Genomic DNA, 144,179 nt, shown 5'->3' on the forward strand with positions numbered 1-144,179 from the left:
TAAGAAATGTTCATAAATGTCAGCGGCCATTATTATTGTTGTTATTGCCAGAACAAGACCACAAGCTCCCTGAGAACAGGAAATGGCACTCCCAGAGCCCATCACAGGCACCCAAAAATTCTTCCTAAAGGAACGATACCTTTTACAACCCACTCCACTCTCCCCACCCTCTGCGTGTCTAACCAGAAATACAACTTCAATTACGTTCTTAGTGCGACACACATGGTTACCTCTTCAGCAAGGCGCCGGATATCAGTAGCACCCTCCCAATTTGAAAGGGTGCTGTAGCCTCGGTGAATCCTTCCCTGGTGAGTCCTGAGACCCCGGTTGTTTGCCTCCGGTCCCCCGCCCCGTTCCTCTCTCCCGGGTGAACTGAGGACAGTCGGCCAAGGCCGGGGCTAGAGACGCTGAGATAACGCATCAGTGCGTTAGCATTGTGCTTGCACTTAATAAACGATGGCTATTATTGTTATTACTATGACAATTCCCAACCAGGCGGCCATCTACTCGCCGCCCCTCCCCCCGGAGCTAGGCCTGCATCATTTGCCTGCGGGGGTGGGTGTCAGGGCCAGGGTAGGGGTCGGAGGGTGGGGGGACAGAACCTCGCGGTCCGGCTTCCCCTCCTCGGCGCGCCTCCCCAGCAGGGCTGGGTCCCCGGGTCCCCGCGGGCCGCCAGGGCGGGCGGGAGGCCGGGAGGAGCGGCTGCCGACGCATCCGCCGCCGCCGCAGGAGGCGGGGCGCTGCACCTGGCGGCGGGTCCTCGGCGCACAGCCCTGACTCGGGGCCAGCCGGCAGGAGCGGCGGGGGCCCCGGCCGGGGGAGGAGGTGGCGGAGAGGAGGTCGCGCCGGCGGGTGCGCTCGGCTCGCCGCTCGCGGTCGCCTCGCTCGGCCCGCATCCCTCCGCCCGCCGCGCCCCGCCCGCCGCAGCCCCCGAGGAGCCAGCGCGCCGCCCGGGATGGTGCGCGCCGCCCCGGCGCCGGCAGCCGCCGCCCCGCGCCCGGGGGAGATGGCTCCGTGCGCCCCGCGCAGCTGAGCGCCGCCGCCGCCCGCAGCAGGTGAGTCGGGGCCCGCGCGCGGGAGGCGGGGGCGGCCGGGAGCCCCACCCTGGCCTCCCCCGCAGGGGCGCGCGGGGCCGGGAGCCCCCCGGCGGCGCGCACACCTGCTGTCGGCGAGGGGGCTTCGGAGGAGGGGCCCAGAGAGAGGGCGGGCGGGGGTGTCTCCGCTCCCAGCCCCCCAGCCCCGCTCGCCCGCCGCTGCCTGCCTCCCGCCGGCTTCTGTGCCGGTTGTCATCTTTATGGGGTGCTGGGGGAGGCTACAGCCGGCACCCCGGGCGCGCCCGGCGCGGGCAGCACTTCCGCAAACGTAATTGGAGTCGGGAAAACAAAGGCGCTGCTCCAGGGAGCCCTCGCCGGGAGCCGGCCGCGCCGGGGGTGGGGGTGAGGGTTGGGCCCCGAGGTCCAGGCCCTTCTCGGCCCAGCCCGGCTCGCGCCTTTGCCATAAACATCCTCGGGAGAAGGGGGAGGCGAGAACCACCAGACAGCCCCAGTGACAAGGTCGCGGCCACTTGAGTGGCAAGAGGAGGAAATTGACAGCGTCTGCTTCCCCAGATGAATAAACACGGAAAAAATACCTCTTCCCCCTGCCTGCTACCATCCTAGGAGAAATTCCGCACCTCTCGCTTCTTTATGTCAACTTGGTCTAACACGTTCCCAGAGCCCTTTTGAGCTAGTGATGGGGGTTACTAGCCTTCTGGGTCCTATTTATTCCCTACACAGCCCCCTGTAAATTTAAGTAGGATGGTGAAAAATTCCGAAAGCAACTTTCCGCCTCATTTATTCCATCCCCACGTGGACAGACAGGTGGATTAATTACCCTTAAGGCCGGCACACGGTGCATTTTGCCTCTCCCACACACATTTGCAACCACAAACATTTCCTTTCATCTAAAAATATTTAATAAATATCCGAAAGAGCTCCTGGAACGGATTAAACCTTGCCTGTTTGTCGTAGGAAAGAATCTTAAAAAAGAGTTGAGGTTGTCATCCCAACTCGTGTCTAAATACTTGTATGTCCTTGGGCATGTCACATCTTCCTGAGTCTCGGTTTTCGCACATGTAAAAGGAGATGGTTGGATTGTATAGTGGCCAACTTTACCTCTAATTGTTCTAGAAGTTTAGGATTTTGTAGAAATCTAACCTCTTCAATATAAATGAGTGTAAAGGGTGGGTGGGCATACAGTTGAGCAACAACATGTGATAAAAGCAGATGTGTGTTTGGTAGATCCCTGGTGTCTGCAGAGCATCCCTTCCCCAAGACATGGCCACTAACCAGCTAAAGGTGTATGCATCATTGATGGCCTTGTTAGGTAAAAGGAGAGGATAGGAAGGGCAGCTTTTGACACTTTAAGTTGCTGGTCATCAGCAGATGTGGAAGATATTTTCAGTTATTTAGTGGTAATCAGATGGCTTGTGTTTATCACAAGTTGAAAGTAAATTTAAGATTGCCTAGGAGGAGTTGGGGACGTTGCTAATGAGCCCTGAGCAAAACACCAGGGGAATAGGAGGAGAGAGGATCATATGTCAGGAATGCGTTAAAGCATCTAAGCGTGTTTACAGTAATTTATTTCTGAGGCACTTGCTGTGTCTACACAAATAAGGTAAATATGAAAACGTGAAGGTGAACTGAAACACAAAGATAAACAAAACAGCAAGGTTTGCAGGTATCTGGTGGTCTGAGGTATTGGATCACCAAGTCTATTATATATAGTTTCTGGATTTTTTAACAGTAATAAGGCACTTTTTGAGCACTTTCTATGTATAAGACACCATCTTAAACACTTAATTTCTAAATCTCTGTAGAATAAATCTTTTCCCCAGTTTTATGGATGATGAAAAGGAAGCCCAGAAGGGTTAAGGAACTTACATAAACCACATAATTGGTAAGAGGTAGAGCCAGATTTGACCCTGTGTCTCTGGCTCCAAAGCCCAGGAAATTTCCACATGGTGCCCCTCCTTGTTCAGGTTTGCCACCTACGCAGGTGCCTTCCTTTGCTTCTTGACTTGGAAAGTTAACATCATTTCAGTCTACATAATATTTGTTAACATTTTCTATGTAAGATAATCTGTATATGTGTAGTGAATATATATTAATGCATATATGTTTACCCATTTGTTCTCTCCATTTTTAGGTTGAAAGTAAGCATAAAAACGAAGATAACCACAGATATATTTAGTATTAGCCTGACAGGTTTTTTTGTTTCACTTCTTTTGATATTCAGTAAATCTTGATTTAGCCGTCTTATTGTAGGGAAAGGGAGAAATACAATAATTGTAAACGTGCTTGTTAGCTGCTTTGGTACATTGTCTTGGGAAAAATCAAGATATAGTAAGTGAAAAAAGGAAATTGCAGAAGAGATTTATATGCATACACTTAAACATGCGTACAGGCATACACATACCTTGGTGTCCCTAAACTGTCGACAGTGGCTGCCTGAAGGAAGTGGGATGGGGTAAAGAGAAGAGGGTGCTTTTACTTTTTGCCTTATAAAGTGCATTTGGGCTTTTTTAAAGAAAAATTTGCGACAAACATTTATTCTTTCATCATATAAACTAAAAAGGGAATCAAAAAGAGTAGCATTGATTCACTTAATAAAAATCCAAAATAAGAGAAAATATGCCTAAACTCTGTAATGTTAGGGAAGTGAAATGAGACAAAGAGATCAAAGAGAAAGGTGGTATTCTGGGAATTGCAGGTATGGGAGCAAAGGGTGAAGAATCTTAGATGACTGATTTTTACCTTTTCTAAAAGTATCTATAACATGTTCTACAGCATCCCCAATTTTCCTCCTCAAAAAGAATGCTTTGGTGCATACCCCAGTTTATCTGCTGGCTAGGGCGATGAGAATTTCTTCCTGGTCTTGCTAGTGGTGGCTGTCTTTGGAAGCATGATCGTTCTTTATGTAGAAGGTAGGAGTAGGAGAAATAAATTTACTTGCTGTGTCATTTCTTGAGATTATGGCATTCTGGGTGACTTCAGGTGGAACTATTTTTAGTAACATAATTTCAGGTGCAGCAAGTTATTAAGTTAATCTAGTCTGATGCATATATATATATTTATTATATACAGTCTCACAATCTGCTTAGTTTTATGTAATATTAAAAAAAAGTCATTGCTTAGAATCCTTAGAAATTAATACATTTCCCTGCTCAGACTTAGAAATCCAGAGCCAAATATATTTGGATTTTTCGGAATCAAGAAAACATATGCTTCTTGTATTTTGTACATGAAGGAAATGTGAATAAAGTTGGTTCATTATAAATGCAATAGGCAATCCTGAGAAAAAGGTAATTGTAAAATTATTTTGCAGAAGAGATATTCTGACAATTTTAGGTGTCATCCAACGTTTGATTTAAGGTTCTAACTATGTCTTGGGCAGAGGGAAGTCTCAGTTTTTTGATTTAGGAAGCTCTGTTGTTCAATAGGGTCTCTTTAAACCCAGAAATCAAGTGCAAAATCCTACTCTAGTACAAAGCCAGTTTAGGTAAAACTTTTCCTCAAAGCAAAACAAATGTGACATTTCCCAGGGCACAGCAAACGTATACATCTAATATGAATTCTGTGTGGGGCAATGAAAACATCTTTATGTCTCCATCAAGAACATTCCATTTGTGTATAATTCCTCTGTGGTTAATTATCCAACATCAGCTGTCTATGGCCATTTACTATATACTTTACTAGCGTTTTGGAGGGTGAGACAGCCTGTGTCAGCCTGGTTTGTTGACTTAAAGCCTGAATGACAGGTTATCTAGTACTTAGCTTTATTGTTGGATTTCAGTAACATTTGCTTTGTAGCTGTTTTTCATTCTCCATGTTTAGAAGATACTAATTTACTATTTTGTAAAGTGGCATTGTCTAAGTTAGTTGGTCAGGCAGCTTTTGGAAACTATCAGTCATTTGCTAAGACAATGATTTATTGGTGCAGAGCACAAAACCAAACCAAACCACAACAAATAAAAAAAGATGTGAAACACCTAAACCTTGAGCCTGTATATTAATATGTGTCTGCTATAGATATTGCAACTCTGGTTGCTAGTTTGTGGCTCTAAGTAGCACGTGAGCACACGCACACCCCTACTTCAGCACCAGCAAAAACTACCCTGAGTGTTGTGTGTATTAAAAGTTGCTTTGGGTCTGGCCCGGTGGCATAGTGGTTAAGTTTGGTGCACTCCGCTCTGGCGGCCTGGGGTTTGAGGGTTCGGATCCTGGGTGTGGACCTACACCACTCATCAAGCCATGCTTTGGTGGGGACCCACATACAAAATAGAGGAAGATGGGCACAGATGTTAGCTCAGGGCCACTCTTCCTCAAGCAAAAAGAGGAGGATTAGCGACAGGTGTTAGCTCAGGGCCAATCTCCAAAAAAAAAGTTCCCTCCATCTGCCTTGGTCTAGTGTAATGTAAATGTGGCTGAGCTGTGGGTGTGTTGATGATTGTGTGGCAGGGATGTTAAAGTTTGGAAATGTGAATGAGAGCTCTTCATTCCCCTATGACCTGGTAGTCCTGCTGCATTTTAGGAATGGGAGAGAATGGGGCAAAGATAGGAAGAAATCTAGGCTCTTAGATAAGCCATATTTCACAGCTATGAAAGAGGCTTGAGTAAAGGAGGGCCAAGATACCTTTTTTGACATTTGTTGTGTCGTGTGTTTGAGAAGGGGAGACCAATTCAGGGAACATTCTGCAAGTAGAAAACAGGAAAGTGCAATTTTGAATGACTCTGAGGAAACGTTTTGATCTGAGATTAAGGGTGGGATGGGGGAGAGGGAGAGACGGAGACGGGGACCTCGTGAGTTAGCAGTGGCTGGAGGGAGCGCTGCTGTGGCTTTGTGGAGGATGAAAGGAGAACTGGAAAGAGGAACTGGTGTTGTCTCAACAAGCCTGATTTGTGGGTTAATTGTGCCAGGGGAAAGTGAGGAGCCTGGGCTGGTAGTTAGCTGCCTGTCTGGTTATGTAGAGAGACCTCCCTGCAGAGACCTCCCTGCTTTCCACGAGGCTGCCTCACTGTGGGCCCCGGTGGCCCATGGGGTGAAGAGTGGAGACGTAGCCAGCAGAGCCCAGGACTCCCAGAGGAACTCCGAGCCCCAGAACCCTGGAGAAGTGGGTCCTTATGAGCCATGTGGCGAATTCTGCTCTTATAACTGCTCTGGGCACTTTTCAGGACGAGGTTAAGGAGGAACACAGTGGGGCCCAAGGTAAACAAGGCCTCTCTCAACAGAGCAAAGCCTGAAGCCCCCACACTAAACAGGTGATGGAGAACCCTCCAGAGTGACATGCGCAATATCTGTGGCTTTAAAGAAATGCGCTGATCTGGTCCAGCATAGTCAAGCTTCTGTAGCTATTATGGAGTGCCTTCTTATGTATTTCAAAATAATTTTGGAACCCAAATTCACCTTTCTGAGGGAGTTTGAATAAAAGACTTTATCGTTAGCCTTTCAAAAGGGTAAAACTAACACACATTTTATTTCCAATATAGTGAGGTTACCTGTATTTTGAAGGTATAATATCTTTTAAGAGTGTCTCAGAGGCCTTGTCACAGGCCCTTTCATTGTTTCTACTGGCAAGCAGGATAAGCAGACTTCAGTTTAGCGACGCCCATGACCTTCAGGAACTCCAGGATCACGGGTGTCCAGACTGTCACTCAAATGCTTTGTATTTAAAATAATGCCTTTTTCATATGTATTTTAGAATGCCTTTTTCATATGTATTGTAAAAGCATTTATATGCTCATTGAAGAAAAAGCCAGCGAAATATAAGAAAAAAAAATTAAAGTAACTCCCAATTTTGCTTCTCAGAGACAACCCCTAGTAACATTTTGGTATTATTTTCAAGTCTTTTTCTAAAATCTATTTTGTATGAAGTACATAGACTTGCAAATATAAACTCTTGCAGTACGTAGAGGTTTGTGTCCTGCTTTTTTTCACTTAATGCGTAGATCGTGAGCATTTCCCCCATATTCTATTAATTCTATTTAATTATGTTTTATTAATTAAGTTCTGTTTTTCCACCCTATGGATATAAGGTTCTGTGTTTCTCTCATATGACTGTACCATGATTTCTTCAACTGCTCCTGTTACTGGTTGCTTTGTCTCAGTTTTGATTATTATGGCAACTACTGAAAGAAACATCCTTATACTTAAATCTTTACCTTATAGAAAGGTTAAACTTCTACTCTCAGTGAATGAGAGTACCTGTCAATCTTCATCTTTACTAGCATTGAATATCTTTATTTTCAGAAGTATTGGTATAGCATGTATATTAAAGTATCTTTTTTCTTTTTTTGGTGAGGAAGATCAGCCTTGAGCTAACATCCGACACTAATCCTCCTCTTTTTTTTTTTTTTGCTGAGGAAGATTGGCCCTGGGCTAGCATCTGTGCCCATCTTCCTCTACTTTACATGGGACGCCGCCACAGCATGGCTTGACAAGCGGTGCGTCGGTGTGTGCCCGGGATCCGAACCTTTGAACCCCGGGCCGCCGAAGTGGAGCGTATGCACTTAACCGCTGCACCACCGGGCTGGCCTTGGAAATTCTTTCTTTAAATGTTAAGCAAATAATTCTGCTTTCAATATGAACCTTTTAAAAATCCTTTGTTTTATGCTTTGAAAAGATAAGTCTAAAATTTTCCACAGTAGCTTCTTGGCTAAGAAACAAAGATTACATTTATATTCATTAAAATAGTAAATAATTTGATAGTAGAGACAGTTTTCAAATGGTAATTTTTGACTTGCTGTGGCTCCCAGTGTCACTGTGGCCTGGTGCAGACCAGGTTCCATCCTTCCTTCTTTCTTCTAACCCTGTACCTGTTCTAATACCTAGAAGGAGTTTGAAGACACCATTTCAATGTTGATAGATTTTCCAGGCTCCCAATAGTTGTGCTTGTAGGGCCTCCTCTCTGAGAAAATTCATAATGATAGAAAGCTAATAAGAATTGCATTAACATTTACTAGAGAAATAAATGTATAGTGGTAGCATCAATATACTTTTGAAACACATAGGTGTTTATTTAGTGCTTTCAAAGTGCTGGCAGCGACTCCATGGCTCCCATCAGTTGGAACTGTTGCCCTGGAGGAAGCAAGTGGCCGGTGATTTCCATGCCCACTGCTGTGGCTCATGGCTGGAGGGGAGTGAGTAGGGAAGCCCTGGGTGGGCCTGTCTAGGGAGATATGTTGCTGGCGTTCCAGATTGAAAAGTAGAAAGAATTCCCCTACTTTAAAAGTTATGCCCTCTGTAACGCTTAGGTTCTTTGGCACTCTTGGTTCAGTGATCTGGGTACTACACTATTTGTAATATTATTTCAATGGGGAAGTGGTTTCTAAGCTTCGGCAATTGAAGTACAGTGAATATTGGAAACCCAGCCTGTCCGTTAGTTTGGTTATCCTAAACAAATGATTTCATTGCCCTGTCTGGCGATTGATCCTTGTTTAGGGAGAGTTGACTATGCATTGGTTCTACTTCTACAAAGCTTCTGGGACCCCCTGAAAACCCTACGTTGTTTTCCTTCTTGACAAATAAATGTGGAGTATCAGCAGCAGCATATTCAGTTAATTTCACTTCCCATTTTGAACATCTATTGGATTTCTTTTGTTGTTGGAGAAACTCAGAAGGTATAAATATCTTTTAAAAAATATATTTTTTCATGCTGTAATATGAACTGTAACTTGTTCCTCACACTGGGCTTGTTTTAAGACAGGAAGTTTGTTTGACAGATAGAAGGAAATGAGATTCCGGGTCCTGCTTCAAATTTATATAAGCTATTGGCACAATATGTGATCAAAACTCTAAAGTAAATGAATAGGAATCTGCTTCCATGATGGTTGATAAGATCTAAGTATCTAAAGTACAAAATTTTTTATTGATATTTAATTGTGTCTTCCACAAAGTGAAAGTGAAAATCCACTTGGCTTTTATTACTAAAGCCACGTTTAGGGTTAAAGGCTATTTCCCCCCACCACACCCTTAAGAGGTGAAAATAATTTGTTCCGTTTACCCTCTTAGCAGTTTGAAGGAATCTATGTTAGGATTTCAGCTCCTTTCTTTCACATTTATTATGTTACAAATATAATTTAACTGTTCCTACAGGGGACTATATTTAAATTTTTTGTGTGTGTGAGGAAGATCAGCCCTGAGCTAACATCCATGCTAATCCTCCTCTTTTTGCTGAGGAAGACCGGCTCTGAGCTAACATCTATTGCCAATCTTCCTCCTTTTTTTTTCCCCAAAGCCCCAGTAGATAGTTTTATGTCATAGTTGCACATCCTTCTAGTTGCTGTATGTGGGACGCAGCCTCAGCATGGCCGGAGAAGTGGTGCGTCGGTGTGCGCCCAGGATCCGAACCCGGGCCGCCAGTAGCAGAGCATGCGCACTTAACCACTAAGCCACGGGGCCGGCCCAGGACTATATTTTAAATGAATAGTTATTTCTGGGTGGAGATACGTAATTATGATTCCAGTCCACAGTCCAACAACATCTTCTCTAGTGAGCCAGTGCACTCCCCCCTACTACCCCGCCCAGTTAGGCTGTGGACATGGAAATGGATGTGAACATAAATTCGTGAACATTGATGGATTAAATGCTAGCCTAGTTCAGGGGTGGTGCCAAAGAATTCTAGAATATTCACTTGGGAAGAATGTATTTGGAATAATTGCAAAATAAGGCCCAGCATTTTAGTGAAATATTATGCCCTGGAATAAGATCCCAGCCACCACCACCAAATGTTCAGATGTTGCGTTTGAGTTAGAAAAAGGCTTTTTCATATATTTCATTTAAGCCCTAGAACCCCTCTGTGAGTTAGTTGACTTGGAATTGTGTTATTATCCCCATTTTACAATGAGGAAAGAGAGGCTCAAAGAGGCACTGATTTGTCAAAGCCAGGAGAGCAACTGGAATGTCTCTGCATTTCCTAAAATTAATCTCTGTCACATTTAACTTGAGTAAAATCTTACGTGTATGTTGCCATCAGGTGCTTCTCAAAAATAACCAGTATTTATTAAGAGCTTACAGGAGTAAAGGGCAGTATGCTGAGTACTAGATTCCTCCATCAGGGAGTTTATAATCTAATTGGGTAGACAGGAAATATCCGTAAAAAGAGCAATAAAATTACGCATAAATCCTACAACAGCTTGGGAGTGAGAGCGGTCTCCAGAGGTAGAGGAAGGAGTCAGGAAAATCTTGCAAGATTATTCTATTTCCAGGTGTTATAAAAGATTGCATTAGATACAATTCATAAAGTACTATCTAAAATGATTCAATCACAGGATATTAGTACTTACAATTAGTGTTGAGACCAGTCCACTAAAATAAAAGGTCAAATGTTAGGAAATCCTTAGTAGGGGTTGCAGTGGCAAACCCTGCCAATCGTTTCTCGCGCTGAAGCCATAGTGACTTTGTAAAATACCAGCGTGGCCGTTGTACATTCCTGTTGCATTCTCTTCAGTGGCTCCCCACTGCACTCAAAATAAATAATGCCTACAGGTTCTTGTTATATATCAGGCACCGTGCTGAGAGTTCAGCATGCATTATGCTTTTTCATCCTCACAGCTACCCTAATGGGAAAGTATGGTTATGTTCCTCATTTTGTAGATGAGAAGACTAAGACTGAGAGCAGTCGGTAGCTTTCTCAAGGCCGTGGAGCTGGGCAGTGAGAGAGCTAGGATTCCAGTCTCTCATCCCCTACTCAGTAGCCCCTTAGTAGTGTGTAGAAGGCCCTTCTTTTTTTTTTTTTTTAATTTTTTGTTTATTGCAGTCACATTGGTTTATAACATTGTATAAATTTCAGGTGTACATCATTATACTTGTGTTTCTGCATAGATTACATCATGTTCACCACCCAAATACTAATTACAACCCATCACCACACACATGTGCCTAATTATCCCTTTCACCCTCCTCCCTCCCCCCTTCCCCTCCGGTAACCACCAATCCAATCTCTGTCTCCATGTGTTTGTTTATTGTTGTTATTATCTACTTAATGAGGGAAATCATACGGTATTTGACCTTCTCCCTCTGACTTATTTCACTTTGCATAATACCCTCAGTGTCCATCCATGTTGTCACAAATGGCTGGATTTCATCGTTTCTTATGGCTAAGTAGTATTCCTTTGTGTATATATACCACATCTAGAAGGCCCTTCTTGATCAGGCCTCATCTGCTCCTCCTCTTGTGGTTACTCTCATTCATCCTTCAAGACTCCCTTAAGGCTCCACCTGGAGACTCTTGTGTTACCTGTGTTTGCTCCTATTTTAACACTGAGCATGCTAGGTTGTGGCTGTGTTTCCCCTGTTTCTTCCTCACCACTGGATAGCAGGGACTATATCTTCTTCACCATTTGAATTATTGATCACCAAGCACGCATCCCATCCAATGGCTGGTGCTAAATTTATATTTATTGGATTAAAAAAAAGCAATGTCTTCATTTTCAGTATAACTCTCTAACATAGTATGTTGTGTTGTCTCCTATCATCCCTCAGCTTGATATGTATTTATTTTAATAGAATCGTATTTTATTTTTTTTTGTGAGGAAGATCAGCCCTGAGCTAACATCCGATGCCAATCCTCCTTTTTTTCTTTTTGCTAAGGAAGACTGGCCCTGAGCTAACATCTGTGCCCATCTTCCTCCACTTTATATGGGACGCTGCCACAGCGTGGCTTTGACGAGCAGTGCATCAGTGTGCACCCGGGATCTGAACCCGTGACCCTTGGGCCGCCGAAGTGGAGCGCGCACACTTAACCTCTTGCGCCACCGACCCGACCCCTTCTCAGCTTGTTATTTAAAGCCCTCTGTAATCTATTGCTGTATGCTAGCCTCATATGCCTTTCAACTCCGGTATTAACCTTTTCAAGATCTCCTGCTGTCTTTTCTTTTCCCCCATCCTGGCCTCCTGGAATAGTTTTCTCATTCATTTTTGCCTAAGTCAAATCCTACACATCTTTCAAGGTTCAAGTTAAGTCCCTCGTTCTCTTGGCAACCCCTGTCTGAAGTTTGGGCTCTCCACTCTGAACTCCGGAAGCACCCTATTGTCTGTAACATTTTTTGTTAATTATGCCGTGCTATGTGGTTTCTCTTCTATTATTCTTCTGACTTGTCATTTAAATCTCCCTTGTGTTTTGGGCTTATCTTGTCAATTATAAAGCAAGTCTTTGAGGCCCAGGACCAAGTTTTTGACATCCCTATCTGGTAGCTGCACGATGCATCAAGATACAGTACCTGCTAAGAGCACAGACTGTCTGGATTTGAATCCCAGCCCTGCTACTTATTCCCTGTGTGACCTTGGGCTTGTTATTTACCTTCTCTGGGCATCAGTTTCCTCATCTGTAAAGAGGGGAGAGTAATCATTCTCACTCCAGAGAACTGTTATGAGGATTAAATGAGTTAATACATGTTAAATCCATAGCAGTTGTTACTTAAGTGTTGTGTTGTGGTTAGTAATGATACGGAGCCCTTACTGAAATACAAATACGTTGTCAAGATTAGCAACCACAGGGGATGCATGAACCACTGTGTGGATCAGTTTGTCTGTCACCTAGCAGACAAGTTTTGCTATAAGCCTGGGGAAGGTCCACCAAGAGTGACAGGAATGGCAGGTTCTGGGTTCTGGGAGGAGTTTCAGTCTGAGTGGAATGCTCTCGGTAGCAGCTGTGGGGAGCTGGTGGGCAGCGCTGAGTGCCTGGAGGGCTTAAGCTGGACATTGGAGAATCAAACTGGGCTGACAGGACTAGAACCAGTTTTGACTCTTTCACAATTTGGCTTTGCTGTAAAGGAGCCATGTCCAAATGCTCCAAGAGGAAAAGGAGGATTCTAAAATAGTCATTCACCTTTGTGTACCTTAATCCCCTTGTAACATGTGTAACTGTTATAAAACCAACCTTCTATTTCTTTTTCATGACATTGAGTGAATGTCTAGCAGATGCTAAAGCGATCCTTATTGACAAAAGATCTGTTAGAATTGACATTGAACACTGTGCCTCTGAGGAAAGCTCTTTCTGGAAAATTCTGGGGATTGAACAGAATGTTCAAGAGTGCAGTGTGTGAATACCAGCACTGTAAGGCTGGTTTAGAGTTGTTTCTCTGTGTCTCTGCTGATAATAAATTGCAGCAGTAGTTCGAGTCCTGCTCTGGGACTCCCGTTGCTCAAAGACATGGGGAATGGTCAACAGCAGTGTAGAGCTAGCTCCCGGGTTCAAGAAATGCATCTTCCTGCTTTACAGCTGCACTGCTGGTCCCTGGGCAATGTCGAATTATGATGGCAGTGGCGCCACGAGGAGTGTCCTTTCTGTGTTAGCCAGGATTGTTTCCTCTCCATCGCTGACAGTTATGTCAATGCTACATTATAGTGTTTGTAAATCTGACCTTAGGCAATTACTATTCCAAATAATATATTCAGGTTTAAGGGTTTTTTCCTTCAAAAGTTGAATCCATTTCCATCCTCATGTATTTGTGGCTAGCTCAATATATGTTTGAGCAGTTTTAATTTAAATACTTAATGAAGAAAGCAATCAATTTTAACAAGAATGATTTCATCACCTCTCATCAATAATTCAGCAGTACCTGCTATTTGAATGACTCAGTGTAGGTACTGCTAGAATGTCTTTCCAGGTTTTAAAGGGCTGTGTTATATTTTCACAGTAATGGTGTTGATTAGTGTCATTAAAGAGTGCTAGGTGAGAAACCTTTTCTAAAAATAAACAGAAGACCTCCTTATCCGATTAGGATTGACTGCAAACTGGCAATAGAGATTTCCCAGAGAAATTCGAAAATTTAATTCTGTGTGCAATTTGAAATGTCTTCTCTCTTTTTTAAAGTTTCTTTTAAAAAATTCTTTAAGACTCAGAAGTTTAAAATGAAATATTAGCTTAATAGGTTGATGTTGGTGGACTACTTAATAAACAGAATCTCCCCTCGATTTAACAGATTAAGTACTGCATCAAGCATGTCAATATTTTTACTGCTCTTTATTCTTCCTCTATCAATCCTTATGGCAAATTAAATGTATCTAAGTCAGAGCATGCCCTACTTTGGGACATATTTTAATTTCATTAAAATACTGAGGTTTTTTTGGTTCATTTTGTCCCTGATCCTGTGATTACACAGATAACTATAGTTACACTTTATTTATTTTTATTTTTAATTTTTGGTGAGAAAGATTGTCCCTGAGCTAACATTTGTGCCAGTCTTCCTCTGTTTTGTATGTGGGACACCACTACAGCGTGGCTTGATGAGCGGTATGTCGATCCTCGCCCAGGAACCGAACCTGCAAACCCAGGGCCACCGAGGGGAATGTGCAAACTTAACCACTATGCCACCGGGCCGGCCCCTACACTTTTTATTTTTTTACTGTGTTTGCAATGTGATTATTTTAGTTCCTTTTCAACAAAATCTAAATATGACCAGAAAACATTATGTAAATATTAATGTCCTGAATTGGAACTAAAGGTTTTGTTTGTATTTTTAAATTTGAAATTCATAGAAAAGTTAATGAATGTGACTTTCATGTAAAAGGTACTAAATGTTATATTACAGGAACATTTCACTAACTACTTTGCATTTGTTGCTACTTTGAGAACTACTTAATGTCTGGTCTGGACTCATGTAACATGAGAAATCTTGCATAACTTTATGATAATTAAAAGTCATTGGATAAGATGGAGAGGAAAGAATGGAAGAAAGTCAGTCATCAAGGTTTAAATCAACGTCCTGTTATAAGATATTTCGCAGCTTTGAATTAGCATTTGGGCGTCAGTTCTTCATCATCACTTGGACAATTCAGGGACTTACACACTTTTTTAAGAGGACTTTGTGTCCTTCTCTGACCTACTTGATAAAGACTCAGCAGTTGATTTATGCAGGATAAGTAATTAAAGGCCACTTGATTAGAATTCATGCAGTCAGAATTCATTCTGTATGATTCTGAAAACTGTTTTTAGTCTGTGATAGAAGGATACTAATAGCTGCTTTTAATTATTGTCTTTTACAAAGAGAAAGCTCATATGACTGCATCTTTCTTTTTTAGCTTTGATTTTTATTTTTTAAATCAGAGTTATGCATGTACAAAGTTTTTAAAAAATGAACACGTTTATAAGGCTTGTTAAAAAAACAACAGATTCTACACCATCGCTCCTCATTTCCCTCCCAGAGGCAACTACTTTCTCTGCCTTTAAGGCTATTACTTTGATATTCACCTGTATGTTTTTAAATAAAATGCTTGTATTCTTAAATTTTTTTTGTGTGTGTGAGGAAGATTGGCCCTGAGCTAACATCTGTTGCCAATCTTCGTCTTTTTGCTTGAAGAAGATTGTCCCTGAGCTAACATCTGTACCAACCCTCCTCTATTTTGTATGTGGGACACCGCCACAGCATGACTCAATGAGCAGTGTGTAGGTCCATGCCTGGGATCCGAACTCGAGAACCCCAGGCCACCAAAGTGGAGCATGTGAACCTAATCACTATGCCACCGGGCTGGCCCCCTTGATTTTACATATAGGCGTTATCTATTGTCTTCCCACTATGGAGGATATGGAGTTAGCTCTCTTTCCTGCCCTAACTCTCTATATGCATTCAACCTCCTCATGTCCGTAACTTCCCAATGTGGTTATGTGGCAATTTTGGTTAGTTCAGTATTCACTAGTTACATTAGTATGACTATGGAATCACAGCTAAGACTTGTAGAAAACTATGATTATTTTTCTTGTCTTGTACAACTTGTTGTTTTCTCATAGTGTTGTTTTTTGTTTTGTTTTGTTTTTTGGTGGGGAAGATCGGCCCTGAGCTAACATCCGTGCCAATCTTCCTGTACTTTGTATATGGGATGCCGCCATAGCATGGCTTGATGAGTGGTGCATAGGTCCATGCCCTGGGCCATGAACCCTGGGCCACCAAAGCAGAGCATGCAAACTTAACAACAATGCCACCAGGCCTGCCCTCTTGTAGTGTTTTGTTGACTTAGCTTTCTCTGTGCTTAACCACTAATTCATCCCCAAACTCTTTACCAATTGTCTAAATTTACTCTTAGGACATTCAGATGTGTTAGTATTCTGTCAGTGTCATTTTGCTGACAAAGTCTCTCCTGGAGCCTTCAGACCTGCCCCAATGAGACTGGTTGCCCCTTGTGTCTGGTGCTCAGCTGTCCTCCTGGGGTCTTCGGTCACCAGTGTGCCAGTATTTCCTTTGTCTCTCTCCCATGTTAGGTCTCTTATTTCCTATATCCCATGTCTTACTCTCTCTTGATTTATTCCCCTCTGTTGGCAGAGCCCAACGTGAGAAAGGGTATAAATGAGAGGTAAATTTTTTGAGAAATTGCATATGTAAAATGTCTTTATTTCACCAATAAATTTGAATGATAATTTGGCTGCATATGGCTTCCAGTGTATTTGAGGAATCTGAATCCATTCTGGTTCCTGATCCTTAGTATATGACACATTTTATTCTCTGAAAGTTTGTGGGGTCATCTGTTTGTCCCAGTCTTCGAAATTTTGATAAAATGCTTCGGCTTGGATCTATTCTATCCATGTGTTAGATACTCAGTGGGTCATTTCAGGCAGACAACTCATATCTTTCAGTTCTGAGAAATTTTCTTGAATTTAACAAATTTCTTTCTCAATTTTCTCTAATTGGAGTTCCTGTTTTTTGGATACTTGACTTTCTGGATGATCCTATATTTGTCTTGTCTTTTCTTTCCTGCTTTCGTCTCTTTTTTCTTCTTCCTGTTCTGAATTCTTAAGTTCATCTTTTGTTAAAGAGTCCTATAGCTCAGTGACTTTTTACAAAATGAACACGTCCATATAATAAAGACCCAGATCAAAAAACATATTATCAGCACCCCAGAACCCTTTCTAGTCACTACCTCTCCCGAGGGTAATCACTATCCTGACTTTGTACAATTAACCTTTTTATTTCGAGACGATTGTAGATTCATATGCAGTTGTAAGAAATAATACAGTGTTGGCCCATGTATCCCGTACTCACTTTCCCCCAGTGGTAACATCTTGCAGAACTTTAATGTAGTGTCACAACCAGGATACTGACATTGATACAGTCAAGATACAGACGTTTCTATCACCACCAGGATCCCTCATGTTGCTCTTTTGTAGCCACCTCCCTCCTGCCCCCAGTCCCTACTGAACCCCTGGCAATCACTTATCTGTTCTCCATTTCAATAATTTTGTCATTCCAAGAATGATACATGAATGGAACCATACAGTATATAGTCTTTTGAGATTGGTTTTTTCACTCTTTATAATTCTTTGGCGATTCATTCTGGTTATTGTATGTGTCAATAGTTTGGTTTTTTTTTTTCCTCACTGCATAATATTCCGTGGTATAGATGTACCATAGTTTGTTTAACCATTCATCCATTGAAGGACATCTGGGTTGTTTCCAGTTTTGGTCTATTGTGAATAAAGCTGCTGTAAATATTTGTGTACAGGTTTTTGTGTGAAAATAAGTTTTCATTTCTCTGGGATAAATGCCCAGAAGGGTAATTGCTGGGTCATATGGTAGTCACATGTTTAGATTTATAAGAAACTGCCAAACTGCTTTCCAGAGTGGCTGTACCATTTTACATCCCCACCAGCAATGTATGAGTGATCTAGTTTCTCTGCATCCTTGTCAGAATTTGGTGTTGTCCCTATTTTTATTTTAGCCATTCTTTCAGGTGTGTAGTGATACACCATGTTTTTTATTTAAATTTCCCTAATGGTTAATGATGATGAACATCTTTTCATGTGTTTGTTTGCATCTGTATATCCTCTTTAGCGAAATGTCTCTTCACGTCTTTTGTCCATTTTCTAATTGAATTGTTTGGTTTTTTTACTGTTAAGTTTTGAGAATTCTTTATGTATTCTAGATACTAGTCTTTTGTTGAATATGTGGCTTGCAAATATTTTCTCTCAGTCTGTAGCTTTATCCTCTTAGTAGGGTCTTTGGCAGAGCAAAACTTTTAGTTTTGGTGAAGTCTAATTTATCAGTTTTTCCTTTTATGAATCATGCTTTTGGTGTTAAGTCTAAGAACTCTTTGACTAGCACTAGAGTCTGAAGATTTTCTCTTAGGTTTTTTTTCCTAAAAGTTTTATAGTTTCACATTTTACATATAAATCTATGATCCATTTTGAGTTAATATTCCTATAAGGTATAAGACTTAAGTTGATGTTCATTTTTTGCCTATTGATGTCTAATTGCTCTAGCACTATCTGTTGAAAAGATTGCCTTTTCTCCATTAAATTGTTTTCACATCTTTGTCAAAGATCAGTTGGGCATATTTGTGTGGATTTATTCCCGAGTTCTCTGTTCTGTTCCATTGATCTATTGTCTGTCCTTCTGCTGGTACCACACAGTCTTATTACTGTGTAGCTATATAATAAATCTTTTTCAAAATTGCTTTGCTTTAGAGCTATTTTAGTTCCCTTTCATTCTAATGTAAATTTTAGAATAATCTTGTCTATATCTACAAAAAAGTCTTGCTAAGATTTTGATAGGGATTGTGTTAAACCTGTATATAAATTGAGGAGAATTGAAATCATTACTGTGTTGAGTGTTCCAATCCATGTACATGGTATGTCTCTACACTTATTTAGATCTTTGATTTCTTTCATCAGTGTCCTGTACATATTTTGTTAATTTATACCTAAATATTTCTTTTTTTTTAGCAATTTTAAGTGGTATTTTTAATTTTAGTGTCCACATATTCGTTGCTAGTATATAGAAACAATTGATTTTCTATACGTTTATCTGGTATCTTGTGAACTTGCTGAAGTCATTTATTGGTTCTAGAAGATTTGGGAGATTTCTTGGAATTTCCTAAATAGACAGTCATGTCAAATGCAATAGAGTTTATATCCTCCTTTTATCTGTATGCCTTTTGTTTCCTTTTCTTTCCTTATTACTGTGGCTAGAACTTCCAACACTATGTTGCATAAGAGTGGTGTGACCCAACAGTCTTGCCTTGTTCCCTATCTTAGAGAAAAAGCATTCAGTCTTTCACCACTAAAGTGTAATGTTATTTGTAGGTTTTTGTTGGTGATCTTTGTCAAGTTGAGGAAGTTCACGTCTATTCCCATTTTTGTGAGACTTTTCATGAATGAGTTTAATTTTGTCAAATGCTTTTTCTACATCAATAGGATCATGCTTTTTTTTTCTTTAGCTTCTTAATATGGTGGATTACACCAATTGATTTTCAAATATCACACCAGCCTTGCATCCTTGGAAAGCATCCCACTTGGTCATAGTGTACAGTTCTTTTTACATATCACTGAATTTTCTTTTATAATATTTTGCTAAGAATTTTTGTGTCTCTATAAGGGATAGTGGTCTGTATTTTCTGGTTTTTGGACTGTCTTTTTTCTCGATATAGGATTCTGGGTTGACAATTGTTTTCTTTCAGCACTTAAAAAATATTGTGCCACTTCCTTCTGGTGTCCATGGTTTCTGATGAGAAATCTGCTGTCATTTGAATTGCTTTTCTCCCATTGGTAAGTTGTGATTCCTGTCTTACTGCTTTCAAGATTTTTTCTTTGTCTTTAGTTTTCAGAGTTTGACTCTGATGTGTCTTGGTGTGGGTTTCTCTTGCTTGGAGTTCATTTAGCTTCTTGAGTCTGTAGGTTTATGTCTTTTGCCAGTTTGAGAAGTTTTCAGCTTTTATTTTCTTTTGAGTACTTCAGCCCTGCCCTTTTCCTCCTCTCCTTCCAGGACTCTGATGACATGAATATTTGATCTTTTGTTATAGGCCCACAGGTCCTTGAGGCTCTGTTAATTTTTTTTTCAGTCTATTTTCTCTTTGTTGTTCAGATTGTATAATTTCTGTTATTCTATCTTTCACTGATTGTTCCCTCTCTCTCCCCATTCTGCTGTTGAGTCCATCCCTTGAGGTTTTTATATTTTGGTTGTTGTATTTTTCCAGTTCTAAAATTTCCATTTTGTTTTTCTTTATACGTTGTATTTCTTTGCTGAGACTTTCTGTTTCTGTACTTCAACTTTCTGTTTTGTTTCAGGTGTGTTTGTAATTGCTTGTTGAAGTGTATTTTGCTGGCTGTTTTAAAATCATTGTTAGGTTATTCTAGCAGTCTTAGTTCAGTGTTGGCATCTGTTGGTTGTCTTTCTTCATTCAGTATGAGGTCTTCCTGGTTCTCGGTATGGTGTGTTATTTTTTGTTGAAACCTGGACATTTGGATATTATGTTATGAGACACTGGATATTATTTAAGCCTTCTGTTGTAGCTGGACTTTTCTGACACTGCTTTGGCAAGGGAATGGGAGATGCTGCCTCCTTACTGCCAGATGGAGGTAGAAGTCCAGGTTCCCCACTCAGCCCCTGTTGATACTGAGGATAAGGGGCTCCTTGATACTCTGAAGTAGAGGTGGGTGTTCTGGCTCACCATTAGGCATCCACTGATACCTCCCTGGCTAGGAGGGTAAGAGTGCCTCATTACTGCTCCCCACATGGCCTCTATTGACACACATTGGGGGTGGGGGGAGTGGCCTTGTTGTTGCTGGGTGGTGGTGAAAGTCCTGACTGTCCCTTGGCATCCTCTGACACCACTCCAGTGGGGAAAGGGAGGGGTGCCTTGTTATTGACAGGTGGGGGTGGAAGTCCAGGCTCCCCATGTGGCCTCCACTGACACTGTTGTGGGAATATGGCCTCATTACTGCCTAGCAGTGATAATAGTCCCAGCTCCCTACTTGGCCTTCCCTGACACCACCTCAGCTGAGGGGTTAGGGTGCCATTATAGCGTGGCAAGGATGGAAGTCTAGGCTCCCCATTTGGCCTTTGCTGGTGGGGGTGGAAGTGGGGCAACAATTTTTTTTCTGTGGTATTTGACTGGAGTAGAGCAGTTATTATCTAAAGTTTTCTGTTTTTCTAGGCTGTCCCTTTCCTGGTCCTGTGGCTGGAGAGGCCTTTTTTTCAGTCCTGTACTCACTGGTATTTCTGAGTTCTTCAGCCTGCTCATCCTTGTGTTGTTCTGTGGGTACCAAGGTCCCTAGCTGGTCTGCCTTCTTCTGTCTACTTTTCAGAGTCTTCTATGTTTGTTTTGTATATAATGTCCAAGATTTTTAGTTGTACTTAGTAGGAGCAGTAGGGAAAAGTATGTCTACTTCATCTTCTCAGAAGCAGAAGTCTACCCCAACTTTTAATACCATAATTTAGTTTTGCCTGCATTTGAATTCTCTATAAATGGAATCATATAGTATGTGCTCTTTTGCTTCTTGCTTCTCTCAGTCTATATTATGTTTGTGAGATTCATCCTTGTGATTGCATGTAACTGTAGTTTGTTTATTTTTACTACTATATAGTGTTTCATTGTATGGATATAACACAGTTTATGTATTTTGCTGTAGACAGGTTGCTCCCAGTTTTGAGGTATTAAAATTGTTCTGTGAATGTCATGTGGTGAATATATTACTATTTAATACATATCTAGGAGTTGTCATAGGGTATACATTCAGGTTTAATAGCTATTCCCAAATAGTTATCAAAGTAGGGTTATCGATTTACACTCCCACCAGCAATCTATAAGAGTTCAAATTGCTCCACATCCTTGCCAACACTTGGTATTATGTCTTATTTATTTTAGCCATTTGGGGGGTATGTTGCATTTTTGTATTCTGGTTTTAATTTGCTTTCACTGCTCACTTTAATCAAGTTGAGCATCTTTTTTTTTTTTTTTTTTTTGTGAGGAAGATCAGCCCTGAGCTAACATCCATGCTAATCCTCCTCTTTTTGCTGAGGAGGACCGGCTCTGAGCTAACATCTGTTGCCATTCCTCCTCCTTTTTTCCCCCAAAGCCCCAGTAGATAGTTGTACATCATAGTTGCACATCCTTCTAGTTGCTGTATGTGGGACGCAGCCTCAGCATGGCCAGACAAGCGGTGCATCAGTGCGCGCCCGGGATCCGAACCTGGGCTGCCAGTAGTGGAGCACACGCACTTAACCGCTAAGCCACGGGGCTGGCCTGAGCATCTTTTTGTATATTTATTCTCCATTTGCATAAGCTCTCTTGTGAAGTGCCTGTTCAAGTCTTTTGCTCATGGTAACCCAAAGAGTAGGAGAAGGTATTCTGGTGAGGATGAATGTTATATATATCTGACAAAAGAGTGTATCCAGATATATAAAGAATTCTTCTTAAAAATCTATAGGAAAATGTCAGGTTATTTACCAATTGTCTAACTACGTTCTGTCTTCCAGAATTTTATTTTATGGCGCTTATGTGCCCTTTAATTTTCCTAGCTTGGATCATGACTTCAAGAATGTGCGTGTGTGTGTGTTGTCATCCGTTGGGGTTTAGGGATGCAGTAAAACCAGATGTGCCCAGTCTGCCATCTTCACCTAAAAGTGAAGTTATTTCTCTCTGGTATAGAAGGAGAAAGGAATTAACAAGTATTTAATGTATACACTTCCTACATCAGAATATGTTCATTGCAACTCGACAAGTCTTGATGCAAGCAAAACCTTTTGATTCTTTAGTCATTTGTATAATAGAAGAAAGGGACATTCTGATAGAAGGTGGCACAGTTCCTATAAATTTATACGATTGATACATTGCTTATCTTTCATATGAAACACGCTGTCTTGTAAAAAGGTTTAATTGTTATCCAAAATGTGGTATTTGGCAGTTTAGTGTGGTGTATTAGAACATGCGTCCTGAAGCCATAATATCAGGGTTCAAATCCTCACTCTGCCACTTATGAGTTACTCAAGCTTACCATGTCTCATTTTTCTCATCTGTAAAATGGAGAAGATAGTAGGGATATTGTGGTGAATGTGAATTAATACATTTACAGATCTGTAAACGTTGGCTGGCACAGAGTAAGTGCTCAATAAATGCTATCTGCTATTTTTTTCTGACGTTTTCTTAAACTGCACACCTGGAGAAATGTATGTAGTATAAGCATTGTAAAGACTGCCTCCTTACCAGAGTGTCTGTGTCATGGCTCAAGTGACCAATTCCAGGTGCAGATGGCTCCCTCTTTCTTGTTACACTGTGGTTGTGGTTAAGAGTTTATTTCTGTTTGTCTCTAGAAACTGAATGGTTTCAGCTACCTTTTATTTTCTAAAAATTCTAGATGTCATAGTACAGTGGATTTGTTTGAAAAGTAAAACCAAGAAACTATAAGTACTATTTATTTTCAATTCATTAGATTTGATTTAGACATAATCCCTATCATTTATACATTTTCTCTAGGAATCAATGGAAAGATTGAAAGTGAACCTGAGCTATAAACCTGCCGTTAGAAGATGTAATTAGTCAGTCAGTGGCCACAAAGAGTATTTGATTTTTTGAAAGCGATTTTTCTTTATCAGTATTGTATGGCTGCAAGTGATAAATGGTGAGAACTCTCTCTTACAGTTATTATTTTTAGCTGTGGTTTGAAACTCCTCAGTTTCTTGCAAAATGAAGCTCTATGTTTAAATGTTATCATTTTCATACTAAGCCATCTTTTAAATTTTTCTTTTCAGATCAACAATCAAAATTTGGAAGGTCATAAACTTTCTGATGGTGGTGGTAAGCCATGGCGACAGATGATAAAGTTGCCATCTTAACGGAGGACGAAGAGGAACAGAAGAGAAAATATGTGCTTGCTGATCCGTTTAATGGTATTTCCAGGGAACCAGAACCCCCATCAAATGAAACACCCTCCTCCACAGAAACAGCTGCTATTGCCGAGGAGGAAATAGACTGGATAGAGAAGCATTGTGTTAAAATAAACAACGATCTTCTAATTTCCAAGGTCTTTTATTTTTTCTTTTACTCTGCATATGGCTCTCTTTACCCGCTGTTGCCTGTGTATTATAAACAGCTGGGCATGTCACCAAGCCAGAGTGGACTGCTAGTAGGTATTCGATACTTCATTGAATTCTGCAGTGCCCCCTTTTGGGGTGTCATTGCAGATCGCTTTAAAAAAGGCAAAATTGTCCTCCTCTTTTCTCTTTTGTGTTGGGTTTCATTCAACCTGGGCATCGGATTTGTCAAACCTGCTACCTTGAGATGTGTACCAAAGATTCCCCCCACAGCTCGCCCCACCAATTCAAGTCACCCGGTAACCATCCTGCCAACGAATTCTTCCATTGTCTCTTCCATCACCACATCACCAAGAACGCGCGAGAAGAGGAACCTGCCTCCTTCCAGTGGGCAAGTGACGTTAGAGCCCAATATCACAGAAACTGTCATCTTTTCGACAGTTGCACACAAGACCAGTGTACCTACTCTGCAGCCTCAAACAGATGAAATTACTGACCACATTATGGACTTGACCTCAAACCCAAGCACAGCGACCCCTGCCCACCCAGGAAATGTCACCAGGGAGATAACCACTACCGTTGTCACTACCACCAAATCTTTACCTTCTGACCAAGTCACTCTTGTTTATGATCAACAAGAAGTTGAAGCTATATTCTTGGTGATCTTGATGGTTGTCATAATAGGAGAATTTTTCAGTGCCTCTTCTGTCACGATTGTGGACACGGTAACACTCCAGTATCTGGGAAAACACAGGGACCGCTATGGATTGCAGCGCATGTGGGGCTCCCTGGGCTGGGGCCTGGCAATGCTGTCCGTGGGCATCGGGATTGACTACACCCACACAGAAGTGCTCATCGACGGGAGGGGGTGTAAGCCCCCGGAGTACCGGAACTACCAGGTCGTCTTCATCGTCTTCGGAGTTCTCATGACCATGGCCTTGATCGTCGCCACTCAGTTCCGGTTCCGCTACAGCCACTTCAAAAACGATGAAGATAAAGGGAAAGAGGTGGAGATCCCTCAGGTGGAGAGGAACAACTCCACGGAGTCCTTTGAGGAGACACCGACCACCACGAGTCACTCGCAGGCCTTCAACTTTTGGGACTTAATCAGACTGCTCTGCAGCGTGCAGTACGGCTCAGTGTTGTTTGTGGCTTGGTTTATGGGTTTTGGATATGGCTTCGTGTTCACCTTTCTCTACTGGCATTTGGAAGACCTGAATGGAACTACAACCCTCTTTGGGGTCTGTTCAGTCCTGAGTCACGTGTCTGAGCTGACAGCTTATTTTTTTAGTCACAAGCTTATTGAATTGATTGGCCATATCAGGTAAGAACGTGCTTACTATTGCTGCCTCTCAGCAGTTGAACTTTATCTGTTCATAGTTTACAGCTCCTTTGAGCACATTTAAGGATATTATAATTTGTGTTGGGGGTAGGGGTGGAGTGGGAATGGGCTTTCTGTTGCTCTTTCTCTTTAAAATAGAAACAAAAGGAAGGAAGTAGTGAACCCAGTTGGATTATCTAAAACAAACCAGCCAAAACATGCTGCTTCCTCTCTGTGTGCTGAGAGACTCTTACAGTAAATATTTTCAGGTATGGGAGCACCAATGTAGTGAACTGGATTGTTCCATGGGCCTTGAAGGGTCCACCTGTCCCAGGCATTTATGAAGGAGGGCTTAAGTGGATAAAGAGGACTGTGTTTTTTCAGTCTTCAGTTATTCTCAGCCACTTGCTGACACAGGTAGAGCTTGAATGTATGGTGTATGAAGATGTCCGTTATATTTACTAAGGCTGAGATATGACTCACCATAATCCCTAATCCATTATATTTCATGGAGGAGATTCTTATATAATTTTTTTCTGATTATTACATGAGTCTCTGCATTTTTATCTGCCATGAAGGCATGGGACATTTAAAAATCTTCCTTCTACCTAAAATTTTCCATGTAATCCTTTTAGTTAAAAAATCTACAGATGCCTGGTGTTTCCTATTGTGTGATGTTTCTGACCATTAGTGTTTGTCTGAAGTTGATTGAACAGTATCTTGCTCTTTGTAAGTCTTTCTGTTTTGTCATTGGCTCTAAAATGTAGAGCCAGCTACACGTAAGCATTCTTATCTCATAGGAAAGTATGGCAAGCCTGTCCCTAAAATTTGAAGTTGCCATAACTAAAAGAAAGCAACTGTGTGTTTGTGTATATGTAGTAACCTTTAAATCTGCTGTTTCTGTGAGAAATTAAAAAAGGAGAAAGAGACGCTGACAAGATTTGAGAAACATTGATCTTTCTGCCTTTAACTTCCCTTTTACTAACTGAAGGAAATATTTTCTAATTTAAAGTTTCAACCTAGAATCATTCTTTTTCCCAAACAATTGTGAATATTTTTTCTTGTTTGGTTTTGTTTTGTTTTGGGAGGCTGTGTCCTGTTCCTTCTCCTTCTCAAATCTTTGACCCCTTTGTTGTCACTAAACAAAGTCAGGCACTGTGTGGATGGTCCCCGGACCCACAGAGTCCCCAAGGCACATTCAGTGGGACCAATCTGAAAAGAGTCCTGTAATAGTAAGGGCTTGGAATGTCCTTTGGCCTTGTCCAGGTTGTGTTTGTGTTCTCTGAGCCGTGTGGACTCACCATGATGAATCAGACACTTCTCTTCAGCTTGGCTGTCTGAGCGGGATCTCACCTCAGCTGTTAGAATCAGTTATTTATTCCCAGAAAGGAACACAGTTAGGTCTTACTGGTGAGTAGAGTTCCTAGAAGTTGTTATTTAATCCGTCAATAGCGTTAATTGAATGTTGACTCAGTACAGAGTATGCGTATAGGTTCTATTTTCAAAGAAATTGGTAGATTCTTCTCACATGCTAAGAAAAGAAGTTTCTTTTCTGTCTTTGCCTTTTGTCTGAGGTATATGTTTTCATGATAAAATCCTATCAGGTTTACTACTAATTGTGGTAATTACATGAGCTTACACTTGTTTTTCTTTCCTGAGTATTATTAGTTGCATATTACTTAAAAACCTAAGGCTTACTTAACCTTAATTTTCTAGTTTTATGTACAAAAAGGATCTTCCTTTTCTTATTTAATGATATAATGGAAGAAGAAGGCTCTGTGGTCACATTGTTGCTCCCAGGAGCCTACTGGGATTTCATCAATTTGTGATCATTCACTGTGATCTTTTGGATTTTAATTCCGTGCATTAAAATATATTATCTTAACTACTTGAAAGATTCTGATAGCTGTGCTGAGGTTATGCCCACATATTCAGGAAGAATGGATACGTTTCTTTTGATGAGAGTTTTGGGAGCCAGTCAGGTGGTGCTGGTTGAGATTTGGGGGTTTGAAGGTATGGCATGAGATTTAAACTTTTCGTTGGAAGAATATCATACGTTAAATAGTTGATGAAGAGAAATGATGTTTCTGTGAATTCATAGTCTTTATGTTTTCCTTGTAGGATCATAAGGAGGGATCTATCTTTGGCTCTTATGTATGCTTGTATGATTTTTCATTATTCTGTGACTGTCTCACTGGGAGTTTGTTTTTAGGAGTCAGCACCACTATAAAAATTAAAAATATCCTAATGTAATCAAAAGTGGATTTTTCCACAGATTCTTTATATAGATCGACAACGAAGAAAAATTCATACCAGAAAACAATTTTGAAGAATAGCCTGTCCAATGCTATTGAACCACTTAGTATTTTAACAGTTCTACAGTTTGGGCCCAGTTTTTCAGGGAATGACCAAATCTATCAGTTCTTTTTTTTTTTTTTTGCTGAGGAAGATTTTCCCTTAGCTAATATCTGTGCCAATCTTCCTCTATTTTGTATGTGAGTCACCGCCATTGCATGGCAGCCGACAAGTGGTCTAGATCCATGCCTAGGAACCGAACCCAGGCTGCCAAAGCAGAGTGCGCCGAACTTAACCATTAGGCCAACGAAGCCGGCCCCCTGATGTATCAGTTCTGTCAGTCTAAACACACACACACAAACACACACACGCCAGAGTAAATGATTTCTGATTTTGACCTTGGATTTTTATCATTCTCAGGAATGTGGCTTTCTCAGGCCAATAGAATAATGCTTAATATTTCCAGTAAAGTAGTAAATTTCTTCTGATTTGAAATCACAAGACTTTGGAATTTACAGCAAGTATATTTCTAGGCTAACTTATGTAAAGATGATAACTAGACTTCTTTAACTAGAAATATAAATGTATCTTAAGGGTATCTTCACCTTGCTGAATATTTCAACAGCCATTAGTAGAATTGTAACAAAAATACATTGCAGTTAATTATTTGTAAATTTGTAAATCTTTATTATCCAATATTAGGCCATCACCTATGTTATTTGATTTAAATTTATTTACATTTTAAGGGACACAAAAATCTACTTCGTCAATTCTGACTTGCCCTGAAATTCTCACACTCAAGATCAGTTTTGCCATGCAAATGTTATCTGGAAGGGGTAATATATTAACCATTATTAGCCTTTAATTACTACTTAATAGTAGCTAAGTATCCAAATGAGCTAGCCAGTTGGTTGGGGAAAAGGGCACTGCAGGAAGACCTAGAACAGATAGCAAGATGCTGGGCTACCAGCTGAGGACACATGGGAGGTAGTATGTGATAAATATTTTGTCATTGGAGGAGTAGCAGTCAGCATTATAAGAGGGAGGAAACTCTGCTGCTGGGTGATCAGGGAAGGCCTCACAGAGGCAGCCGAGTTTGAGCTGGCCACTGAAGGATTTAGAGAAGATCGCGTTTATGTTTTTTTTGCTTCTCATCCTCTCCCTTATTTCCACCCACCTCTCTGTGATATTTGCTGATCCCGGATCTGCTGGCTCTCAGATCCTCTCCTCACCCTGCATGGCAGGGCACCGATTTCCACAGGCTGCTTTTCCCAGGACCTGGTCTCTTGGGTTCAGCTCGTGCAGTGGTTCTCAACCATTAGACTCACTAGGAGAGCTTTTAAAATTCCTGATGCTCAGGCTGCACCCAGACCACTTACATCATACTCCCTATGGGTGTGCCCAGGCATTTGTACTTTTTAAAGCTACCTACTTGATTCCTATGTGCAGCCAAGGTTGCTAACCACTGAGCTGATGGAGGATTAGAGGGAAGGAGGAAGGGAAAAAACTCCAGGGCATTTCTTTCTCTCTTTTTAGCTCATGCAACATCTTATGTGAGCTTTGGAGATTGTTCTCTCTAATCTTTTCCGATGGTTCTTTCTTTGAGTTTCCTCATATGCGTGTGCTGATCAGTACTCCAGGGGACCTCTCTGCTGCTCTCTCTCTGCAGCTCTGTCTGCTCCAGCGCTCTGCCCTGCTCCCCAGACTCTCAGCCCTGTCTCCTCCACTCTGGAGACCTCTGTGCCCTGTCAGGTAGCATCACTGATAGCTGCTGTATCTCACTGTGGCTCCACTCGCTGGGGGCGACCCTGAGCTCTGGTGACATGGCCTTCTCCCTTCATCCTTCTAACCCAGACCTTGTAGAGGCTGCCCACGGTTCTCTTACCATGCTCCGGCTTCTCAGCATTTCCATCACAGTTCTTGATTAAAATACAAAAAGATGGTGGCCCTTAAACAACTTTTTTCCCTTCTCATTTCTTAAGGGAGGATTATTTCTTCTTTAAAAATGACTTTTACCACAATAAAAAAATTTTTTTAAAGACAATTTTCATAGTAAATTTGAAATTGTTATACATGCTCTAAAGGAACAACTATTAGTCTGTGTTATTTAAAAATCAAAATCCTGCATATTTGTTTAATTTGGTAAAACATATTTAGGCCTAGAGAATCCCAGATTAATAGGATGCAGGGATGAGCACTAAAAGGATGGGGGTTGGAAAAGACAGCGGAGACTGAAGGCCAGATGGATGCCGGGATTAGGAGCCTGAACTTTATCCTGGAGGCAGTAGGGAACCATTGCAAGGTTCAAAGCAGGGGAGGACCACAGATTTTTTTTTATTTGCAATCTGATGGGCAGCTTTGAAACATGGAGCCCACTGAGAAGGTTCTTGAAATAGTCCAAGGGAGAGGTGATACAGGTCTGAATTACAGCAGTAGCAACAGAAATTGAAGGAAGGGATGGATTTGGGAGGTAAAACTGATAGAATGGTTTGGATGTGGGGTAGAGACCTCCACGTTTCCAGTTTGGGTATGGTGGTTCTGCTAAATCCGATAGGAAATTCAGGAAGCAGATACAGAATTTGGGGTTCTGAATTCAGGGCTGGGTTTGTTTAGTTTGAAGTTGGAACATCTAGATGGGAGTGTCCAGCAGACAGTTAACTATTACAAGCCTGAAGCTTAAGCTGTATCCCCAAGTTTAGGATTGGGGATGCAGATTTGGGACAGTTAAAACCGTAAACCACGGGTAGGATCAACAAGGAAATCTTGTGGTCGAAGAAGAGAAATGGGCTGAGAAAAATCAATTATGGTTGTCTCCAAGATTTTATTCCAAGTTTCTGATCTTATTGAAATGTTGGTCTATGCTTTATTGCTTAAAGTAAATATTCTTATACCTAAGAATATTTTGTGTTATGGGGAGTTGTGTTTATGGTATTTACTGTAACCTGACCCACATCTTGCTTGAGGAAATGACTTTCTGAGCACTCCTCCAATGCCTTCACCTGAGCTAAGCACCCTCTCTTGAGTGTTTATGAGTGGACCTAGGCATAACAAAGGAGAGAACAAAGTAAAGGGAGAGGGAATATAAGAAACAGAGGGAAAGAAAGAAAGGCAGAGAAAGGAATAGCAGCTCTCTTTCAGGGAGGGTTTCTTCCTGTCTTTACTTGTGAAAGGCAGTGCTACACGGTGGTTACAAGCATGGGCTCGGTGTCAGACTGCCTGGTTCAGAGCCTGGCTCTGCCATTTGGAACCGTGTGGCCTTGGACAAGTTATACGACTTTTTGTTTCTCAGTTTTGTCATCTGTAAATAGGGATACTATTAGTACCTACCTCTTAGTTTTTTTTTTTTTTATACGAAGACTAAATGAGCTAAAATACAGCAATTGCTTCGAACAGTGACTGGCATGTATTAGGAGTTCAGTTGATTTTTTAAAATTATTACTTTATTAATCTTCTGGTGTATTATGTTGCTCATAACTAGAAGGCCCATTGAATCAGATAAAAATACGACTTAGTACAGTATCAGAAGTGCACAGATCGTTAAGGCTGCAAAGTTAAGATATGTGTGGTTTTCAAAATAATTATTATTCCCCCTGAAAAGCATCGGTCAAATTGAGATTTTCTCCCCCAAATGATAATGACTATAGGTTATCAATACAGACATCCCTGGTATCCACGGGGAATTGGATCCAGGACTCCTGCAGGTACCAAAATCTGCAGATGCTTGAGTCCCTTATATAAAATGGTGTAGTATTTGCATGTAACCTATGCACATGCTCTCATATACTTCAAATCATCTCTAGATTACTTATAATACTTAACACAATGTACATGCTGTGTAACTAGTTGTTACACTGTATTTTTTAGGCAATAATTACAAGGAAAAAAAGTCTGCACATATTCAGTACAGACAGCAACCATCATAGGCCTTTAAATCCATGATTGGTTGAATCCACGGATGTGAAACCCGCAGATATGGAAGGCCAGTTGTATACTCTTCAGTGCTGTTTTTCAGGGGGTGATGACTATAAGCTACCATCTCTGTAATAGCTGGCATACAGAATGATTGTAATTGTAGCTATTATTATTATTATACGTGGGTAGATTTCTATTTTTCTATTCCTTTCCCACTTTACCTTCAAAGATGTTGATACTCATTTTTATAGGAAAAGCCTCTTAGAGCTATTTCAAGTATAGAGTCTCTATTAAACTGTAAGCTGTAGAGTCTCAAAAGTAGAATTTATGATCAAGAGTTGAAAGGAAGTAATTTGGTTTTTATAGTCCCTTGGAAAGAACATCTTTGCAAAGAAATATATCACCGTATTATGTCATAGCTACCAGGCTCACTTGTTAATAACAGCATTACTGATAATTGAGCTATTCATAGTTGGGAACAAAAGGCCATTGTTGCAAAGTAGTGTACGTGAATTCTAGGGATTTTAGTTATCGGTATCACATTTGGTTTGTTTTCTCTTCCACCTTCAGTGGTTGGGTTGACTGAGGCCCTCACTCACTTAAAGAGAGCAGGACTAACTCCCTATGAGCTGTAGCCTTTGTGGTTGCAGGCGACTCCCCTCACCATCTCACAGGCAGAGGTGGTGGTCATGGAGGTGTGCACCAGACAAGAGTAAAGACAGCTCCTGCGAATTCATTACCTAGACAACCACTCTGGAGACCAATTCAGCAGTCCATGGTAATGCTCAAGTTGGACATTTCCTATGGCCTGAAAATTGCATTTTAAGGTACATACCTGCCTGGCAAAACTCTCACACACATTCAGAAAGACATGTACATGGATTGGTTACTTGATTACTGCAGCTTTCTAACAGTGAAAGAGAGAAACAGCCTAAATAGTCATCATTTGGGGTATGGCTACATTTAGTATGATATAGTCAGAGGGTGGAATATTATGCACAAGTTAAAAGGAATGGACTAGGTCAATATGTCAACATGGAAAACTCTCAAAAATATGATGTTGAATGGGAAAAAAAGCAAAAAACATTTCAAAAATTATACATATTTTTGTGGATACACCTATATGTATAGAAAGAAATTTAAATTTGGAGAGGAAGAATTCATTCCAAATTCGTATTAGCCCTAGCTTTCTGGACAGGATGTAAAGAGAAGGGGTCTGGGATGGGGAGCAAAGAGGAGAAGGAAAACCTCTGCTGTATCTTTATTTCTTTAAGGACATATGGCAAAATATTCAGAATTTCCATTCTTGGTGCTAGATAGGTCTTCTGTACAGGGTTTTTTTTTTTTGTATTTTCTATTGGAAAATAGCTTGAAGCTTAAGTCTGCTTATAGTGGATCAATGTAATTATCCTCCTCTAGAAGAACCATATATATATGTGTGTGTGTGTACGTGTAGCTGTATGTGTTTTAAAGAGACATATTGTATCCAAATATATCAGGTAAACATTGAGGTTTTGTGCCCCGATATGTACATTGCCCGTGTATTTTTCCCTAAGTAGCATAAAGACAAATGATTAAAAGACTACTTTATATATTTATCATGGCCTCAGGTCTTGTTTCCCTGTCTTTAAAATGAGATCAGGTGCAAATTTATAGTATCTCATTAGGAATTAGTATCAAACTATACCCAACAACCCTGATTTGGTTAGTAATTATAATATTTCTTTCTATAAAAAGAAATCAAGGTACCAAAAAGCCAAGTGACGTCCCAAAAATCATAAAGTTTATTACTGGCTGCAAGGTCAAGCAAGTATGGGTGTTGGCCTCAGCTGTTTAATTATCTTGAGTCATACAGTATCAATTTACTACCGTTTTTGGTACAAGTCAAAAACCTAAGTAATCTGGCTAATTATATTTCTGTTTATCTGTGGAAATGTTTAGTAGACTGGAATTATATAATTTTGTAGGATACTTTGAAGAGTGGATGAGAAATTTTCTTAGAAGCTTGTTTCAAGGCTTACCTCTCCAAAACCTTTCCAGCTGGAAGGAAGAATACCACTCCATTCTTATTTCTGAAGTATTAAGCATCTTTTCTTTGCCTTTTCTGTACTGAAAACATCTTTGAATAGTAATCTATAAGCAGACAAACAATAACTTGCTAACTTTTTCTTTCCTAATGTGTAGATTGAAGCTCGGACATTATCAGAAAGAATCAACATTAGGTTGCATTTGTCTGGGTACTATGACATATCTTTGAAGCATGTGTTGTGGTTGACTGCTGAGTATGGTGAGGAATCCTCAGTGATGGAGTGTTGGCGATGGTCCTTGGTTATAAATGTGGGATGCTGGCTAGGCATTTCATTCCATTTAGGAGAATGAGAAAAAGAAGGGAGCAAATTGGTCTAGCCTTGATTCCAGTCATCTTCCCAAGACCTAGTAGAAGTGTTGGGTAGCCTGGTAGCGATCCCATTTTCTTTTATTCTTCTTTTTGCCAGTTTACCTGTAAAGCATGTATGTGTGTGTGCGTGTGTGTGTGTGTGTGTATGTATGTGTGTATCTGTGTGCACACTTGTTTGTTTGACCTATGTTCAGATCTCACATTTAATGTGTGTCTGACCTTGGATAAGTCAGCAATTTAGCTTTGTTAAGCCTCAGGTTTGTCATTTGTTAAATGGGGGGAATAACTATACCTAACTTCATAGCGTTGTTATTTTATTAAGATTAAATGGGATAATGCATAGCACATAATAAGTGCTCAACTATAAACAGTAGGTGGTATTATTACTGTTATTGTTAATTCACTTCTTCAACAAATATTTATTAAGCGCACACTAGGTAGCAGGCACTTTTCTAGACCTGGGGATATATGGCGTGTGTAATAAGATAGACAAAGGCCAGTCCTCATGGGACTAACATTCTATTGGGGCAGACAATAAGCAGTAAACAGATTATTTTATTTCCGATAATGATGAGTGATATATGGCAAAAATAATGCAGGATGAGTGGTCCCAGAGTGACTGAGGAGAGGTGACTGTTTTAGGTAGGCTGGAAGGCTGTCTCTGAGGAAGTGACAGTTGAGCAGAGTCCTGACAAGAAGCCACCCAGTGATGACTAGAGGGACAGAGGAAACCACAAGCATGAATGGCCTGAAGACAGGGTGAGAAATAATAGGAAGTCAGCTAGGCGGGCAGGGATCCATAGGGCCTTGAGGATCACGCGAATAGAAAGGATGTAATTCTAAGAGAATCGGGAAGCCATTGGTGAGCTTGAGCAAGGGGTGACATGAACAGATTTCTGCTTTTATGTTTTTTAAAACAATTATATGGGTGGAGAATTTATCATCATTATTTACCTTGCCCCACTTTAGAAAGTTTCCATTTTACTTCATTCTCTGAGTCTCAGAGAAATTATGAGTTGTTCTTTTTTCTTGAGTCATAAGCTGACGATTCGTGCACTACCTTTGTTGATTTAGTGCCTGCCGCCAATCTAGATGGTTTTGGGTTTTTGTTTTTTTTTTTTAGCAACTTCAAAATTTCAGAATAGGGGCTGGCCCCGTGGTTTGGCAGTTAAGTATGCGCGCTCCGCTGCTGGTGGCCCGGGTTCGGATCCCAGGCGTACACCAAGGCACCACTTCTCCAGCCATGCTGAGGCCAAGTCCCACATACAGCAACCAGAAGGATGTGCAGCTATGACATAGAACTATCTACTGGGGCTTTGGGGGGAAAAAATAAATAAATAAAATCTTAAAAAAAACAAAAGAAAACACAAAATTTCAGAATAGCCATAGAATCCAGAGGGTAAACAAAAAACAAAAATTAAAAATTAAAAAATCTCCAACAAAAAATATAATTACATGATAATATTGTAAAAATAATAATAGTTGTTATAATACCATTTGAGCGCTCATTACGTAAAAGTGCTTGCAAAGGCACTGTGCTAGATGCTTTACCTCCAAGCCTTAGAGTTGGGCATTGGTGTGTCCACTTTAGAGAGAAGTTCAAAGTAGTTAAATAAGTTACCCAGGGTGACACATCTAGTAAATAGCAGAAGTAAGATTCAAACCTAAGCCACTCAGACTCCAAAACCCATGTTCTCAGCCCCCTTAGAGATTCATAGGCACAGAGTTAGATTGGCAAGTATTTTTTCTGTGCAACCCAGTCTCACGTCTTAGTCTTCCTCTTTTCTGCTCTGAGTGACCAGTGTCTGGTACAAATTTTTCAACTATCATAAGCACCCCCCTGTGTCTTCTGGCAAGATCTCCTTCATTCCTCTAAAATGCTTCCCCCCCCACAAATTATTCCTGTTACCCTCCTTGAATCTCTCATTCCTCCAGAGGAGCTATCCTCAAGCAGTGTTAGGATGAGAGTAATGTGATTAACTCACACTGAATATAAGTTGCTAAAATGAATGTTTCTAATGAAACATGTATCATATGGAAGGAGTTAATTCACAATTAAACATTGTGTTCATTCTATATTTCTTTAAAGATGTCTTTATTAAATGACCAGGTTCTGTTGTAGGGATACAATGTTTAATAAAATAGACAAGGTCCTTCTCTCATGGAGTTCACGTTCTGGTAGGGAGTAGAAGACAATAAAACAAAATGTTGCATGCCACAGAAATGTTAACTTAGGCACCTAAGACATTGGGAGTTGGAATAGAGTAAAGCATATAAAATTGAGAGTTCTTTTGGGCAGGACCTAGTGTAGGTGGAGTGAGGGCGAAGAGTTATTTTATGAATTGGATATCAGATGGGTGGTGATCCGCTCAACAAGGAAGGGAACCTAGGGCAAGGTATCGGTTCCAGATAGGGGAAGAGGATACTGCAGTGTGGAACTTGTGGAAATCTAGCTAGCTCCATCCCATGACTTGAGGTTTTCTGTAACCATCTTCCTCCCCTACTCTCCTCCCTTCCCTTCAGCTAGTAAATCCATTTTGGGAAATCATCTACCTCAAACAAGGAGCATGTTACTATCAGTGTTCCTTCTGGAAGCAGTGCCGTAGAGCAGGACTGTTGGGAGGAGAAAAGTTTCGGGCTTCTAAGATGGGGATGAAAATTATATCCTAAAGTCAGAACGTGAAGTCTTGATGAATATATCGCTAATGTTCCCTTGATGTTATCCACTCATAACTCAAGGCCTTTATCCTAGAGTGAGCCTCCATTCATCCTTAGGTATGGTGGCCCCTGCATTTCTGTGGGCCTGGAGAATCACAGCCCTGGAGGGAATATGAGCCCAAAATAGCCTCATGGCTTAGGTGAGATTTTCTGTGCCTAGGTATTACCTGATAAGGCAATGTAAACTGAGAAGGAAGACAAACGAAGACTAGACCAGCAAACAAATCAATTATTATTTTTTTAACATACATGCCTGAGTCTAGGATTGTTTTTATTTCCTTATCTCAGGAATGCTACTGATAGCTGGAAAATACTTTATTCCCCAGAGAAGATTCTTGTATCTTTTACAGGGAACAATTTTATGCTCAGTTTCCTAATCAGGCTAAGTCAGAAATCATTGTTTCCATCTAATTTCAAGATCACCAATAAAACTAAATTATTTTAATAATTTTTTATTATTTTAAAATTATTTTAATTATAGGCCTTACAATTTGTACAGTTTTTATAAATATTTTTATTGTTACAACCACCTTGCAAAATAGTTATGTTTCATTATATTCATTTTATAGTGGCCTGGTGAAAGCCAGATATTCTCCTTTGTTGGGAAGACCATGTTGACTCCCTGGGGGCCTGGGGTGGAGCACCTGAGAGCCTGCAGCCAGGGTTCATGGAGCCCCTGGGTAGGTTCCTAATTGTGTTAGAGATTGCAGGTATTAAGGATAGAGAAGCGTGTTGCTATAGACTAAATTGTGTCCCCCCAAAATCCATATGTTGAAGCTCTAACTCCCAATGTGATGGTATTTGGAGATGGGGCCTTTGAGAGGTAATTAAGGTTAGATGAGGTCATGAGAGTGGGGCCCTCATGGTGGGATTAGTGCTCTTATAAGAAGGACACTGAAGAGCTTGCTCTAGCTCTTTCAGCCATGTGAGGATACAGTGAGAAGGTGGCCATCTGTAAGCCAGGAGGAGCATCCTTACCAGAACCCAACAGTGGTGGTACCCTGATCTCGGACTTCCAGAACTGTGAGAAAATAAATTTCTGTTATTTAAGCCACCCAGTCTGTGGTATTCTGTTACTGCAACCTGAGCTGACTAAAAAATGTGTCTAAATAGATAGAGCAAGGAGAGCCTGTAGAGGGCTGGGATTTCCAAAGATTCTAAGAGTCAGAGGACACTAGAGTTGGGACCTGTGACCTAACATTGGGATGACAGTAGGAGTGAGTCCAGCAGTGGCAAACTTATTTTTCTGCATGTATGCGCATTCCTGGTAGCATGTACGTTGGTGGGGCAGATCTACCATGCAAGCCTAGGAAGGGACAGATTTGCTATGATTTGCCCATCATCCACCCTTCTGAGTGGAGGAATGGGGACTCAGCCCAGGGCCTCTGGCTTATAAATCCCATGCTGTTTTCAGTATCTTAGACAGTAATGTTCATCAAAGTAGATGAAGACTAGTATCATCACTATTTCATTAGTTAATCAAGTTATTATAATTACTATTACTCCTTCATTACTATTAATTATTACTATTAAGTTATTCATAGTTCTGTTAATGAAATTTTGTTAGAAATCTAGTATGTTTCAAATACAGACATGGCAAATCTTTGTGACACAAGATTTTTAAGTTAGAGTGGTCATTAATTTTTTGTGTGTGTGTGAAAAAGACCACCTTTTAAATTTCCTTCAAAGTTTGTTTAGCTGCATGACCTGAGTTAACCTTTCAGGGCCTTGATTTCTTCAACTGTAGAGTAGAATTAATGGTAGCTCTTGCCTTTCCTGTTTGAGAAGGTTATTGGCAGGAATAAATAAGATACTAAGTGGGGAAAATGGGAAATAATTGGAGAAGATTATAGAAATGTTAGTGTGGGGGATGGGCGTGGTGAGGGGCCTGCAGCAAGCAGGGGTCTCAAGACCACTGAAGTTGATGCTTTCTTCCTTATTTTCACAAAAAGGACAGGAATGGTTTGAACAAAATCTGCTAGTCATTTGAAGAGCTCCTGTTTAAAAAAAAAATAGAGCAGAATTTCTAGTCATAAAAGTTTATTAGTTGACAAGTTTCAGGCAAGGGTTTATTGTAATTGTTTTTGCAGTATTTTTTTTCTTACTTGAAAAATCCATAACTTAATTTTCACTTCAGGGAAGATGTTTAGCATTGTGAGTTTGGATCACATTGAATTAAGTCTGAAAACTAGTGAAACTTCAAGAAAGAGAAAGAGAGGGAGATGACCTCAAAACCAGCGTTGCTGGAGTAGCTAAGACTCTTCACAGTGAGTTCTGTGGAGCCCTCTCAGGGATCAAGGGATGGGAAAGATGAGGGCTCCTTTCAGCTCCCTGGTGGAGTGAGCCCCTCTCAGGGACTTCCCGGGCTGGGCTGGAGACCTGCAGGGTTGATGAACACAGCCTGTGCCTGTGCTCGGACCTATCCAAGATGGGGACTCCTGGACAGACCCTGTCTGTCGAGAGAGAGAGAGAGAGAGAGAGAGAGAGAGAGAGAGAGAGGTGTCCTTCCCTAGTTTCTGCTCCTTACCCAGCCCAAACCATACAGTGAACTTCTGATTATATGATTTCAAAGTCTGCCTGCTTAAGGCAGCCCATGTCCAGCCTGCAGGTGGGGGCAGAAATCCTGGCTCTCCGTGCATCCTGCCTCAGCATTGACACCAGAGGTTTCTGGGGCTACCTCAGCAGAAATGGTCTTTTGGCCCCATTTCATCTCATAACACCAAATTTTGCTTCTTCATCAACTTTTCTTTTGTGATCCAGGATATTGGGCGGCTGGTGAGTGGCATTTGCTTTTCTGTTTGCCTGTTACCTCATTCCTCCTAATGATTCATCGAAGTTTAAATTGTTAACCTTCTTCCAAAGCCAACTCAAACATACATCCAGCTTCCTTAATCCAGATGCACAGCTGTTACCAGAAGTGTAACTACACTATCACGGCCAGTCCCTGTCCCCGCTGGTCCAATCCAGAGGCGTTTCTTCAAGCCCTTGTCTAGGTTTGACTTCATTTGTAGGGACCTTGGAGTAGGCACATAGCACATTGTTGTTACCTCCTAAAAGAGCACTGTAGGGCAAGGGGGCAGGGACCTTGACCTTCCACTGGCCAACCAACTTTATGGCCCCATTCTACCTCTCTGAACCTCTGTTTCCTTGTCTTTATCAAGTAAGTGGGTTGGACTTGATGCTGTGGCTTCCTTTTGTTCTGACTTTAATGATCTAACTTTCTACTTTGGTTGGTGTTTGTATGTGAAAAACCACACATCAGACCTCACCCCTCCCTGGCCACCCCCTCCAAGGACTCAGACTTTGAGTGGTTTTTGCTGATAAGTCAGAAATGTGCACAAAGCCATTCATGCAGACTCATGCAGGCCATGCTGTGACAGCAGACCGTCTAGCCAGTGATAGGGGGTGTGATTGATGATAGCAGTCACTGGGATCTGTATAGAGAATTTTCTTTCTTCAAAGCTAGTTGACTTGAATGGAAGTTAGAACCCTAAGCCTTAGACATTTTTCCAAGTACTGGCTTGGACAGAATTTGTAAAAGACTTGGCTGCTCTTGCTGAAATATTTGCATTTTATTTAATGGTGGTGTACACATTTGTACAATGTTTTGCAGTTTTTCTTTACATGCTTGTTTGATCTTTTCAAAACCCCTATTGTATAACCATGGCAGTTATGACCATTCCTGAGAAAAGCCCACTTCCAGTGTACCTGTGCAATGGATTCCACCCCTTCAGCCAAGGTGCTGTGGGTACCCCAGCGTGCTGCCCTTTGTGGAAACACGTTAATTAGCACTATTTGTCAGAGCTTTTCATTTTACATCAGCCACTGGAAAAGCAAATAGCAATCTCCTAGATAACATAAATGAGTAAATATATAAGATTGGGTTGTACAAAATGCTGACAATCCTCCTCTAAGAGGACAGCCTCACCCTGACTTTAGAGGCCCTGGGAAGCTGCCACTGGTGTCAGATGCTCTTATTTCTGGTCCATGGAATAAATGGCTCTCGAGGAAAACACTGGCATTCTTTACTAAATTTTGCTTTATGTTGGAGTTCTAAGTAACCTTGGAGTTATTTTTATGGGTTGAATTGTGTCCCCCGAAAATTCATATGTTGACGTCCTAACCCCCAGTACCTCAGAATGACTGCATTTGGAGACAGGGTCTTTAAAGAGGTAGTTAAGTTAAAATGAGGTCGTTAAGGTAGACCTTAGTATGGTAAACTGGTCTCCTTATGAGAAGAGGAGATTGGGACCCAGACACACACAGAGGGAACACCATGTGAAGACACAGGGAGAAGTTGGTCATTACAAGCCAAGGAGAGAGGTCTCAGAAGAAAGTGATCCTGCCGACACGGTGATCTCGGACTTCTAGCCTCCAGAATTGTAGGACAATAGATTCTGTTGTTTAAGCCACCCAGTGTGTGGTATTTGTAATGGTAGCCCTAGCAAACTAGTACAGTCGTAGGCCTAGCTTCATCCCAGTTTAGGTTCCCTGCCCCCCAATCCTTGGCAGATGGTTACTTAGCCTTTGGGCACTTTCAGTGATGTGGAACTTGCTACCTCACAAGGTAGCTAAGATCTTGTGTCACATAGGACTCTCACTTGAGGTGGCAGAAAACCTTACCCAAAGTGGCTTAAGCAGAACAGGGAATGTATTGTCCAATTGAAAAATCTAGCAAATGGTCTGAGGTGTAGGTTTAACCAGGTCTCCAATAATGTGCTCAGAACCTGGGTCTGTCCATCTACTACCTCTGTCTCCTATTGGGTAGGCTTCATTCCCAGGCCTACACTGGAGGTCCCAGGCAGGTCCAGGCTCACATTTTCCTAGGATCAAGTCCAGCTGAAAAGAGAGAATGCTGCATTCCCTTAGTTCTTGCTTAGCAGCTAAAACAACAGTATCTATTGCACTGCCTGCCCGCAGGTCTGACTTAGGGCTAACAGAGCCCACTGCCTCTTAAGCAAAGCCCTTCACGTATTTGAATGTCCCTCCTCTAGTTTTGCCTCTCCAATTCCCTCAGGGATTTTCCCCAGAACATCTTATCCCAGACTCTCCTGTTTTTTCTTTCCCCTCCTTATTCTGGCTCCCTTCTTTTTTGGTCAGTGATCTCTTAATTGTTCCCACTTCCTGCTGCGGTCTGGCCAAAGTCAAGAAGAGTGGGATTGGACCGGGCCAATGGTGTAGTGGTTGAGTTAGCGTACTCCGCTTCAGCGGCCTGGGGTTTGTGGGTTCAGATCCCAGGTGTGGACCTACACATTGCTCATCAAGCCATGCTGTGGTGGCATCCTATATACAAACTAGAGGAAGATGGGCACAGATGTTAGCTCAGGGCCGATCTTCCTCACCAAAAAGAAAAAAAAAGAACAGTGGGATTATTATTTCCTTTTGGTTTGGTCATGATATTCCTTCAGCCTGATTTTTTTCTCCCCCTGAGGAATAGTCACCCTGACCTAACATCTGTTGCCAGTCTTCCACTTTTTGCTTGAGAAAGATTCACCCTGAGCTAACATCTGTGCCAATCCTCCTTGAGGAAGTTTCACCCTGAGCTAACATCTGTGCCAGTCCTCCTCTATTTTGTATGTGGGTCACCACCACAGCATGGCCACCAACGAGTGGTGTGGGTCCGCACCCAGGAACTGAACCTGGGCCGCTGAAGTGGAGTGTGCCCAACTTAACCACTAGGCCACAGGGCCAGCCCCCATCAGCCTGAATTTTGATGAACTTGTTTAGTTCCCTCAAATTTAGCTTAGGGCAAACTAAAACTCTTGAAGCCATTTTCAAATTGATTGCTATGCCGAATGTCAGTGATTTTTCTGGAAATTACAGAATTTGTATTCTATGTGTACCTCAGGCCATTTCATGGTAAATTTTTGAACAAAGTCATGGTGTGTGTGTATATGTGTGTACATTTGGTCATTTGACTTTTTCTTGACTTTTACCTAGATGGAAACCGTCAATGAACAGCATATTGTGTCTTGCAAGTGGTTGGGTTCCATTGATCAAGGTTCTATCTTATTTTAAACATCTTTGTTTTTCTACTTGGAGTTATGCACAATCTAAGAGAAAGAAGACAGATAAACTAAAAGAAAAGTGGAGAAATGTAAACATGGCTAGGAACCAGCACAGTGACCCTGCTGATGGTTACCATAATTGTACTCTTAGCTTAGCTTATCAGTCATTTGGAGAGGAAAGATTTGAAGGCAGCAAAATAGTGGATGACTTAAGACCAGCAGAGGTTCAGACTCCACTTTTACCTTTTCTTTTTCTTTTTATAGCAGAAAAAATAGAAGGAAGTGTTGGTAGCTGCACTAAGCATACACAGCTAAATGAATGTTCTTTTCCCCACATTCACTCTTCTGACATGCAGTGTGGTTCTTTTTTTTTTTTTTTGTGAGGAAGATCAGCCCTGAGCTAACATCCATGCCAATCCTCCTCTTTTTGCTGAGGAAGACTGGCCCTGAGCTAACATCTATTGCCAATCCTCCTCCTTTTTTTTTTTTTCCTCCCCAAAGCCCCAGTAGATAGTTGCATGTCTTAGTTGCACATCCTTCTAGTTGCTGTATGTGGGACACCACCTCAGCATGGCCGGAGAAGCGGTGTGTTGGTGCACGCCTGGGGATCTGAACCCGGGCCGCCAGTAGCGGAGTGTGCGCACTCAACCACTAAGGCACGGGCCGGCCCCTGCAGTTGGTTCTTATGCTCTGTTCTACAAGAATGAGTCTGTGGCCAGCTACACCTGCTTGGTGATAGAAGCTCGGTGGCTTCCTGGGTCTCTGTTAGTGATTCCCTTGGCTATGCCGTGGTTAATATGGAAGTGCCACTGACCCTTTGAGCTTTGTGGCTTGTATGCTAACCTTACGCTTCTGGTGAGATAGGCCTGCGGGCACCCAAGAGCCCTGTTATCTGCTTGTGCACATGTGTTACAGATCCCTTGCGTGGTGCTTCCAGATGCCCCAAATAAGCAAACTGTAGTCAGCTATTCAATGAACTATTGCTTATCCACGTAAATGACTTAATATTTATGTTCAACCACAGCCTATTAACGTTAATCAAAAATTTGTTGCCAAATATGGATATTCATTTTTTTATCATCTTAGTTCTAGGCCTCTTTTATAAGTCAATGATTTCTTTCACATACTCCTCACTTATTCCTATACCGTAATCGGGTATCTTATGTATACACACACACACGTATATATACACACACATATATATACACATACATAATATACACACACACACATATAATATGTGCATAGTTTATATCTTGTTTACCACTGCCTCCTTGGAACTTAGCACAAAGTGTGTTCAATAAATATTTGTTGAATGATGTTCTGTTTGAAGTATTCATATTTTCCCTCTAGGCAATGATTATTTATTGAGTATCTGTACGTGTCAAGCACTGGAGATAAAGCTGAGCCAACATAATATGAAATAGTCCTCACTCTGCATGGAGCATACAGTCAGGTGTCAATGCATGGTTACAGCTGAGATTAATAAGAGTTATGAGGAGATGTCCATGGTGCTGTGATCACATAGAAAGGAGCTGAGTAAGATCTGCAGAGGGAGTAGGACATCAGGACACAGTTGGGGATGGATGGGGACAGTGACCCGTGGGTCCGTTTGGCATTCATATGGCTGGAGGACAGAGAGCTTAGGCAGAGCATTGTGCCAGATAGACTACCAGGAGAGATGTTTTATAACAGAATCTTGTTTTGGTCAGCAGTTTTGATTCAAAGGTTCCCATTGTGTTACCTTCTGGGGATCTAGGTGGCTCTTGAAGCAAACGAGCACTTTTCTTAAGTCTATCTCAACAGACTGTCATTTTCTTTGTCTGGAAAAAATATGACTGTGGCAATGCTGCACAATTTCAGGTGCCTTTCTTAACTATGTGTATAACTATATGGTTTGCTCACACTTAATCTCATAGCAGATTCAACAGATAGGAATAATATTGAATATTACCATAGCTAGGATGTTGTCTTGTTTTTAAGCCAAAACAGAAACCGAGATAATGATCCCTTTAGGTTGGAGAACCATTGGTCAAACGTCATACATTGTTCATTGTGCCTGTTTATAGCTACATGAAATACAGTGACTGATCTCTATTCCTTCTTTGAGAAAGTAGATATACACATGGGAAAAAATTCAGAGAATACTAAAAGATACCCAGTGAAGTCTCTCTCCTACCCCTGGGACAGTCCCCCAGTTCCCCTCCCTAGAGACCATCAGTGATATGAGGTTCTAGTGGATCCCTCCAGAGATGTTCTATTCGCATGTTAAGCACATATGTGTATATGTAGTTCTCCTTTTCTGACATAAATATTAGAATACAATACTTACTATTCTGCAGTGACTTGTAGCTTGCTTTAGGTGACAGCATAAAGTAGTGGTTGGTGGATTAAAGATAAAATATAACATACAACTTAAACATTATAAAACACAAAAAAATATGAAACATTTGCTAATCTTTTGATGTAAGGCCAAACCTTTTCTTTGAAAACAATTCTGCTGATTGGTGTTAAAACACCTATAGTCTATGATTTCCATCAATTTTGGTTTCTTTGTTGTGGAACATGAACTTAAAAGTACTTTCAAAACAATCTGAGAGCAGAATTCTTTTAGTTTTTTATGATTTTAATCCAAATTTTTTATGGTTGTCTTTCCCATGCCTAATGTGACAGGTTTTTTTTTTTTCACCTTTTAAATCTTTATTGTTATAAGATTATCAAAAAGTACGTAACTTACTATATAAACTCAAAATCTACAGAAATACACTCCTTAGACAGTGAAGAGCCCTGTAATCACACATCTCCAAGATAACCGTCGGTTGTGGTTTGGTATCTGTCTTCTTCTAGATTTGTTTACGTGCTAATATAACTTGAATATGGACACACAGACACACACACACACACCATTTTGTGACACAGTGACCAGGAAGCCATTGTTTTAAGAGACTAATCTAGTGGTTCTCAACAGGAGGTATTTAGAAATGTGTGTAGGGACATTTGTAGTTGTTTCAGAGACTGGCGTTTAGCACCCAAGGGGCAGGGATCCTAAACATCCCACAATGAATGGGTGGATCTCATATGATAAAGAACTGTACCATCCAAAATAATAGTGATCCATTGAGAAACACTGTTTTCATGAGAATAGTGCTTCTTTTTGCCCTCACGATTTATCAATTTATATAAGATTATATTAAATTACATTATTATAGCTTCACTGACCACTTGAGCAAGGCAAGCCCCTTTTGAGTATAGAGGAAAAAGACACAGTCCTTGCCTCCCTGAAAGTCACAATCTTCGTGTGTGTAACAGCTGCAGACTGTGACAAGTACTCTAAGGAAAACAAAGAGAGTAACAGTGGAATGGGGAAGATAGGATCAGTTATACCTGGAGACATCTGGGAAGGTTTCTTGGAAGGGATGATCCCTTTCAGGATAGGACTCTCACAATCAGAGGTACAAGTGCCAGAAGTCATGTCTTGGAAAAAGGGAGAGGTATGTCATCAGCCCTGCCACTTCTAGGTAAACGTTTGGTCTGAGCATGAGGTGTGGTGGCTCCTGCCCCATGTTGCTCAGGTCACTGACTCTGTGGCCAGACTCCTCTCCTCTGGCTGCTTTTGCTACCATTGTGGCCTTAGAAGAGTCTACCATCATGTTAGCTTGGGTCACTTGCTTGGGGTCGGGATTCCAAAGTATGCCAGCTATGATCCTTTCAAACCAGCCAGCCCTGGGAGTGTGACACAAGATGGCAGGAAATGCCATGGAGAGGACAAGAAAGGAGAGGGAAGACAAGAGATTCTAGACAGTTACAGTAAAACTCTATTGTGCTAGATGGGCAGAGAAATCCTGGCGGGACATCCACAGTAACATTACATCATGGAAGTTTGGTTGGAAGGAGAAAACAGGAATTTTCTAGACTAAAATTTAACTCTTTCAAGGCCTAAACTTTATGTTTTAATTATTTTTTAAAGAGTTTGGATATATCTTTTCCTACTTTCTTAAGCTGACTATAGGGAACATCGTCTTCTTAAGGTCATCAGTATGAATCAGTGATTATGCTGGAAATAAGCCTTATTCTTGGGGAGGAGGGCACTGCTTACATTGAATGCTTACATTAAGCTCCAGAATCTTGACTGTAATTAGCAGCTGATGTCTGCCTGGTCTAGAAAGACATCTGTAACAATATCTGAAGGAGTTTTTTATTGACAAGTTGATATAGACTATAAAAGGATGATCTGGGAATAATGGAACCCAACTTAAGGGTGAGACCATATGCTGTTTACCATACAGAAAACCTCAGCCGATTTGTATGTGAGGCAGACTAGACTGTGCTCCAAGTATCCGGTATTAATGACCAATTCTTTCTCATTAGGAACTGGTAAAAAACTCTAGCCAGGTGTTAGTTGAGGGAATTGTCCAAGTGATCTGTGACCTGTTTGAAATGATGCTTTCTGAATCTTGTTGTATTGTTAGTCTGTCTTATCTCCCACTGTGCCCTTGAGCAACACTTGTACACACTGGAACATGTGCATCTTTATGTGAGGGCTTGTAACAGATTGCAGAGCATTTTCAGTCTCTATCTGCAAATACTCCACTTCTGATTGATAAATAGAGTCTTTCTCCAGGGTATTTTGTTTTTATTCAGTGTGTTTTCTTTTTTGAGGAACTTTTTTGTAGAGGCTTTGCAAAATGCTTGCTGCCGGTTCCTTGGGCTGAGACACTGGGTTCTCTGCGTGGTGCTGCTCCTTTGTCTCTCAGATCTGAGCGTTGCAGGATAATCCTGCTTAGGTCTCTCTTTGCGGCTCAAGCCCTGTGTTGTCTTTGGAATAAAGAATAATTTCCTGACTGGAAGAGTTCTCTCATCTTTTTTTAAATCCTTAGACTTTGATCCTTAGATCTTTCAGGTAGCCTCTCTGTCTGCAAACTCTTGGGCTGTTATGGTTAACCTTTGTTCCCATTGTCCCCTCTGCCTATGATGCTCTTCCTGCCTTCTTTGTCCAGTTACTTCTAACCCATGTGTCCCTGGGCCCCCAGGGGTAGCTAAGGGCCTCTCCTTTGCGCTCCCATAGGTCTTTGTGCACCCGTCTTAGAGTATTATATTTAACTTACTTGCTTGTATGTCCATCTCCCCACTAGACTGTAAGTTCCTTGAAGGCAAGGAGGATTTCTCTTCATTTTTATTCCCCTTGAGTACAGCATAGTGTATGGTATCTAGTGGGATCTCAATAAATGTTTACTGAACAAAATTCTTGTTTATTGTGGTTTAGAGGAGTTCTCAGGGGGTATTCAGCCATGTTATAGATGGTGGGGCATCATAACTAACCTATACTCTGGTAGGAATTGCAAATCACTCACAATTAATTATATCTATATCTTGAATACTATCTGTCTGAAAAAAAAAACTACTAGTCTTATTATAAGATAATCACCAACCAACTTACCCTGCCAATACTGTGAATTGTGGTTGTATAAGAAATTGGAATCTCCTAAGCACTTTTTCTCCTACTGCTATATTTTGCTCAAATACAGAATCAAGGTGTTTGACAAATGATTTGGGTTTTCCATGGTGGAGTGTTGAGGAATCATTTGCTCCTTGCCAGTTGTGTTCCTCTGTATAGGTTATGTTCACTTAGACTGAGTACCTGCTCTAAAATTGCCTTTATTTCTTGTCTACTTTTATACTTACTGACTTCCTGTTGTGAAACAGAAAGCATTGAGTTGTTTCTGAGCCTTTTCATTGTAGGTGTTCAATAGTTATCTGTATCTCGCTGAGAGGCATTTTCCAGACTAGTCTTCTGTATTTCCAGACCTCATAGTGCCCAGGGAAATTGTAGGACCCCAAACATGTGCTCTATATTCAGCATAAAGAATTTGATTGTTCAGAAGATGATCTAATAAAACATATTATAAATTCCTTTTTATTAGCAAATCCTTAATTTCATAGACTGTGCATGTATTCGTTTGCTAGGGCTGCCATAACAAATCACCACAGACTGAATGGCTTAAAAAAACAGGAATTTATTTCCTCATAGTTCTGGAAGCTAAAAGTCCAAGATCAGAGTACCAGCAGGGTTTGTTTCTTCTGAGGACCTCTGTCCTGGGCTTGTCTTCTTCCAGCGTCTTCACCTGGTCTTTGCTCTGTGCCTGTCTCTGTCCTAATCTCCTCTTATCAGGATACCAGTCATACTGGGTTAGGGCCCACCCATAAGACCTCATTTTACCTTAATCACCTCTTTAAAGGCCTTTTCTCCAAATGCAGTCACACTCTGAGGTACAGGGGTTAGGACTTGGGGTTTCAACATATGAATTTTAGGGGGACATAATTCAGCCCAGAACAGTGAATGATATGGCAGTTTAAATAACCCATTCAGATATTAAAGAGATTCTCAGATTGCTGAAATATTTTTCAGTGATTATTCAATAAATACATGTGTGCTTCTTTCCCTTTTCATAGATCAAAATGCTGCCTTTCTTTCTGCTCATAATCTACCCTTGCTGATTTCTTGAGGCCACTGGCTTCCCCAGAATGGTTGGTGAGGAAGGAATGCTAGTACTCGTCTCTCTTTTGGGATTCTGGGATGAAAGTTTTGTTAGAAACCAAAGGGATGCTTGGATACTTTTCTTTAAAAAAAAAAAAAATAATGCTACCATTTATTGAGTGCTTATTTTGGGCGACTCACTGTGTTGTAATGATCACAACAAGCCTGCAGAGTAGATGTTCTTATCCCTACTTGACATATGAGAAAATTGAGGCTCAGAGAGGTGACGTAACTTGCCCTGGATACTTATTTCACTCTTTCTCCTTTAAGGCACCTGTGTGGTCCTGAAGGACCATCAGTGGTGAGATTAGAAATGTGGGAGAGAAGCAAAGGATATATCAAGCTTGTAGCCACTCAGCTTGTTGGTGGCAATCCGAGACGTAAGGGTCCCAGAAGTTTCAGACTCCAGTGACTGAATTCCACGTGGGTAGATATTTGAAGGCATAGCACAATCTACCTCTTAAATCTGGCTGATTGACTTGGGGTTACTTTAGGCCAGACCTTTGGACTGTGGCCTGGATTGAGTAATGGTTGTCATGGTAATCCTGAATCACGGGTGGGCTGAAAAGAAAGGTTCAGGATAGGCAATATGAACACAAGGAAGATGTATTAAGAAATTTTTTTTTATGATGGGATTATGGGCAAGTATTACTGGGAGCTGCTTAGAATGAGCTAAACCAGTGGGTGTTCACCCTGGCTCAGTATCTGAATAACCAGGGGAGCTTGCAAAAGCACAATGCCTGGGTTTCAACCCTAGACATGTTTACTGAGAGGGGCGTGGGCCTCGACATCTGTAGTTTTAACAATTACCTGAGTAAATCTCATGTACAGCCAAAGTTAATAAGAAATAATGAGCTAGGCCAGGGATGGCAAGCTATGGCCCACGGGGCAGATCTGGCCTGCTGCGTGTTTTTGTATAGCCCTTGAACTAAGAGTGGTTTCTACACTTTTGAGTGGTTGAAATAAATCACAAGGAGAATAATATTTTGTGATACATGAAAATTATATGAAATTTAAACTTTGGTGTTCATAATTCACATTTTATTGCAACATAGCCATCCATGCTCATGCATTTACAAATTGTCCCTGGTTGCTTTCATGTTAAAACAGCAGAGTTGAGTAGCTGCAGGAGACCTACAAAGCCTGAACTATTTACCCTATGGCCCTTTGTAGAAAATGTTTGCTGACCCCTGAGTTAGGCTAAGTCAAGATCATCAACAGAGCTGGTTTAGAACTTAAATAGGAGACAGGTTTGTGTAACTTGTGTGTTTGTGTAGTGTATTTTGCATTTCCTGTGGGTTTTGTTTTTTTCTAGCGGAGGGACCCAGGTTGATGGATCTGTAGGAAGTTTGTTCAACAAATTTTTTATCAAACAGGATTGAAACACATACTTTTTTCCTTGAAACATGCAACTGCAAAGAACATACTGTCCACAGAATATGATAACCTAGACCTCTTCAATAGTGGGGATCTCCTAAATCCCTTCTAGTATCCATTTCCTATCCCATCCCCACCCACTCAACCCTATTTTAGTCTTTCCCCCATCCTTCTGTTGCATGTTTGTGTTTAATACCAGCCGGATGCCTCAAAGCATTTCCTTTCCTTGATCCAATGTTGGAAAATGAGTACAGTGTTTATAGGAATGATTTTAATATAAAAATATCGTTGAGTAAGATTAGGAAAATACCACTGATTGCCATATTGGTTTATTTCTTTTACCTTCTAGTTTTCATCCACTTGAGTTTAGAAAACAAGAAAAGCATTAAGATTAGGAAAATTAACAGAAAATGGAAAACAACCGAGAAAGAGAAATCCCTACCATCAGATTGTGTTTTGTACAGAGAAGCAGCCACAGTTTGTTTCCAAACCAGCCCGTCCAGTTCAGAAAGAGAGAGATGGTAACCCTATGCTTGGATGCACCACTTGAAGCCTTTGTTTATTTTGTTTTTATTCATAATTTTGGAGATGGTGATTGGGAAAGTGAGAGGTTGATATGTATTTATCAGTTTTATAAGCATATGATATGGATTTTTAAAAAAAATAACATGTATCAATTGAACTGATAGGAAGACGTATTTGATTTTCAAATAGTTTATTATTCATCATTGGATGATGGTTTTCCATGACCTTGAGAGTCTCCTTGTGAAACTGCTTGGTGTCTTGGGCATTGCAAGTGAGGCCACATTCATATTCACATGTTCTCATTTTTATCCTGTCCTTCCCCCATCACAGTGAAGTGGCTACAATCCCAGGGATATTTACCCTACAGCCACCTGGAAGGAAGCCAGCAATGTCATTACAGATGGCAGTGTGCCCAGACTATCTTAAAAAAGCATCGTCTCTGCTACTAATTAAGTTTCAGGAAGGATGATGTTCCCTTTTATATTAACAAGCGTTTTGAAAAGGCTCAGGGCAGATATGTTAGAAGCAATCTTCTTGTTCCTAAGAGTTCATGGTTAAATTTAATTGTCCTTTAGCTTCCCCTCTCCTAAGTTTGGAACACTGTGTGCTGGATGATGGATAGTTTGGGCATGGGAAAAAGTAGGTAATATTTGCATGTTTTGTGTCTCATAGCAGGGCCTCAACTTATTTATTTATTTATTTTTTGCTGTTGTTAGGGTTCTGTACATTGGCCTGGCCTGCAATACAGCTCGCTATATTTATATTTCCTACCTGGAAAATGCCTGGACTGTTCTCCCCATGGAAGTTCTTCAAGGTAAGTTAACAGCTGGAATTAGAATTATTTTTCTACCTGACTGAGCTGTGACTATGTAAAAGTTCAGTGGCCTTTAGCATCTGACTCTACAAAGGAAGGGTGGACTTACTGTTTTATATGATTTTGAAGTGGTTGTTAAGGAAGAGGTGACATCAGGAGGGCTGGTCCTTCAATTATGCTGAGTGCTGTTCTGTGTTTGTTGAGCTAAACAAAGCTGGATTCGATCCACACCCTTGTGATTAAAGAAAGAAAGAGGAACTCTGGATTGAACCTTAGGTACAGTTGTGAGGCATACGCATCCAAAGGTGGTTTTAAATGTAAAAGGATTTATCTTTTAAAGATTTTGGTGTTTTTGCTTTTGTAGGTTAACTATACTTATTGAACAAAGGTTGCTGTAATTATTTTATTTCTTCAGTTACTTTTATCATGTCTAATGATTTATAACTAAAGCTTTATAGTCAGGCTGTTGTTTTCTCATGAACATTTAAAATTTTTGCTCAAATATTCTGGCCTGAGTTCTTCTCTTTCTCCAGTTCCTCACTGGACTGTTTCGCCTTCAACATATAACTTTGAAAAACTTTCTGGGTGGCTCTTTCCATGTAGCTTAAGAACAATGGATTTCTGTTCAAAGCTGTGTTAGTTCATATAATCCAGAATATATACTGAAAATCCCTGTTAGCAGCTTGTTTAAACCATTTTGTGGTTGGCATTATGGTTAAAATAAAGGTTCAGGATAAGATCACTGGAGTTGAGGTCTTCTGAGACAGCCCAGGCTCCTAAATCATTAATTATACTAAATAGTCTGTGATTATATACAATTTCATTAGCTTTATAGATTGCCATTATCATTTTCCCTAACCCTGAGGATGCAAATGTAGCACAATCAACATAATTTCTTGTCATGATATCTAAGATGAAATGCTCACATCTAAACAAAATGTACAAAATGCAAGCTCATTTATCAAATTCTGTTGTGGCGTTGAAAAAGAACATCTATCCTAATTGAAAGGAGATATAATTTATATTCACAATAAAATTATAAAATTCAAATATATACACACTTTAAAGGTGCTTTTCTCAGGTCTGATGCAGTGCTGTAATTCATGAAAGGAGATTTTTGTTTATAAATATATAGAAATTGGAAATTTGGTCTTCTTATAAGTTATTGTTTGTAAGAATTAGAACTCAGGAAGAGTCTTATGGTGGGGCATACATCTCAGCGTTGTGTCATTAAGGATAACAAAGCAGGGCCGGCCCCGTGGCTTGGCGGTTAAGTGTGCCGCTCTGCCGCTGGCGGCCCGGGTTCGGATCCCGGGCGTGCACCGTCGCACTGCTTCTCCGGCCATGCTGGGGCCGCGTCCCACATACAGCAACTGGAAAGATGTGCAGCTATGACATACAACAATCTACTGGGGCTTTGGGGGAAAATAAATAAATAAATAAAATCTTTAAAAAAAAAAAAGGACAACAAAGCACTAAATATGAACTACAGGAAAGAATTGTGCAATATGCAACACAGTTCTTAGAATTTCCCACCTCTAGTTCCTATTCTAGACTCACCTGACTTAACTGTCTTATTTACTGGTATGCCACAGTGTGCAGACTGTATTTAAAAAAACTGGTATGCCTACAGAGAAGAAAGTATATTGTAATAATATATGCATATACCTTTTTTCTCCTTTTGATTTGATATGAATTAGATGGAAAAGGACAGTTTGCATAAGTGACTCAAGAAAAGAGAGAAGGTTTTTTCTGAAAGGGTTAAAGGAACAACAGAAGAAATTTATAAGAGGGAAAAAACAAATGCTGTTATGAATTGAAACTCTTTTTTCCTGTTAATTTATCCAAGATATATAAATAGCTACCAAAAGTCAGGCAGCATGCTGGGTGCTAGGAATGTAATAAAAAACCAATATATTAACTTACGCCCCAAGGTCTCACCATCTGTTCTGGAAGCCAGATGTGTCAACACATAATTGCTATGCAGTGTGTTAGATGGAATTAGAAAAAATGTGCTAGGTAACAGAGAAGGAGCTCCATGGGAGGATTAGCTTTGTGAAGCAGGAGTGGGAGGATGAAGATATTATTGAAAGATTCCCCAAGGAAATCACATGTGAGCTGGATTTTGAAGGGTGAATGGGAATCCACCAGGTAGCCTAAAGAGAGCGGCCATTTTGGCATAGAGAAGAGCCGTGTGCCACAGCTCAGAAGTGGAAAGCAGGAGGGCATCTTCAGGGAACCTCAGTGATATGCTGTGGCTTTATCATCCCAAGCTGGCCACCCAGGACGTATTTTTATAATACTTATGTGTGCCTCAGGGTGATGATCTCAAGATTTAGGGAGCTGGCCATGTTCTGAATCTAAGCAGGAATTCTGCGTCCCGCGGCAGGCTACAGTTTATACCCGTGTGTTTCATTTTATTCTCCCTTGTGCCAGTAGAAACCTAGTTACTGATCTGGAGCGAGTAAAAAGGGGGATCTGTAAACACATAGAGTCTCCTTGTCTTGCTGAGGGCTCTGTGACCAGTTGCACAGAGCTCTTTGTGTCTAAAAGTGGAGGAGACAGTTTCATTCCCTGGCAGAAGTGACTGCTAGTGTTTTGGCTGTACAACAATAACAAAATCCCTTGCCTTTGTCTGAGCCATGCTCCCTCCGTGGAAAATAGTGCATCATCCATGTGGGATAAATCCTGCGTCACAGGAATACGCTTCTGACGGAAAAGGTTTGTTTTGCCATTCTGGATTCTTCCACCCTCACAAGTGTTGTCCAAATGACTTTCAAGTCTCTGTGCTGAAGGCAGCTCTATTCAGGAGGCAGTAAAGACAAGAAATAATGATGATAAAACACTGAATGATTTAATTACAGGACAAGCCCACTCTCAGGATAGATGCCCTTTAATTCCTTGACTGGAATTGCTACTTGCTGTTTACCAAAGACCTAGACTTAGGAGGGGGAGGGTTGGGGAGTGGGATGTTGGCTCTGATCACTGATGATCTTGACACTGAACAGTCAGCACTTCCATTCTTTGATTCCCAACCACTGCCACACAAGAGGATTGTCTTAAAAAATAGGGTTGAGGTCTGTCTCCTCATTCTGTCACTCCTTTGCCTCATCTCCGAAACATCGTGAGAAATAGTACCACCTAGTGGGCAGCTGAAGGGGAGGAGACGAGGGATGGGCTTTGTTCCATATCTCCCGCTGCCCGTCTCTTCCTCTTTGGGGAGTTGCATGTAACTAATGGAGGAGCATTCCTTGTTATCCTTCATTCCTTGGAGCTCTTGATCATCATCTCAGCATTCATCTCAGGTCACGTTGGTAATAATTAGCAGATGGGATGAGGATGAAGCAGATTTCCTTCTCTCTGGGCCCCTAGGAAGGAGGCTATGCACGTATATATTTGGGGATCAGAGTAAGACTATTGGATGTTGTTGGGAATTGTGAGGATGTTTCTTTCCCACGATCTTTCTCACGTTTAGCCAATATTCTCTTGCAGCCTTATCCTTTTAGCATTTCAGCTTCCATTTGCAGCAACTGTGTTGTTCTGTAGGTGACTGGTGGCAACAGATAAGGAAGCAGAAGACATATTTCTTGCCCATAAGGGGCCTGCATTTTATTTTAAAAAAGAGACAATGAGTCTAAGTGCCTAAAAGCATTGCTGAGTGGAGTGGAGGACGTGGAATAGTTAATATTTATTTCTCAAGATCTCATTTTAAAAACTCATGGGAATTTTCTCCTTTACTTTTGTACAAGAAGTATTGAAGCCTTCATGATTGTGATCAGGAGTATCCACATTTGATAAAAATCAAGCCCGGATTTGTTACACTTCTTCCTGTGCAGGTGCTGGTTGTGAATCCTTGTAAGACTTTAAGATGAATGTGATCAAAATTATTCTTACTACTGAAATGTATTTAAGGAGAGTAAGGCCCGCCCGGGGCTGCTGTAACTAAAGAGATCCTTTCGAGGTACTTGAATTAATGGCTCAAGCACTGAAGGGTGAAAATGAGGTCTGTGTCAGGCCTTTCTCTGCAGGGTGCTCCATCAGAGGGAGCCAGGTGAAGATTGTGATGAAAGATGGTTTTTTAATCTCACCAGTAGGAGGGCTTGAGCTGTCATTTCTGAAGCTTTTCTCTCTTATTTAGTATGCCTGTTCAGCCAATAGAACCATGTTTTCCTTCCCCTTGTGTTCTGGAAGACCATGGAGAAATCATGAAAGGATTACTGTGCAGCCCTTATCTGACAGTGGAAATTCTAGACATGATTCCATTCCGTTATTATCATATTGGAAATTTTCTGTCTGGCTTAACCCTTGAAACATAAGTAGCTTGCCACATGAATACATAGGATAGACAAAAGCTCTAAGTTTATGATTTCAATCAATAAATTGGCATGTGAAAGTCATTGGTGTTATTGTTAAAATTTTTAATCAGAATAGTCTTATAAATTATAATAGAGCAATTTTATTCTTTGTCACTCCCGTGCTTTACAGTTATTAAAAGTTCTTATAAAACATTTTCTTCAAAATAGACATTATTTTGTCCATTTAGAAATCATTTTAAATGTCTTCTGCTCCAAGAATCCTTTTCTGGCAATCGCATCCCACTCTTAGCTCTTCCTTTTCTGCGTTGTTCTCAAATTTATGGACTGTGTTACATAGTTTAGCATTTAATTGCTACCCAATTATTGTACAAACACTAGTTTTACTTCCTGACTTAGTTTTAACTCTTAAATGCAAAGACCATGCCTTATACTTTTTGAATTCTCCAAAGAGACATGCACATAGGAAGATACACTATAAATGCTTGTTGTTTGATGGATTTTACAGTCCCCTGTAAAATGTACTATACTCAATATTTTCTAATTTTTAAAGCTCTTGAATAATATAGGAAGTTCTATCTCAAAAACTTATAAATATGTGAAGAAAATCTCTAAACTAAATTTAAAAGCTAAACCTTTAATATGATAGCTTTTTCCTAGGATACCATCCTGCCCTCCATTGCACATCTGTAAAAACATCAGCGTATTTGAATCGTTTACTTAGTTAAGCTCTCACCTCATTCTATAAATTACTTGAGGCAGCTTACCAAAATAGGAATAATCTGGAAACCATAAAGTGCTTAGGCTTGAATTAGACTGTCTTGTATTCCAGCTCCCCAACCTCAAAGCTCTGTGTTTTTGGACAAGATGCGCAGTCTCTCTAGGCCTCAGGCTCTCGTGCTGTAGAGTACGCTGATGTGAGTATTAAACAATGGGAAGTATTTAGCACATTACCTGCACATAGCCTTCAGTAAATATTAAATAATTTAAAAGTAACAATAAGAGTAAAATAAAAAATTATAAATAAATAAAAATCAGGACCGGGAGAATGTGATTTAGAAGATTCTACTCTGAGAGGTTAAATGGCAATTATGTATGAAAGCCTGGCCATAAATGACTAGTCAGTGCACACTGTTCTTAAAGTTATCTTTGGGGAAGTGGAATTTTTACTGGCTTTGATATAAAAGCAGTTCTCATGTGCGGCTTCATATGGGGGATGCTGAGCATGTAGTGTACAGTGTTGCTGAGTCTTGACATTAAACACAGTTTTGGGTGGCAGTCTCCTAAAACCTGCTTTAAGGTATGCCGAAGGCATGATGCCAGCATGTAAAATTCACAAGGGCCCCCAAAACATTTTGTATCGGCTACAGACCTTTTTTTAAGTAACTCACATGTCTTCTTTTAACTTGCAAGGTGAAGCTTATAGAACCTTAATTTCCTCTGTCCATTGTTACTCATACATGGGATTTGGAAATTTTCTCCAGCCTTACCCAGGGTACCTTTTGTCCACAAATGCTCGCTTCTTTGTATCCCAACATGCAGACCACTGCCTGCTTAGTTTCATTTCAACCTTCTTGTGCTCAGCTGCCGGTTTGTGTCTAGCCCTGTGCTAGGTGCTGATATGTTTATTCTCCTCAGGGAGCTCAGTCTGCTCCTCCTTTCAGGTAAATCTTGCTCCTTTTCATCCATCAGACCGTAAGCTCCGTGGTGGTTAACGACATGTTTTCTATGTCTTCATATTCTCAAAGAACAGCAGGCTATCTGGCGCATAGTCCCAGATAGATGAATGCGTGAAGGAGATTCTTGTGGTGCTGTACATTGGTGGATGTGGGAGCATTGGTCTTTAACAATAATTATCGCCTGTCTTATATAAGGTTTCTTTCATCTGACACACAGAAGGTTCATGCAGCTGCTGCTAGGTCCATTGCTCTTTGTAGGGTCCTCTGCTATTTTTGGAAGGGGTATTGCTGTTGGTGGCCCTGACTTTGGCAGAGATATTGGCTTGCTGTTCACCTGCTGTTTCCTTTTCTTCATGGACATGCAGCTAGACTCTGTCTCCCAGCCTGCCTTGCAGTTAGGTATGACCATATGACTGATTCTGCCCCGTAGCATGTGAGCGGAAATGATGTGTGTCACTTCTAAACCCAGCCCCTAAAATTTCCCATGTGCCATCCTCTCCTCCTTCCTCTGCCAGCTGGATATTGGTACCCAGGGTAACCAGGTATTGAAGATGGCAGAGTCTCTGCAGCCTGGGTCCCTGAATGAGTATGTGGAGCAGAGCTGTTACTCTTCCTGTCCCATGTCCATTGGACTTTACACGAGCAAGAAAACAAAACATCTAATGTGTGCAACCACCAAGATTCCAAGGTTTATTGTTGCAACAGCTAGCATTACCTTAACCAATACAGCTCCTTCTTTTACTGCCTGCCCAATGGAGGCCTTTTCTTAGGAGGCCATTTCTTAACTGATTTTTACCGGGTTGATCTTTCAGAAGCTTTTTTATCCCAGCATTTGACAGGTACACTGCACTAATTGAAATGTACGCTTTTGTCCATCAACCGAAAAGATTTGTTGCAACTGATTCAGTGTGCTAGTGTTAAAGGAATACTTATGTTTTGTTCAGTAAGCACAAGTCAGTGGCAGAAGCAAGAAAAACAAAACAAAATAAAACATCCTATTTTCCCCAATACTTTGATTGTCAGTTCTCACCCCTCCCAGCCATTGTGATGTGATTTCCCCAAGCCAAGCAGCATTTTGCAAAGAGCAGCTGTCCACTGGGGAAGAAAGGATTTATTTTTGCTCATACATGCCATTTATTGCAATAGACTATTCTTGTAGGTCAAGACTGAATAATCTTGAAATGCATGTTGCAGAATCAGATTCCAATGTTGAATATTATAATGAGTTATTTGGGGTATATGAAAAACAATAATATTTATGATATGAACTCTTAAGGAGGGAAGGGAAGAAGGTAGTAAGAATATACTTTTTTTTAAATTGGTAGATTGTTGGGCATATTTGATATTATCAACAAAACTTCTCAAAGTAGATGATTACATTTACTATAGAATACTTTTAATACTGGTTGTGAGGATGTATAGTGTAGTACTTAAGTACTAAATTTCTGAACTTAGATACTTTGGGTTCAAATCCTGTGACTTTGGACAAGGCACTTTAGTCTCTCTGTGCCTTGATTTCCTTTTTGGAAAATGAAAAAAAAAATAGTACATATTACTGGGAGGAATAAATGAGATAATCTATGTAAAACACTTAGCACAATGCCTGGCAGAGTAAGCTGCTGTAATAGTATTATTAATGAAAAAAAAATTTAATGTTAATCACTAATGTTTCTAATGATTCTAGGTTATTCAAATGTACTGTATCCCTAAACAGCTAAGGTCTTGGCAGTAGGTAGCGTGAAAATCCCTGTTTCTGTTAGGCCTTGGAGATAATCCTGAGGGATCCCAGTAAAGGTAGGGAAGGCCTGAGAAGCTAAGTTTCTGTGACCTGTGTGGTTGTTGAGAGTCGTTCATTTCCAGTTAACATAGTTATTAAGCACATGTTACGTGAATTGGTATTCTGTTGCCACTCACAAATATCAGTAGTTTTGTGACAAGTGGCCAAGGAAGGATTAACACATATTGCAAGGAGAGTCAATTTGTATGCCTTTATTATCAGTTACTATTATCAGTCAGGGGAGTAACATCTTTTTCTTCTTACTATTTGATCCACTGACTTAGTTGTCTCATACTAAAAAGTTTAAAAGTTTGTAGCTCTAGTGTAAACATGACACTGAATAAATTTGCTTGTTTATTTCATCACGTAGAGAATAATTATCTACTGCATTTTCACAGTTCTCTAATAAAAATTTAAAAAGTAGAAGCATCTTCTTTTCCCAGTTTATGATATCTGTTACCCCCAAATTTTACGGGAAAGTTGTTTTGGGTAGCACAATTGTCAAGACTTCCTTACTTGTCTTACAAATATGGAAAATGGTGGAGGGTTTTTAGATTTTTAGGTTGCGTTTTTATTGTTTTAAAATTAGAGGACCACAACACAACTGTAGTAAAAACACTGGCAAGAGTTTCAGATTATTAATATGATTACTAGAAGGTTGCATATTCAAATTTAAGAACAAGAACCACAACTCCACAACTGTGTTTTGTATACAAAGGTGTTGTTACCAACCCAGTCCCCTCTTGTGGCTTGTTTAGTTTTGCTAGTTTCTTTTTTAGGAAGTGGTATGGATTCTTCCATTTACATAATATATTGAAATAAGATATGTCAGAGAAACCAATTTTAATTCTACATCTGCCCTGGAAAATGTTGGTGCATACAGGTAGAGTGGCTATCATTCTCCTGCTTTTAGTACCAGAGAAAAATTTTGAATGCATGCTTTGCTATTTTTTCCTTCAGTTAATGTCCTGAGTTCCTTTAAAGAATGTGGTTCCCAATGATCTAATCAGTCCCACAAAGCAATAAGGAAACTCAGGAAATCTAACTATAGAGAATCTTTTACTACTGCCACTTAATACCAGCCAACAAATTCTGATAGTGTAAAAGCATTCTAACTTAAGTCATCCTCCTGGAAAATGCTTTAATTATCTTAGAAGACTCAAAGTTTTGGAAAACTCAGAGAATTTTGAAAAAAAATAAAAAAAGAAAGAAACCTTATTATTGGAAGATTTTATGTGTGCCCAAGCCTTCACACTTAAGAGGATAGCTGCTAGAATTATATTTGATCTAGAATTATAGGAAAAATATATTTGTTAATGTTTTGGTCACATAAATAGATAGGCCCATCTTTGTCTACTTGTAAATCCTGCAATTGATTGCTCAGACTTAGACATAATCGATTTGGCGTCATCATTAAAGTTAATTTACAACCATTTGATGTGGTTTTACGTCTTTGGTGATTCATCTTTAGGAAATGATTTCTAAAACCTAAGTTGGATGTTACTATTGAATCTAATTCATTTTTAATAAATTCATTTTATTTCTTGGAATATTTTTGAGTTTTTTCCTTAGTGGTGTTAATGAAAATATAATATGCATATCTGAAAAGAAAGGGAGTTAGCAGCATCTTTAATAATATACAGGAAAATATTTAAAAATATTTTCACTGTGTACTACTGTGTCAAAATTTATAATTAAGACTCTACCCAGGCATTATTCAATTCTGAGAAAGCTGGCATTATCTGAAGTATTATAATTGTTTAGCCAGATAAAGCAAATACTTTATTTGACTTCTGTGGAAATTAATTGTGTGCATACTACCTCTAATCATCTAGTTCATCTTTCTAGTTAAAAAATAACCTAGTTGAAATGATTACTGAAACATATATAAGCCTAAGAAAAAACATTTTCATGTTTCTCAGTTAACTAGCTGGCATATAGTCTAATGTACCCAGTAAAAATAGTGTTTATTCCTTTATGGATCTGCTTAAGTAAGATCATCCCTGCTAATTCGATTATGTGCCAGACGTTGTGAATTTTACCTTGTTGGGTGCTAGATATTTTTGTATTCCTATAAATATTCTTGAGCTTCGTTCTGGCACACAGATAAATTACTTGAAAATAATACGCTCCTTTTGGGTCTTGCTTTTAAAGATTACTTAGGTGGGAGCAGGGCATGCTTAGACCAGGGCTGACTCTTTCATAATGCTAACACCAGACCCTTTGCAGTACTCTGCCAGTCCCAGGAATCATGAGTTTTTCCAGTTTAGCTGCTGGAAACGGGTACTATTCCAGGTCCTGTGTGGGTTCTGAGTACTGTTTTCCGTAATGTTTTTGGGTGGTTCCTCCCCTGGCTTTGGATACTTTATACACACGCTTTTTCAGATCAGTGCTCTGCTGAATACGGAGGGGAGCCCTCTGCAGATCTCTGGAGTCTTCTCTCTGTGCAGCTCCCCTCTCTGGTGCTCTGTCCTGGGACTCCGGCGGCCTCGTCTCCCCAGACTGTCAGCTCCATGCCCTCAGCTTGGGGGTTCCCCTCTGTGCTCTGCTGCCCTCAGACTCACCAGGCAGGAAGCTGGGGCTGCTCCTCTGCTCCTGTCTCTCAGGGGCCACTGTCCTTGCTGCTGTCCCGTGTCTTGGGAACTATCGTTTCATATATTTTGTCCTGTTTTCATTTGTTACAGGAAGGAGGGTAAATCCAGTCCCTGTTACTCCATTTTGCCTTGAAGCAGACTAATGTCAGGTTATATCTTAAATAAATATTAATCTTTTGTTTAATTTTTCAAAACATAGGTTAAGCGTTTCTGATGATATAATCTCCAAATGAGATTATTTTTCAGGGAGCAAGCCCAGGACTTAATCTAGGCAGAACCAGATGATTTCTTAATCCCTTCTAGCTATAAAACCTGTTGTGACAGTATCTTTTTATTACATTTAAAGCAGTGCTCTAATAAAGATTTAACTGCAGACAATGCACGGTTGCTATTCATTAAAATAATTACCAAATTTTTTTTCACCTGTTATCTTCATGCTCCCCATCTTCCCAGCAAATGGTGAAGATATAATAAACTGGTAATGAAGCACTGTAAATGGCTCTACACTGTTTTGGAAAACAAATTGGAACTAATACGTATTAAAAGGCATAAAAATTGTTATATCCTTTGAATCATTAACCCCACTTGGAAAATTATAGCCAATGTAAATAATCTTAGATATATAAAAAAGTTGTATCTCGAAAAATGTTAATCATGGTGCTAATTATAATGGAAAAAAATTGGAAATAATCTTAATGTCAAAATAGGTGCCCAGTAAGGGATGAATGCCAGCCGTGGTGGTCTGGTGGTCAAGATCCGGCGCTCTCACCACCGTGGCCCGGCGTTGCTTCCAGGTCAGGGAACCACACCACCCATCCGTGGGTTGTCACAGGGGCAGCTGTGTGTTGCTGGGATGCTGAAAGCTCTGCCACCAGTATGTCAAATACCAGCAGGGTCACCCATGGAGGACAGTTTTCAGTAGAGCTTCCAGACTCAGACAGACTAGCAAGAAGGACCTGGCCACCCACTTCCAAAAAAAAAAATTGGCTATGAAAACGCAATGCATAGCAGCAGAGCATTGTCTGATAGAGCACCAGAAGGTGAGAGGATGGCGCACGAAAACCGGGCAGGGTTCCACTCTGCTGTCCACGGGGTCGCTGGGAGTTGGAATCCACTTGATGACATTAACAACAAAGATTAATACCCAAAATATGTAAAGAACTACAACTCAACAGCAAAAAAAAAAACCAAACCCAATTCAAAAATCAGTAAAGGACTTGAATAGACATTTCTCCCAGAGAAGATATACAAATGATCAATAAACACATAAAAAGATGCTTAACATCACTAGCCATTAGGGAATGCAAATCAAAACCACAATGAGATGCCACTTCATACTCGTTAGGATTGCTATTTTAAAAAAACACGGAAAATAAAAAGTACTGGTGAAGATGTGAGGAAATCAGAACTCTTGTGCATTTCTGGTGGGAATGTAAAATGATGCAGCTACCGCGGAAAACAGTTAGGCACGTCCTCAAGGTGTTAAACATGTTATTACCATATGACTCAGCAATTCCATTTCTGGGTATATACCCAAAAGAATTGACGGCAGGGACCCAAATAGATACTTGTACCCCAATATTCATAGCAGCAGCATTCACAATAGCCAAAAGGTGGAAATACCCCAAATGTCTATCAACGGATGAATGGATAAACAAAATGTTTTATCTACTTACAATGGAATATTAGCCTTAAAAAGGAAGGAAATTCTGACACTTGCAACAACATGGATGAACTTTGAAGACATTATGCTAAGTGGAATAAGCCAGACACAAAAGGACAAATACTGTGTGATTCCACTTATATGAAGTACAAAGAGTAGTCAAATTCATAGAGACGGAGAGTAGAGTGGTGGTTCCCAGGGCCTGGAGGGAGTTATCGTTTAATAGGTACAGAGTTTCAGTTTGGGCTGATAAAAAAATTCTGGAGATGGATAGTGGTGATGGTTGCACAACATTGTGAATGTACTTAATGCTACTAAACTATACATTTAAAAATGGTTAAAATGGTAAATTTCATGTTATGTATATTTTACCTCAAATAAATAAAATATAGATCTTTATTATATACATATTTAAATAAATAATTCACATTTCAAAAACGAGTAACCAAAGGCGAGCTGACCAGACAGTCCCTCCGTTCTTCCTCTCCAGGAGTGACGCACGCGGCCATCTGGGCAGCGTGCATTTCTTACCTCAGTGCAGCGGTCCCCCCTGAGCTGAGGACGTCAGCACAGGGCATCCTGCAAGGCCTTCACCTGGGTTTGGGGAGAGGCTGTGGCGCCATGATTGGAGGCGTGTTGGTCAATTATTTTGGTAAGAATGGCTTTCTCTTTTTTCCTTTCTTCTTTGATGAAAATTTATGATTTTTCAGCAACACCTCGATGTGCACTCAAAGTATTACTACAGATTGCCGAAAGCTAAACTCCAGTATTCATATTCTCTTTCTAGCTTTCATGGTAGTCGTAGTTGTAGAGCATCGTGCTTCAGTTGTTAAGGTGATTAGAGCCAGCCTGTAGCCATGCACACTTCTCTGACGGCTTGATGAGATGCCACACAGATACCTCAAAGGAGCCAAACCAATGAATAAGCACAGGTGTTTTGGGTTTGAAGTAAAGAACTTTAAACCTGCTGATAATAATGCTAGAGGAAAGAAAATTCATCATTGTTATTCCAACAGGAGATTTTAAAGATTTTATTTATTTATTTTTTCCCCCCAAAGCCCCAGTTGACAGTTGTACGCCATAGCTGCACAGCCTTCTAGTTGCTGTATGTGGGACTCGGCCTCAGGACAGACAGAGAAGTGGTGCCTCGGTGCGCGCCCGGGATCCGAACCCGGGCCACCACCATCGGAGCTCGCTCACTTAACCACCAAGCCATGGGGCCGGCCCTAACAGGAGATTTTAAATCAGAAAAATCTAACTATATGCTGGCTTTGGTAATGTCGCCACATCTGTGATAACTCAATCCGTCTGCCCTGTCAGATCTCCCTTACTGTAAATAGAGGGGCTGGGGTGAGACGAGATTATTCTGCTCAGGGATTTTGACTTCGGAGTCATCTGTGCAAGATGGGCCCAGGGATGTCTGAATTTGTAGCACTATTTGAGCTCTGCTGTACAACTGCAGATTAGTAGGGCTGTTTAGTAGTTAGGTAAATGGTCTTTATGAAGACGAGAGTACCATTAATTGTATGGTGAAAGGCGCTCAGAGGCAGTCCTTTATAAATGCAGTTTTAAGATTTGATCAATGAAAGATCCAATACCAGCACCTGGGTTTCCGGACACCTCCCCAGCCCTGTGTTTCTTCCACCATATGAAGCTAATGGCCATTCGCCATTCTCTGGTTCATCCTAAGCTCTGGTGCCTTTGCCCTGAACTTTAGAACATTGACAGTGTTTGGATGAGGTTGATCTGCATTTCCTGGAATTACTCTATAGAGTGCTCTGTTTGTTTTCACAGGGGCTGCTGCAACCTTCCGAGGAATCGGCATGGCCTGCCTGGTGATCCTCCTGCTCTTTGCCCTGATCCAGTGGCTGGCAGTGCCAGATGAGGAAGAAGGTAAATATGTTCATCCTTTCTTAATGGTTCTAAAAGCTGAAGCCATGGGGAATTCTACACATAGCCCTCGGAAACCCAGAGTTGGTAACAGTGTACCACAGACATGCTTGGCCCGATTTTCTCAGTGGCGTATCGATGAACTTGTGCACCATTGCTGGAGAGAAGCCACTTACTGTGTTGAAAAGAATATAGGTTAAGTAGCTTGGGATTTTTCTGTTTTTGTTTTGTTTTATGATACAAGGTACTGGGGGAAGTATTGGTTTTAAATTTCTCTTGTATTCTAAAGGGATTTAAAATTTAAATCAAATACATATAAGGCTATACAGTAATTTTACTATGAGGGATAGGGAGTGGGAATAATCTCTATGCTTCTACCTTCATTTGAAAAAAATGTCTAAACCTTCATTTTGAAGTTTTCCCTCAACAAGGCATGACCTTCATTAAAATGGTTGTATGGAAAGAAGGTTACATCAAATATAATGTGTAGATGAGAACAAGGTTACAACTTTTTTTTTGGAATCAACTTTTTTCTTTATGAAGACAGCCAACCAGTAGAACGGGAATCTTCTTGCTCAGCTCTTGGGTCCCAGAACAGGGTTCATCTTCTTTGGTGTCCTGTCCTCTCAGAGCATTTGCCTCCAGTGCCTGAAGTGCTTCTGTTAAGAGAAAAACTAGCTTGTTACAGAAACCCCAGAAACAGATTTTAATGCCAGTGAGTTACACAGAAAGACCAATACTGATTTTTCTCTCACTCTTGTTCTTTTATAATCCTAACTGGATCATTTCTCTTCCACAGCCTTGGTCCTTGTCTTCAGTAAAAGGCCAATAATAACAGTTATCACGTGGCTTTTCGTGTTTTGATGCTTATCTTTAAAATCTCAATCCTGTAAGCGAGTTTAAGGCAAGATGCACTGTAACCCATGCCCCACAGGTGTTATGTCTAAATTAAATGAACGATACATTTCATAAACAAAAGTAAATCAGTGTCCATTAGAGAGTGGCTCTAGAAGGAGACCCTGGAAGATAAACATCATGTTCATTTGCTCAGTCTTACACCAGGTAAAGAAGTCCTGATACATGGCAATTTATTAACATTGCCAAGCACACTAGAACGGGCTAATGGGATTGTCTGCTTATTTATTAGTTTGTTTGTTTGTTTTTGCTGAGGAAGATTCACCTTGAGCTAACATCTGTTATAAATCTTCCTCTATTTTGTATGTGGGCTGCTGCCACAGCATGGCCAATGACCAGCAGTGTAGGTCCACGCCTGGGAACGAAACCCAGGCTGTGGAAGTGGAGCACGCCGAACTTAACCACTGTTTGTTTAAATATGTAGAAAACTCTGAAAAATAATTTAAACATGATTTTCTCCAGACAAGACAATGTTGGCAGAAAGGATTCCTGTTCCATCAAGTCCTGTTCCCATAGCAACCATCGACTTGGTACAGCAACAGACAGAGGATGTCATGCCACGCATTGAGCCCAGACTTCCGCTCAAGAAAACCAAGCACCAGGAAGAACAGGAGGATGTGAACAAGCCAGCCTGGGGGGTCAGCTCCTCTCCCTGGGTGACCTTTGTCTACGCTCTTTACCAAATTAAAGAGATGATGCAGCTAACAAGAGACAACCGTGCTTCTGAGATACAGCCTTTACAGGTAAAGTTCCTCTGCTGGGCTACCTTAAGTGGGCTCAGTTGTTTTAGTTATTCAGTTATTCATTCAACAAGATTTATGGAAGGTCTGCTGGGGGAAATAGACATGCAGACAAATAATTTCATTACTCTGTGACAAGTACATTATAGAGGTATATACAAGGTCCCATAGAGGGAAAATTCTGCCTTATGGAGTTCAGGAAGGCTTCACAGAGAAGATGATACTTCTTGAAAGAAAGAAAATAAATAAATCCATTCTGATTTTGTGTATTTATTTAAAATTTCAGTGTTGATGGATACTAGTTGCAGTGAGGATTTATGGTTCTTGCCATGGGGGACCATATATATTAATCTCTGTAATTCTAAGATTCTAATGGGGACATTATATATAATAGGACCTCAGTAAATATCTGCTGAATTAATGAATTAATACCCTGAGCTACTGTATGGATCTAACAGGCCACCTAACTCAGTGGAAGTGTGGTTTTGCTGGTGGCTTCACCTGAAAAATAACAAGGGTGAATTTTCTTGTCCCTAGAGGTGTGGTCTCTCCTGGGTAAAGTTAGATCATGTTGATAAAACACTGTAGGTAATTGTAACTATCTGCTGCCTTTGGAAAATGATTAAGTGTGACTTCTACGAATGGTTTGGCCAAAGTAATGAACCCACTTCCCTGTATTTATATTAGTCACTCCTTTTTACTTGATGAATCCTGTCAGCTCTATATCTAGAGTAGCTTCAGAGGACACAAGAAAAAACAAACAAAGGGGAAAGTCTTAAGGACTAATTTGGGTAGGTAATTTCCTTTTTAGAAAATTTGAACTACTCCCTTAATGAATTTATCATGACTTTGTAAACTAACATATAATATTTCTATAATTTAAACCAAACCTGATTCTTCAACGATAACCATAATGCATTCCAGTCCATGCATGATCCTATTTATTCATCAGGGTAGTAAAGTCACGGGAATCCTCTGCTCAGTCGAGCAGGAGAATCTCAGTGTGGGAGGAGCACGTAAAGGATGTGAAGCAGGGAGGCAAAGCAGGAGAAAGGACGATGTCTTCTGCTGGAGTAGCAGTGTTTCCTGACTTTGGGCACTCATCCTCACTTTCACAGAAGCCTATTAGGCTTAAGTAGCATTAAGTTTTTTTCTGATATGTTAAGATTAATAAAAACTAAGGCCTTAGTTATTCTTTTTTTTTTTTTTTGTGAGGAAGATCGGCCCTGAGCTAACATCCGATGCCAATCCTCCTCTTTTTTGCTGAGGAAGACTGGCCCTGGGCTAACATCCATGCCCATCTTCCTCCACTTTATATGGGATGCCGCCACAGCATGGCTTGACAAGTGACGTGTTGGTGCGCGCCTGGGATCCGAACCAGCAAACCCTGGGCCGCTGCAGCGGACTGCGTGCACTTAACTGCTTGTGCCACCGGGCTGGCCCCCAGGCCTTAGTTATTCTTATGAAGAAGTCATTGTACTAAGGTTTTTTTACATTTTAGAATCAATTACAGAAATAAACCCCCTTTTTTGGTGCTCAGCTATTTGAAGTGATGGATACTAATTCAGAGGAAAATTCATTAAAAAAAACCAAACACGTTTCCTGATTTGTAAAAGTCAGGAATGTGGCCTGGAATGCGGCAAGGTGGCCTTTGACAGACACGCTGGGGGGTGTGTTGGAGTGAGTGTGTACTCACGGTTGGTTACATAAGTGCTTGTGTACATTCCTTTTTTACATGAATGTTCTGTCTTATTTAACTTTTAGTGTATACTTTGAATCTCAAATACACATAGGACATTCTTTTCCTGGCCCTATCTCTGAGGCTGAGGATGCTGTCCTTACTGCTGTTAGACAAGGTGCCTTCCTGCTCTTGAAGCCTGTGGTTTCAGCAAGTGGCCCGAGTCTTAGTTCCATGCTGCTTGCCCAGTGACTTGCCACATGGCTGGCGGGGGCTCAGTAAATATTTGTGGATGTAAAGTGTTTTTCGGGTAGTAACAGGCATTTTGGTAGTAATGTTCCCTTATCCACAAGATACATCTGCTTATAGTGTTTGTGTTTTTCATGCGGCTTTGGCAGTTGCACATAGGAAAAGAGATGAAAGGTAAGACTTTCTATCCTTACTTCTCTATTACTTGTTCCCTGAAGTGGTCACTTCAGGAGGACCACCCCATTTTCTATATCTTACTTGAAAGCCTATAAAAGTGTTGGGCTTATTTGCTATCACTGACCGTGGGGCATCTCCTGTTTTATCCTTTCAGGGGACCAGTGAGAATCGGGAACATTCCCCAGCTGGTGGAGCCCGGCCTGTCCCATGTGAGACTCACTCTGACCCATCTAGAAACCAGCCGTCCCCTCAAGCAGCAGCATCTCAAACGCAGAGCAGCCCCGCTGACCCCCAGGTGGACCAGCGCACGGAGGAGAGTGAGGACCAGCAGGCTCGGCCTGCCGCAGGAGGACACTGAGGGGTCTCGCTCATCTCACACCCTGCATGGAACTCGGCTTCTCTGCCAGGCAGAGGGAGAGGTGCCCGAACCTAGGACACACCTCGCCTTGAGGAGCATAGCACCACATACGCTTCTTAATACCTGAACTCATTAACATGGAAACACACACAGGAGCTACAGTACATAGTGGCAGAAACAGGTAAACTTCCATGACCCACTGGACTCACAGAAGGGAAATGGATTTTGGTGACGACTTCCGGTTCTTTGGTTGGTTAGGTTAAGGACTATGGGACTTCTCTGCCAGGGCAGTAAGAGTTGAAACCAGCAGTTACACTAAGTAAGTGGAGGGAAAGAAGTGCTCGAAGGTGAACACTGATGTAATCTCCCTTTTCTGATTCTTTAATTATTTAGTGCTTATAATGCAAACTGAGAAGAAACCTATAATTTCATTTCTCTTGAAGAGAGCCACTTAAAAAATTACAAAACATGTTTAAAAAGTAACCAGATAAAAGTTAGTAGCATATACACTTTTGTTTAAAAAAAAAAAAAAAAGGAAAAGTTTCATCAGAAACTTGGCATATCTCCAGCAAATATATTTTTATATGTGTATGGTATAGAATGAAAATAGTCAATTCTCTGAGCAGCAAAAGCTGTTACTGACCACTGCAAGCTAAGCCGAGCTTTAAAATGCCTTTTGTTTTAAATGGGCTTTAAGACCAGAGGAGGGAATATTTCAAATAAACCAACCAACTCAGTATCTTGTGGCCTGATAGACAAGGGTGTACTAAAGATATTGATACTGTAAATAGCCTCTATCACTATTTACAAGTTTATAGTGATTTGGGCTCTGATAGCTGATGGAATAAAACAAAAAATCACCGAGTTCCTAAGGTTTTCTTTAATTAAGCAGTACTATTTACAAATAACAGTATAAGATTTAAGTGCCTGGGGGAGGGATACAATTTTTAAAAATTACATAATGGGTCAGCTTTTGTTTTGTTTTTGGTGAGGGGAAAAGGTGGTGAATAGGAAACCGGGAATGGAAAGGAGAGGAGTAAGAAGGAACTATGCTTTCCAATGACTAAAGAAACTAATCTCAGTATATCCTTTCCCTTGAAGACACAGTCAGACACTGGACAGTTCAGATAGGGGTATGCCACTGTAAATATTACAGCCACAGTCAGAACAATGGCTGGGTGAATCACACGTAAAGCTTGCTGCTAAAAATGAAAGCTGAGGTTGATAGGAAGCCTTACGGAGGGCTTGGAAGAGGGAACACTGCTTTAGCTGAATGAAGGTCAGTCACAGTGTGTACGGCAGCTATGGGTGAGCAGAGGCGAGGGGAAAGAGAAGAACAGAGTTAAAAATGAGCAACTCGCCTTACCCTCTGACCCTGACTGGACAGGATCAGCTGTAAAGTGAGGGCTTCTCCATGACACCACACTTCTGCCCAAAACTGCATCTGGGAGAAGAAATTCTGCATTTGGATGTTTTGCTTCACCACAAAACACAGCTTAAAAATAAAATAACGGAAAGAAATAGAATTAAGCAAATAGTTATTTTTGCACTTGAACTGAAATGTACTGTACTGTAAATTATCATGACTCATTTTAAGTGACCTTTAAAATCAGATGTATTTATTATGCTTATGTAATGATAGAAATAAAGAAATGGGTGACAGGCTGAACCTCATCTATGAATGTACAGTATGTGGATTTGTGAAACTGACTCTAGAAAGTCAAAAACATACACTGTATCTTGTGTTTACAGCTCTGATTTATTCCTTTGAAAAGCCTGCTGTTTTGGAAATGCACAGTTGACATGCTGAAATAAAAATAACTGCTGTTTTTAAATATTTCTTAAATGATAAAGATGTGACCAAACAAATAAAAGTCCTTCACTCTGTAATGAACGAGACCCAAGTTCAACAGGCCTTTATTATGAAATATTTACTATGAGAGCTGATTCAATAATGCAGTAATTTCCAGCCTTTTTTTTTTTGGCTGAGAAGATTAGCCCTGAGCTAATATCTGCTGCCAGTACTCCTTGCTTTTTTCTTGAGGGAGATTAGCCCTGAGCTAACATCTGTGCCAGTCTTCCTCTACTTTACATGTGGGTTGCTGCCACAGCGTGGCTGACAAGTGGTGTTGGTCCGAACCCATGAACCTGGGCCACCGAAGCAGAACGCACGAGACTTAACTGCTATGCCACAGGGCTGGCCCCCAATTTCCAGCCTGTTAAAGTGGACACCCTCTTGGGTTTGTGGACTTTGCAACTTTTTCTTCCTGTCCTCAAAGTGCCATGTGCCATTTTAAAACATATTAAAGTTAATTCAAATTAAATTTTGATTTGAGAATTTTATAACCCTGCTTGAAATTCCCAGGGTGAAAAGCCAGGCTGGTAATCACTGCCTTAATGACTTGCTTCATACTCTTTCACCTGTGACTGTAGAAAAAGTGAGTTACCCCGGAGTGCTGAGCTTGTGTGGATCCAAAAGGCTAGTTGCTAATTATTAAACTATTACTCAAAGCCTTAAGTAGAATAATAGATGATTATCTGTCTCCACTAACCAGTTCATCTCCAGTAGCCAGTAAGTCACAGGAAAAGCCTAAGGAATTCATAGGAAGAACAGCGCTGCTTTACTGGCCTTTTAATCCTGCCGTGGGCCCCACGAAGCAGAGAGCTGGCTAAGCGCTGCCGTCTGATTTGCGGTTCCTCCTATGGCCGGGGTGGGGGCTGCTGGTGGGGCTGGGACCATTCCTTATGCAGTATCCCTTGCAGCCAATCTGGAATTAGCAGTGAATCCCGGAAAAGGGAACCACGTCTATAGTTCCTGGGTGCTTGTGTGCTGATGAGATTATCATTTTGTCCTTACAACCCAACGTGGTATATGTCACTGCCCCTATTTTAAATATGAGGATTCTAGAGCTAACAGAGCTTACATTATGGGACCAAAGTCACAAAGCCAGGATTCAAGCTCAAACCCGTCTGATGCCAACGCCCAGGTCCACCCAGCACCTTCCTGCACCCTAGAAGGCGGGGAGGCCTCCCTGCTCCTGTTGTGGTAGAACAAGCCAGAAAGCAGCCCTGGCCTGAATCTTGACCTCACGGGCCTCATATATATATGTGTGTGCTAGTCCATTAGGATTGCTAGACATTCCCAGATACCTAGAAATCCAGCACCTGCAAACTCCTGATGCTTTGTTAGCTGTAAGGCCAGACCCCTTATGCTCTGGAGGTGACTTGGATGGTTTGGCAGCCCTGCAGAGAAAACTCGGAGGTTGGCAAGGACTCTGAGGACCAGTGCCCGGGAATCAGGAAGGGCATCCCGAGGCAACGGCGTTGCAGAGCGGCTATGGTGGCCATTAGCCACAGGCGGCTCTGAAGTACTTGCAATGTGGCCAGTGCATCTGAGGAATTAGATTTCTTGTCTTTAAGTAGCCACATGTGGCTCCTGGCTGCCGTACTGGACAGTGCAGGTGCAGAGGAAGAGCTCACCTTTGGGAGATCTCTGGGCCTCAGTTTCCTCATCTTCAGTGTGAAGTACTGGACCCTAAAATTATGTTATTCTGTGAAGGTGAGGGCAGGCTCTGACAGCTGACTGTAGAGGAGTAAAGTGCTGACTGGCAGATCCTCTCTCAGAGGACAGATCTACGAGGGGTCAAATTGTAATAGATGGTTGCCTAGTGAACAAGTCTCATGTTTAAGGTTATCAGGCCAAAAAGTCTGATGCGAACACCCCCCCAGTGGGGCTGGCCTTGCTAGTGTGATGATACACAGTCTGCTGGCAAAGACCACCCCTTCCTTTATGCAGCCCTGCCAACCGTTTCCTGTGACTGCTGTTTTTATAATCTTTTGTTATTGACCAGCCACCACACCCCCTTTTAGTGGGCATATTCTTTATTCAGCTATGTTAAAATCTTCAGTCTTTCTTAGCCTAGGAGTCTAGTTGTCTTTTTAAGAAAACTTTGCATACTTTTGTTATGATCCTGAACGTGCTACCTTACCAGGTCACCAGAGATTTGGGATGAGTATATATTTACCAGGATAACTCTTGGAAATGCATTCAGTGGGATAGCTGCTCTCGTTTATTGTTTTAATAATTTAGGAGATCTGTTTGTTTTTCAGATGTGGTCCCTTTTCCAAAAAGGCAGTGATCAAAGGTAGAAAGAGGAAGACTCCTAGCATTATTGGAGACCGTCAGGTGCTCTATGAGGCGCTTTCCATGCCCCTTCACTTAAACCTCACAACACTCTGTTATTTCCATTTTACTGTTGGGGAAAGACCTGGAGAAGGTAAGAGAGGGTTGCTGGAGAACATATCTGGCTCAAGTGGTAGAATCAGGATTTGAGCCCCAGTGTGTCTGCTTCTAGGGCCCCCGCTCTTTCTGTTCCCTTTATTGCCATCTTAAAAAAAAGTTAGTCAAGGAAATGGCCCCATGGTTAAATCATTCCGGAGACATCTTCTGATGTGCAAATGCCAATTGTAGGTATTGTAGCGATGTATATCGTAGATCATGGTCCACGGCTGCACCGTGCAATGACAAAAATCAGGTTCTGCATCAATGAGGCCAAGAGTCACACCCACACAGTTAAGTCATCAGTGTCCTGCCACCCAGTGGGGTCTTTCAGAAGACAGCTGGCTCCCAGGGCCACCTGAAAATACTCGGTCTTACTGCAGGCTTCTTCAAAATTCCACATCCATTATATTATCCATGCATAGGCTCTTTCTTTCAGTTGGACAAAAAAAAAGCTGATTTAAAAAATTGTACTTCTCTAACTCTAGGGAATAATCACATAATAATATAAGATCCTTTTCTTGACATCATTTCAGGGGTCTTAATTCATCCACATGTTTATTGATGTAACCCATCATCTATTCCAAACCTCTTTAAAATCTAAAATCTCTTAAATTTCTACCTTAAAAAAAAGTCATAAATTCAAATATTGTTCTAAATGTCAGATGGACACTCCCCTATAATTCAGCCTTAAGTATTATTGGCAAACTATACAACTAATTCACAAAGCATTTTTTTGTGATATGTAAAATGTGTTTTAAAACCTTTTAAAAATAACATTTGAATGATACAATTGTTTAAGCATGGCCACCTACGCCTCATCTCACCCACACATTTTGGTGTCAAATAGTCCAACTTGCTAACAACAGTAAGCTTTTGTGAGGCACGTAGCGTGAGCAATACCACAACAAAAGGTTCCGTTATGCTCCATAATTGCACACCTATGGTGGTGTGAAGCACAAATCCAACTTTCAACCACCTGTGAAGTGCAGAGACATTTTACTGAAAGGTCATTTAAACCATTTTAAGGCCCTTACATAAATAAAGGGAGGAGGGAGACAGAGAGAGAGACAAGGAAAGGGAGGAAGGAAAAGAGAGAAAACACATCTCTTAGGGGAGTATTCTATATATTACTTGATGGGGATTAGAACTCTGATCAGTTCGATAATAAACCCCAAATCAAATGAACACAACAGAAATACACCAACTATATCACACGTAATACTTTTAATTATTTAGCTTCTCCTAGTACTCACATAATAGAAATTGACAAATCCATGACTTCCTCTAAAAATAAACATGAAAAACAATATCCCGGAAGAGTGTTGCTCTTCTCTTTGGCTGTTTTTATTGTGACGGCTGCACCTAGCTTGTTGGCCCACTAGGAGCTGATTCCTCCCATCATCAGCACTGTGTCACCTGGCACAGGTGAGGCCCAGTGGCTGTCCTGGCTGGGAGGTCCCCTGGGACTCAGCAGGATGTTCGAGTGTTATCCACACACACACTCTGTAGTACACAGACTGCCTCTCAGAGGTGAGTGTGGTGAGCACGAGCACTGATGCATCTGATACATTTACAATATATCAACAATAAATATACCATTATAAAAAACAATCAGATAAACTAGGACAAAATGATGTTAGAGCTGTTTACACATATCTGAATGGAAGATACTTTCTTGGATTTTTTAAATCAAAGTCTGTGTGAAAGCACAGGTTGAATTTAGTGCATTTCACAAAAATAGCAAAGCTCCTAAGAGTAAAAGGTGTCTGGTAAAAACAGAGACCTGTGCAACACTGACACTCTGCTTCAAAGAGGAAATAGCATTTGAAAATCAATTTAGAAAGTTCCAAATGTGTAGCCATGCTCTTTTTCAGCAATTTAGAAAAACTCTACGAAATTTGGCTCAGGAAAGCGGTGCCCACATTATCTGTGTGTCCCTTCTCCATTACCCTTCTTCTAGTAAAAGGAGATTCCTCACTCTTGAAGCATCTATTCTTGATGATCCCACCAGCAAAAAAGCCTGAGTTTGATTCTTACAGATAATCAGTTTACCAACATTTTAGCCCTTAGATGGTTTTGCCACGTTCAGATCCTGTCTCAGACCTATGTTTTGGCCTCCCTTCCTCAGGTTAGTCCCTCATTTCACTGAAGTGTTCTCTGGAAGAAAGATCATAAATCTGTTCTGTATGAAATTGTTACAAATGTATATAACTAAACAATTTTTTAAAATGGACCAGTCAACTCAAAACGTCCCAAAAGGTTAAATGCCTTCAATTTCAATGTATAAAAATATATAAAAAATAATTCTAATTTGTAATCCTTATATATGTCTATAAAAGTCTTATCAAAACTTTAAAATATAATATTAGGAAATGTTTGTCTTTATCACAGTTACCAAATAGCTAGTTGGCCATTATTAAAAAATAAAAAATAAAAAGTCACCAATATTGTGAGACCCAAGGGTAGGGCGATGGCCCCTGGGCTCACCTTGAAGGTCTCCTTCTACCTGAGTCGTAGGAAACAGTGGGGCTGGAGTTCTGGTCCTAGTGCTGCCTCTGAATAGCGTCGTGGTCATGGACCAGTTATGTAACCTCTCCAAACCTCAATTCCTCCATCATTAGCGTTTTCCAAACGTGTCCCAAGGAATATTAATCTCATGAAAAAGGGTTCTGTGGTCAAATTAAGTCGGAAACTGCTGCACATAATTTCTCCTCTTTAGTAGATTCACAATGTGCACTGGCATTATTAAAGGCTCTGAGAAGTTCTGCAGTACATTTGTTTGACTTTGTATCGATCTTAGTTGACCTCAGAATCCCTTTTCTAACACTTACTAGTATCCTGTGGACTATATTTTGGAAAACACTGGTCCAGCATAGCTCGGGTCTCTTCCAGCACTTACATTGATAATATGGAGGAAAAGCAATGCAGTCTTTTGACATAGGTTCTGGGGATTAAGAGAAGATTTAATGCCCTGGTGTTGACAAGGCACCTATTCATGCTAACTGGCCCCCTGAAGAACAATGTGATTCCCTTTTTCCTAATGAAAGTCTTCATTCAAGGAAAGTGGTAAGGACTCTCACAGAATCTTGGCAGCCACCTACAGTCCAATAAGTAGCAGAACTGGCCAAGAATGATAAGTTATCTTCAGTATAGTTTAGTTTTCCTTTCCAGAACGACTTGATTTTTCTCCACAGCAAATGCCTTTGCCACTGTTCCCTAGAACAGTTCTGCCCAACTTCCACAGGACCCCTGCCCTTTACCCACTTCCTTGCCCAGAATGAAGTCAATGCGCAGAGAGACTGTCAGTCCTCAAGGTAAAGAGCTGCTCTTCCAAGAAGGCACCCCCAAGGCCGTACTGTTCGTCGTGAAGACGCATCTCTTCTGGCGACAAGTGGCTTCCTCCAAGAACAAAGGCTGCAAACCTAATAAGTTTTTTTTGTTTTAAATAAAGTTAATGTTATCACAGAAAGGTTTATTTGGAAGATAACATGTTCCCCTGCTACTTATCCCCTTTAATTAAACTCGACTTTGCGTCAACAGAGGATGGTATTTACACACTGGGTGTAAAAATGGGACAGGCTTATGTGATCCTTCCAGAAATATTCAGAGAAACGGCAGAGAAGTAGGCGCACTCACAAGCACTGAGGGCTGCCAAACGCACCTACTCCTGTTTTCTATTTCCTTCTCTTCTCTCTCTTATTAGTTTAGATTTATTACGTATTCATTATTTTGGTGTCAATACTTTCCCCCTTCAATCTTTAGTTTGAAGGCACTGGTCTTTGGATAAAGCTATAAAGAAGGGAAGGATGTTGGGGCTGAGATGTCTAAGTAAACTTTGAAAGTTATTTTCCACACTAGTAGCATGAGTAGCAGGCGACACATCCCATTCCACCTCTCTCCTTCCCATATGGAAGTTATCTTTATGGCCCTCCCTATAAAACACAGCAGATCAATATTTACTCTGTGCAAGTCAGAGCACTCAAGAAGAAGAAGGACCCGTGGCGGCTTCCACACCATCTGTTACCTGGGGAAGTAGTCTGTTTCTAGTCTGAAGTATCCGCACCAGACCATCATATTATTTCCACAGTAACTCTAACCCAGGTGGTGGCCCAAGCCGCTGAGCAGGGCTTACCTTTTAGGAGCCTGGAGTCTGGAGACGGCCAGCCACGACGGGAAGTCAGGCCTGCGGCAGGCTCCGCGCAACTCCTCCAGAGCGCGGGCTGTTGCGGCATCGGCTTGTTCCCTGTATTCGTCTTCAGTCAGATACTTAACCACCAGCTTTTCTGATGTAAACCGTTTCTTCATTTTCCTAAAACATGCGGCATTTGGTTGCTAGATTCCTGGTCATGTTTGATTGGTCAAGTCAACCCTTAAGATTTATAAAAATACATTTCTTAGACAGTAACAGTAATGCTTCACTTGCTTTATATCATACTATACATTTTTACCACTGTTACTGTGACTGAGGTATACAGAACACACAGTTTGGGCCTGATGGGACATTTCCCCTCTTCCTGGACCATCCTAAATAATGTCCTAAGGCATCTGAGAATCAGCTTCTGATAGAGAGGTTAATTGTGTTTTTCCTCCCCGGTGATTTCTAACCGCACAGTCAGACAATGACAGGTCTGGCTTCCTTATGCGTGGCCTGCTGATTTTCCTGGGCACTAACAGAAGCCAGCCTCTGAGACGTCCTTTTATGGAGACCCAAGCATCTCTAGACGGAAAAGCACAGATTTGTGGGATGTCGCCTCCACCTAGTGGTGGGGATTCTGACTAATCCCAGAGAGAGGGAGAAAATATTGTACAAGGGTCGTGCATGTACAATAATTTCTAATGATTTTTCCTTTGCTACATGCTGAGGGGCTCATGATTGGGCTTTTTTTTCCAACCAGGAAAGTCCTAAAGGGAAGAATCGCATAAAAATAGTAATGATGGTAAGGTTTTTTAAAACATTTATGATATATTTATCAATGAGTTTTTAAGAACATTTTTATGTGGTTTTAAATTTAATTTAACCAGAGATTCCCAGTCTGAATAAACATCAGAATTACCAGGAGGTTTTTTTAAACATATATTTTCTTGGGGTTTGGGACCTGAAAAATCTTTTCTCTTTTAACGACTGTCTGGTGGTTGATGAGCTGGATTAGGGAGCTACTGACAGCATCTCCTTTTTCTCTCCATACCCAGCCTGGTCTCCCTAGAGGAGAACCCCTGGCCTCTGAGCAGAAGACAGGGAACTGTCCTGCCTTTGAGGTTTACTCACTGTGGGGCGATTCCTGAATGGTTCCGAGCCTCACTTTGCTCATGTGAAAAAATGAAAGCAGTAACATCTACCTCATGAGGTCACTGTACGGATTAAATGAGATAGTGTGTGTAAAGTGCTTAGCACAGTGAGTGGCTGATAATAAGTGTGCAATAAGGATAACCAAGAGTAACTACCATATATTATTAAAATATGTTCAAACAGCTGTTTGCAAAAGTAGAACGTACTATACAAATCAAGGTATTATTTCTCTAGCTTATTATTTAACCTATATGTTCCTGTTTGATTCCCTAGTTCTTCATGTAGTTATTCACTAGCAAAATGAACAGTTGAGCAAGTTATAACACATTTTGATTATTATATTCATGTTAGCGGAATGCACAGCAAGTGCATGAAAGGACTATGGTGCAGGTGACAGAACACACTTTGCTCTTGGCAGGGCAGCTGGAAGTTTAAAGGGAAAGAGAAAGGAAGTCTATCCTGGGTTCCTCTGGCCACAAGCCTGGCACAGGACCAGAGGCCTGGCAGAGGGACCTCGGGGAATCCCAGTCACTGTCTGCCTCTGAGACGGGGCAGAGGGAAGCAGCCAGCATCAGTCCCTCTGACCTGGCCCTGCTCCCTTTCAGCCTTATCAATGCCCTCTGCACTGGGGCCCTGTCCTGTCACTGGTGCATTTTTAACCCTGTGACACTGCCACACATGCAGTCACCAGATCCATAAACTACCAGTTACCACAGAGTCTCCTTCCTCAGAGTCACGTTTACCTCATACATATTTATTAACTCTTCCAGTCTTGCTCTCACCGCCCTACCTCAGGCCCTCATCACCTCTTGCCCAGACCACTGTAATGTCTGATGACTGGTCTCCTGTCCCAGGGCCGCCTCCTCACATCCACCCTGCTCCGTGCCAGAAGACAGATGGACCATATCCCACCGCCCAATGAGGTTCATGGTCTCTGCTTTGATTTTTGCTTGTTGAATTTATTTTTATTTTCAGATTAGTTGTCAACATTTAAAAATAATAAGAATCCACATTCTAATCCACATTCCCAGCTTTGCTAGATCAGAAGATCTGGCAAGGCATGGCTCACATTCCTACCTGGCAGCAATCAGCTCAAGCTGAGTGGTAATTGCCCCCTTTTCAATGAGGCCCCATTGTAGAATTTCCCACAGTCCTCATGATTGCCCCACTGCCTTACCCCTGCTCGGCCTGACTCACTCAGTAAGCACCTGCCTGGGCCCCAGGCATTTGGATTTATAACAGCTGTCTAGGCAGCAGTTAGAGGGCGCTGACTAAAATGCACAATGGTTCCCTGCCTCAACTGTGTACATGATCAGACTAGACTCCTTAGCATGGCCCATGATGCCTCCATGACCTGGCCAATGCCCCCCCTCGTTCGCTGCCTCGTGATGGTACCAGACTGGGCTTTCTCCTTCTCAGAAAAGTCCTTCCCACATTTATTCATCTGGCTGTTTTGATTCATTAAGATTCAGCCCAGTAATATCTTCTCCAGGAACTTTCCTGAATTTTCTCTATATGCCACAGTCCCTGGGCAGGCCTATCTTAACACTTCAAAGACATAGAAATGTGTGCCTATGACTCAACAAGCACACTCGAGGGGAGGGACCATCTCCTTCATCTGTGCACCTGACACAAAAACAGGTGCTCGGACTCAGTGACTGAGGAAAGACATAATAAAGCTGTGACAAGAGAAGTTACCTCATCCTTCTTTCTCTATTTTCAAAGGGTTTAAGCCTTAACTTAAAACCTAAGAGAAAAGAAAATCCTAAATATAAATAATACCTTTCAATCACTTATGATTCATTTCTGTTCCCTCGCTCTTATCTCATAAGTACAACAAGTACCCCTAAGGCAGCCTTGGGCCCTGATAATGAAAGGAAATGTAAAATAAAAGTAGAAATTTCAGGCAACCCAGAGCCCAAGTAATTTTGGCAATGATTTTAGTGAATTCTGAGTGAGCTGTAATTGCCTAGGAACTGGTGGTAACCTCTGAAGGACTAATGAAGACTAGAAACAGAGATGGGGTCAGATGCTTAAGTTCTCTATCCTCTTCCTCCCTCAGAGGGAAATCTCTAGAGGAAATGTAGTTAATTATGAGATTAAACATGATGTGTCCAAAAAACCCCCCAAATGATAAATAAAACCAGACCTCAAAATGTCAAATTTACAAGGGAGAAAAAAAGATACGCACCACGTCATATAACCAAATGCTTTCAGTGGGTAGTACAGACTCCTGGAACACAGGATGAGGATCATGACTGCGTATGAGAACTGCGGCACGGTGACGCCACAATAGATGAGAAGCAGGGAGAGGAGCTGCAGTGTCCACGTCAGAAGATTTATGCTCCTCTCGTCAACAAGGGGCCCGTGCTTGTAACAAACGGCGAAACTGAGAAATCCAACCGCCAAGACATAGCCTGTAAAAGCAGAAGAATGCAAAACAATATAAATCTGAACTTGAAAAGTTATATGAAAATCCTAGCAGAGCCTTGTCTTAGAGCTAAGAACATATCAGAAAACCTTCATTTTTGTTTTCTTTTTCCAACTAAGTAAGGTTGAAAAACGTGTATAGGGGTAGTTATTCCTTCTGTGTGAGATACCGGGCTGACTTCTGTGATAATTAAGGATGTATAATAAAAAATTATTATGATGTATAAGTATGTCAGATTTTTAGTCCAGAGGCCTAGATGGGCAAATGTTATCATGGTTTCCTTGGTCAGGAATAAGCCTCAGTATATGTCACAGTCAGCTACAAGCCCTTTTTTTTTTTTTTTTTTTTTTAAACTTCACTTCACTTCTTTTTTTTTTTTTTTTAAGATTTTATTTATTTATTTTTCCCCCCAAAGCCCCAGTAGATAGTTGTGTGTCATAGCTGCACATCCTTCTAGTTGCTGTATGTGGGACGCGGCCTCAGCATGGCCGGAGAAGCAGCGCGCCGGTGGGAGCCCGGGATCCGAACCCGGGTCGCCAGCAGTGGAGCGCGCGCACTTAACCACCAAGCCACGGGGCCGGCCCTACAAGCCCTATTTTTTATTCTTACTTTCTAGTCTCAAAAGGAAAATGTAATTTTACATCAGAGGGATCAGGCTGACCCTCCTAATACAGTGCTCAGTTTCAGCATCACTGATGGAGGGACGATGAGATATTCTGTCTCTTGTTGTGATCCAGTGTGACGTGTGCATCTCCTCTTATGTGTTCCACCAAAAGTGTTTCATTTGTCTCTAAGCAAGCTTCAAGGTCTAATGTCCAGTTTAGGAAATACAGAGGAGAGAGAACAAGTTAATTTATACCACAAAGAAGTAATCAGAAAAATCCAGAAAGTGATAGGACAACTAGCTTGGACTCTTCAGCATATCACTGTGCTAAAAAAGGAATTGTTACAGATTAAAAGAGACTTACAGGATATAATAGATGCAAAATGTGGTTCTGGACCATATCCTAGCTTATGCAAACCAACTATCAAGGACATTTAGGAAATTTGAACATGGCCTGGGTAATAGATGATTTTATGAAATTACTAATTTTTTTAGATTTAATAGTTAACTATAGAGGAAAATGCTCTTGTTTTTTAGAAATGCTTAGGAAAGCATTTAAGGGAACATACCACGATATCTGTAATTTACTTTAAAATACTTTATTATTTTTTTTATTATTTTATTTTTTAAGAGGCAAAGCATTTATTTGGGATCAAAGAATTGCAATTCAGGAAGTACAGATTCAGGTAGAAACCCAAAGAATGTCCCACTAGGGAGTAAAAGTCAGGAGCTTTTATTTTATTTTATTTTATTTATTTATTTATTTTTAATCTTGTGTTTCCAGAATGTCTTTTTTTTTTTAATTTTTTGTTTATTGCAGTAACATTGGTTTATAACGCATAAATTTCAGGTGTACATCATTATACTTCTATTTCTGCATAGATTACATCATGTTCACCACCCAAATACTAATTACAACCCCTCACCACACACATGTGCCGAATTATCCCTTTCACCCTCCTCCCTCCCTACTTTAAAATACTTTAGTGCGTAAAAAGAAAAATGAGCTAAAAACAAAATCTACAAGTAAAACAAAAAATTGTTTTTGTTTTGGGTGGGTGGACTTATGTGAGAAATTTGGTGCTAAGGTTTAGGAGAAAATTGATTCTCCCATTCTCCATTATTTTCCAATTAAAACAAGTTGTTTTTGGTTTTTGGCAACACGAAACAAGGGGAACAAGTAGTTTCTTAATATCCTGCTTCTGAAAAGTCAAGTTTTCATTAGTCATTTATATTTTGGATTTCTCACTTTTCATACTGAATACATTAAGAAAAAGAAATAAAGAGCCACATTTTAGAGAAAGTTTTTCATTACAGGTTAGATGTGGTGAGAGCTTAACCACAATTCAAAAGCATATGCAATCAAAAAAGACAAATACTTTTTTGCTCTTTTGATCATTAGTATAGAAAACTAAGAAAGATGTCATAGGGAAATAGTCTAAAATGAGACCTAATGAACTGAAATCACCAACTATCAGAATAAAATAAAATATTACTTTTAACAGCATTTCTCCTTAGTTCAAAAGGAAAATTTAGATGCTGGAAAGAAACGTATGTCAAAAGAAGGCCTTCAGTTGTACTTTCCAGTTTTACCAATAATAGAATGTATTCTTTAAAAATTTACCTACCTAATATATATGTTCTCTTTTCATACCACAGCCACTTCAGATCTTCCATCAGTTGGCACAAAACATAAACTGAAGCAAACCAACAACCAACCATTAGAGCCCAAAAGGTGCTATACTGTGTGTGGAAGAAAATAAACGACACGGTTTTTGGTTCATTCACTCTCATAGAAATAGAAGTAAACAAATAAGCCCTTTGTATGAGAAACTTCTACATCAAACTGCACTGAAGCCAACTGGAGGAACTCTGGAGTCTTGTGAAAGGTATGGTCTATGAACCAGCAGCAGCGGCATCACCTGGGAGCTTGCTGGGATGCAGACTCTCAGGCCCCACTGCAGACTTCTGAATCAAAATCTGCATTTCAACAGGATCCCCAGGTAACTTGCGTGAATATTAAAGCTGCAGAAGCACTGTTCTCGAGAATAAATTTATCTCAAAGAAATGCTGGTGCTGCAAGCTTTAATCAGAATAACCACAACATTGTCATCATGAACTAATATTTATTTATTCCCAACTAAGTGCAGGGCATTCTTTTATCGAAGGTGTTCTGGGGAACTAATAATAATGAAGAAATCTCCAGATGTAGCAATGCTGTGATTCAAGGCCCTGATGGTTCAGCACCATGACATTCCTCAGCTCTGCCAAGATAAGAGAAATTTCCACTCAGCATAGAATCAGCCCCTGTCACTCATAAGAAAAACATATTACCTAGAATTAATAAAAAGGTCTCAGAAAAAGTATCACCTAAAATTAACTTTTAGTTAAGCTTGTGTATAGTAACAAATAAAAATGGAATCTCTAGAAAAAGATACATTTTAAAGCCAGTTTATACAATGTAGAAATATAGTTTGAATTAGGAACTGTCATAATCAATATGAATTAATTTTGATCAATTTTTCATGTCTACGAGATCATGGTTTCCATTTTTTATTCATTTGTACACAGTATGCCTACCTTAGGAATGAACCTTTTCACCAACAGGAGGACAAAGACTAATGTCATTAGAACACCTAGCACGGTCCCAGAAGAGTAATAGAAAATAGGGCTTCTGTCAAGACAAGCAGATAAAAGCCATTTAAATGCCAAGTCACACTTTCAGTATTAAAAACATGTTTAACTTGACAATAGTAGCCATTAAGAATACTAAGAAGAAAAACTCAGTGGGTCTAATTATATCCGATACTGTTAAAAATGAAGTCTGTACTTGAAATTTACGGTAAATAGCTTGCCACTAACTCAAAACAAAATGTCTGAGTTACATTCTATGTTGGGAATCTGATCCAACAATAATTATTGAGCACTATCACACAGCAGGCACTTGTCTGACAGCTTTACCTGCATTCACAACAGCCCTGTGAAACAGCTATCCATGTCTAAATTCTACAGGGGAGGAAACTAAGGCACCAAGAAGTTAAAGACTTCCCCCAAGTCTGTATCTGCTAACTGGAGGATTCAGGCTTGCAGCCCAGCTCCTAAGTCCAGGCTTTACTCTGCAGGCTATGAAAGCAACGTCCAGTTTACAAAGACCACGGATGCCATTAAAAACACTTGATTACACTACAAAGAAAATGAACGTTAAGAATAGCAAGCTAAGAAGTAAAATATTATTGGACAGAGATTCCTTTTTCATCAGAGAAGTTATAATACACAAAATATCAGGAAAATATGTTTATCTCAGGATCAGATATTTATTAAATTCAGCCTTCATCAGAACCACAAATCTGGAGGCAGCTTGAATGTAATAGAGAGAGCAGGCATCTGGCATCAGAAAACCTGAGTATAAATCTCAGCCCTGGCAAGAACGTCATGTGATAATGGATATTGGTTTTCTCATCTATAAAATGAGAACAATAATACAGAGCTCACGTAGTTCTTAAGAGGATCAAATAAAATAATGTATACTGTATTAATATGTAATACAAAATAATGTCTGTGAAAGCACTCTGTGACATATACACATCATGCTATACAAATAACTGTTACTGGTTTTAAAAAAAGCCCTTTCAAGCACTATCTTCAGACCTATTGTTTGCAAAACCTAAAGCAAGAACTACAAACTAGTGTGGAAATATTTAGCATAGGGTCAAAAACATCCTTTACTCTTTTTCATTAATAGTTAAGAAAGTAAAAATGAATACTTACCGACTCAAGGCCTTTGCATAAAAGAAGAGGAAAACGCCTGCCACAAACACAAGGAAGAGTTTGAAATCCACAACTGGAGTAAAAAAGACACACAAACAACAAAGATTTTATGTCAACGTAGTGTCAGTGAAAGAAGAGAAAAGTCCATTTATTGAAATGTCACTCCAGAAAAACTGAATCCAGAAAGTCAAGTATAATAAAAACAGACTTACTGTTTCGAGTCACACTGATTTTATAGATAAATGTCTTCCTGACAGGCTTCACAGAGAAGCACACGGTCTTCCCATATGGATTGATGATTATGGTTACTTCATTAGACTCCTTTGGTGTCCAAAAGTTATGAATCACACATTTGATAAAAGACAGAATGGTTTCTGGATACTGGCAATTATGTCTTTCTGTGATATATACCATACTGAGCAGGCCTGAACTGGTAATTTTCACCTACAAAACAAGAACAAAAAAGTCCGTAAACACACAAGTTAAAACTTCTTATAAGCTTCTTAAAATCATGCGCAGAAGAGTCAAGAGAGTCCAAGATGGGCTGAGAAAAGCACACTGAGATGTACGTGGTAAGGTTCTGATCCCAGGAGTGGACCTACAGATGTGTGTTTAGTCCAAACACACATTGAAGCATACACACTTTTGAAGCAGATGTTTCTTCCCCTGAGTTGTGGTTAACCCCCTCTTCTGGCAAGTTATTGTGGCCAAGGGACATGTAAAAAAGAATGAGATAGAAGGTAATAGGTGGCAAACTATTTGGTTATAAACATAATGAGAACAAGGTTTATATCTCCACCATTTTCTACTGTGATTGAGAAAAAGTGCTTCCTTCTTCTGGATCAGCAGAGCGTAGGTAATTCGGGCTTCTCTCACCATGCCTCTTGAAGGATGACCAGAACCCAGCCTCAGGTCCTATTCAAGTCTCACAACAAAGCGCTAGCTACAATGCCAAGCAGATGGTGACAACCCAGTGATCATTAAATGATAACTCTCTGCTGCCTTTGTCCCTCTCTGTTTCTCTTCTTTGTCCAAGAGTAGGGCGAGCCTGAAAGGGGAGTGAGAGCACCACCTTTGAATCCCAGGCATCAGGCAGTATCACCCACTATCTGTTGATCTGTCTACCTACCCCTCATCTCTCTTGGACTTGAGCTCCTGGCTCACTGTTGCTCTCTCAATACCTCTTCCTGTCATCCTTCTCAGGGATTCAATACACACACCAAACTCCTTCCAGTACCTTGGCCTCTCAGTTCCTTGATCTCTTCCCTCTTATGCCCTTGTCCTCTACCCACTTTCAGGCAATCCCTCCCACAGCCTCACCCTGGACCCTGTCAGGACCAAACTGCAGCCCCTCTACAGGCTGCGTTTCCTGTGTCCCACTGGCTGAGCACCACCTCCCACCTTTCCAGCGTGCCCTTTCTGGCACCCTGATCCCAGCAAGCCTTTGCCCCCACCATGGATCAAGCATCTTTCCCATGCTCCTCACCCTCTTGATGTCCTCAGCCCCTTCTCATCCAGCTAAATTCCATGGTCAATCATTATAAATCATTCTCTTGCATGTACCCTTGAGGGCTTGAGACCCCTCTTGCTTTGTCATGCCCAGCTGCAAAATCCAACCCTCCACCTCTTCCAATCTTGCATTTGCACCACTGAATGTGCTGGAGAAGCCCACAGCGGTCTGACTTCAAACTCCTGACTGGGCACCTGAAGTGGGACCTGAAGCTGCAGGCAATCATACCACACATTGCCATCTAGTCTCTCTTCAACAGTGATTTCACAACTTCTCCTTCCTCGGCAGCCCAACACGTCCTCCCCTCCTCACTCCTGGCTGATGATCTTCCTACTTCACTGAAAACGGAAGAAATCGGAAGAGACTGTCGACCAGCTCCTCTCCCCATATTCACCCACCTGTCAGCATCTGTCGGCATGTGCTCTCCTTCCTGCCTGTGGGGGGGAACTTTCTGCCACAGATGAGCCTGACACGCTCCGTTCTAAAAGCAAGCCCCTGATGGTGCCCTGGATCTCATCCACCTGCGCCTACTCAAGGACACCCCACCAGTACTTCTTCCCTCTCTCCTACACCATTCCTATCAGCATCCAAACATATGGATATTTCTCCCACTTGAAAAAACCAAAAAGCTTTCTATTAACTCCACCTTCCCATCCAGCTATCACCCTATTTCCTCGCTTCCCATTGTAATAAAATTATTCTTAAAAGTTGCCGATACCTGCCATCTCCAGTTCCCCTCCTCCCATTCTCTCTCTAACCCACTTCAATCAGGCTTCCATTCCCAACAGGCTGCCTCTGACCAGGTCTCCAGGGGCCTCCATGTTGCTAATCCAAAGAGCAAATTCATTCTCAGTCATCCTACTGGATCCGGCAACAGCATTTGGCACTGCAGATCACTGCTCCTCCTCGTTACATTTTCTTCCTGGGGCTTCCTGGATGTCTCCTTCCTCACTTGCTACTCCTCTCTCTCTCCTGTGCCTGTCCCTTCCTCCTCCCTGACCTCTGACCATAAGACTGACCCAGGCTCAGTCGTTGGGGCTGTGGAGGAAGAGGGAGAATCCCCCTCTGCCCTTTCCCTTAAGGTTCTTATGGCTGGCCAAATAATTAACAAGACAGGTTAGCAGGAGAAAATAATACCAAGTTTAATAACATGTATACATGGGAGAAACCAGGGACACTGAGTTTCTCAACACAATAGCAAAGATTCTCGTCTTAAATACCATCTTCAGCTACAGACAAAGGAGGATGTTAGGGGTGGGTGGTGTTTTGGGATTTCAGAGGGGAAGAAGACAATTTACATGGAGAGGGAAATGTAAATGTTTGTCAGAAAATGCTTTGCAGGGCCACCTCTAGAGAATGTGGCCAGAGAGACAGGAATTATAGTAATCAAGAGTATGTAGATTTAAGTCGTCTTCTTCCGTCCTGATAAGAGTTTTCACAGATAAGGTCATCCCCTCCCTCTTCCCACTACACAGAGGGAGATACCTTTATAAATGTAAATATTTGGTAAACAGAACTTTGTTAAGAATGGGCTTAGCGAGGACCCTGCCAGTCTGTCTATACCCAAAGTTAAATCCTTTTAGGCAGTTTGGGGGAGGTCAAATGTCCATCAGAGAAAATAATCAAGGTAAAGGGACATATTTCAGGGTGGCCAAATCTTGATCTCCTACAGGCCTCATCTAAACTCAGTCCTTAGTCCCAAGGCTTTAAGCACTCTCTATAAATATGCATCATTGTTTACTTTTGCAAAAAGAAACACAGGAAAGATATACCAGAAACGAATAAGACTGACTACCTACAAAGGCTGGCGAGGAATGAGTAGACGAATGAGGGGGAGTGACACTTCTTTGAGAATACTTTTGTGTAGAGTTTTGACTTTTCAGCCACATTAATATGTACATACTAAAAAGTGATGAATAAAATCAACCAGGATGGGGGAAAGCCCTGAAGTGGAAATGAATAAAAACAAATATATTTCAAATGAACAATATAACCATAGTGGGGGGTGGGGGGTGGGAATGACTTAACCCAAGTAACTTTGAGCACACTATTTAGACTATATACTCTCAAACTAAAGATAAAACACACTGTAAACATATACTGAACTCCTGTTACTAGGTTTATTTTTCACAATAGTATGGCTTAGCAATTCTGAAATTACTTTCAGTGTATTCTAGGATTAGGCAAATAAACCAATATATTGAGGATAATGAGAACCAGGTTTCTCACTATCAGAGAAGGAAGTTACAAACATGGAAACAAGGGAGATTAGAATGAACTCATTCGTACTGGAGATACCAGAATTCATGGTTTTCAAAAGATAGATAGATGGATAGAAATACATATGTGTGCAGGTATATACGTGTGTATATACACATATGACAATGATATCTCAATAGTAATAAACACAACTAGCACTGAAGGTTCCTTAGAAAAATGCATCATTCCAAAGCTGGGTCTAAGAAATTACAAGACAAGCTTGGAACATCTTGTTTGCCAGAAGGTAAAGAAGTGCTCAAGGGCCGGCACCACGGCTTAGTGGTTAAGTGCGCACGCTCCGTTACTGGCAGCCCGGGTTTGGATCCCGGGCGCTCACCGACGCACTGCTTCCCCAGCCACGCTGAGGCCGCGTCCCACATACAGCAACTAGAAGGATGTGCAACTATGACATACAACTATCTACTGGGGCTTTGGGGGAAAAAAAGGAGGAGGATTGGCAATAGATGTTAGCTCAGAGCTGGTCTTCCTCAGCAAAAAGAGGAGGATTAGCATGGACGTTAGCTCAGGGCTGATCTTCCTCACACACACAAAAAAAGAAGTGCTCAAATGATAGGTGCAAGTTAAAAGGATGTAGGAGCTAGTTTGAAGAGGCTCCTACTGGCCAAATCTAGGACAATTTGAATATCAAAATAAATAATGAGGTAATGGAGGGCCGGCCCCGTGGCTTAGCGGTTAAGTTCACGAGCTCCGCTACTGGCGGGCCGGGTTTGGATCCCAGGCGCGCACCAACGCACCACTTCTCCGGCCATGCTGAGGCCAAGTCCCACATACAGCAACTAGAAGGAGGTGCAGCTATGACATACAACTATCTACTGGGGCTTTGGGGGAATAAATAAATAAATAAAATTAAAAAAAAAAAAAATAATGAGGTAATGGATTGTAGTCTACAGAATGAATTCACAATCCATGAGACTACGTGGATATAAATAAACTGGAGGAGGAAAATGTCTTCCTTATAGAAGAATGCCAATGAATGTAGAAGGAATAATGGAATTAGAAAACCACCATTTGATAAACATCATGATGATAATTGATTCAGACAAGCATTATCAATGGATGATAAAACTAGGGGCAAAAAGTTTGATGTGGAATAGGATATCTACATAGTTTCAATTATTTCCTCAAAATACTTATTTATTACAGACAGGAAAATAGTCATTTTACAGTGGTAAAACTTTGTAAATTGACAGATACCACTTTAACCAAGTGATCAAAGGGGTGTATGTTATCAGTAATGGTACAAATCAACACCATGCGCCTCCTGACACGCTGTCCTAGCTATTCCCCCAGCCCAAACACTCCTTCCCACATACTCTCTTGGTAACTCACTAACTTCACTGAAATCTTCTTCAAATGTCACCTTCTCAAATGAGAACTACCCTGACCACTCTTTTTAATACTGCAACTTGCCCCCCATCTCCCTCCTCTTATCTTACTCCACATTTTCTTTTTTCATAGCACTTACTAGTTTTATAATTTTCTTCTCTTACATTTATTGCTTATCCCACCCTACCGCCCACCCCTGGGAGTATAAACATCACAGGCAAAGGGATCTGTTTTGTTCACTGATGTATCCTAAGAGCCTAGAATAGTTCTTGGCACTTAGTAGGTGATCAATAAATATTTGTTAAATGTTGAATGAAGGAAAATACTAGGCTATTGAGAGTAACTACTGTCTTGCCCATACCTGGGATCAGAGGTAACTTCAGAATTTCTATATAGAGGGGCTTGGGATAGCAATTATTTTGGGAAGCAGGCGAGAGGGTATTGTCTTGAGCTGTGTCTAAGCAGCAAGCACACTGCACTCACTTACATACTATATTTATTTGGAGTGGTTTGGAGAAGCACTGATTAAGAGTATGGACAGTTAATGTGCCCTCCCACACACTCCTCCCCTTGAGCCACTGTGTGTGATCCTCGAGTCAGCTTTCATACACAGCTCTACGTCACACAAAGGTACTTTCTACTCTTGAAATAGCACATTTGAATTCTCTGTTCCTAAGACATGATTTAGAAATAGGCTCTTACCTGCACAGTTGACCATATGTACTTCCATTCCATTTGGGAATTTTGATTGTAGCAGTAACAGTCTGACTCAGAAGTTTTAATTAAATCCATTTCCTTCAGAGCTTTACACCTTGGAGCTGAGAGATGGAAAAGGGAATATATGTCCTAAATATTTAATTGCCCAGAATCTTATCTTTTTTTCTTTTTTATTCACAGGGATAATGGTAGCCATTTTTATATTCTCTGACCCATAAATTCTCTTGCAAGCTAATTATAGTCCTTCAGTCTTTCCAACCAGCAGGAGAAAGACAAAAAATCACAGTCTAGTAGTGTCAATCGTCTGATGACATTTGGAGGGCACTATAAGAGCAGAAGGAACAGGCACTTCAATCTTGAAGAGAGGGCGAGAATTGAGGGCAGCTTCTGGAGAAGAGGAAACATGAGCGAAGCACTGAAGGATAAGTCGGAGGCAACGACACAGAAGTTGGGGTGTGGGGGTGGCAAGTGTGTGCAAAATCATGGAGATTAGGAAGACCGTGGAAGTGGTTCAGCCATTCGCGAGGACTTTCAACACCTGCGGCCAGAGAGGTGAGCAGGGGTCACTATTACACTAAAGAGCGTGGACCTCATGCTGAAAGCAGAGCACTGAGGGATTTTAGGTGAGTATCAAAGTCTCAGCAGGAAACTGCGGACACTCACAACGGTTTCACTGAAGTGTTCAGTGAGGATGCGGGCTGGGTTAAGGCATTACCAGTAAGACACTGTGAAGTCACCAGGCACCTACCACAGCAGGAAGCCTTTAACACCCCTAGGCCTGAAACAGCAAAGGCTACCCGGTGTTACTGGAGCCCCGAGGACACCAGGAATCACTACTAGAACTTCAGTGGAATGTTGGGGTGAGGGTATGGGTACCTCAACCTCTCTCCTGCCTTCCCGTCAGTGCCTCTCATTGGCCAAACCCAATGGGAAGCCAGGGGGCAAAGAAGCCCAGGAGATACAGTCCACAGACATCAGCTTCTAGGCCCTGAGCAGGGGAAGGAAGGGCAGAGAATGGATCTGTGGGAACAAAACAGAATAACCAGTTCAATAAGGAAGTGACAGGAACACAGTCGTGTTTTAGAAAGAGCTTTCTATGAGCAATTGAGCAATGTGAAATTTTAGAGAAGACTGCAAGCAGGAGAACCACAAAGGAGGCTGCTGAAGCAACCTAAGCGAGAAATGGACCGACAGGTTAAAGAGCACTTAGGAGTGGAATCAACATTAGATGAGGGAAAGCAAGAACATGACAGGAATTTTCCGGTGAGTGGAGAGATGCTGAGGCCCTTATCACCCAGATAAGGAAAACAGGAGCAGAAACAAGCTTGTGCAGGGAGAGGGGGGATGGGTTTGATTTGGGGCACAGGGAGCTTTGGTTGGTGGGACCAAGTGAAGATGGACAGGTCTGCAGCACAGGAGAAATTTGGCTGGAGACAGAGGTAGATACATACATGAGTGTATAAATATATGTGTGTGCTATATGTAATATATAAATAATATATAATATATAATTAATATATCATACAACACAATACAATATAATATACAGAGAGAAAGAGAGACAAGTGCTGTATTATGGAGGGCAAATGTGGTAAATGCCACAAGAAAATTATAAAGTAATGGGGTTCATTTTATTCTGCGACTGCCACTATATTTGAACTTAAAATGAAGTGAGAAGAAACTCATAATTCTTCTGGATTCAGGATGGGATGTCACCACCACATCTGTCAATAGGAAACAGGAACAAGGAACACTTATGGGCACACAGAGACATGGGCCTTATGCCCTGCCCCCGACTCCTCTAAGGAAAGTGTGGTCAGCCGTTTTCCAGAAAAACCTGAAATGAAGCTAGAACAACCTGCTACACTAAAGTTGGGGAAGGATTGGGTAACTAGTAATAACTAGTCAATGATCACATCCATTTAGAGAATAATACTGAATAAGCCTAGATAGGTCTTTGTCCTGGCTAGAGACATCCTTAGTGTTAAGCTGGAGAAAAGCAAAGATAGACTTGGGTAAATGCCCACCACCTCCTGAAACACAACTACCTAACAGTCAGGACTCTCAGACAGCTACGCAAAGCAGGAAAGTTACATGATGATCCAGTATCTTCCATTGTGACACTGTCAAATCATTTAATCTTTACTCTTAACACTGTGAGGAAATGCTCATGTTTTAAATATACCAACAAACTTGCAGAGTTTGAGAGTCTGAGATGCAAATACAAGAAACAGGTAAAGAGGCAGGTCTCAAAAAGGCATGAGAAGGAAGGTTTAGAGGCCCTCTGTTAAATACAGGATACTAAAAACCAAAAACGCATTCCTGCAGGGTCTGTTTATACACCAGAACCAAAAGGGGAAGAACACAGAACCAGTGCTGTGAACACACAAAGCAACCAATGCTGAGGTGTGTTCTTCACTCTATCTGAGATGCAGATGACTCCTGGCTGAGGGCTGTGCAAGGTAGAGGAGGCTTCCAGGACATTAAGGGCTGGCAGTTAACCGTAGAAAAGATGATGCCAAAGGAGGCAGTGTAGAAGCAGGAAGAGGCTGAGCAATTGCGATGAGAATACACCGAAACGCATAAAAAGCTTGAAGCTAGTTAGCAGCAGAGGTGGGATTAGAAGGACGGCTCTGGACTTGCCTTCCAGAATCCCATGCTCTGTCTCTGCATAGCCTCCTGTGGGCTTTCTGAGCACGAACAGGGCTGAACTGGGCAGCTAGGGCTGAGAAGCTTATACTGGCGTTCCTCAATAAAAGAGGTGGGGCAGGTGAAGAGCGTGAGGTCTGCGGTCCACAGACCCCAGCAGCCCCAGACCATCATAGGAACGTTAGCTTCCAGCCAGTTGTTTCTTCAGGGTTACTCCTCCTAATACCACATAGGTGCCCACTCCTAGGGCCTTTTCTTGTGGGCATCTCCAGGGCTCCTCCCTGCATCCCCTCCCCAGGTGGGCTCCACTACTTCAAGGGCTGAATCGATTTGCATAAGAACAATGAATGACCCTCTGGTCAGTGGTCTGAGGGACTATCCTCTTTGTGGGCCCTGAGCTTTGCAAACAAATGCTACCTTCAAATGAGGATTTTTCCATTTGGTTCTAAAACTGTCTCGTAAATCATTTGATATTTGTAACTCTTAAGATAAGAGCAAGATGATGCAATTTAAGTATAATGCAATAGTGTGAATTTAGGAATAAATGCTTCTCTGTTGTCCAAGCCAGTCTTCTTGCACTTGGATTACTTTAGTAGCCTTCTAGCTGGTCTCCCTGCTTCCAGAATGGCCCCTACGATTCTCCCCCACAACCTATTCTCCAATCAGCACATAGATCTTTTAAAAACATCAACCAGAGCACATCATTCACCTGCTCAAAACCCTCCAATGATTTCACATCACACCAATAGTAAAATCCACCCTCCCTTCCAAGGGCCCGGGTGCCTCTGACTTCTCCTCCACTCTCCCTCCTGCTTGGCTGCTCCAGCCACACCAACCCTCCTGACCTCAAGATGCCTCAAGTTTTCCTATTTGCTCTTTCCTCAACCTGCAGCCCGCTTGCCCCAGATTTTGGCAGAGCTTGCTGCTTCTGATAATTTGTGTGTGCTCAAACGTCACCTCCTCAGGAAGGCCTTCTCTGACCCCGTTGTCTAAGGTGCTACACTCCAACCCCTTTCACCTGCTGTCTTCTTACTCTGCTTTATTCTTTCTTCATATTACGTATGTATTCATTCGTTCATACTCTGTCTCTCCACGAAGTTAGAGACACTGCATGTTCATTACTGTATCCCCAGCATTTAAATATTTGTCTTTTGTTTGAGTGTGTTGTAATTGGAGAGGATCAGTGGGTTATTCCACCACGTGTAGCTGAGCCAGTGAAAGCCTGGCCAGCCTTTGTAATAGCCTGGCCAGTGCCAGCCAGTGCCATAAAAGGTGGTGCACCCTGGCCCTCCCCTTGAAGCAATGTGATGTAACAGGACACCCTGTCTCGCCTGTGCCATTGCCATTCTACCTTCAGAACCCACAGGCTGTACCTCCCTTACCCTAGTCCGTCATCAGTGTACCTTTACCTAGAGGGTTGAGAGCTGTAACCTTTAATATCCCCTGGGCTAGGGACCTCCAGATAAAGGAGGGCAGGGAGAAGCAAGAGGTGGCAATGAGCTTGTTTTTGTTTCACTGGTATGAGGTATATCAGTGTATTCTGTGTAAGGGACCATCCAGTTAGAAGAAAAGAACTTGCTCTGAATTTCACCTCAGTCTTCAAGCAGATTAAGGAAAGTACAGATGGAGGTAGGTTGCCCTGACTATTGATACCTATAGAAACACTATTAAAAGTAGGTTGCAGTATCTCCCCTGGAATTCTCCAGAGTGGCCTCTGGCTTTTGAGGTGAAGTTGATGTCGAATTTACACAATACGTGAGACCTTACAGACAAGGTGTCAGCGTTGCATAGTGTCCTCTGGCTGCCCTCATTGTTATCACCTGTCTCCTGAGGTGGATGCATTTCCATCAACCCACACAAGAATTCCTCAATATCTAAGAAACTAGAAACTCACAGCCACAAGAAGCCACAAGCCTAGCTCCAAGTGAGTTCACGTGAACCTTAAGCCACGGGCTAGTTGGACCAGGAGTAAGCGGGTGACTTGTAACAATCAAGATTGTTATCGCGGCTAGCCTACTGCCTTCCTAGAGAACCAGATCTTTAAATCTGAGATTGTTTATAAAGGTTATGTCTTTCCTAGGCCTCTCTTCCCTTCAGCAATCTTCTTCTAGACACATTTCATTGTTCAGTTCTACTTCCTCAACCTCCACTTGAGGGTGGGAAACAGAAAACGCAGCCGGCTTGACAGCTCGTCGGAACTCGATCGCCGGCTGAAGCCCTGACACTGAAGGCTGCGAGGCTGCCTGCACGTCTGCAGGTGTCATCTGCTCACTCAGCCTCAGTCTCCGCTGGTTCTTTCTGCTAGGATGGAACTTCCTGGTGGTAGTTGAAGGCAAACCCAAATATATCGCAACATCAACAAAATCCCCTTACAATGCAATCCAGAAAACAAAAGGGACTTTCTAGGGATTCAATAAGATGTAATAATAATCATTCATTTGATCAGAAGAGAACAATACCTGCCTCAGGAAAGCTACTGCTTCCACTTGAGGCTAAAACATGTCTCCACCCTAGAGGGTGCCCCATAACCTAGCTATTCACTTCCTGAAACCTGATTCAAATCAGGAGAAAGATCTGGAAGTGTGGGCTATTCCAGCTATGTCTGATCTCCCAAGCACTTAGGAGTACCTGCGGGACCAACCCTGAATGCCATCCATACTATGGCTACCCCAGCAAGGCTGCGTCTCTAAGCCACGGAATGAGCATCGCCTTAACTCCCTGCAGTCCTCAGCAGGCTTTCTCGATCCCCTCAATAAACCTGACTTCTGGAGACCACTACATTTCTGGACAGTTGTGCCCAAACTGCTAAGATAAAGCACAATTATTTACCTTAACCAGTGAGATCCCTTACTTCATTTTAAATACCACTCAATTTATAAATATTCAATGAATCTAATTTTTAGGACTACATATCTTATATAAAAAAGGGATACCTGCATATCACCTGTAACTAATAGATTAAATTTAAAACTACTCCTTCGTAGTACTGTTGACATTTTTTAGTTTTCCTAAACCTATATAGATATAGTTAAGTTAAAGAGTTTAGTCATACATAAGGTAAAAATATTCAGTCAAAACTTCAGAAAAGGGCAGGTAGTACTTAAACCTACTTACAGAATATGCTAAAAAAAAAGCACAAACATTCTTCAAATCTTAGCAGATCTTAAACAATCTGCAACATAAAAATATTTCAGCAATGTTCCTCCTGAAAATTTAACCTTACATGGCCCTCATGTGGGAAAAAAAATCTTCAGGTGAAACTACAACAGAATAATAAAATCACTTACTATAAGACTGTCATTGTCTCCATTTGGCCTATAACTACTTTTCTTTTGAGATAAGGGGAGAGAGAAGAATAGGAAAAACAAAAATCAAAAAACCAACAAACCTTAACTCGTGCGAGTTCAAACAGAAGAATTTTTCTGGGTATTGATATTATTATATAAATTCACATTTTCAAAGGAGTCAGCATGTAGCACCAGAGATACAAAGGTAACTTCTCTATTCTATTAACCCTAGTTTTTTTTGTAAATCTGACTTGAATAAAATCTTGATTTTCATTTCTCCAAGAACATTCACAGAGAATGAAACTGAAATTGGCACAAGCTAATGCACATTGAGGTCTGATTTTAACTTCAAGTATTGGTTTTTCTTCTCCATAGATGAATTTGAAAGCTGTGGTTTCACACAGCCTATCGCTATCGTTCAAGCCTGGGATTTCAATGCAGCAGCCTGAACTTCATCACAACACACGGTTGCTAAGGACCTCACCCACTGGCTGCAAACTACCCGTGACTCTTGGCTTGAAGTTTCTGTTCCTCTCAGCCAGACAACTACCTGCCCCTCCTGTGTCAACTGCCTCTGACTTTCTTCCAAATAGGGTGACAGAAAGCTGGCCTCGGTCTGGATGTTCTCCATTCCATGGCAGGGTGTGTGTGTTCCAGACAGAATTTTAGAACAGGAAGCATCATCGAATCCCAGCCTCTCACATTATAGATGGCTCCTATTTTACGAAAAGAAGTACCAACTGTTTGATCTCAGGGTTCCTCATAAAACCGCAGACTTTTAGAGCAGCAATGGTTCTTAGATCCAGTCTAGTCCAGAGGTTCCAACGTGGTGTCACTGGCACACCAGGGGATCCAGGATGTCTCTCAGTCTGTGTTGTAAAGCCCGTCTGGAATGCCAAGCGTTGCTATCGGCTACAGACGTTGCCATTTTTCTTAGCTGTGGGCTAGAATTTTACCAACTCAGTGGGCATCCTGCATGTCTCAGGCAGAACAGAAGCTCTGATAAGCATTTACATCTGTCTTTGATTAACGAAATAGAGAAGTTAATACTGTTAACACTAAATGGAGTAACACAAAATCTTGAAAAACACTGGGTTCACTGAGGCAAATAGAAAGGTGAGGAAAATATGGGAAACCATTCAGCCATAGAACATCTTCATTTTACTCATGAGAAAACTACGGTCCATAAAGATTATGTGCCTGGACCAAGGTAATTCTATAAGTGGGTGGCTGAATGTAATGACTGAACAAGAACTCAAGGTTTTGGGTGTTGGTCCAGGGCTACTTATAATTTTCTGGCTGCCGCCATGGTCAGAAACCCTCCTTCTTAGACAGATCTGAGTTATTTTTTCATCAGTAAATCCATTACTACTAAGCCTTCATTTCCTCATCTGTAAAATGGGTACATAAATGGTACCTACCCCCATAGGACTACAATGGATATTAAATATGACTGCAGTTAAAGCACTTTTAACTGTACTTTTAAATGTACTGCCCAGCACACAGTACACACTCAACAAACGACTGTTCAGTGAAGACTTGTATAGAGCTGTTCCCCAAGGTGTAACTCGCTGCAACATTCCCCTGAGTCGGCAGCTCTGGAAGAATGTGATAATTGCCTTCATCCTTAGATAAAGGACCACACTTGGTTGCCTCCCTTGCAACCAGAGGTGGCCAATGAGATGAAGGGAAGTTGGCAGACAGTGATTCCAGCAAAGCTTTTAAAGGATTTTATGGGGGAAAAAATGAAATAGAAATGTTAAGCTCATAGCAAATTAGGAGCAGTTCTGGAGTTAGAACTCCTGACTTCCCCTTCAGCGCCAGGATCTTAGGGCCCTCCACAGACAGCCCATAAAAACACCACGAGCAGCCACCATTTCTGGTTTCCTATGGATCAGACATTGTGCACACGTTAAACATCACAATAACCCTGTGAGATATTACTATCCGTGTTTTACACGTGGCCAGTAGTGTCTCTTGCTCAAGGTCACAGGTTAGGGCTGGGGAATTTGGGTCCGATTCTAAAGCCGAAGCTCTTAGCTTCTCTAGTCTAGTCAATTTATGCTGAAAACTTTATTATTCCTCTATCTAGCTATTCCTTTGGACTTAAGCCCCGTGTTGCAAGTCGGGAGACTAGGGTCAGCTGTGCCAGTGACTAGCTGTGTCACCTGTGCCAAATCAAAACGCCTCGGAGCTTCGGCTGCCTCTGCTGTAACACGCGGGAACGGGGCCGGACTGAACTCGGCGGCTGCTCCCGGCCCTACAGCCCCAAGATGTCCGCGCCGGCGGAGGCCGGGGGAGGCCGGGGGAGGCCGGGCAGGCGGGAGGGAGGTGGGCCGCCCCGGGTGCAGGCCGCGCCGCGGGGCAGGGCAGCGCCCCCCCGGCTCCCCGGCCTCGCCGCCCGGGCAGCGAGAGCGCCCGCCGGTGCCCGCGGTTACCTGACAGCGCCGCCGCCGCCTCCTCCTCGCCGCGCGCCGCCCAGGGCGGCAGCCAGAGCAGCAGCCACCAGGGCCCCGGGGGCGGCCGCATCCCGCCCGGGGCTCAGCTTCGCGCCGCCCGGCTGCGGCCCAGCCCTCGGGGCCGGTTGGGCCGAGAGCAGCGGAAATGGCGCGCGGCCCAGGAAGAGGCGGGGGAGGAGAGGCCGGCGCGCGGGAAAGGCCGAGGGCCCGCCCCCGGGGCGGAAGGGGAGCCGGGCCCAGCGCTCCGCCCGCGCCCGCGGCTGCCCGCACGGCGCCTCTCTCCCGGCCCCTCCGGGCCGCGCCCGCCAGTCTCCGCGCCGGGAGGAGGCGGCGGGAGGCGGCCACTCTTCTGGGAATTTTGCCTAAAACTTGCCTGACCCGTGACCTGCGGGGTTTCGGGGCTCAGTTCTCAGAGATCCCGTGAGTGACACCCCATGAAAGGCAAGGCCCTTCAGCAACCCCCCTTTTTATAAATAAAAGTCAGTTTATTTTTTGTTTTTGTTTTTCATTTTCCTCTTTGTGACAGCAATAACAAATTGGCACTTTGGTTGTTGAAATAACATTGACTTGGATGTCTAAGCTAATAAACATACCACATTTTGGTATAAAGAGGCTCTAAAACGTTCCCTCACCAATATGAAAACATATCCCTTAAAATTAGCTTGCATTAAAAACATTAAAAAGATACAGAGAACAGATTGGTGGTTGCCAAAGGAGGGGGGGGGTGCAAAATGGGTGAAGATGGGCAAAAGGTGCAAACTTCCAGGTATAAGATAAATCAGTAAATTCTGGGGATGTCATGTATAGCATGGCAACTGAAGTTATCAATACTGTATCGTGTATTTGAAAATTGCTAAGTGTAGATCTTAAAAGTTCTCATCACAAGAAGAAAATTTTTTGTAATTATGTGAGGTGATGGATATTAACTAAACTTATTTGATGATCATTTTGCAGTATATACATATATTAAATCATTATGTTGTACACATAAAACTAATACAGTGTTATATGTCAATTATATCTCAATAAAACTGGAAAAAAATAGAGTGGCCTTAACATTGATAATTAGTATAGAACTTACAGCCTTGAATAATATTATACTGTAAAGAACAGACCCTCCTCAGGCCCCAGAAATCCATTAATATGATTCAATATTTCATACTAAACATTTACTAGAATAAAAGGTCATTTCCTCTTTTCTAATTCCGGTCTTCTGCTGAGGTACCTCAGAGAACCCAACTAACTGTGACAGAAATCATCCTCTAAAAATAACACAGCTTCATTTTCCCTAAAGGTCTGAGTAGAAGTCACTAGATTTTCCCTGGCTTCAAAGTAAGGTTTAACCAGCTGCCCGCAAACTTCTGGCACCACATGCATACCCATATATGGCTTTTAGAAAGTTCAGAAATCTCCTTGTAAGGGACTCTTCAAGGGGATGATTTTTACAAATAAACTGTTAGTACTTGAGCTCTCACCTTGTGTGACCCTGCAGACTGTCACCAGAGAAACAGCAGAGCCTGTGATCCAAGTGTGAGGTGGGCACTTGCCTCTTGCACAACGGCTTTCTTTCCTAACCACATTCATTTTGATTTAGTTTAATTTTGGATGGCACTATGGAAAGAAACAGGTAGATTCTTGAATGACAAAAGTGTTTTCCTGTGGCTGTATCTGGTAGAGAAATAACAGAGCAGGTAGCAATGTACTAAATTAACATTTAAAGTGCTATTCGTATAGTATATCTTTAATAAATATCTGTAAAGAAGCTAAATTGAAACATCACATTCCTCTCTATAGGATAGCAATAAATATTTTTCCAGAAATAATGAGAATATTAGAAGGTGATAGTTCCATCACTGGGGACAATCATGAAACCCCACCTCACTTCCTCAATCTTTCTCTCATAGGAAAACCTTAAGCCACTGGGGAAAGGGAGGAAAACATTACCACCAACAGGGCCACAGCAAAGATTCACTGCTTCTAGGAGAGAAATAGAAGCACAAACTCTCTGCCCCTAGGGGGCAGCAGGAAACATTGAGCTCAGTGTCCTGAACTGACACAAAATAGAGGTTAGCCATCTCTGGGAAACCCTCTCTCACTCAAGATACACCACAGACACAAAGCAGGATTTGGCTGCAGTGGGTAAGAGGGGGAGAAATACTGAGAAAGACCCACTTCCAAGGCTCTAAGGTACACAGGACATTCCTAAGACAAGGGTGGCCAGGAGTGTGGAGAACCCCTTTGCCCCACAAGCCAAGCACCAATAAGAAGCTCTCTGCTGAGGAGGAGAAAGAGTGTGGGGAGAGATCCCCTCTGTAACACAAGTGTGCAAGGATTGGTGAAAGCTGAGGGACACTGAGAAAAAGTCTCCAGCACTCCAGGCACCATGCTAAACACAAGGTAATAGCAGAAGAATTTGAAGCCTGTGGTACACCAAAGGTAATGATAACAACAAAAAAACCCAAACTCGGATCAACTCCTGACTAGATTGAGTCAGTCACTCACATTATTGACCTGATGGAAGAAGAGGCATGCCCCAATCTGGGTATAAATATTATTTACCTCAGTCTTTACTATTCTTCTACACAATATCCATCATTCAATCAAAAATTATAAGATACCCAAAAAATCAGGGGAAAAGAATCCATTATCAAGAGTTAAAGCAATCAACAGAACCAGATTCAGAAATCCCCTAGATGTTGGGCTATGATTAACATGTTAAATGATCTAGTGGAAAAAGCAAACAACATGTGTGAACATATAGGGAATTTCAGCAGAGAGATGGAAATTATTAAAAATGTGAAATTGAAATGCTAGAAATTAAAAACATATTTTTAGATAAAAGTTCTCATCACAAGAAAAAAAATTTTTTTAGTAACTACATAAGGTGATGGATGCTAACTAGACTTACTGTGGTGATCACTTCACAATGTATACCAATAATGAATCATTATGTTGTACATCTGAAACAAATATAATGTTATATGTCAATTATACCTCAATTTAAAAAAAAATAAAAATTTAAAAAGAATTATTAGAGATGAAGAATTCCTTCAATGGACTTATTGGAAGACTGAACATAGCTGAAGAAAGAACCAGTGAATTTGAATATAGGTGTATAAAAATTATCCAAACTAAAACACACAACAAAGACAAGAATTAAAAAAATCAATGGATTTCAAGAGCTGTGAGACAATATCAAGTGGTTTAACAAACAAAATTGGAGTCCCAGAAGGAGAGGAGAGGAAGAATGAGGCAGGGGAAATATTTTAAGATATAAAACTGATAATTTTCCAAAATTAATGAAAACAGAAGATAGAGAGAAAATCTTGAAGGCAGCCAGATAAAAATGACATGTTGGAAACAGAGGGAAAACCTTGTCAGAAAGCATGTAAGGGGGCCGGCCCAGTGGTGTAATGGTTAAGTGCGTGTGCTCCGTTGCAGCAGCCTGGGGTTCTCGGGTTTGGATCCCAGGTGTGCACTGATGCACTGCCTGTCGAGCCATGCTGTGGCAGTGTCCCATATAAAGTAGAGGAAGATGGGCATGGATGTTAGCCCAGCGCCAATCTTCCTCAGCAAAAAGAGGAGGATTGGCGATGCATGTTAGCTCAGGGCAAATCTTCCCCACAAAAAAAAAAAAAAGAAAGAAAGCATGTAAGCCAGAAGATAATGGAGTGACATCTTTGAAGTAGTAGAAGAAAAAATACTGTCAATCCAAAATTATATACCCAGCTATAATATCTTTCAAAAAATGAAGTTTTTTTTTTTTTTTTTAATTTTCAGCAGACTTGCACTACAAGAAATGTTAAAAGAAGTCCTTCAGGGGCCAGCCTCAGTGGCCGAGTAGTTAAGTTCAGTGTGCTCCACTTCAGTGGCCCGGATTCAGTTTCCGGGCGCAGACATAAACTTGTCAGTGGCCATGCTGTGGTGGCAGCTCACATACAAAATAGAGGGAGATTGGCAACAGATGTTAGCTCAGGGCAAATATTCCTCAGCAAAAAAAAGAAAAAAAAAGTTCTTCAGAGCTAGCCCTGATGGCCTAGTGGTTAAAGTTCAGCACTCTCAGTGACATCAGCATCATGGCAGAGTGAGCTTTCCTGTAAACTCTTCCCCCAATAAGATACAACAAAAGGAACAGTCACAGACCAACAATGGACTCGTAGACAGCAAAAAGGAAGATTGGAAAGATCCACACTGCCGCACATCTGAAAGTGGAATGTGCTGGGGCTCCCGGAGGAAGTGGGGAGAGGTAAGGAGAACTCCTGTCCCTCCCCATCAGATCAGCGATCCTGGTCCACTCGGCTTCCAGAGAGCGGGGAGGGGTGGCCCTCTGTGGGGAAACTGTAGCACTTCGGGCTCTCTCAGCCAGTGGGAAACTCCCACACAGAGGACTCAGAACTGGTACAGGGGTACCATCAACATCTGAGCACCCCAAGAGAGTGGATAACGAGGGGTGAGTGAGAAGCCCCCCATGCCAGGGACCCAGCAGGCAAAAGAGAGAGCCTCTTTACCCCCGTGCTGGACACTGCAGCTCAGCCGACCAAACCAGACCAAGTGGCTGGCCGATCGCAGGGAGCAGCCAGGGAAGAGCGCAGGGAGCTCATATTACACAGCCTTTAACCCCCACACGGTGGTGGTGGGTGGAAAATGCAACCAGATATTTCCAGGATTAGGAAAACAAAGTGAATACAGGAACCACAATGCAAAGGTACATGAAATCACCAGACCAGAAGGAAAATGATGAGCTCTCAGAAACCAACCCTGAAGACACAGAAGTCCATAACGTAAATGACAGAGATTTCAAAATAGCTATCATAAAAAAAATCAGTGAAATATGAGATAACACAAACAATTCAATGAGATTAGGAGTTTCTTCACAAAACTGATTGAAATCATAAAGAAAAACCAATCAGTACTGATGGAGATGAAGAACACAATGGAGGAGATAAAGGAGAATCTGGAATCTTTAAAGAACAGAGCTGACAATATGGAGGAAAGAATTAGAATTACAGAGGATAGGAATACAGATATGTTCCAGATGGAAGAGGAGAGAGAACTAAGACTAAAATGAAATGAAGAAAGTCTCCGAGAAATGTCTAACTCTATTAGGAAATGTAACATAAGAATTACAGGTATTCCTGAGGGAGAAGAGAGGGAAAGAGGAACAGAGAGCCTATTCAAGGAAATGATAGCTGAGAACTTCCCAAATCTGGGGAAGGAGCAGGAAATACTACTAAATGAAGCCAATAGGTCACCTAAATATGTCAACAGGCAAAGGCCCATTCCACGACATAGAGTGGTAAGGCTGGCTAAAGTCAATGACAAAGAAAGAATATTAAGGGAAGCTAGACAAAAACGAAAAATAATGTACAAAGGAACTCCCATCAGGCTCTCAGCAGATTTCTCAACAGAAACTTTACGGGCTAGGAGAGACTGGAATGATATATTCAAAATACTGAAAGACAAAAACTTTCAGCCAAGAATACTCTATCCAGCAAAAATATCCCTCAAATATGATGGAGAAATAGTAACTTTCCCAGATAAACAAAAGCTAAGGGAGTTCATGGCCATGAGACCCCCACTACAAGAAATACTCAAGAAGGCCCTCAGGCCTGAAAAAAAGAAACGAAAGGGAATACAAAGCTTGGAGCAAAGAGAAAAATAGGTAGACAAAATCAGAAAAATAGTAGATCTTCACCAGAATAGGTTAGCAACCACTTAAATACAAAAATCAAAGATCAAATGAAGGAATCAACCAAAAATAAATATAACCTCATCACTGTAAACACACACCCACAACACAAGATAGAATAAGGTATAACAAGAATGACTTAGAAGGGGAAGAGGAAAGAGATTGAATTGACTTAGTATAAGGAAATAAGAGGCTATCAGATAATGGACTATCTCATACACAAGATTTTTTTATACAAACCTCAAGGTAACCACTAAAAAAATAATCATAACAAAATCCCATATGATAAACAAAGACAAAACTAGAAGAGTCATAACACAGAACAACCAAACTGAATTGGCAGTCCGAAACAAATGGGACAAGAAACAAAGGAAATGCAAAAGAACCAGAAAATAAGTGACAAAACAGCAACATTAAGCCCTCATATATCAATAATTACCCTAAATGTAAATGGATTGAACTCTCCAATCGAAAGATACAGAGTGGCAGGATGGATTAAAAAGCAAGACCCAACAATATGCTGCCTCTAGGAAACACATCTCAGCTCTAAAGACAAGCACAGGCTCAGAGTGAAAGGATGGAAGACAACACTCCAAGCTAATGGCAAACAAAAGAAAGCAGGTGTTGCCATACTCATATAAGACAAAGTAGACTTCAAGATAAAGCAGGATAAGAGAGAGAAAGAAGGGAAATATATAATGATAAAAGGGAGACTCCACCAAGAAGACGTATCACTTCTAAATACCTATGCACCCAACATAGGAGCACCAAAGTACATAAAGCAACTATTAACAAACCTAAAAGGAGACATTAACAACAACACAATAGTAGTAGGGGATCTTAATACCCCACTTACATCAATGGATAGATCATCCAGACAAAAAGTCAATAAAGAAGCAGTGGACTTAAATGAAAAACAGGACGAGATGGACCTAGTAGACATATACAGAGCACTCCATCCAAGAGCAGCTGACTACACATTCTTCTCAAGTGCACATGGAACATTCTCAAAGATAGACCATATGTTGGGAAACAAAGCAAGCCTCAGTAAATTTAAGAAGATTGAAATCATAACAAGCATCTTTTCAGACCATGCTATGAAACTGGAAATCAACCACGAAAAAAAAGTGGGAAAGTGACAAAAATGTGGAGATTAAACAACATGCTACTGAACAACCAATGGATCATTGATGAAATTAAAGGACAAATCAAAAAATATCTGGAAACAAACGAAAATGAAAATATGCCATACCAAATCATATGGGATGCAGCAAAAGCAGTACTGAGAGGGAAACTCATAGCGATACAAGCCCACCTTAACAAACATGAAAAAGCCCAAATAAGCAATGTTAAATTACACCTAACAGAACTAGAAAAAGAAGAACAAACAAAGCCCAAAGTCAGTAGAAGGAGAGAAATAATAAAAATAAGAGTAGCAATAAATGAAATTGAGACCAAAAAAACAGTAGAAAGAATTAATGAAACAAAGAGTTGGTTCTTTGAGAAGATAAACAAAATTGACAAACCCTTAGCTAGACTTACTAAGGAAAAAAGAGAAAAGTCTCAAGTAAATAAAATTAGAAATGAAAGAGGAGAAATTACAACGGATACCACGGAAATACAAAGGATTATGAAAGAATACTATGAGAAATTATATGCCAAAAATTGGACAATCTAGAAGAAATGGATAAATTCTTAGACTCATACAACCTCCCAAAACCGAACCATGAAGAAATGGAGAATCTGAATAGACCATTCGCAAGTAAAGAGATTGAAATAGTAATCAAAAACCTCCCAAAAAATAAAAGTCTAGGACCAGATGGCTTCTCTGGTGAATTTTACCAAACATTCAAAGAAGATTTAATACCTATCCTTCTCAAACTCTTCCAAAAAATAGAGGAAGATGGAACACTTTCTAACTCATTCTATGAGGCCAACATCACCCTGATACCAAAGGCAGAAAAAGACAACACAAAGAAGGAAAATTACAGGCCAATATCGCTGATGAACATAGATGCAAAAATCCTCAACAAAATACTGGCAAACTGAATATAGCAATACATTAAAAAGATCATACACCATGATCAAGTGGGATTTACACCAGGGATGCAGGGATGGTTCAACATCTGCAAACCACATCAACAAAACAAAGATCAAAGAGTCTTCAGAATAACATGGATTGAAGAGACTTGCGAACACTTGCCATCTCTTGCTGCTGCTGTTACATGAAAGGAGATATTAAACATTTGTTTAATTTTTAGATGTGTTACACATATTTCAACAAATACAATATTTCAATGCTTAAAAAAAAAAACCACATGGCCATCTCAATAGATGCAGAGAAGGCATTTGACAAGATACAACATCCATTTATGATAAAAACTCGCAACAAAATGGGTATAGAAGGAAAGTACCTCAACATAGTAAAGGCTATTTATGACAAACCCACAGCAAACATCATACACAATGGGGAAAGACTGAAAGCCATTCCTCAGAGAACAGGAACAAAGCAAGTCTGCCCATTCTCACCACTCTTATTCAACATAGTACTGGAGGTTTTGGCCAGAGCAATTAGGCAAGAAAAAGGAATAAAAGGAGTCCAAATAGGCAACAAAGAAGTGAAACTCTCACTATTTGCAGATGACATGATTTTATATATAGAAAACTCTAAAGAATCCATTGGAAAACTATTAGAAATAATCAAGAACTACAGCAAATTTGCAGGGTACAAAATCAATCCACAAAAATCAGTTTCATTTCTGTATGCTAATAATGAACTAACAGAAAGAGAGCTCAAAAAGATAATACCATTTACAATTGCATCAAAAAGAATCAAATATCTAGGAATAAATCTTACCAAGGAGGTGAAAGACCTATACAATGAAAACTACAAGACATTATTGAAAGAAATTGATGATGACATAAAGGAATGGAAAGACATCCCATGCACAAGGATTGGAAGAATAAACATAGTTAAAAGGTCTGTATTACCTAAAGCAATCTACATATTCAATGCAATCCCAATCAGAATCCCAATGACATTCTTTACAGAAATAGTAAAAAGAATACTAAAATTCATATGGGGTAACAAAAGACCCCGAGTAGCTAAAGCAATCCTAAGAAAAAAGAACAAAGCTGGAGGCTTCACAATCCCTGACTTCAAAACAAACTACAAAGCAATAGTAATCAAAACAGCATGGTACTGGTACAAAAACAGACACATAGATCAATGGAACAGAATTGAAAGCCCAGAAATAAAACCACACATATACAGACAGCTAATTCTCGACAAAGGAGCTAAGAACATACAATGGAGAAAGGAAAGTCTCTTCAATAAACGGTGGGGAAAACTGGACAGCCACATGCAAAAGAATGAAAGTGGACCATCTGCTATCGCCATTCACAAAAATTAACTCAAAATGGATCAAAGACCTGAAGGTGAGACCTGAAACTATAAAACTCATAGAAGAAAATATAGGCAACACACTATTTGACATTGGTCATAAAGGAATCTTTTCGGATGACATGCCTACCCAGACTAGGAAAACTAAAGAAAAAATAAGCTCGTGGGACTTTATCAGATTAAAGAGCTTCTACAAGACAAATGAAACCAGAATCAAGATGAACAAACAACCCACCAGCTGGGAGAAAATATTTGCAAAACACATATCTGACAAGGGGTTAATCTCCATAATATATAAAGAACTCACACAATTGAACACCAAAAAAACAAACAAGCTGATCAAAAAATGGGCAGAGGAAATGAACAGACACTTCTCCAAAGAAGATATACAGATGGCCAATAGGCACATGAAAAGATGTTCAACATCACTAATCATCAGGGAAATGCAAATCGAAACAACACTAAGATATCACCTCACGCCCATTAGAATGGCTATAATCACCAAGACAAAAAACAACAAATGTTGGAGAGGATGTGGAGAAACAGAAACCCTCATACACAGCTGGTGGGAATGCAAACTGGTGCAACCTCTATGGAAAACGGTATGGAGATTCCTCAAGGAATTAAAAATAGAAATACCCTATGATCCAGCTATCCCACTACTGGGAATCTATTCAATGAACCTGAAATCAACAATCCAAAGAGGCTTATGCACCCCTATGTTCATTGCAGCATTATTCACTATAGCCAAGAAGTGGAAGCAACCCAAGTGTCCCTCGACTAATGATTGGATCAAGAAGATGTGGTATATATACACAATGGAATACTACTCAGCCATAAAAAAAGACAAAATTGTCCCATTTGCAACAACATGGATGGGCCTGGAGGGTATTATGTTAAGTGAAATAAGCCAGAAAGAGAAAGACAAACACTGTATGATCTCACTCACATGTAGAATATAAGCCAACACATGGACAGAGAAAACTGTATTGTGGTTACCAGGGGCAATGGGGGTAGGGGGTGGGCACAAGGGGTGAAGGGAGACATATATATGGTGATGGACAAACAAAAATGTACAACCCAAAATTTCACAATGTTATAAACTATTAAAACATCAATAATAAAAAAAAAAGTTCAGCACTCTCACTGCTTTGGTGACCTGGGTTCATTTCCCAGTGGTGGAACCATACCACCCATCTGTCAGTGGCCAAGCTGTGGTGGCAGCTCACACAGAAGAACTAGAAGGACTTACAACTAGTATGTATAACCATGCACTGGGGCTTTGGTGAGGGGGAAAAAAACGTTCTTCAGGCAGAAGTATGATAGCAGGTAGAAATTTACATCTACACAAAGAAATAAATAGCTCTAGAAATAATAAAAATGAAAGTAAATATAAAAGTTTTTATTATTTTAATCACTTTAAAAGATAATTGTCTAAAGCAAAACTAGTTGCAATGCATTGTGGGACTTATATGTAGAATTTAAATGAATGACAACAATACCACAAAGGATGAGAGAAAAGAAACAGAAGTATATTATCATAAGGTTCTTTCACTATACATGAAGTGATATAATAGTATTTGAAGTTAGATTATGATAAATTAAAGTTGTATATTGTAAACCTTAGAGCACTACTAAAATCTTTTCAAAAGAAGTATAACTAATAAGCCAATAGTGGAGATAAAATGGAACAATAAAGTAATCCAAAAGAAGACAAGAATATATGAAAAAAAAGAATAAAGAAAAATTGACAAATAGAAAACAACTAAAAAGATGGCAGATTTAAATCCAACCATATTAATAATTACATTAAATATAAATGGTCTCAACATCCTAATTAAAAGGCAGACATTGTCAGATTGGATAAATAAACAACAGCTTATTTAAATGCTATCTACTAGAAATACACCTTATGTATAAAGATAAATAGATTAAAAAGAAAAAGATGGAAAAAGATATGCCACACAAACACCAAACAAAAGAAAGTCAAGTGTCTATATTAATATCAGACAAAGTAGACTCTGGAACAAGGAATATTACTAAGAATTCAGTGGTCTAGGGTAGGGCTTGAGATTCTGCATTTCTAACAAAGTCCTTGATGGTTCTGTGGACCACATTTTGAGCAGCAAATCCTCAGAACATTAGGCCCATAGATAAATTGGTAGAATGAGGTCAGATGGAAGGATTCCAAGATCAAATAGTTTAGAAAATACACCTTACTGTATTATCTCCCTTAGATGTTCACAATGAAGAATAGCATATTAAATACTTAAAAACAGCTGCAGTAAAGAAATTTGCAGAAGGCAGCCTCCAGCATGGTCTCTAATGATCTCCTCTATTTCCTGTGATGCATGCTCTTGTGTAATCCCTTCCCCTTGAGTGTGGGCTGGAAATATTGACTTGTTTCTAATGAATAGTATATGGCAGAAGTGAGATATCACTTCCAAGATTAGGTTATAAAAAGACTGTGGCGGGGCCGGCCCCGTGGCTTGGCGGTTGGGTGCGCGCGCTCCGCTGCTTACAGCCCAGGTTCGGATCCTGGGTGCGCGCCGACGCGCCGCTTCTCTGGCTATGCTGGGGCCGGGTCCCACATAGAGCAACTAGAGGGATGTACAGCTATGACATACAACTATCTACTGGGGTTTTAAGGGGTAAAAATTAAATAAATAAAATCTTTAAAAAGACTGTGGCTTCCATCTTGGGTGCTCTCTCTCACTCTCTCTGGGATCACTCGAACTGGGGGAAGCCAGCTACTGTGTTATGAGACAGTCCTGTGGGGACCCACGTGAGTGAGCAGATCTTCCCCAATAGAATCTTGAGATGATTGCAGGGCTTGGAGGAACTCTGAGCCAGAACCACATAGTTAAGCTCTTTCTACACTCCTGACCCTCAAAAACTATGATATAGTAAATATTTATTATTTTTGCCTGTTAAGATTTAGAGTAATTAGTTATGTAGCAATAGATAGCTAATATAAAACTAGTTTGACCTTTCCTATCCAGTGTTTAGACAAAAGGATTGGTTAGTTTTTACCCTACTGATGCTGTGTTGTTTCCATAATGATCTTTCCTGGTATTGAGGAATTCTGGGTGAGAGATTTGGTTTATGCTTATGCTCCAATACTTCACCAAAATTTAAACCTGAAAATTCTTTTTCCCAAATAAAACCTTTTAACATCCCATGCTTACACAGTTTAGAAAACACTACACTTAATCTTTAGTAAAGTCTTATTTCAAAGTCAAATTTCAACTATATAATGAGCGTTAGACTGCTTAGACCAGAGTGTTGAAGGTGTTAACAGGTGAGCATCACACCTAAGCTTTGTGGTGACAATGGCAATGAGTTAAAAAAAAAAAAAGACACCAAGGAGAAGGAGAAATACAGGAAGACAGAATCTGGAGTGTGGTCAGATTTAGGAAGACTCTTAGGTCCTTTGACATCTTTGTGGAATGTTGCTTCCTTCTCCTGAGAAGCAGATGGGATTAACAAACCGTGGTTATTGCAGACTACTGTTCTTCAGTTACACCAGCATTTATGTGCCTCTTTCTAGGAGATGAACTATACTGACTCAACACACCAAACCAAACAAAATCCCATATAAACAGCACACCTGCAGAATCTTCCCTTCAAAGCCTCCTGGGATGTTACGCAGAATTGCTTACTATCTTTCCATTAAAAAAACAGAGGAAAAGTTTGCCCATCAGTGGGTCAGTGAGGTGAGAAAGTTGTAGTTGGGGTCACCATTAAACTCGCCCAGATGATATAAGACGATTGTAACCAGATATTAACACCAACCCATAAATTTCTACACCAAAAGAGATGATTGAAAAAGGACAAATTTCATTGCCTCTTTGAAGCAGTTGCCCAGCTGTGCCTACAGATCTTAGCTGTGGATTGCTGGTAAACACTCCATGTCCGTCTCTAAGATAGAGTGAAGCACCACAGCTTGAGGGAGCTGGATCTCAGAGAGAGCAAAGAAGTTAGCATTCTTGCCAGAATGCTAGCGGTGTGGGTGATAAGTAAATGTTTAGCATTGTAAATGCAGATTCCCAGGACATACCCTCCAGAGATTGATTCAGTCCTTCTGGGGAAGAACCCAAAATGTGCCTTCTTAATGTGTACCCCAAGTGACCCAAAAGAATTAGGACTAAATTTTGAGTTTTACAAGTTTCATGCTTCACAGTAAGTAGCATCTGGGGCAAGCTTATAATCACAGCTAAAATATGTGTGTGCATTTTATGTAATTCATATTGCCATAATATGACATATTTATTGAAAAAAATTAATGCATAAGTAAGAGCTTCTTAAAATTATTTTAGTGACGTGAGTTCTTTAATTCTACTGGACTATTTCCACACGATGTGAAAAAGGTTACAATTCAATTTTCAGCCTCTGCATTTTTATTTCTAGAGTTTTTGCTCTTCATAACTAATTAATTTCCCATAACTGTCATGGGGTTATAATCAGTAATTATGAATCAGAAGTAAAATTTAGCTCATGTCAGAAATTATTTAGGAGCTTTCACTTGGTTTCTAGGAAGGTAGAGCATTTAATTAAATGAATTAGAAGAAAATAGGCAAAGTTCTACAACTTTAGGTTCTTCCATAAAGAAAGATTTAGTCTATTACTGCAATGAAACTTGCCAATGCCATAAAGATTACAGAGGCTATATGTCATCATTTCTTCCTTTTAAAACTTCCCATTTTTAGAATTTTACATATCGAGAGAAAAAAACAGTCTGTTCAAGACTTCTCCATAAAGGAAAAGAATAAAAATAGAAGTTGACATGTTAGATCATGTTTTTCTTAGCATATTTAATTTTGGAAATACTTTGAAATTGACTTCCAATTCCAACTGCCATCCAACAGTTCAGTAATTTTAATAATAATTCATGTCAAAACTAAAGATAGGGCCGGCCCCATGGCTTAGCGGTTAAGTGCACGTGCGCCGCTACTGGCGGTCCGGGTTCGGATCCCCGGCGTGCACCGACGCACCGCTTGTCCGGCCATGTTGAGGCTGCGTCCCACATACAGCAACTAGAAGGATGTGCAACTATGACATACAACTATGTGCTGGGGCTTTGGGGGAAAAAAAGGAGGAGGATTGGCAATAGATGTTAGCTCAGAGCCGGTCTTCCTCAGCAAAAAGATGAGGATTAGCATGGATGTTAGCTCAGGGCTGATCTTCCTCATAAAAAAAAAAAAACTAAAGATAACTTTTCAGTATGAATAAATGATATTGAAAGGATTAAAATAAATATAAGTTGTTAAGAAACAGATAATATGTTCTCTAAATTTCTAAAGCCCTGGCTCAAAAATAATTGGTCAAATTCAACTCAAATCTTTCAATTCAAACTGAGAGATGTGGAATTCTATAAAGTAGTGGTTCTCAAATTTCGGTGTGGATAAAGTCCCATCCCCAAAGATTCTTAATCAGTAGGTCCAATGTATGGCCTGGGAATCTGCATTCATGACCCTGAGGCAAAGTCTTTTGACCATACTGAATTAATGGTGGGAAAAAACATTCAAAAGTGGCTGATGATTAGTTGATGATGGCTTGAAAACAGTATCTATGGGAAAAGACTGATGTACTTGGTTGATCTGAAAAAAAGAAGGTTGCTTTCTAAGAGTTAAGGAACTAGGATACAGAAAACTGGTCACCTGTTGTTTGTTAAGTTTTCAAAGAAAAGAGCAAGAAAGAAATAGGTTTAAATTGCTGTGAGTAAGCTTAGGGTTGCACTGTGAATACATTTTCCCAGCATGGGGACCCCAGTTTATCTCTTACCTGAACACCATCCAATCCTTACACTCCACTTCACTTGATTCCTCAAGAACCTCTGCCAGAGTTTTCTTTGCTGCCGACACACTCTTAGGAAGCATTTTCCTTAATTGGCCATTCTCTACAATCTAGGCACCCCCCCCATTGGAGTAATTTCTATTAAAACAATTAATAGCAAGATGATTATATTTGAAAGTCTTTTTCTCTTTCAGGGAAAGCTATAAACTGCAGCTATCCTTTTAGTTTAACTGCCTTGATTAGTCACGTATTGACAATGACAAAGATTTGTGTATGATTCAGGAGCCCTTCAATTCAGTTAAAACAGAGATTTTCTCCTCTTGTTTTCACTTCCTGATCACATATTTCAGAATGTTCCCAGTGGTCACAATCTATCCAGAAAATTCTTCAATCTATTTTCTTTCATGTGTTTTTGGAAAGAACTCAAATATTTTTTAAAAAGGGCATGTGGGGGCCGGGAGATGGAGATAAATATAACAGTCTCAGATTTTGTTCTTCCGCTTGTATGTTCTCTTTCTCTCCTTTTAAGTCAGATCTCAATAGCCTCTGCTTCCAATATTGATGTCTCTGTATTCTATGTCTGACTAGACCCAGGTGTATCATGGAGTTGTTTTCCAGACTTTTGACTCCCTTATTTTTCCAGGATGTTATTGTTGATCATGGGAGTGGAAAGAAAGTATAAGCAACTCTTGGGAAGAAATTTATAATTTTGTGTGTGCATGTGTGTGTGAGCAAGATCAGCCCTGAGCTAACATCCGATGCCAATCCTCCTCTTTTTGCTGAGGAAGACTGGCCCTGGGCCAACATCCGTGCCCATCTTCCTCTCCTTTATATGGGATGCCACCACAGCATGGCTTGACAAGCAGTGCATCGGTGCACGCCCAGGGTCCGAACCTGCAAACCCCGGGCCTCGGAAGCAGGGCACTGGAACTTAACCACTATGCCACTGGGCCGGCCCCATATACATATTTTTAATAATAAAAATAATATTTTATTTTAGGAGAGAATTGACACAAGAGAGTCTATCTGTTCTGAACTGTTTCTATAACAAAATCATAATTTCCAGATGAGTCACTTTTCAATGGAGATTGTGGAAAGTATAAATAATTCAACTAACATACTTTTAATTTTGGCTAATGTTATTAATCATATTTTGCTCATAAAGCTCTGTCTGAAATTAGATATATTTTTGCTTGCATAAGCAAAGTCTATAAAACTAGATGAAAAAGAACAATCATTATTTAGTACATTTCAGTAACTTCTCCCCCCACTGGATTACATCTGTTTACTGTGATTTATAGGCCCCATCCTTGTTGACAGGGTCAAGAAGTCTACCTGTATTATCAGAGTGAGTATTAGCTAGGATGTTTCCAACTACAAGTAACAGAATTTCCAACTAAAAGTGTCTGAAACAATGAAGACATTTATGATGTCGCATGGATGAACGTCCCTAGGCAGGTTGATTCAGCAGCTTAAGCACGCTATCAAGGTCTCAGACTACTTTCAGCCTTCTACTCCGACACTTTCAACTTGTTGGACTTTGTCCTTAAGCTTTTCTCGTCATAACTGAAACAGGCTGCCATTGCTGCTGATACTGGGTCCCACATAACTGAGACCAGAGTCAGGGGGCACTAACTCCACTTCCATCTCTCGAATAGGGAAGTAAAGCCATTCTTAGAAGCTCTCCCCTTCACCTTCTCAGCAGACTCCCTCCCTGGTCCCATTAGCAAGTGACTAGCCCATGTCCTTGCTAAATGGGGTGGAGTGAGTGTCTGGCATTTTCAGCCTCCATGGTACAGGGTGGTTTCATAGAAGACAAAAACTAGAATAGCAACAGACAGCAAAAAAAATCACTATGGTAATATTTTTGACAGCTCCGCAAAGCCTTCATAGGTGTCTGAAAATGGTACTCTGAAATTTTATGCTGACTTAATAAATGAGTTTTATTCATTATTCTAAACTTTGACAAATGTGTTGTCTTTTTTGAAATTTACACATTGACTTAAAACGGGAGTTGCTTCCATACCAAGTATGTATTTCTCCTTCTATTGATCTTATTTAGTATATTTACCTAAGATCTTTATTCCAAAGCATTCAATTTCCTAAATGGCAAAGATTTTCTATTCTAATAATGAAAGAGAAGAAAAATTAGACAAAGCATATGGGTTATAACGGGGAAAGTAAAGGGACGATAGGAGGCGTGGTGGAAAAAGAAAAAGGCAGGGAAAGAGAGAGAGGTTGAGTAGAACAAGCAGTGACTAATCTGGATGGTCTGATGTGAGCGAGTTCGGTTAACTAGGTCATTAGCCACTTGGAATGATGGGCAGGATAAGCCATTAAGACCCTGGAGCAAAAAAGAAAGAAAGGAGGAGGAAGTGGACTCCCTTTTCAGGCATGCATTCTGCAGGTTAGAATTCGTCCTCACCACACTGCAGGTGTGTCCCTGGAAATGCATGTTCATAGAGCTGGCACTCCTTTTTATTTTTTCACTTAAAGATAATTTCCCTAACAATGATGTCTAGAATAATCCACCTAAGTATTTAAGGCTCTTAACTTTTCTCAGCAATAACTAAAGCAAGGTAGGAATAAGCCAAGGAAATTTTTAGGCTGAGTTTCAAAGGGCCAATCTTCCAAGTGATGGGGGTTTTATAAAGATTTATTCCTTTATGTAAAACATAAGCCGACTTCAGAGAAAACAGCTCTCTTAAACCCACGAGTATTTCTTGGATTTGTTTTAGGATTAAGAGGTTACTCTTCCTGCCTTCCATTTCACCATTTTACCTGGTTCTTTACTGCCTTTTCCTGGTTTTGCCTCTTTCTACTCTGCCTGATATAATAATCACTGGAAATATTATAGGTTCTTTTTAATACCTTATCAATCTTGAATAATACATATGAGAGAATCTTGTCAAAATTCTGCCTTTGTTGTGATAACTATCTTTTATGTTAAATAGATTTTTATTACTTTTAATCCTTATATCTATTATGAAATAAAAGATTTAGAACACAATACAAAATAAACGTTTACCCTAATGAGTTATTATAAGGCAAACAGTTCTTGCAGTCAACACCCAAATCAAGGAATGGAATCTTCTGGCTATTCTAGAAGCTGTCCATGTACTTCATCCCAATTGCAAACCACCTCCCTCCCCCCAAAGTGCCCTCCATCCTGATTTTCATAGTAATTATTTCCATGTGTTTCTTTATAGTTATATGACCCATGTGCACATACATAGACACTATATTTTTGCCCATTAAAAAATTTTTTTTGATATGTCTTTTAAATCTTTCTCATTCTACGGGTTCACCCGTCCACTGTTTCTCTTCCTTGTGATTTATCTATTGAAGAACCCAAGCTGTTTACTTGTAGAGTTTCCCACATTTGGAGTTTGCCATTTTCATAATTTCACACTGCACTCATGGCGCAGTGTGGCATGCTCCTCTGTCCTCGGTATTTCCTGCAAACTGGCAGCTGGATTCAGAGGCTTCATTGGACTTTGGTTTTATCCTTTTAGGCAAGACTGTAGTTGTGTTGTGTTCTTTCATCAGGAGGCAAACAATTTCTGGTTGATTCTCTTTTTGTGATGTTACTGACTGTTGGTGTCTAGATCCATTAATTTCCTGCGGGTTGCAAATAGTGCTATTCAAATTCCATTATTTCTTTTCCACTTATTAATTGGAATACTTTTATAAGGAGACACATCTCATCTACTATTTGGTTACGCAGTGGGTCAGTTCATATAGAAAAGGCAGGATAAGTGCTTCGTTCTTTCCATCTATTTACCAGTTTTCAAGAGAATAAATTGTCTCCTTATCCTCCTCTGAAGGTGACCAATTCTTTGTTTTTAAAAATATTATCATGAACTCATGACATCAACATGTTTGATAAGGTTTCAATCAATAGCAATTATTACTTCTTTCTTTTTGAAGTTCAAATTGCCTTATCTTTGGCTAGTAAGATTCTCTTCAGGTTGGCTTCTGAGCCCTTTTGACATACCCTAGTAATCTTTGATAACTTCCTTGGTATTTGATATTAGATGTCCAGGTTCATCTTGTACAAGTCTTGCCCCGGACATGGAATCAGTCATGTTTCCAAAAGTCCTGACTTCTTTTATGATTTCAAGACTGCAATCTGAGTGCTAACGCTTACTGCCGCTGGGTTGCTTACTGTTTCGGAGCCTTTTCAGTGGCAGAGCTAGGAAATGTATCTATCTATTGATAAGCATACATAGAGATATAATGTTACAGATAAAATACCTAATGATTATGCTGATATTTCCAATTAAAATTCAGGACTACAAGGTTTTTTACTTAGTTTCTTTACACTTTTACTACATCTGTATCTCTTTTCCTCCATACTAAGATTTGTGGTCCCCAAGGATACAGTAGATGACAGAATTAGAATGTCTCATAATTACTCATTGACATTATTCCACATTGCACACACAACAGGCTCAGAATAACAATACACATGTTACCACCACCGATATAATTACAAAGAACAGCTTAAAAGACTTTTTCACAGACTCTCCCCACTCTCACCCTGTGTTTTATAGTTGTATCACATCCACATTATGTAAGAATATAGTCTTTACGTATTCTACCCTCTTTTAACCCTCATTTAATATTAGTTCTTCAGGTAACTATGTTTTAATGTATATCACCAGTCCTTATATTGATGTCTCTCTAATCACTTTGATTGTCAAAAACTCATGCTCATGGCCGGCCCAGTGGCGCAAGCGGTTAAGTGCGTGTGCTCCGCTGCGGAGGACCAGGGTTCCCCGGTTCGGAGCCCGGGAGCACACCGATGCACTGCTTGTCGAGCCATGCTGTGGCAGCGTCCCATACAAAGTAGAGGAAGATGGGCACGATGTCAGCTCAGTGCCAGTCTTCCTCAGAAAAAAGAGGAGGATTGGCGTCAGATGTTAGCTCAGGGCTGATCTTCCTTCCCAAAAAAAAAAACTCATCCTCTACTAGCCTCTTCTGGAAGAGCTAATGAAAACAATATTCTGTGAGTTCCTGCATAGTGATAACTGTTGTTATGTGCCTTTTATAGTTGAAAGTTAGTTTTGCAGAATATAAAATCCTTGGCTCACATTTTATTCCTTGTGTCTCTTAAATATATTATTCCACTTTCTTCTGACGTAAAGTATAGCTGTGAAACAAAAACCCCTGATGATAGTCTGGTTTTCTTACCCTGTAAGTCACTTGCTGGTTTTGACTGGATACTCAATGGAATATTTGCTTTTTATTTAAAGTTCATTCATTTTAGTAGAAATATGTCTTAGTGTTGCTTATTCTGGGGCAATATTCTCAGCTACATAGTGTGCTTTTTCAATATGTAGTTTCATATTGTTTTTTATTTAAGAAAAGTTCTCTTTAATTATAGTTTTTAGTATCTGTTTTGTCTCCTTGTTTTGCATTTCTGCTTCAAGGATTCCAGTTATTTGTGGTGGAATCTTCTTTGACCATCTTTAGTATTTGTCACTTTCTCTCACATGTTTTTTGTCTTTTCTTTTATTTTTTATTTTAAAAATTTCCTTCTTTTTATCTTTTATTTCTCTTAAGGCATAATCTGTTTTATTTCATTGGCTCTTGTGCTCCTTCTAGTTTAGTGTCACTTCTGAAATGATTTTTCTTTTATTTCTAATTGTCTCCTAAGTTCGGCCACCTCAGTGGCAGAGTTTTGTAAATTCTCTGAGTTTTTAAAATTTTGATTAATATTTTCATTTTGTGTCATATCATTTTCTTAATGTATTTTAGTATCTTTTGAGATAGAAGGTTATAGTTTTGATTTGTTCTGTGAGCATGTCTTTCTGGCGTATGGATATTATTCTGCTCATTATTTTTTAGAAATAACTTGGCAGTGGATTTGGCCTCAATATGCTTTTGTTTCTCATTTGTATGTGAAAATGGTTTTCCAGAACTATTAGTAGGAGACGTGTTTTGGGTAGCTTTTCTGACTTCACAAACTCCCTCTTCTGTTGTTTTCATGTAGTGTTGAGAAGGATCAAGTTGGTTATAAGAGTTCCTGGTCTGTTCCCTTCCCCCACTTCTATCAGGGCCTCCTCTATCTGTTGTTCTACTGTCTCTGTCCAGCTCCATTTTTATTCCACTCTCAGCATTTCTCTTCCGTGTGGCACTCTGTCCTGGAAGGGAGCGCTGGCAGGTCATTCTCCAGAGTTCATAGGGCCTATTCTGCTTATGCACCTTCAGTCTTTATAACAGACTCGTTGGGCTCACCACCTACCGGATTGGACAAAACCTCCCTACATGCTTTCAGGTAAAGAGTCCATGCTATTTTGGGCTTCTCCTCTTCTCAAGTCTGTCAAAGTCTGTCAAGCTTTGCTGCCTCTCTCTGCTTTTCCTGTTCAGAGGCTGATGCCATCAGATCTTGTAGCTATTGCTGGGTTGTCCTCACTCACATGTCTGTTGAAGTTTGCATGGAAGTCTTGTCACCTACTGTCAGTGTAAGTGTTGTCCATGGGTTTTTGATTTTGCTGTTTTTGCTCTGTATGTTTTCATGTTGAGATTTGGATTCAAAATTATGCTTCTGTCTTAGTCATCTTCTCAGAACCCACCAAATAGATTTAAAATATTCTCTTTTTTATGTAGAATCCACATTTTCACAAGAATTGGAATTAATAAATTGCTAATAACTTCCTAAGCTTTGATAATTTTATTATAACTCCAGCAGGGTTTAGGGAATGTATTCTCAATGTTATAAAATCCTCTAAGAGCTTTAGAGCAGTGTGTTTTCCAGTCTACTTCTGGTATACTTAAAGAGAGAAAATTTCTGTGTCCTTGAGCTGGTTAAAAAAATTAGGTGTTTTAGGAGGAAGTCAAGATGGCGGCATAGGCAGACTCTGAACTCACCTCCTCCCGTGGACACAGCCAATTTACAACTACTCGTGGAAAAATTACCCCTGAGACAGAACTGAAAACCGGATGAGAGGAACTCCTGCAACAACGGACAATCCTAATTGAGGTGGAAGAGGCAGAGACTCCCTTCTGGAGAGGAAAAACACCGCCTTCACAAGCCGCCAGCCTCACGGCCGCCAGGAGCAGCGCACAGGTCCGCAGCCTCCCTGGAGGCACGGGGAGCGGCCCCGCTGCGGGCATTTTGTGGACCCAGCACAATCGAGACCAGTGGCATAATATCTGACTTTGCCTGCTACTAAAACATTGGGGAGCACCCCCAGAAATGCTGGTGCACAAAGAAATGAAAACCGGCTCTTAAAGGGCCCACACGCCAACTTACCCGTTTCAGAAAGCAATCTAAAATCACCAGAAAGAAAGGTGCACAGTGCTTTGGTGACAAGAGACTCACCTAATAGGTCCTGAGTGCATCTCGGTGAGGGGTGAGACCTCTCCAGGGACTGGGACATTGGCGGCGGCCATTGTTGTGGCCTGGTGTGGGCGTGCTGACACAGACGCCATTGGAGTTCTCCCTGGGGCCTGCTAGCCCAGGGTCTGCCCACCCGCTAGAGCACCAATTTAATCCAGCTCAGCCAGGGCAGGCAGCCCACCCTAGAGACTGGCCCCACCCAACAACAAGCCCTCAGGCAACTTGTGGGCCTGCATAGATTGGTGACTGGATTCTCTGCAGCCTGGCAACTGAGCCAACTTTAGCCGGACAGGGTGTGCACAAGGAGTGGGTGGAGAGTGTGGGGCCGTGGTGGAGTGTGTGGGGCTCCCACTGTGGAGAGACTGGGTCTGCTTTGGGAGGTCGGGGCGCACAACGGGGCAGGACTGTGTTGACTGTGTGTGTGGACCTGTGGGTGGCAGGGCTTGTCAGCTGCAGAAGACTTGTGCTTCTCAAAGACCCACATAGGGGGTTTGCCCCACCTTCCAAAGCCTGAAACAATTGGGTGCTCCTGTGCCTGAGGCCAGCCCCACCCAGCTGCAATCCTCAGAGAGCTGACAAGAGACCTAAAGGCTGGAGGCTTATAGCAGTTGTAAGGCCCTGAGCCTAACAACCTGCCACACTGGGGGCCTACTCACTTAAAAGAAATACTGCAACACAAATGTGGTATTAGAACTTGCAGCCAACTGTGCTAGGGCTCCCCACACCTGATAAAGAGACTGAAGGGCCCACAACAACTACAAGACGCTGAGCATTACAACAGCTGGCCAGGATCATAACTCGGCATCCCTGGGTGCATACAGGGAGAGCAAACAGGCCACAACAGAAGGACACATGTAGCCCACATAGGGGTCACCCCTGGAACATTGAGAACTGAGGGAAGCACACTGCAGGTCTCCTAAGCGATCACTTACATAAGGTCACCTATCCAAGAGCAGGAGACGTAGCTGACCTACCTAATACGTAGACACAAGCACAGGGAAAGAGGCAAAATGAAGAGGCAAAGGAATACATTCCAAGTAAGGGAACAGGACAAAACCCCAGAAAAGGAACTAAGTGAAACAGAAATGAGCAACCTACCCGACAGAGAGTTCAAACAAAGAGTGTTAAGGATGCTCACTGATCTGGGGAGAAGAATAGATGAGCTCAGTGAGAATATCAACAAAGAAATGGAAGATATAAAAAAGAACCAATCAGAAATGAAGAATACAATACTGGAAATGAAAAATTCACTAGAGGGACTCAAAAGCAGAGTAGAGGATACAGAAGAATGGATCTGTGAGCTGGACAAAAGACTAGAAGAAATTACCCAAGCTGAACAGGTAAAAGAGAAAAGAATTAAAAAGAGTGAGGACAGTCTAAGGGACCTCTGGGACAACATCAAGCATACTAACAGCCATGTTATAGGTGTCCCGGAAGGAGAAGAGCGAGACAAAGGGGCAGAGAATCTATTTCAAGAAATAATAGATGAAAACTTCCCTAACCTAAGGGAGGAAACAGACATCCAAGTACAGGAAGCACAGAGAGCCCCAAACAAGATAAACCCAAAGAGGCCCACACCAAGACACATCATAATCAAAATGTCCAGAATTAAGATAAAGAGAGAATCCTAAAAACCACAAGAGAAAGTCAAGTTACATACAAAGGAAACCCCATAAGGCTATCAGCTGACTTCTCAGCAGAAACCTTACAGGCTAGAAGAGAATGGCATGATATATTTAAAGTGCTAAAAGGAAAAAACTTACAGCCAAGAATACTCTACCCAGCAAGGTTATCATTCAAAATGGAAGGAGAGATCAAAAATTTCCCAGACAAGCAAAAATTAAAGGAGTTTGTCACCAAGAAACCAGTGCTACAAGAAATGTTAAAGGGACTGATTTAAGGGGAAAAGAGAAGACCACAAATAGGAAAAATTATCTATTTCCATGATAAGAGGGTAATGGATACAAATGCACAAAAAAGAGGTTAGATATGATATCAAAAACATAAAAGGAGGGAGGAGGGGAGTTAAAGCATAGAGCTTTCAGACAGAGGTCAAACTAAAGAGACCATCAATTCTGTATAGAAGAAGGAAGGAACAGAGAAGGACTACTAAAACACTGAGAAAAAAAAAGTTAAAAAATGGCAGTAAGTACATACTTATCAATAGCTACTTTAAACGTCAATGGACTAAATGTTCCAATTAAAAGGCATAGGGTGGCTGATTGGATAAAAAAACAAGACCCATATATATGCTGCATACAAGAGACACACTTTGACCTAAAGACACTCACAAACTGAAAGTGAAGGGATGGAAAAAGATACTCCATGCAAATGGCAATGAAAAGAAAGCTGGGGTAGCAGTACTCATATCAGACAAAATAGACTTTAAAACAAAAACTGTAAAAAGAGACAAAGAAGGGCATTACATAATGATCAAGGGAACAATCCAACAAGAGGATATAACACTTGTAAATATCTATGCACCCAATGTAGGTGCACCTAAATATATAAAGCAATTATTAACAGACATAAAAACAGAAATAGACAGTAACACAATAATAGTAGGGGACTTGAACACTCCACTTACACCAATGGATAGATCATCCAAACAGAAGATCAATAAGGAAACATTGGCCTTAAATGATACACTAGAACAGATGGACCTAGTAGATATATACAGAGCATTCCATCCAAAAACCGAAAAATACATGTTCTTTTCAAATGCACATGGAACATTCTCCAGGATTGATCACATATTAGGCCACAAAACAAGTCTCCATAAATTTAAGAAGATTGAAATAATACCAAGCATCTTTTCTGACCACAACGATATGAAACTAGAAATCAACTATAGGAAGAAAATCAGAAAAGCCACAAATACGTGGAGATTAAACAAAATGCTGCTGAAAAACGACTGGATCAACGAAGAAATCAAAGAAGAAATCAAAAAATACCTGGAGACAAATGAAAATGAAAATACGACATGCCAGAATTTATGGGATACAGCAAAAGCGGTTCTAAGAGGGAAGTTTATAGCACTACAGGCCTATCTCAACAAATAAGAAAAATCTCAAATAAACAATCTAACAATGCACCTAAAGGAACTGGAAAAAGAAGAACAAACCAAGCCCAAAATCAGTAGAAGAAGGGAAATAATAAAAATCAGAGCAGAAATAAATGACATAGAGACTAAAAAAAAATAGAAAAAAATAATAAAACCAAGAGCTGGTTCTTTGAAAAGATAAAATCGACAAACCTTTAGCTAGACTCACCAAGAAAAAAAGAGAGAAGGCACAAATAAGTAAAATCAGAAATGAAAGAGGAGAAATTACAACAGACACCTCAGAAATACAAAAGATTATAAGACAATACTATGAAAAGCTATGTGCCAACCAATTCGACAATCTGGAAGAAATGGATAAATTCTTAGAATCATGCAACCTTCCAAAACTGGATCAAGAAGAAGTAGAGAATTTGAATAGACCAATCACCAGTAAGGAGACTGAAACAGTAATCAAAAACCTCCCTAAAAATAAAAGTCCAGGACCAGACGGCTTCCCTGGTGAATTCTACCAAACATTCAAAGACTTAATACCTATCCTTCTCAAACTCTTCCAAAAAATTGAGGAGGGGGGAAGCTCCCTAACTCATTCTACAAAGCTGACATTACCCTGATACCAAAACCAGACAAGAACAACACAAAAGAAGAAAATTACAGGCCAATATCATTGATGAACATCGATGCAAAAATCCTCAACAAAATACTAGCAAATCACATACAACAATACGTTAAAAAGATTATACACCATGATCAAGTGGGATTTAGTCCAGGTATGCAGGGATGGTTTAACATTCGCAAATCAATCAACGTGATACACCACATTAATAAAATGAAGAATAAAAATCACACAATCCTCTCAATAGATGCAGAGAAAGCATTTGACAAGATACAGCATCGATTTATGATAAAAACTCTGAATAAAATGGGGATAGAAGGAAAGTACCTCAACATAATAAAGACCATATATGAGAAACCCACAGCTAATATCATCCTCAATGGTGAAAAACTGAAAGCTATCCCTCTAAGAACAGGAACCAGACAAGGATGCCCACTGTCACACTCCTATTTAACATAGTATTGGAAGTCCTAGCCAGAGCAATCAGGCAAGAGAAAGAAATAAAAGGGATCCAAATTGGAAAAGAAGAAGTGAAACTGTCACTATTTGCAGATGACATGATTTTATATATAGAAAACCCTAAAGAATCCACCAGAAAACTTTTAGAAGTAATAAACGAATATGGTAAAGTTGCAGGATACAAAATCAACATACAAAAATCAGTTGCATTTTTATACACTAACAACGAAGTAGCAGAAAGAGAAATTAAGAATACCATCCCATTTACAATTGCAACAAAAAGAATAAAATACCTAAGAATAAACTTAGCCAAAGAGGTGAAAGAGCTGTACACGGAAAACTATAAAACATTGCTGAAAGAAATTGAAGAAGACACAAAGAAATGGAAAGATATTCAGTGCTCTTGGATTGGAAGAATTAACATAGTTAAGATGTCCATACTTCCTAAAGCCATCTATAGATTCAATGCAATCCCTATCAAAGTTCCAACAACATTCTTCACAGAAATAGAACAAAGAATCCTAAAATTTATTTGGAACAACAAAAGACCCCGAATAAGTAAAGGAATCCTGAGAAAAAAGAACAAAGCTGGAGGTATCACACTCCCTGATTTCAAAATATACTATAAAGCTATGGTAACCAAAACAGCATGGTACTGGCACAAAAACAGACACACAGATCAATGGAATAGAATCGAAAGCCCAGAAATAAACCCACACATCTATGGACAGCTAATCTTTGACAAAGGAGCCAAGAACATACAATGGAGAAAAGAAAGTCTCTTCAACAAATGGTGTTGGGAAAACTGGACAGCCACATGCAAAAAAATGAAAGTAGACCCTTACCTTACACCATACACAAAAATTAACTCCAAATGGATTAAAGACTTGAATGTAAGACCTGAAACTATGAAACTTCTAGAAGAAAACATAGACAGTACGCTCTTCGACATCGGTCTTAGCAACATATTTTCAAGCACCATGTCTGACCAGGCAAGAGAAACAATAGAAAAAATAAACAAATGGGACTACATCAAACTAAAAAGCTTCTGCATGGCAAAGGAAACCATCAACAAAACGAAAAGACAACCTAACAATTGGGAGAAGATATTTGCAAACCATACATCTGATAAGGGCTTAATCTCCAAAATATACAAAGAACTGATGCATCTCAATAACAAAAAAACTAATAACCCAATTAAAAAATGGGCAAAAGACCTGAACAGACATTTCTCCAAAGAAGATATACAGATGGCCAACAGACACATGAAAAGATGTTCAAAATCATTAACTATCAGGGAAATGCAAATCAAAACTACAATGAGATATCACCTCACGCCCGTCAGAATGGCTATAATTAACAAGACAGGAAACAACATGTGTTGGAGAGGATGTGGAGAGAAGGGAACTCTCCTACACTGCTGGTGGGAGTGCAAACTGGTGCAGCCACTATGGAAAATAGTATGGAGATTCCTCAAAAAATCAAGGATAGAACTACCATATGATCCAGCTATTCCACTGCTGGGTATTTATCCAAAGAACTTGAAAACACCAGTGCATAAAGATACATGCACCCCTGTGTTCATTGCAGCGTTATTCACAATAGCCAAGACTTGGAAGCAACCTAAGTGCCCATCAAGGGACGAATGGATAAAGAAGATGTGGTATATATACACATTGGAATACTACTCAGCCATAAGAAATGATGAAATCCAGCCATTTGTGACAACATGGATGGACATTGAGGGTATTATGCAAAGTGAAATAAGTCAGAGGGAGAAGGTCAAATACCGTATGATTTCCTTCATTAAGTAGTAGATAACAACAACAATAAACAAACACATAGAGACAGAGATTGGATTGGTGGTTACCAGAGGGGAAGGGGGGAGGGCGAAAGGGATAATTCAGCACATGTGTGTGGTGATGGGTTGTAATTAGTATTTGGGTGGTGAACATGATGTAATCTATTCAGAAATAGAAGTATAATGATGTACACCTGAAATTTATACAATGTTATCACCCAATGTTACTGCAATAAACAAAAAATTAAAAAAAAAAAAAGAGGCATGTCAACCAATTGCAGAGTGTGCACCTTCTCTGGATCCTGAATCAAATAAATTGTTTAAAAAAAACTAAAAAAAAAAAATTAGGTGTTTTAGGTATTAATGGAAACCAACTTTATATAAAACTGTGACAATGCAGATTATAAGTTGAATATTATAAAAATAATAATTCCTATTATTGTAAAAGAGGAGGTGTGTTTACACAGGGTTTTCACCTATATTATCTCATTTCACCCTCAAAATAACCGTCTTAGGGAGGTATCGTTATTATGAATCCCACTCTTCAGAAGAAGAAATTGAGCTTAGAGGACTTACATGACTCGATTTAAGATTTTAGCAGCGAGGACTCTTAACGCTTCTATGTGTAAACAGTTTCCCCTTCCACTGAGGGCCCAGCTTTGGAGAGATTCCTGTGCAGCACGTGGGAGGAAGTGGAACCTGCCTAGCCAGCTCCACCAGTCACATATTTCTTTCTTTCTTTTTTTTTTTTTTTGTGAAGAAGATCAGCCCTGAGCTAACATCCATGCCAATCCTCCTCCTTCTGCTGAGAAAGACCGGCTCTGAGCTAACATCTATTGCTAATCCTCCTCCTTTTTTTTTTATTTCCCCAAAGCCCCAGTAGATAGTTGTATGTCATAGTTGCACATCCTTCTAATTGCTGTATGTGGGACTCGGACTCAGCATGCCCGGAGAAGCGGTGCGTCAGTGCGCGCCCGGGATCCAAACCCGGGCCACCGGTAGTGGAGCTAACCGCTAAGCCACGGCCGGCCCACATATTTCTTGAGGACCCATGGGGTGACAGGTACTGCAGGCACATCTCTCACAGTCCAGTTAAGAGCCTTGTCTGGCACCTTAGAGTCTATAAATGACAGAGTGGCATTTGAACCTAGCTTTCTGACTCTAGACCCTGTGGTTTGCCTTCTTCTAGCTGATGCCAGCTTCTCAGTAAGCTTTGTGTGACCTGTGGCACATTGAGTAGCTCCGTGTGGTGTCGCTCTACCTGCATGTTGCTGGACATGAGTAGCTTTGATTCATGGTAGATGTGAAAGGATAGTGTCAGAGTATTTCTTTCCCGTGCTTGTGCCAACACTTCTCAAATGGTCACTCCCGAGAATTCTGAGCAGCAGAGGAGAACCCTGTCCCATACCTCCATGGAGTCTTCCATTACATCCTAACATTTTACCTTAAAATTCATGCCACTTTTAAATTCTACTTTGCAGTACATCTGTGCTATCTGAATACAAAAAGAATATTTTTCACGCTTACCAGCAAGTAAAATTGTTGTTATAGGGAGACCTGGACTATTTCTCCAACGGCTCCTAGTACCTCCTGGCATATTACCATGTACTCCTAAAGTGTTCCCCAGTTTGAAAGCACAAGAGTGTAACCATGGACCCTCTAGCACCAGAGCATGTGCAGAGGAGAAAATCTTGACCCGATGTCCCTGGAACCAAAGATTCTCCCCTCCACGGAACCAAAGGACCAGAACTTGAAAGTCAGACTCGCATGAGAAGCAAAGGGTCCAGGGCCGGCCCCGTGGCTTAGTGGTTAAGTGCGCGCGCTCTGCTGCCGGCGGCCCGGGGTTCGGATCCCGGGTGCGCACCGACGCACTGCTCCTCCGGCCATGCTGAGGCCGCGTCCCACATACAGCAACTAGAAGGATGTGCAGCTATGACAGACAACTATCTACTGGGGCTTTCGGGGAAAAATAAATAAATAAAATCTTTAAAAAAAAAAAAAAAAAAAAGAAGCAAAGGGTCCATTGTCTAGGAAGATCTGGTGTTAGAGCTCCTTCTACACCTTACCATAAATGTTTAAAACCCTCCAATCAAAACCTGCCCTGCCAGCATTTCCAGATACAAGCCTATTCTCCCTAATCTCTTAAATTTTGCCCCAAATCCTGGATAGGGGAGATAGAGCTGAGACCTTATGCTTCCTGTCTCCTTGCAGATCCAATTATCAATAAAGCCTTTTCTTTTCTCAAAAGCTGATGCCATAATAATTTGCTTTTTAATGAACATCAGGCAAAAGAATCCCAACTTGGTGCAGAAACAAGAGGAAGTGGAGAGAAGTAGGCTGCAGCTCCATCACGGGAGTTTGAAGATTTTGCTGAATATTTGGACTTTACTCTGCAGACACTGAGGAGCCAATGAAGCATTTCAAGAAAGCAAGTGACCTGACCAGTTTTGTGTTTTAGAAAAATGGCTTTGAATTTCTTTGATCACCATCTTTAGTAGGAAATACACTTTTTTTTTGCTGAGAAAGATTCTCCTGGAGCTAACATCTGTTTCCAGTCTTCCTCTTTTTTTGCTTGAGGAAGGTTGGCCCTGAGCTAACATCTGTGCCAGTCTTCCTCTATTTTGTATGTGGTTTGCTGCCACAGCATGGCTGATGAGTGGTGTAGGTCCGCACCCGGGATCCAAACCCACAAACCCCAGGCTACTGAAGCGTAGAGTACCAAACTTAACCAGTATGCCACAGGGCCAGCCCAGAAATACATTTTACACAGCAATTCATACACAGACTATATATATATATATGTGAATGTATACATATGAAATGAACATTTGATGAAACTTAACTTACCCTTATATTTTCCATTCTAGTCTGTTTTATCTAGAAAAAGTTAATGCAATCCACTAAATTGGTTGCACAACCCCTAATGGATTGCTCCTTGCAATTTTTAAAAAAAATTTGGTGGCAGTATGGAGGCACTGGATGGTGGAAGGAAGACAGCAAGACCATTCAAAGTGGATATGTTAGAATAATTAGGATATAAAGCAAGGCAGTGGCAGTGGGGATAGAGCTAGAATCAACAGGAATTGGTCACCAATTACCCATGAAAGTGATTTTGGGTTTCTGGCTTGAGTGACTGTCCATTCTATTTACTGAGACTAGGAAAACAAAAAATAAAGTTTAGAAACGAAAATAATGAATTCCATTTGGAAGTGATTTTGAAGTACGTGCAAGACATCTACTGGGTAGCTGGATGGGAGAGTTGGAGTTTAGGAAGGAGATGTGAGCAAGAGAGAAAGATTTGGGACTCTTGAGCATATAGGTCCTAATTGAAGCCAACGGGGCAATCCCCTAATGCGGATAAGATTGCCAGGATGAATGGAAAGAGTCAAATGAGAAGAGGGCCAAGGACGGAACCCTGAAGAGCACCTTCATGTAAGAGGAGCGCAGAAAAAGAAGAGCCTGCAACAGAAACTGAGAAGCAAATCAGGAGAGCAGAGTGTCATATAAGCCAAAGGAAGAGCATTTTCAAAGAGGGAGTAGTCAACGTGTCTGGTGCCAGAGGAAGGTCTAGTAAGATAAGGTTTAACAGTTAGGAAGACATTATATCTTGAGAGATAGCAACAAAAGAGTGTAGTGGTTTAGGCAAGTGGTTGGGCGGAAAGGTCATAAAAAGTGACAGGTATGTCCTGGGACGTGAGTGGAGAAGGGTATCCTGACCCCTGACAGAGGGTCCTAGAGTAGGTGAGGTTCGTCTGCTCCATGGAGTTAGGTGACATCCAGGAAAGCTGTCAGCGAGTTGCAGAATTGCCTTTGTTCTGGGATTCAGGGGCAAGTCACCAGTTTCTAAAATGGAGGATGGTGAGAGTGAGGCAGGAGCTCAATCCTAAGGGGGTGGCAGTTCTCAACAGGTCTCCAAGACTGCAACTGAGGCACAGGGATGAAGGCAGCTACAAACTCCGGGGTACCTTGTGCAGGCCAGACTCAGGACATAGGGCAGAAGGTTCAGGGCAAGAGAGAAGCCAGGTGACTTAATTGCTGAGTCCTAGAGTGTTCAGACAGGAACTGCTTCCTTCTCTCCAGCCAGAAGGAGTACTGAATTAAGGTATGACCCTGCAGGTAGGAGTCAGGCAGTTCCTGCTGCTGGGACAGGAATGCACAGATGGTTGAGAGCAGTGGGTAGAGGCAAATAACAATGCAATGGCTGAGGCTAGTTGCCACCGCTGGATCACACTTCTCCCCTCCTTTATTCAACTGCCTGTAAACACCGAGGTCATCAGATGCTCATCAAACTGGATTTAACATCTTACTGTTCTCTCATTTTCAATGTGTTGAATAAAATCTTTCTACGTATTCATTTACTATTTGCATGTGAGTCATTTTATCTTTTTGAAAATTATACTCTAACAGTGTACATAATCCAAAATAAAGAAAATATGACATTTGCCCTAACCTTTATGGGTCACCTTCTTTTATTTATTTATTTATTTATGTAAAGGGGCTCAAAATAGTTTTTAACGTTGTGAAATTTCAGTTGTGCATTGTTATTTGCCAGTCACCAAATAAGTGTGCCCCTTTACCCCTTATGCCTACTCCCAATCCCCTTTCACTCTGGTAACCACTCTTTGTCCGTGTGTTAGTTTATCTTCCACATGTGAGTGAAATCATATGGCTTTTGTCTTTGTCTGGCTTCGCTTAACATAATACCCTCAAGTTCCATCCATGTTGTGAATGGGACGATTTTGTCTTTTTTTATGGCTGACTACTATTTCATTGTATATATATACCACATCTTCTTTATCCATTCATCAGTTGATGGGCACTTGGGTTGCTTCCACATCTTGGCTATTGTGAATAATGCTGCAATGAACATGGGGTGCATAAGTCTCTTTGAATTGTTCATTTCAAGTTCTTTGGATAAATACCCAGTAGTGGGATAGCTGGGTCATATGATATTTCTATTTTTAATTTTTTGAGAAGTCTCCATACTGTTTTCCATAGTGGCTGCACCAGTTTGTACTCCTACCAGCAGTGTATGAGGGTTCCCTTTTCTCCACATCCTCTCCAACATTTGTTATTTTTTGTCTTGTTAATTATAGCCATTCTGATGGGTGTGAGGTGATATCTCATTGTAGTCTGGATTTGCATTTCCCTAATAATTAGTGATGTTGAACATCTTTCATGTGCCTGTTGGCCACCTGTATATCTCCTTTGGAAAAGTGTCTGTTCAGAAGGGATCACCTTCTTTTAAAAACAAGTTGGACATCTGGATTAAATCTTTGAACTTCTAGACAAATATGCCATTTGCGGGTCATATCTTGATTTTAGGTGATATCTTCTCTTTAATTCAACAAATGTTTATTGAAAGCCTGCTCTGGGCAAGGAGTTTACATCTATTAACTTCCGACAAAAAAGATGGTTAAATTTGGCTGTTGTTTAAAAGTGTCATGGATTTATTGTAAATTTAGCTTATTCACATAGCTAATCCTCAAAGTGAGTAGGAGGTATAGCCACTTTGACTTAATCCTGTCAACTGTAAGCTTAACAAGCTGAGTGCTGGGTAGAATTAGGAATCCAAATATCAGTTTTCATATTCCAGGTTATTTTTAAGTACTGAAATACTGTATTTGTGTTGGTCTGATATCATTACTTTAGTATTTTTTTAAAAAGCAGAAATCTGAATCATTTGTGTGAGCGGTATCCAGACAAATTATACATTGTATTAATATTTCAAATGGAACAGAGTTGTACTCATTAAGAAACAGTAAAATCCAGGAGGATAGGAGATGTTGTTATTGGGCAGGGAGGTTCCCAGACCCCATTACCACCATTTTCCCAGGAGCCTGCACACCCTTTCCGTGGGGCTGGATTCTCTCTGCTCCCCTCAGTGCTATTCATTCTCTTGCAGTCTGCCCCTTCTCTATTAGGATAATTTATTTCAAACAAGACCTTCTCTAATCATCCTACTTGAGAAGACTCAAGAGGTGGGAGAGGGTAATCTCTGTCTTGAAATCTTAACCCTCATACAGATAGAGAACACCTGAGGGCCAAGTGTAGCCCATAATGAAGACCAGATGTATTAGTTTACTAGGCTTGCCATAACGAAGTGCCACAGACTGGGTGACTTAAACAACAGAAATTTATTTTCTCAAGTTCTGGAGGCTGAAAGTCCAAGATCAAGACGTCAACAGGGTTAATTTCCTCTGAGGCCTCTCTCCTTGGCTTGTAGATGGCCCCCTTCTCCCTATGTCTTCACATGGTCTTCCTTCTGTGTGTGTCTGTGTCCTAATCTCTTCTTGTAAGGTGACTGACTGGATTGAATTAGGGCCCACCCATAAGACCTCATTTTAACTTAATTACTTCTTTAAAGGCCCTATCTCCAAATACAGTCATATTTTGAGGTATTGGGGGTAGGACTTCAACATATGAATTTGAGGGAGGGAACACAACTCAGCCTGTAGCACTATATATGTCTATTTCTTAAAAGTCAATTATAGGCATCTATATATTCTGCAAAATAAATACCAAAATACCAGTATTACAAATAACATCATAGCTATTCTCATAGTAAAATGAATTCAGTTACTTAAATGTATTATGGATAGATCTTCTATTTCAGTGGCCCTTGGAAGAGTCTCAGAGGCTACCAACTTAATTTTTTAAAATAAAGGGATCTTAGTTTTTATTTTACTATATAGTTACTACTGCCGAACTGTTTCATCTTGCCCTAGACTAGATGTCCTCAACAGATAGCAAACTTTTGCATGAAAAGCTAGTTTTAAAAGGGTTATTAAAGGACTTCAGTAAAAGAGAAGAGAAAGACAAGAAGTCTTTGTTTTGGGCTTCATTGGGCTGACTGAAGACAGAGAATCCGAACAGTTCTTTCCCTCTTTGAGAAGTTCAAGAAGAAGCAAGCCCAGCGGATCTGAGTGAGCTCAAAGGGAAAACCCGGGCTAAGACGAATAGAAATGGGACCTGAACTCTTTAGCTAAGGTCTGGTCTGATAAGGCCGCTTCTGGGCCAGGAAGCTCACACTGCTCCATAGTGGACTAGGTGTCCACAGTCCCCTCCCAGCTGCCCATAGATATGCACTGTAGCACCCGAGTGGTGCTTTCTATTCTGCATCCAAATGGGCCCGTCCAGTGCCTCGCTGCCTCTTGCCTCTCCACGGAGTCATGAACACTCCCCGGCTTCCGCCTCTGAGTTTCCAACTTCACATTTATTCTAGGATGTGGGTGGGGCCTGTGCCCTTGAGTCCCATCCAAGTTTGCTGATTGATTCATTCATTCATCAAACTTTATAGACTCCTCACCCCTCTCCTATGCCAAGTCTTTTTCAGTTCTCTGTCTGCTTAGTTTGCTCTGTAAATATAGTTGCCCATCAATTTATCTCTATGATTCTTCTTCACCCTAATGTTATATGAGTCTATGGTCTAGTTTCAGACTTCAATGCAAATTTTTAAAAAGTCCCATTTATACTTACAAAAGAAACAATATAAACGCCTTTGGCTAACAGATAGGGAAAGAAGAGTACCCCCTTTCTTCCTAGGGTTTCAAGGCTTATTTTCAGTGGAAAATTTAAGCTCACCTCAACCATGAGTCTTCAGCTTGTTGCCCTGCTCTGCCTAGGTCACTCTTGTTTACAGAGGCAACTCTGACATCACTCTTAAAACTGCACACAACCTGAAACCTTCTTCAGATGATATTGGCAGTTTTACCACCAATTATCAGGGCTAAATAACACATATATAATTCTGAAAAACATAATTTTAAAAATTCAAAACCACTATCTGTAAAATGGCATTATCAGCAAAGCTTTGCTTTTTAAAGTTAGAATTGCTAATTAATTATTTTCTAATGCTCTTTTGTGTGGTCCTTTGCATATTTTCTTAAGACATTCACATTTGCAAAATAGCTTTGTACTGTTTTCTCTCATCGCCCACTCATCCCCCACACAGACGTGGCCCCCTCCTCCTTGCTGACTCACCAGCCCTGCCCCCTCCCACACCTGCGCTCGGTGACCTGGCACCCACTCTCCATCCTCTCTTTTGTTCTCCCACAAATCTGCTCACTCGCCTTCTCTCCCTCACACAGGTAGACATGTTCACATCTCACTGCTTAGCAGCCAAAGCACAGTACTGGCTTAGAGGGGAAAAAGAATAATCTTTCCAGTGACCATTATGGGTGTGTTTTTTTTAAAATTAACAAGCTTTATCCACAAATAAGTAGTTGATAAACAGTCCTTTTATTCTTAGATTATTTTTTCAAAACTCCCTCATACACAATAATTGGATTTTCTATTTTTGAAAACTCTACCAAAACGTATGTGTACTTTCGAGTGTTGTAAATTTTTTTAAGGAGCTCAGATTATAAGCCACATGGTGTGAACAGAATCTATTCTGCATTACTACAAATCCAGTCTTTAACAGGAAATATGAGTGTAAGAGTGGGTTTTAAGGAATACACAATTGAATTTGTGTTGGTATTTTTTGTTTTGTTGTTTGGCTTTCTCAATAGTATAATTGATGTGAACTCCTCGAAGGAAGGCTGGGACCATTTCTCCTCCTCATTTGTCTCCCTAAGGTCTAGCACCATGCCTGACAAGTAGTGACACTCAGTCCATGATGGGAAAAGGGCTTCCTATCTCTGGTAATTTCTCTTGCCATCACTAAGCCTTAGGGCCAATTTTATTCTACTTTATATCTATCAGTATTTTACTCTTTATTTTGAATATAACTATTCTTTCCTTTAAATTTCCACAATACTGGATCTGTTCTTGCATGTATTTATCACTTTCTCTCTTATACCATATTTAATCTTAGAGCTTTTCATGGCTCATAAGGACTTTAAGTTAGATCTCTAAATGATTTAATTTTATGTCCTAACATAAAGCAAAGCTCCTTACATAAAAAGTTCCTCACATAAAAAGATGCAAGCAAGGTGCAAAAAGCAAGAAACAAATACTTCCCAGCCCATTCCACACCACAGTGGTGCTGTGACTGCCACCAAGTTTCTAGTTATTGGCTTCTTGCTAAAGATGGTAGAATGAACATAGGCATATATCTCCTCTCAGTAGAGACCAGAAGAAAGATTATGAGTGGATGAGAGATTTCAACAAACATTTGGTGGAAAGAGAATAGAGGAGGGTTAACCGGCCCAAAGGGAGAGGAGGTCACAATCTAAAGTATGCGCTGTGGGGAATATTGAAGATAAGATAAGCTACTTGAAGAATCTGAAAGAGGCTCAGGACCTGGAGTCACCAGTTTGGCAGAGAGTGGGGGTGAGATGTGGGGTGTAAAGCATGAGATAAGTTGAAAGCTTATTTATGGAACAGTCAACTCTTCTTGTACCTGCAGGCACAAAGAATCAGCAGCCAGGCTGCTCCCTCTCACCCCAGGAGGAGATGGGAGGTTTATTTCCCGGAGACACTCAGTAGGAAAGGCCTGGGCATCAGGGAAACCAGGCCTCACAGAAGACATGCATGAGGCACGGGGATTAAACAGCAAAATGATTTGGAAGTTCTGCTCTGGGAATGGTTGGATTATCTGTGCTCTCTCTCCTGCCACACAATCAAAGCACTGTTCATCAGTCAACTAACCCCTAGGCCAGTGTTTTTCAAACTGTGGGTTATGAAATCAGTTATGATTAGTGGATTATGAAATCAGTTTAATAGGTCATAACCAACATTGTCATGGGTTGGGTTCCTCAGGAAGCAGACTCTGAGACAGAGGTAAGAGTTCCATATGTTTATTAGGGCACACCCTTGGGATCAACACCTGTACAAGGAAGCAGAATTGGATGAAGGGAGAAGTGGAGCTGTGATTCAAGGCTCAGAGACCTCTTTGGCCAAGCCCATGGGGAGTATTGAAGCTGGAATGGCTCCTGAGAGTTGTCCCCACTCAGGCCAAGATGGCTAGGCCTTTATCCTCTTTATCCTTTATTTGGAGATAAGGTCTTTGAAGAGGTCATCAAGTTAAAATGAGGCCCTCAGGGTAGAGCCCTAATCTAATGTGACTGGTGTTCCTATACGAAGAGGAAGAAACACCCGGGGCCACATGCACAGAGAAAAGACCATGTGAGGACACAGCTAGAAGGTGGCCATCTGCAAGCTAAGGAGAGAGGCCTCAGGAGAAAACAACTCTGCTAACACCTTGATCTTGGACTTCTAGCCTCCAGAACTGTGAGAAAATAAGTTTCTGTTGTTTAAGTCACCCAGTCTGTGGTATTTTGTTTGGCAGCCCTAGCAAATTAATACATCCCCTCTCATTGGATGTGGCCATCCCAGGAAGTGTGACCTGGGGCATGGCAGCTCTGCACTGAGGCAACCCTTGAAGAGGCTGACAGCTGAAGACTGACCCCTAGCAGCACTATCAGTGACTGGGGCAACCAGTCCTTCATTGCAGGGGATCTGACTGGTACATCACAAGTTCTGTCACAAACATTAAAGAAAATAAAGTTCAATAGACTAGACAGAAAATATCAGAGTGCATTATATGTAGAAAAGGTAAATATTGTTTCATGAAACTTTTTTGCCTTTACATATATGTATGTGTGTAGGGACTGAGACATGATGGAAAATCACTTCTTACTGTCAAAAATGTTTAAAAGTCACTTCCCTAGACAAGAAATTAGAGAAATGTTTTCTGAAAAAGCTAAACAGACCCAGAGAAGAAATAAAATGTTTTCTCCACCATCCAAAAGTGAAGGCTGTTATGCTATAACTCCATCCACCCACAAGAGTTCCTCATCAGTCTTTTAGCACCATATTCTTAAATATGAATGAACAGAAAAAAAGACTACCAGGCGTGCAAGGCAAATCCTAACCTAAAAGAGAGGACTCAATATGAAAAACAGAAAATAGAATACAAGAGGACACTATGGAGAATAGGAAAAAAATACTGTTTATATGCTAATTTATAGCCTCAAAAATTACGTACGAGATGATTTGTATATATAAAATAAAAGCAGAATGCTATGGTACAAGAACAATTAAGAAAAAACAGGGGAGGGCTCTTGGAAATCATAAATATAATAATAATAAACTTTGGTAAAAGAATTGGAAGATAAAGTCAAGGAAAGCTGCTGAAAATAGAACCAAAAGATGAGTAGATGAAATAAGAAAGAAAAGATATGATATTAGAGATTCAGTCCAGTAGGTATAATATCTGACTAGAAAAAGCTCCAGAAAGAGAAGAAATGGAGGAAAAATTATATAAGAAAAGTTCCCAGAACTGGAAGGCATAAGTTTCAAGATCGAAAGTGCCTATCAAGTATTCAGCATGACAAATAAAAAAGGGCACATCAATGAGAAGTGTCAGACTGCTGGCAATAAGGAAAGACTCTCATAGGCTTCCAAAAAAAAAAAAAAATGAGTCTTATACTAAAAAATAGGAATCAGAATGCATCAGATTTCCTAACTACAACACTGGACGTGAGAAAGCAATGGAGCAATGCCTTAAGACTTATGAGGGGGGCCGGCCCAGTGGCACAGGTGGTTAGGTGCGCGCACTCCGCTGCGGCGGCCCAGAGTTTGCCGGTTCGGACCCCAGGTGCGCACCGTCACACGGCTTGGCAAGCCATACTGTGGCGGCGTCCCATATAAAGTGGAGGAAGATGGGTACGGATGTTAGCCCAAGGCCAGTCTTCCTCAGCAAAAAAAAGAGGAGGATTGGCAGATGTTAGCACAGGGCTGATCTCCTCACACACAAAAAAAAAGAATTATGAGGGATGAGTTTTTTTAACCTATGATGCAATACCCAGCCAAACTATTAATAAAGTATGAAGGCAGAATAAAGATATTTTCAGACATAGAAGAATTCAGAACATTTACCTCTCATGTATCTTTTGTAGGAAGCTACTGCAGAATATAATCTAGAAAAATAAGGGAAAAAAATAAGAAAGAGGAAGACATCAAATCCAAGAAATAGGGGATCCATCACATTTGAGATGAAAAGGGAATCCACGTAATCATTGTGAAGGTGATTTGAGCACAGCAGCTCTGCAAGAAGCCTAGAGAGCAACCAGTCCAGATTGACACAAGAGGACACAGGGCTTCAGGAAGGATGTCCCCAAGAAAATAAATTTATAGAATGCTTCATGAATTTGAATGTGTTGAGAGATGTACATTTCTGGAAGAAAATAGTTAATTTTCTACAGCTATGTAGAAAAGTAAGTATACAAATAAAGTGAGATAATCATCAATTAAAGGGAAAACAAATTTGTACCAAGAAAAGCAACATAATCATAGTATATTACATGTCTCAGTCTTAAGTAATATTTACATCATCTTATTTTGTGTGTGTGTGTGTGTGTGTGTGTGTGTGTGTGTGTGAGGAAGATCGGCCCTAAGCTAACATCTGCCAATCCTCCTCTTTTTGCTGAGGAAGACTGGCCCTGGGCTAGCACCCATGCCCATCTTCCTCCACTTTATGTGGGAGGCCACCACAGCATGGCTTGCCAAGCAGTGCATCGGTGCACACCTGGGATCTGAAGCGGTAAGCCCCGGGCAGCCGCAGCGGAGCGCGGGCACTTAACCACTTGCGCCACCAGGCCAGCCCTGTACGTCATCTTAATTATGTAAAAATTGAATAGTGATCTGAGAAAAACATTGTGACGTAACTATATTGGGAGAATAAGAGCAGGGTATAAGAGACTAAATCCATACCTTTCATAGAAAGGAGTCCTACATAATATCTAGAACTTTGAAAAATCGAGAAAGAGCAGTTAGAAACGTGGAGATAAATAGCAGAAGAAACAGCTGAAAGAGTTGAGCGTGGCTGCTTTTGGGAATGGAAGTAGCACTAGAACTCGCAAGTTGTGCAGGGAAAGGGGCTGCTCTTTTTCTTCTAGACTCTGAAGAGATATTTGTTTTCCTAAACTATACTTTTATAGCTTAGATGAAAATATAAACAATTTTACAAAGAAAAATGACAATTTGGCATATTATTATTATTTTTGGTGAGAAAGATTGGCCCTGAGCTAACATCTGTGCCAATCTTTCTCTACTTTGCATATGGGACGCCACCGAAGCATGGCTTGATGAGCAGTGTGTAGGTCCACGCCCAGGATCCAAACCTGCAAACCCAGGGCTGCCGAGGTTGAGTGCGTGAACTTAACCACTATGCCGCTGGGCCAGCACATGGCGTATTATTTTTGAGATATGGAGGCAACCACCTTAAAAGCCAGAGGGAAAAGCTTGACAGTGGTTTCCTTTGGGGAGCAGGACTAGAGTTGATCTTCACTGTAAGCACTATTGAACCGTTTGACTTTTTAGACTTGTGAGGACATCACATTGAAGAAAAATTTTAAATAAAATATAAAAGCAATTAATTAGCAGGAATGAATCCAGGCATGTAGACACTTAGGAGGGGCTTTGGATTTTAGCTCTGCTGCTTGCAGTTTCCTAATCTTTAAAATCTTTAACATCTTCCTTTCAAAGAATAAGTAATTCATGAGAAAACACATTGGGAAACTCCTGGTATAGTGGAAATGTTCAATAAATGTTCCCTTTTTTCCTCTTACAGATAAAACCAGGGCACTAGTTTTCAGTAGTATAAACTCATTCTTTGAAACCTCTCTCTTTCCCTGAACTCGTAAGGAGCCTTCCATTACGCTTTAGATATAAAAGGAATACGCAGTGTACTCATGAATAATGAAGTCATTTAAAAATATATCCTATGTGAAATAAGAAATGCCCTTTGTGTAAGCGACTAGTCTTGCAATAAATCAATTTTTTCAGCAATAAAGTGCAATGCATAGTTTATTCACTTGACTTTCCTCAAATCTTAATGATTTTTGAATGGATTCCAGATTCAAATTTTACCTAATGGTAATTAGAACCAACTCACCCATTGTGGAATGCCATTAAAGCTGGGCTGTGGTGAATGGGTTAGAGTAGGAGATTGAGAAATTGACCCCCACATTTTTTGGGGTAGGCAGACCCTGTGGATCAGTAGCCTCTGGCCAAGAGTCACCTGTTTTATGTGGTAGTGTACGATTATAATTTTTCTTTAAATGCCGTGTCTTGAAAAAGGTTGGGAAGCACTGCCTTAAATGGGTGCCATAAAAATCCATTATAAGGACTGACGGCCACTTAGGTAGAGTCTTTTTCAGTTGCTTACTTATTAAATTTATAAGAGAAGTAGTTAAATTTGCATGTATTTAAATAACTTTTTTAGGTCCCCCAAATCTGAATGGAAATTAGGTAACACTAGGTTTATATATGAGTTTGGATTTAGTTGGCTACAAGTGACTTAATAGAGACTCCAAGATAGTTGTTTAAAGTATTAGATTATTACTGTCTCGTACAAAAAGAATTCTGGAGAAAGCTAGCCCAGGGTAGCACGGTGGCTTCATCACCATCAAAGATCTGGCTGCTCGTAGCTTTTCCTCTTCATTGCCGAGGCATGAGTCTCAGCGAGGAGTGCCAGCCAGCACATCCACAGCCCAAAGGGCAAGATGGAGGAGGAGAAGAAGGGTGGGCTCATTTCCTTTTAGGGAGACTTCCCAGAAGTCACCATCCTATTTCCATTTAGGTCTCCTTATGAGGAGCTTAGTCACATGACCACATAGCTGCAAACATGGTTACAAATTGTGGCCTTTTAGCCAGGTGGCAATATGCCCAGCTTAAAATGGGAGTTTTACTGATGGGAGAGAGGAGAATGAGCATTTGGTAGGCAAAGAGCAGTCTTCATAACGTTTTAGTAATTGTCATGTAATTCATTTCAAACAAAAACAATCTGTCAATTAGTTATTTTATATATACTGCTAGAAAGGTTGACGCAAGCATTAAGGAAGACCAATTAGCTAATTCATTATTTGTAGTCTTTGTTACATATTTTTGTTGGATTTAATAATTCATGATTAGGACAGGGTAGTTAGGGGGTAAAAACTCAGATGCTGAAGCAGACTGCCTGGCTTCCACTTGTCAGTTGTGTGACCTTGGGAAAGTAGCTTAAGTTCTTTGTGCCTGAGTTTTCTTTTTCATAAGGTGGAGATAAAAATAGTAGTACCTGTGTGATAGGATTTTGGAGGATTAAATAATACATGGAATGTACTCAGAAAAGTGTCTGGCATATAGTATGTGCTCAAGAAATGGTAGCTCTTAATATATCTTTTACTTGAATTAAAACCTTTTCCTTTGAAATCACAGGTAGCCATGACAATCTGATTCTCTATTAAGAATTTCTAGGTATGCAACACTTCCTGGTTTTACAGTTGTAGATACTGTTCTTAAAAATACTGATCCCTGGAGTCAAACCCTAGGGCTTTACTTGAGCTAATAAATGCTATGTTCCATAGTCGCATTATGAAAGGGAAAGGAGTCAGGCATTGGAAAATTGAACAATAACTGGTTTGTCTCTTTTTCCCTTCCTTTCTCCCACTTCCTCCTTTTCATAGACTGTGCTGATGATATCACCACCCAACAGTGTCTGGTTGCCTCAGGGTGTCCAGATTCCTGGTATCTCTCCCCCTAGCACTGCAGCACACCTTGTCCATCCACAGTCTTCCCCAGTCATGCTCCTTGATAATTTCTAGCTGCTTAAAATTATAAATTGCCCAGATTGGGGCAAAAATGTCATTTACGTGTGTTTCTCTATTATTTTCTGTTTTTCTTTGTCCCAGATTTTCCTCAAACACCTTCACAAATATGAGAGGATCTATTTTCCTTTTAGAAAAGCATATGTAAGTGAAATTT

General features: G+C 40.8%; 2 protein-coding genes across 9 annotated transcripts; one reads left to right on the top strand and one right to left on the bottom strand.

The window, feature by feature from the left end:
* The first annotated feature begins 703 nt into the window (after positions 1-703).
* On the top strand, positions 704-71,612 carry MFSD6 (major facilitator superfamily domain containing 6). 3 transcript variants are annotated; one of them, XM_087435492.1, is made up of 8 exons: positions 704-1,055; positions 23,221-23,365; positions 23,496-25,101; positions 51,583-51,680; positions 64,197-64,358; positions 65,501-65,599; positions 66,974-67,254; positions 69,510-71,612. In XM_087435492.1, exons 3-8 carry the CDS (start codon positions 23,549-23,551, stop codon positions 69,711-69,713), a joined length of 2,397 nt encoding a protein of 798 aa, XP_087291618.1. In that variant the 5' UTR covers positions 704-1,055; positions 23,221-23,365; positions 23,496-23,548; the 3' UTR covers positions 69,714-71,612. The 3 variants fall into 3 exon arrangements, with proteins under 3 accessions (XP_087291618.1, XP_087291617.1, XP_087291619.1); XM_087435491.1 differs by lacking the exon at positions 23,221-23,365; XM_087435493.1 differs by lacking the exons at positions 23,221-23,365; positions 64,197-64,358.
* On the bottom strand, positions 65,500-100,413 carry NEMP2 (nuclear envelope integral membrane protein 2). 6 transcript variants are annotated; one of them, XM_087435496.1, is made up of 10 exons: positions 100,293-100,362; positions 97,956-98,798; positions 91,904-92,019; positions 86,298-86,529; positions 86,086-86,158; positions 84,898-84,991; positions 83,946-84,060; positions 81,474-81,699; positions 78,128-78,304; positions 75,201-77,417 (listed from the first exon to the last, which is right to left on the bottom strand). In XM_087435496.1, the coding sequence occupies exons 3-10, from the start codon at positions 91,991-91,993 to the stop codon at positions 77,279-77,281; spliced, it is 1,146 nt and encodes a 381-aa protein (XP_087291622.1). In that variant the 5' UTR covers positions 91,994-92,019; positions 97,956-98,798; positions 100,293-100,362; the 3' UTR covers positions 75,201-77,278. The 6 variants fall into 6 exon arrangements, with proteins under 6 accessions (XP_087291621.1, XP_087291622.1, XP_087291620.1 ...); XM_087435495.1 differs by lacking the exons at positions 75,201-77,417; positions 97,956-98,798 and adding an exon at positions 65,500-66,255 and having other exon boundaries at positions 100,293-100,413; XM_087435494.1 differs by lacking the exon at positions 97,956-98,798 and having other exon boundaries at positions 100,293-100,413.
* Between the last annotated feature and the right edge of the window lie 43,766 nt (positions 100,414-144,179).

The sequence above is a fragment of the Ceratotherium simum genome, chromosome 9 (assembly GCF_057802395.1).
Source record: "Ceratotherium simum simum isolate JZ-2026a chromosome 9, ASM5780239v1, whole genome shotgun sequence".
Lineage (NCBI taxonomy): Eukaryota > Metazoa > Chordata > Mammalia > Perissodactyla > Rhinocerotidae > Ceratotherium > Ceratotherium simum.

Bases quoted from the DNA above. Each gene is read 5' to 3' on its own strand.
- NEMP2 (XM_087435494.1), bottom strand. From the start codon at position 100,383: ATGCGGCCGCCCCCGGGGCCCTGGTGGCTGCTGCTCTGGCTGCCGCCC. The intron at 92,020-100,292 runs GTAACCGCGGGC...TCCATCTCTCAG, and splicing joins GGCGGCGGCGGCGCTGTCAG to CTCCAAGGTGTAAAGCTCTG. The intron at 84,061-84,897 runs GTAGGCATACTG...TTCCACACACAG, and splicing joins TGAAAAGGTTCATTCCTAAG to TATAGCACCTTTTGGGCTCT.
- MFSD6 (XM_087435492.1), top strand. From the start codon at position 23,549: ATGGCGACAGATGATAAAGTTGCCATCTTAACGGAGGACGAAGAGGAA. The intron at 25,102-51,582 runs GTAAGAACGTGC...TGCTGTTGTTAG, and splicing joins GAATTGATTGGCCATATCAG to GGTTCTGTACATTGGCCTGG. The intron at 51,681-64,196 runs GTAAGTTAACAG...CTTCCTCTCCAG, and splicing joins CCCCATGGAAGTTCTTCAAG to GAGTGACGCACGCGGCCATC.